The sequence below is a fragment of the Lycium barbarum genome, chromosome 3, assembly GCF_019175385.1.
Source record: "Lycium barbarum isolate Lr01 chromosome 3, ASM1917538v2, whole genome shotgun sequence".
Classification (NCBI taxonomy): Eukaryota; Viridiplantae; Streptophyta; class Magnoliopsida; order Solanales; family Solanaceae; genus Lycium; species Lycium barbarum.
Window position 1 is genome coordinate 118,822,527 of NC_083339.1, and position 125,457 is coordinate 118,947,983.

General features: G+C 35.9%; 7 protein-coding genes across 12 annotated transcripts; 3 read left to right on the forward strand and 4 right to left on the reverse strand.

Moving 5' to 3' along the window:
* The first annotated feature begins 30,976 nt into the window (after positions 1-30,976).
* On the forward strand, positions 30,977-37,548 carry LOC132632031 (RNA polymerase sigma factor sigE, chloroplastic/mitochondrial). Its single transcript, XM_060347817.1, has 6 exons — positions 30,977-31,279; positions 32,040-32,808; positions 32,942-33,088; positions 33,632-33,868; positions 34,327-34,590; positions 37,076-37,548. The coding sequence occupies exons 2-6, from the start codon at positions 32,101-32,103 to the stop codon at positions 37,271-37,273; spliced, it is 1,554 nt and encodes a 517-aa protein (XP_060203800.1). The 5' UTR covers positions 30,977-31,279; positions 32,040-32,100; the 3' UTR covers positions 37,274-37,548.
* A 22,486-nt stretch (positions 37,549-60,034) lies between these two features.
* LOC132631184 (uncharacterized) lies at positions 60,035-61,919 on the reverse strand. The gene is made up of 3 exons (XM_060346782.1): positions 61,348-61,919; positions 60,483-61,242; positions 60,035-60,427 (listed from the first exon to the last, which is right to left on the reverse strand). Exons 1-3 carry the CDS (start codon positions 61,917-61,919, stop codon positions 60,035-60,037), a joined length of 1,725 nt encoding a protein of 574 aa, XP_060202765.1.
* A 7,306-nt stretch (positions 61,920-69,225) lies between these two features.
* On the forward strand, positions 69,226-71,761 carry LOC132634059 (bidirectional sugar transporter SWEET3). 2 transcript variants are annotated; one of them, XM_060350374.1, is made up of 7 exons: positions 69,226-69,355; positions 69,466-69,502; positions 69,841-70,063; positions 70,168-70,329; positions 70,943-71,062; positions 71,203-71,429; positions 71,596-71,761. In XM_060350374.1, exons 1-6 carry the CDS (start codon positions 69,319-69,321, stop codon positions 71,404-71,406), a joined length of 783 nt encoding a protein of 260 aa, XP_060206357.1. In that variant the 5' UTR covers positions 69,226-69,318; the 3' UTR covers positions 71,407-71,429; positions 71,596-71,761. The 2 variants fall into 2 exon arrangements, with proteins under 2 accessions (XP_060206357.1, XP_060206358.1); XM_060350375.1 differs by lacking the exons at positions 69,226-69,355; positions 69,466-69,502 and adding an exon at positions 69,573-69,610.
* A 1,327-nt stretch (positions 71,762-73,088) lies between these two features.
* Positions 73,089-75,915, reverse strand: LOC132632032 (pentatricopeptide repeat-containing protein At2g13600-like). Its single transcript, XM_060347818.1, has one exon. It carries the CDS (start codon positions 75,381-75,383, stop codon positions 73,188-73,190), a length of 2,196 nt encoding a protein of 731 aa, XP_060203801.1. The 5' UTR covers positions 75,384-75,915; the 3' UTR covers positions 73,089-73,187.
* Positions 75,916-78,349: 2,434 nt separating this feature from the next.
* On the forward strand, positions 78,350-81,408 carry LOC132632035 (uncharacterized). 2 transcript variants are annotated; one of them, XM_060347826.1, is made up of 3 exons: positions 78,350-78,800; positions 79,867-80,114; positions 80,832-80,969. In XM_060347826.1, the coding sequence occupies exons 1-3, from the start codon at positions 78,444-78,446 to the stop codon at positions 80,890-80,892; spliced, it is 666 nt and encodes a 221-aa protein (XP_060203809.1). In that variant the 5' UTR covers positions 78,350-78,443; the 3' UTR covers positions 80,893-80,969. The 2 variants fall into 2 exon arrangements, with proteins under 2 accessions (XP_060203809.1, XP_060203808.1); XM_060347825.1 differs by having other exon boundaries at positions 78,355-78,800; positions 79,867-80,118; positions 80,832-81,408.
* Positions 81,409-81,931: 523 nt separating this feature from the next.
* LOC132632033 (ATP-dependent zinc metalloprotease FTSH 11, chloroplastic/mitochondrial) lies at positions 81,932-96,339 on the reverse strand. The gene is made up of 17 exons (XM_060347819.1): positions 95,429-96,339; positions 94,573-94,726; positions 94,199-94,291; positions 93,935-94,023; positions 93,497-93,620; positions 92,601-92,720; positions 92,441-92,491; positions 91,846-91,907; positions 90,580-90,637; positions 89,296-89,421; positions 89,128-89,208; positions 88,384-88,513; positions 85,715-85,863; positions 85,061-85,342; positions 83,761-83,850; positions 83,581-83,634; positions 81,932-82,423 (listed from the first exon to the last, which is right to left on the reverse strand). Exons 1-17 carry the CDS (start codon positions 95,953-95,955, stop codon positions 82,262-82,264), a joined length of 2,352 nt encoding a protein of 783 aa, XP_060203802.1. The 5' UTR covers positions 95,956-96,339; the 3' UTR covers positions 81,932-82,261.
* Positions 96,340-96,750: 411 nt separating this feature from the next.
* On the reverse strand, positions 96,751-104,984 carry LOC132632034 (polypyrimidine tract-binding protein homolog 2). Of its 4 annotated transcripts, none has more exons than XM_060347821.1 (11): positions 104,753-104,984; positions 102,344-102,546; positions 102,025-102,234; positions 100,563-100,625; positions 100,382-100,455; positions 99,705-99,797; positions 99,295-99,352; positions 98,604-98,708; positions 98,421-98,502; positions 97,560-97,672; positions 96,751-97,383 (listed from the first exon to the last, which is right to left on the reverse strand). In XM_060347821.1, the coding sequence occupies exons 2-11, from the start codon at positions 102,527-102,529 to the stop codon at positions 97,030-97,032; spliced, it is 1,338 nt and encodes a 445-aa protein (XP_060203804.1). In that variant the 5' UTR covers positions 102,530-102,546; positions 104,753-104,984; the 3' UTR covers positions 96,751-97,029. The 4 variants fall into 4 exon arrangements, with proteins under 4 accessions (XP_060203804.1, XP_060203805.1, XP_060203806.1 ...); XM_060347822.1 differs by having other exon boundaries at positions 104,860-104,973; XM_060347823.1 differs by lacking the exons at positions 102,344-102,546; positions 104,753-104,984 and adding an exon at positions 101,828-101,889 and having other exon boundaries at positions 102,025-102,165.
* Between the last annotated feature and the right edge of the window lie 20,473 nt (positions 104,985-125,457).

Here is a 125,457-nt window from a genome sequence, read left to right on the forward strand (position 1 = left end):
TTTAATTTGAATATTTTAATACGTATAAGATATATGTTTGTGTTATTTGTGTTATTTTAATTTGAACTTAAGATATGATTGTTAGAAGCATTATTCTATAAAAGATCCGATTTGTTTAGTAGCACTTTTGAAGAAATTTGTTGTTATGTTACTGTTATTTTTGTGGATTGTTATATAAAAGATCTGAATAACTAATTGTTTTTCATTGTACCTTTAATGTGATATTTATATAGCCAGAAAAGTGAAACTTAATTGATGCCTTAGTAGCCCAAAAAAAATATACTTAAAATGTCATGATAATGCTTTATTATATGGGACCTAAGTCTAAGTGGGTGGACAATTATTTTGTCTATACCTTATAGGTATTAATGTGGTCCACTATCAGTGGTTTCTAAATAAGGCGTATGGAAGTTGGCTTTATCTAATCAGTGCATATTTGTTCTGCTAAAATTGAAATAATATATATATATTTTAATAGTAAGTTACTCCAAATAGCTTGATCTGGACTTCATTTTTTTTTATCTAAGGTATGGAGTTTCCACGGGTATGCGTACATCCGGGGCCAGAAGTGTACGATGTGTTAACACTCCAGGAGAAGCATCGATCACAAGCTGTGTGGGATGGTGCCGTGAGAGGACCGACCGGATGCCTGTTTCCTCGCCGCGCGGATACTGAATTTTGGAAGCACGTGAGGCGTCATCCTTTTCATCCTCGCATCCTTGACTACTTTGGCCTGTGTGGATTTAGGGGAGTAGTAGAGGTAAGATGTGTATCATATGATTGGGCAGTCATCACTGCACTTATAGAGAGATGGCGTCCTGAGACGCACACCTTTCATCTGCGTACAGGTGAGGCGGCCATCACATTACAAGATATTGAGGTCATGTTTGGCTTGGTTGTTGATGGTAATCCCTTGAATGATCTTAATGCTAGAAATATAGGTATTGTTGGGTGGCAACAATTGATCCATGAGCTTACTGGTTGGGCACCCGGTCTGGATTGTTTTAATGGTGTTAGTAGGTTAGAAGTACATAAATTAATTGAATATATTAGAGGCTTAGATGACATTACAGATCAGACCCCAGAAATTGATGTGCAACAGCGGGTTAGGTTGTACTTGTTATGGCTTTGTGGCGGCACGATATTTCCGAATAAGTCCGGTGACTTACTTAATTTAGACTATTTGCTTGACATGCGTGACCTTAGAGCAATGAGTAGACAAGCTTGGGGAGCGGCTGCATTGTCATATTTGTATACTTGTTTATGCCGCGCTTCGTTGAGGAAAGCCAAGGATGTGTGTGGATTCATTTCCTTATTGCAGGTACGTGACCTTTAAAATTATATAATTTTATTTGGTTGTCCTATTTGATAGTTATAAGGTTTTTATGTATTTATTTTTAATTTTTAATATAGGTTTGGGCTTGGGAGCAAATTATACAGATGCAGCCACCACCCAGGGCCCTTCAGCCACACACGGCTCTTGCACGAAAGTGGACTCATCGTAAAGCTCGCGAAAATGAGGCACGTGTTGTGCTACCCATATGTAGGGATGTATTCGGCAACCTAACAGATGGTCAGGTATTTTATCATAATTATGGTTATTAATGGCGTTTTGATATAATAGTTACGCTTATGTGTAATTTATTTATTTTATTATCATGTAATTTTATGTTCTTTCTATCGTAGTTTGTGTGGCAGCCTTATTCAGAGGCCATCATTAATGGACTCCCTGAGTGGTGTCGGCGTGAACGAGTTATTTGGATGGCGCAGGTTCCCCTTATTTGTGGGATCTATCGAGAGTGGCACATGGTAGACCGCGTTCTCAGACAGTTCGGTAGGAAGCAACATATTCCAGGACTATATGCTGAGATTGATCCTTTTCATTACAAACGTGACAAGCGGTATGCTATAACAGTGGAGGATCAACAAAATTTTACACAAACGGACTTTTTGTGGGAAAATCATCTTGAAAGGGTAATTCTGGCCGAGCATGAAACTCAAGACCCAGAGTCATTATCAGAGTATTTTTGTTGGTATCGACGTCACTCGCGCACTTTCATAGGAAATCCTGCGCATAAAGTGGATAGAGGATACCAACACATGGCAGGCAGGCATGAGGCACTAGTACGTACATTACATTCCATTAGATGTTTGATGTCTTTATATGTGTCTTAGACCACTATCAAATCTTGCAAATTTTTTTTAGGCTTTAGGACATCAAGAATCGTACAGGTTGGCTCAGCAGACTATCCATGATCCAACCAAATCTAATGAAGTGAAGGAAATAGCAGAGATGTTTAGCCACATTAATACAGAGTCCATGGCTGCTGCCTCTCTGGGGACGATGTTGAGTTTCGCTCCCAATTATACACCACCGGCAGAGTATGTTAGCCGCCTACTGTGCAAGTGCCTCGTCATCAACGACCTAATGTACCAAGACCTGCGGCGCGTGGTAGAGGACGCCAATCAGGTAACAAAAGGGGTCGAGGTCCCGTGGATCACCAGTTGGTTGATGAGGAAGAGGTTCATTTTGATCAAGATATGCCCAGCTCAACGATGCCTGCAGCTGATGATGCATATTACCCAATAATAGATTTTATGTCCAGCTCAATGACGTCTGCTCCCGAGGTTCAATCACCAGCGGTAATCAGAAGTGAGGGGCCTTTTCAGGCATTCGCATCGTCTGAGCTTTGAGTCCTGGACGTGGTTCCTTGTGTTGTTGTGGAGACATATTGTTCGTGAGAGACAAGGAATTGGACTTATTTTTTACCGTCATCAGGGCATCTTGCAATGTGTCCAAACACATGATTGGTTACAACCACCATCCACACACCATAGGTTTTGCGTTCGGCATTTGAAAAGCAACTTCAATAAAAAGTTCCTCAGCAGTGACCTTGAGAAGCTAATGTGGTTGGCGGCTACAGAGCACCAGAAGAAGAAGTATAAAATGAGGATGGAACAAATCAAAATAATGTCACCTCCACCGTATCTGTGGTTAAAAGCTCTTCCGGAGGAGAAATGGACATTGCATAAGGACAACGGTCATAGGTGGGGGGGCTATGACAACGAGTGTCTCCGAGTCTTACAACGGTTTATTGAAGAAAGCTCGTGGATTGCCCGTTACTGCCATGGTCCGTAATACGTTTAAAAATCTTGTTGATCGGTTTGTTGAGAGAAGCACCCTTGCTGATTTGTTGATTGCGGATAAAAAGTTTTGGCCGCGCGCTGTTGAAAAGAAGTTTGATGAATACTGGGAAAGGTCCCTAAAGCATACTGACATGTAGCAATACAATGCAACTGAAGGGATCTTTGAGATTCTGACATTTGCACACGAAGGTAAGGGCGGAAATATCCATAAAGTCTCTGCCGAAGGGAAAAAGTGTTCGGGTGGAAAGTGGAGAAACTACCATATGTCATGTTCACATGAAATTAAATTTTGTGATATCCGCGGAATTCAACCAAAGACCTATGTTAGCAAGTACTACAGTTGCAGGTTTTACAAGCAAACGTACAGTGAAAATTTTTCACCGTTGGGTGATGAGGCATATTGGTCACCTTCTCCCTTCAGTTTAATTGCAAACACTGAATACGAGCGAACTTCATGAGCGCGGATTACAATTAAAAGGAGGAATGAAATGGATATAGCTCCTGCTCATATGGCTAAAAAGTGTAGTACGTGCAAGCAAACAGGTCATAACAAGAATCGCTGCCCCGACAGAAATCAGTAGTTGTTGTTGCTTGTTGGTTTTTAAGTTTTTTCTTAAGTTGTACGATTGTTGTTTTCTTATGTAATTTTCCAAGAATATATAACATGTCTTGTGCCATTTAATAGTTAGTATATAATTTAACATTTACTATTCAGTTAATGTGTGACGTTTATTTAACTTATATTTTATTTTTTATTTTTGTTCGCATATATAATACATTTAATTATTGCATGTGTTAAAATATTTATTTTAGTTAATCGCTGAAATTAACTATATGCTTTAAAAATTAAAAAAATCAATAATTTTTTTTTATTAAAAACACAACCGAATATGATTTAAATAGAGGCAACATCTTACTAAGTATTTGTAAAACGGTGGAAAAAAATTAATATTGTTATAACGTGGACTGATCCACGTTATACAAAATATATTGTATAACATGAATCAGTCCACGTTATACATTTAAAATTTTTTATTTTTTTATTTTTTGGTGTTTCGTCTGACAAGTTAAAAAAAAGATTGTCGTGTATTTTTATACCCTTTAGGCTCTGGAGTTTTATTCTTACAAGTTATCTCTAACATAAATGACAAAAATTACATGTAGTAAAGATCATATGCTAAAATTTAGAATGCTCAAAACAAAAGAGTTAAAGACGATTTGACAAAAATTCGACTTAACTAAAAAAAATTCCATGTGTAACATGGTCTTCGAATCTTGACCCGACTCTGGCCGAGGAGAATGACTAATTAGGCGATGTCGTTTTTATGGACTATCATGAATGATATAATTCAATTTAATGTAATACACCTCTCTCTGTATTTTTATTTATAAGGTACTCTCTCTATCCATTTTCACTTGTCCAAAATACTAAAAATAGATGTCCACTTTTACTTGTCCAATTTGAAAAATCAAGAGATAATTTATCATTTCATACTTATTTTACCTTTATCATTAATTATTGGGTTGAAAACTTCAAGAAATTGTTAGTGACGGCACAACTTTAAAAGTATGTTTGATTGATTTCAATTATTTAGATAATTTATAATAATTAGGAGTAATATAAAAAATTGTCATTTTATTTATTGTTCTGATCCTTAAGTGGTGTGCCAAACCAAACATGGACAAGTTAAAATGGACGGAGGGAGTAATTAATTAATTGATAAGTTTACTATCACCCTTTGAATATAACAAATTCAATATTTTGGTAAATACATTGAGAAATTATTATAGTTAATAATAATGAAAAATTAGGAACTAAGTAATAAATTATTTCTTGATAATTTTCCAAACTGAACAAGTAAAACGACAACAACAACAACAACAACAACAACCCAGTGAAATCCCACAACGTGGGGTCTGGGAAGGGTAGAGTGTACGCAGACCTTACTCCTACCAAGGTAGGACGGCTGTTTCCGAAAGACCCTCGGCTCAATAAAAGCATAGAAAGAGGTCAGATAATGCTAAGAAATTCAAAGCGATATGGAAATGCAAATAACAAAAGCGACACAGATAAAATAGAATAATCAAAGTACAAGAAATAACAAATAATAGCAGAAATCGGAGCACAAGAAATTATACTGCGATAATGCGCTTACTAATGTGGGAGGATAACGAGACTATCTACTAGCCTTCTACCCTAATGTGGGTCCTCCAAACCCTCCTATCTAAGGTCATGTCCTCGCTAAGCTGTAACTGCGCCATGTCCTGTCTAATCACCTCTCCCCAATATTTCTTCGGCCTACCCCTACCTCTTCTGAAACCATCCATGGCCATCCTCTCACACCTACGCACTGGGGCATTCGTGTCTCTCCTCTTCACATGCCCAAACCATCTTAGTATCGTTTCCCGCATCTTGTCTTCCACTGAGGCCACTCCCACCTTGTCTTGAATAGCCTCATTCCTAATCCTGTCACTCCTGGTGTGCCCATACATCCATCTCAACATTCTCATCTCGGCAACTTTCATCTTTTGAACGTGAGAGATCTTAACTGGCCAACACTCCGCTCCATACAACATAATCGGTCTAACCATCACTTTGTAGAACTTGCCCTTAAGTTGTGATGACACCTTCTTGTCACATAACACTCCGGAAGCGAGCCTTCATTTCATCCACCCTTCCCTAATACGATGTGTGAACAGGTAAAAGTGGACATTTATTTTTAGTATAATGAACAAGTGAAAGTGAATGAGAGAGTATTAAAAAAGAAAAGAGAAAGGCTTTCACTTTCCTAAAAAAGTATATTCTAGATAAAGTACATTTCATTATTATTATTATTATACTACTAATAAGGAGTAAATATCTTAAAAAGTCACTCAACTTTGAGAAATTATTTAGCAAAGTCATTGAACTTTGCTACATATCAATAAAATCATTCAACTTTGTCCTTTACTCTCATAAAATCACTCAACTAAATATGTCATCAAAAAATATGACATGACAATATTAATTAATTTTTTAATATCATATAGACATTGACCCCACAAATTAAAAAAAATCATATTTTAATACCTCAACATCCACCTACCATTTAAAACTCATTTTCTTTGTTGTTTCTACCTTATGTTTATGTGTGCTCTTATTCTTTTTCTTGAAATTATTTTATTTATTTATTTATTTATTGCACTGTCCTTCTTTTTAGCTTCTACAATCTTTCTTTTCGTCTCTACTTTCTTATCTTTCTACTTTGTTCACGTATATTTATTTAATGGATAAGACTTACTCATACAAGATATTTGCACCAAATCAATATGTATGAATTTTATTATAATTAAGAAATAGATAAAATAAAAATATATATTAATTAATTATAATTAAAAAAATTATAGAAACACGTGAATGTTATTATTGGTGTGGCTGAAAAGAGGCCACAGAGGACCGGTTGGACCCTTTCCTTTTGTAAGCAACAATAACTTCTTCTTTTTTAACCAAAAAAAAAAACAATTTTTTGGGTTAATATACGTTGGAACTAAGGTTAAAAATAAATCCATTGGCATTAGTGTTTTCAATGAGTCAATTGAAATTTAACAACTTAGCTCTCACGTAAAGTGTCTAAAGTAGTAGATTAATTTTTATACATTAAATTTTAGAAACAACTAAAATGTATATCCAAAATTAAAATATGAATTTATTTTATTTTATTTGTGGGGTCCATATCTACGTGGCATAAAAAATTGATTAATATTGTCATGTCAAATTTCTTTGATGACACATTTGGCTGAGTGATTTTATGAGAGTAAAGGCAAAAGTTGAGTGATTTTATTGATATGTAGCAAAGTTTAGTGATTTTGCCACATAATTACTCAAAGTTGAGTGACCTTTTGAGATATTTACACTCTACTAATATGGGGGAATCTAAAGATTTTGTAATCACTTAGTTAGATTCTAACTAGTGGTTACTAACCAAAAGGCTTCACTTCCAAATTCAACCTTTTAGTTACATAGCTTCTTTTATATGCCTCTTTTTTCTCCTACTGTATATTGCTTTATTGGCTTAATATTTTTTAAAATTTGTCGGTAAATTTTAAATGAACACATAAATTACGATTTATTTTAATTAAGCACCTGAACACATGATAATATGTTTCTATTAGACATTTTCTATTTAAATTTTAAAAGTACTTTTGCGTGTATTCTCAAGTGTTTATTACATCGATAAGTTAACTATTTAAAATATATCACATCTCTTAATATACCCATTAGCCTCAATAATCTGTAAATCCTTGGAATCGTTCCAACTATAACTGACGTGTATAATTAAAGAAAATGACATATTTTATGCTTGTGTAACTAAATATTACATAGTTTTTAGTTTTCCAAGCAATAGTAATACTCCCTCCTCCTAATTTAAGTGTCTTAGTTTGACTGGACACGAAATTTAAGAAATAAAGGGAGACTTTTGAATCTTATGTCTTAAATTAAAGATGTGTGTAGTTTTTTAAATCTTGTGGTCTAAAACTTGTCAAAACTTACTAAACATAGAAAGAGACACCTTTTCTGGGACAAATAAAAAAGAAAAATAAGACGCTTAAATTAGAACGGAGGTAGTATCAAACAATTGTAACAAAAGGGAGCAATCATATTTAAAGTTTTTGAGTATCGTTTTCTTCTTTTTTCTTTTTGTGTGTGTGTGTGTGTGTGTTGGTTGGGGGGGGGGGGGGGTTGTTAAAAAAGCATAGGGACACATTATTAAATTAAGCATGAAGCGTTGAAGCTTTATTTTTGTTTAAAAAATTATTAGATTGTACATTTTATAAAATAATGTGTCACTTATAAACTAACAGAAGGAAGAAATGTCATTTCTTTATCACATAAGTTTTTGGAAAGCAAAAGGATTTAATTATATTAAGAAAAGTCATTAAGTCTCTTCATATTTTCATTGTAGTTTGTATATCTTAAATGAAAATAACATCTACTAACATCTCATCGAAAGAATAAATGTAGCATATATAATTGATGTCTCTTGAACCAAATTATTTTTCTTCTTTTTGAAAGAAAGTGTTATAGTTCATAATGGATGTTTTTAATCACACTGATGTTACAGCTAAATTGGATCTCAAGAAATTTCCAAAGTCTGAATCTAAATAAAATTCAATAAACAAATAATGCTATAAGGAAGTCTAAAATAAGGACAAAAAAGTCTTTATTCAATTTTTAAATACTTTGGGTACAATTTTAATTTTTGGAGAGCCTTTAGTTTTTAGTAATTCGCAGAAAAGGTCGAACTAATCTTTCAATAACTTAATATCACAAAGAGTGACAAAAAGTAATTACAAATTTTATTTTAATATTAATTTTAAGCCCGGGCCAAATAACACTAGTTATACTTAGAAGACAATAAATCATTAGTGGGACAGACACACACGCCTTTGACCCTCCCTCGCCTCATACTTTCAAAGCTCCTGTTGGTGCTCTAAATTAATGATGCATGTCTAGTACGGGGTGTGAAATGGGCGGATTGAGCTAAATTTAGACGGGTTAAACTGTGTTGAGTTAATAAATGGGTGAGTTAGTAAGCCGCCAAAAGATTACTAGAACTAAGAAGTGTTAGATCAAGATGGGCTAAAATTATGGATTATAGCTCCATTTTTTTTGCGCGGATTGTCCTTCAAACGCGCTAGTCTTTAATTAATTTTTGCCCTCAAATTGCTGATCTTAAATTTTTGACCTTTGCCTAAAAAAGTGGTCGTAAATATCCCAAGGTTTTTTGTTGGAATCCCGGCTCAGTAAAAAAAAAAAAATTGCAAGTCAAGGTTTCGCGAAAGTTAGGCCTTGTAAGGCGTAACTTAGTTATATTGTAGTTCCAAGATAAGCCTTATAAGGCATAACTTTTGTAGTTCTAAGCTATGCCGGACAAGGGGTAAAGTTATGCCTTAAGGCATAACTTAGTATATAGAAACTATGCCTTACGATTTTTTTTTACACTGATGGGATTCTGCAGAAGTTAGGCCTTAATGCCTAAATTTTACCCGAATAGGCCTCATTTGCTACTAATTTCTGCCTTGCGAATATTTTTTTATCCTCTGCTGGGGTTCGAACCCAGAATCTCAGAGATATTTTCGGCCACGTAAAGTGTCGAAGGGCAAAAATGAAAGACCAGCAATTTGAGGGGCAAAATTAAAGACCACCCCCGAGAATAAGGGCATATGTGCGAATGACCCTCATAGCTCAACTAGTCCAACTCTTACCAAATTTTAATTTTATCGTTTTCTTATAGTTTGTCTAATTATCAAATAAAATTAATATAATTTTTTCTTTATTTTAGCTATATAACATATGGAGTATCAAATAAAAAATTTATACAAAATATTTTGACAAAGTTATTTATGGGTCAATTTGGCAAACATGCTTAACCAAATTAATCCAACTTTTAGATGGATTGAATTTGTGTTGGTATTTAATTAGATGTGTCATATTTTTATGGATTGATTTTGTTACCCTAATAATATATAGAGATCAAACAGGATCACTTTTCCTTTAACATTGGTTTCGAAATATTCTGCTACGTACTCCAATCACTTTATTATGTATCGTACGTACCATAAATATGATAAAGAATAAATCAAAATTTAAAAAGGAAAAAAAGATATATTGTCTACTCCCTAGATATATTATGTGTTCTTATCCCTTATCGGTAGGTGGGAGTGGGACGACGTTATTCGTTCACAGTATTTAACTTGATTATCTAATAGTAACTAGACGGCCTATGCCGGTCCAACACTTTAGATTATAATATATCTCTGTATATGTAATTGTGTTTAGATAATGATAATATATATATATATACTATGTTTAAAACACGATTAATATAACATTGTAGTTTGTGCTTCGTATCTAAAATTTTATTATATTAGTGTTTGCTACGAATATAAAATCGGCAAAAATTTATTAATATTTTTTAAAAGAGAAGACTTGTTTAAAAGGAAACTATTTTCTCTCTTTGAGATAAAACAATAGCAATATTTAAGCATCAGTTGATACTTTCAATTTTAATTCGATTAATTTAAAGATGTAAAATACTTATTATTTTTTTTTTGCCAAATTCTGATTTGGATAATTCTAATTCAAATTATTAAATTAATTTTACATGTTTAAAACGAAACAAAGTAGAAATTGATTTTCTATTTAAACAAAGAAATACTATTTTTTAATTTTTGATAAATATTCTCGGTTTAGCTCATTTTACTTGTCATGTTGTCTTTTGCATGATTTTTTAAGAAAACGTCGATTAAAATTATAATTTGACTAATTTACCTTATTCATTATTTGATCTCCATTTGATATATTTTTTTTACGACATGGATCTCTTTTCACATTTATTAGAGTAAGAATAAAAATGAAAAAGTAATCAAATTCTATCTTATTTTAAAATATAAATATTTAAGTATATTTATTTTAGTAAACAGAACAAATAAAAAACCATACAATTTTTTTTTATATTAGCCTGAGATCTAATCTAAATATTGAACTGTTGTATTTGCTCCCACTAATGGATTGATACGCATGTGGCAATGAATCCATCATTATTGACTTAATGGGATACTTTGAAATTACATTAATATTATTTGATTTTTTAATATGGAGTGCACTTTTCATTTTGGACATTATTAATTTGCACTATTTTTATGCATATATTTACTATGAATACAAAGTCTGCACTTTTTTTTTACATTATTATTTTTTTTAATATGGGGTTCACTTTTTTTTTATATTGTTTGATTTTGTTAATATGGGGTCCACTTTTTTTTACAGTGAGTTTGGAGATGCTGGTTCCACTTTTTTTTTTTTTTTTATATATATTGCTTGATGTTGTTTAGTATGAGGTCCACCCTTTATGGGGTGCATTTTTTTTTTTTTTTTGCACATTATTAGTTTGTACTATTTTTATGCATATAATATATAGACATATACTATGTTCAAAACACGATTAATATAACATTGTAATTTGTGCTCCGTATCTAAAACTTTATTATATTAGTGCTTGCTACGAATACAAAGCCAATATTTTTTTTTAATATGGGGTTTTTTTTTTTTATATTGCTTGATTTTGATAATATAGGGTTCACATTTGTTTTTCCCATGAGTTTGGAGATGGTGAGTTTTACTTTTTTTTCTTCCTTTTTTTTTATTGCTCGGTGTTATTTAGTATGGGGCCCATCCTTTTTTTTAAGGGACAACGGACGACGAAGCATGGGTCTAAACCCATGCTTTATATAGTTTCTTCTTTTTTTTTATTTTTTTTTATACTGCTTGGTTGTTGTTTAGTATGGGGCCCACCTTTTTGGACATTATTAGTTTGCACTATTTTTATGCATATAATATATATATACTATGTTCAAAACACGATTGATATAACACTGTAATTTGTGCTCCGTATCTAAAACTTTATTATATTAGTGTTTGCTACGAATACAAAGTCTGCACTTTTTTTTTTGACATTGTTTATTTTTTTAATATGGGATTCACTTTTTTTATTTTATTTTATATATTGCTTGATTTTGTCAATATGGGATACTATGTTCAAAACACGATTAATATAATATTGTAGTTTGTGTTCCGTATCTAAAACTTTATTAAATTAGTGTTTGCTACGAATACGCACGTGGCAATGAATCCATCAGTATTGACTTAATGAGATACTTTGGAAATTACATGAATATTGTTTGATTTTTTAATACGGGGTGCACTTTTTTTTTTGGGCATTATTAATTTGCACTATTTTTATGCATATATATATATATATATATATGAATTATGGGGCCCACAGTTTTTTTTGCACTTGTTTTTTTACATTATTTTTTTTTAATATGAGATTCACTTTTTTTTTTTTTTTAATATATTGCTTGATTTTGTCAATATGGGATACTATGTTCAAAACACGATTAATATAACATTGTAGTTTGTGTTCTATATTTAAAACTTTATTATATTAGTATTTGCTACGAATACACACGTGGCAATGAATCCATCATTATTGACTTAATGAGATACTTTGAAAATTATATGAATATTGTTTGATTTTTTAATATGGGGTGCACTTTTTTTTGACATTATTAATTTGCACTATTTTTTAATATTAGTTGTTGTTTAATATATATGGGGCCCATAATTTTTTTTTATTAAATTGGAACGGATATATATATATATATATGAAATATGGGGCTCACAATTTTTTTTTAATATTAAATGTTGTTTAATAATATATAATATATGGGGCCCATAATTTTTTTTAATTATTAAATTGGAAACGGACGACGATAAAGTGAGGCCCAACCAGCCTTTCTATATAGTAGAAAAACCAATCTTTGTAATATGGGGGTGAAGCTATATATGTGAAATTCATTAAATAATTTATAATGTTTAATTGTGAACCTTCTAACTAAACTAGTTATAAATTTGGTGACAAGTTTAGAACCTATAAGGTTCAAATCCTAACTCGATCTATGTTGATAACTCAACTATATTGCTATAATATGTGTACCATCAAGGAATTCACGCGTAGTCTTGGAGTTGCAATAATTTACTGGTGTGGTGTGGTGCGGTGCACTTCAATATTTCTAAAACACGGAAATACTGGAGCACTAAATATATAATGTTATACTTTAAAATATTAACTTAGGGGACAATAAATAAAATTCGTCAAGAGCTATACGTGTAAGAAGGTTGATTTTCCTATAAAAAAACATTTGGTGTTTATGACTTTGTCTAAATCATGACTAGTTCCATGAGGCTCGTGCTAAGCCCGAGCCCAAACTCATGATAGAGAAATAATAATTTTAATTAAAAAAATATAGTTACTTGTGTCACATTTTTTACTGCATAATTAATAATCTAATGGTAGATTAATCATTTGTTGTTGATAAGTTTTGTGGATAAAATTGTTCACAAAATCTTCTTTTGCAGTTTAAAAAATTAGCTTGGAAAAAAATCAATTACATGAGAATCTCACTGATTCAATACGAATAAAATATGACATCATATAATGACCAAAATTCAAGGTAGTTTGAACTTCTTCAAAGTGATTATTGAAATATTTGTTTCTCTAATATTTCTCCCGTCTAATTTATGTGACATCGTTTGACTTGACACAATGTTTAAGAAATAAAGAAATTTTTTTTAAATTTATGATTTAAAATAAACCTTAGACATTTATGTGTCTATAAATTATTTCGTTTAGGGCAAAAGAAAATTTTCAAGTTAAATTATTTCTAATTATAAAAAGATAATTCTTTTTAATAGATTAAAAAAAAAATAATACCACATAAATTGAAACAGATGGAGTAAGAGATAAGAAAAAATCCACAAAAAATTACACCTTTTACAAAGGCCAAAGTAAATTGTGTTAAGAAAATCAATGATGGAAAAATGAGAATACAAAAGAAAAAGTAGCATCCAAGTGGAGCAATTTCATAGGGTCAAATGCCCATTTGAAGGGCGAAAGCTAAAAACCAGCACAAAGCTGGGGTAAAAGTGCAAATGACCCAAAAAGTTAATCTAATAAGTGATAAAAGAGATCCCAAAAACTGCCACGTGTAGCAGCCTTATAGGATCAAACCATATGTGAGGACGACAAAAAAGCATGGATCAGCTCTTATATTAAGTAGTAATAGTTGCAATTAACACCCTTCCGTACTCTATAATAAAATATATAGAGCACTTGAAATGACTATAACTTGGCTTTATGTTATTCTGTAGGCTTAATGCATATGTGGTCATCTAAATTTTTTATTTTTTTTATTTTGCCACTTCAATTAAGTGTTGTTTCTATTGAACCCTGAACTCGTCTTCAAGTGTGTCTATCAAACCTCCTAAATTTGATTTTTATTAGAAGCAGAAATTAAATTGGGGAAATGAAGGTGGAGTAATATTTTAGACATGTGGTAAGCTATTCTTTAGGTCATGACTGTGTAGGTTTCTATTGGTTCTACTCTTTCACTGCGGGCTTAATTAAGAACTATTCTTTTTTACCCTCTCAATTGCTGCTAATCTTAGCTAAAAGATGACATAATTAAATTAGAATATATATTAGCATGTTGCTACAATGAAGATGAAATACTATGTAAGTCTGATTGTGTTTAATAGACACACTTGAGAACGAGTTCAAGGATTCAATAGAAACAATACTTATTTAAGGTGTCAAAATAAAAAAATAAAAAAAATAAATTTAGGGAGCCCCTTAAGCCTATTCTTTAATAAAGAAGGTCAAATTTATAGGGCATCAAGAATTACAAAGAGAGAATACTATCATAACGAAGATCAAAAGCAGGAACACCTTTTTTCTTTTCCTTTTTCTCCATTCACGGGCCCACACGTCCTTCATAAATTCAAAAAGCAGAAAAGGTGGAAAAACAAATAAGTTTTTATATCCTCGCAAGTAGTTTAGTATGATGAGAAAGTTTAGGTTCAAAGAATGCTTAAACCAAAGTAATATTGAGTATGACCCGCTCACTGACTACGCGTCTTGAGACTTTGATAGTGCTTTTTCTCTTGCTTTTTGAATTCTAATGTCTAACCGTGGATGATAAACTGATTTTGATTCAAATTATCTCTTCTTATGTGTTGTTGAATTGAACAATAAAATGGGAGAGTCATATGGTGATTGACCTGGACCTGGTCTTTTCTATTCATTTTTTTGCGCGGATTGGCCTTCATTTGGGGTGGTCTTTAATTTTTGAACTTCAAATTGATGGTCTTTAAGTTTTGTCCTTCGCCTAATACTTCGAGATTGTGGGTTCGAACTCCAACTCAGTAAAGAAAAAATCGCAAAAATTCTGCCTTATGGACAGAATTTGCAAAACTCTGCCTTGCAATTTTTTTAAATTTTTTTGACTGAGCGGAAGTTCGAATCCGAAACCAAGAGATTTTTAGCGAAGGGCAAAAATTAATGACCACCAATTTGAAGGACCAAAATTAAAAACCACCCCCAGCGAAGGACAATCCTACAAATTGCCCTTTTCGATTCAGATCTTGGGGCGGGCCAAGTACAATCTCTTATTGATCAATTGCTCCGGCCTGTTTGTCTCTTGGTCTTTGAGGCCCAATGATGTAGTAATAATAATTAGGGAAAATTTCATAAATGACTACATTTTAAGGGTTAAAAATCTGGAGTAACAACATTTTACCTATTTACAGCTCGTAGCTACTTTTTTGTTTGTTGTATTCATTTTTTTTCACTGTATTCAATTTTTGTTTTCGCTGTATTTATGACTAAAATAATTTTTTTTCCCACTGTATTCATGAAATATTTATCTGTATTCATAAATTGGCTTATTTTATTCATGAATACAACAAGTAAAAAACTGAATACATATACACCAATAATTACACAAATGCATCATATTTTCCGATATGTATACAACAGATACATGCGAAAAATACTGTATACAACATAGATACACCAAAAAATTAACAAATACAAGCGAAAAACATTGTATACACGGCAAATATACAACAAATATAACGAAAAAATTAATGAATACAATGAATTGTATGCTAAAAAATTAATGAATACACTGAAAAAGAAACGTGATTTTTCAGATCCGGTACCGGAATTTGACTGGAAAAACCACCAGCGGTATGACAACGATTTCCGCCAGATCTGCCGGAAATTTCGCAACAACAACAACAACCCTTAAAATACATCCAGATCTAAGATACAAAAAATAAAATATGCTTAGATCTGAGAAAATACACTCAGATCTTAAAAAATCTGATTTGACGATGGTGAGACGATGGTGGCGGTGGCCATGGATTCATTCCACCATGTCGAATCTTTGATTGAAGAAAAAGTGAAGAAAAAAAAAACACTTTCCTACAAGCTTTGATTGAAGAAAAAGTGATTTTAGCTTCAATTGCTTTGCTCCAATGGCGAAGAAGGGAAAATGAGAGAAAGTTGTGGGAGAAGAGAGATGGGCGAGAGAGGAAAGAGGGAAGAGAGCAGTGAAGAGAGAAGGAGAGGAGAGATGGGCGAGAGAGAAAAGAGGGAAGAGAGCAGCGAAGAGAGAAGCATATTTCATTGATGATGGGGTATTTTACTTTTTATATATATATAGCTATAAGTTGTATTTAACATATAATTATTAGCTATGGAATGTAATTATTTTAAACTATAGCTACTAAATATAAATATATAGTAATGTTAGTTATGCTATGTAGTTATCCCTAATAATTAAACTTTTTTTTTTGTGCGAGTGTCCTTCAAATGCACTGGTCTTTAATTTTTGTTCCTTTCGCCTAATACCATGAGATTTGGATTCAAATCCCAGTTCAGGTAAAAAAAAAAAGACAATTTCGCAAGGCAGAGTTTTGTAGCAAGTTAAGCCTGTTCGGGCCAAAGTTAGACCTTAAGGCCGAGTTTTGCCTTCAGGTATAAGGAAAAACTCTGCCTTAAGGTAGAGTTTTGGTATGTCTGAAGGCAAAACCTCAAACCTCTACATGATCAGGCAGAGTTTGACTCAAACTCTACCTTGCGATTTTTTTTTTGTTTTTTGACTGAGCAGGGGTTCGAACCCGAAACCAAGGAATTCTAACGAAGGGCAAAAATTAAAGACCACCCCAAAATAAGGGCATTCCTGCAAATTGCTCATAATTAAAAAGAAGAAATTGGACGAGCAAGCCACTAGGAGGATTGTTATACTGTATACGACATAATCGAATATTACAAAATATTTAATCTTTAACCAATTTTTTTTTGTTGGGAAAATTTCACTTATAAACAATTTATGGGTCAAAATTACATATTCATTGCCCATATTTTAAATTACAAACCTACAGCCCAACATTTCATGGCCCAACTTGAATATTCACCTTTATACAACAATATACAACTTTATACACTTACTGTAGACAATGTATACACTTTTATACAAGGTGTATAATAATGTATAAGACTAGTATACAATATTATACAACAATATATAACTTTATACATCTACTGTAGACAATGTATAAACCTTGTATAAATGTATATAATAATGTATAAGACTAGAAAAAAACTGAAGAGGAAAAAAATGGCTATGGCGGGTAATTAAAAAAAGATGGGCTAAAACGGATAAATATTTTGCCTAATTAGCATACTGTGTAAAATTTTCTTTTTTTCGGTATTCCGTCCGGCGTCCAGCATTCAAACCGTCTTAAGTTGGCATAACTTCAACCCATAGAAGAACTGACATGGAGGATTTAACTTATGGTGACAAATAAGTCTACTAATTAGAAATGGTGACAAGTTTGACCAACCAAGGTCAAACTTATCTTAAAAATATGATTAAGTTAAATGAGACTGAATTATAATTTTTAAAACTTCTTCATCTTTTACAAAATACAAAAAGATCCTAACTTAATCCCAAAAAACCCACCAGCCCCCCTCTTCCTCCCCCCCCCCCCCCCTCCACCTCACATTTTTTTTTTAAGTTTTAATTTTTTTTTATTTGCTTTTTCACTAGCCCCCCCCCCCCCCCCCAAAACCCCCCAAAATATTCTTTTTAACAACCCCCACTCCTCCTCCTCCCGCCCCTCACCCCCTCCCCCCCCCCCCAAAAAAAAAATTTTAAAAAGTTTAGAAAAGTTTTTCTTTTTGTTTTTTTGCACCCACCACCCTTCCAAAAAAAAAGTTTTGCAAAGTTTTTGTTTTCGTTTTTTTGCCCCCCCCCCCCCCCCCCCCCCCCCAAAAAAAAATGATTTTTCTTGAAAAGATGTTTTGAATTTTTTTTTTGGTTTCTTACTTCCCCCACCCACCCAAAAAAAAATTTATTTTTTAAAAAAAGTTTTAAATTTTTTTTATTTTTGGTTTTTTGCACCTCCCACTCACTCCAAAAAAAAAATCTTGAAAGGAAGTTTTGAATTTTTTTTTTTTGGGTTTAGGAAAAGTTTGTACAAAATTCAGGTTGTTGTTGTTGTTGTTGTTGTTGTTGTGTGTTTGTAGTGAAATAGATGATTTTTCTGTTATTTTCCTGGTATGGTTCAGGATTTAGAAAAATATATCCAACAGATAGTTTTTTTGTTCTTGTCCTGGTATTTATCTAGTTCTGTTTGTAGAAGATAACCAACAGATTTGTAGTTGTTGCAACAAGTTCTACACTTTTTGCAACAAGTAGACAATCTGTTGCAACGACTCAGTAATCTGTTGGACATAGCTTTAGTTATTTGCTTCTGTTTGTAGAAGATATCCAACAGATTTGTAGTTGTTGCAACAAGCTCTACACTTGTTGTAATAAGTAAACAATCTGTTGCGACAACTACAAATCTGTTGGACATAGCTTCAGTTAGTTGGTTCTGTTTGTAGAAGATATCCTACATATTTGTAGTTGTTGCAATAAGTTCTACACTTGTTGCAACAAGTAGACAATCTGTTGCGACAACTACAAATCTGTTGGACATAGCTTCAGTTATTTGGTTCTGTTTGTAGAAGATATCCAACAGATTTATAGCAAGTTCTACACTTGTTGCAACAATTAGACAATATATTTATGAATCAGTAAATGTTGCGGAAAGATATAGTCTAATTGACAGCCAAACTGACAATCAATTCTCAGAAATAGATGAAGAACAGAGCCAAGAAGCAGTAGATACAAATGAAGAAAGTGAAGAAGAACTAGAAGATGAAGAAACTAATGATGGAAATGAAGGAGATGGAGTAGATCAAGGAAATCTGCTACACCCCAGAAGGCAGTTGCTGAACAAATTATTACTTAAGTTGTGGTATTTAGAGCCAAGGTGGCTATTTAACAATTTCTGTTTTTTTTTTTTGTCCTTCATGTTATTTGTGAATGATGTTTATAAACTTACTTATTTTGATTAGTTGTGGTATTTGGAGCTAAGGTGGTTGTTGAACAATTTCTGTTTATGAACTTATTTATTTTACTTACTAATTGTTGCAACAAATGCATACAATTGTTGAAGAAGTTGCAATAAGTTACTAATTTGTTTCAACAAGTTACTAATCTGTTTCAATAAGTTACTAATTTTTTTAAACAAGTTGCTTAATTGTTGCAACAAATTACTCACCTTGTTGGAAAAAATCAAACAATTGCTTAAATTATTGCAAAACTAAAAAATATGTTGCAACAGATGAGTTAATTGTTGCAACAGATCATACATTTGTTGAAGAAGTTGCAACAAGTTACTAATCTGTTTCAACAGATGAATCAGATGTTTAAGCAAGTTGCGTAGTTGTTGCAACAGATTAATCACCTTGTTTGAATTATTACAACAACTTACTCATATGTTGCAGCAGGTATCTCATATGTTGCAACAAATTACTCATATATTGCAGCAGATATCTCATATGTTGCAAGAACTCCTCTATTGTTGTAACATATTCACGATATTGATCACATTGAACTCCTTTGTTTATACTGAATAACATTGAATTCATTTTTTTATCACTAAATATGGTCGAATTAAGTACTTCACATTAAATCACTCTAATGATCACTCGATTTAGGAAGAATACACTTAGAATTGCCCATCTAATCCATGAAATTACTATCTAATCCATAAAGGATGTTAGTAGATATATATATTCATCACTAAATGCCATTTATTTCCTTTGTTTAACACTAAATATGGGTGAATCAAGTAGGTCGCATCAAATCACTCTAATGATCACTCGATTATGTGCATACTGACTTAGTAGATCATCTCTCTTGACTCAAAATACATTAAATTGATTAAGTATAATACATTGATCACTAAATATCGTTGATTTCATTTGTTTATCACTAAATATGGGTGAATCAAGTAGTTCACATCAATTCACCCTAATGATCACTCGATTTAGTGCATACTAACTTTGTAGATCATCTTTCCTGACTCAAAATACATCAAATTGATTAAGTATTATACATTGATCATTAAATATCATTGATTTCCTTTGTTTATCACTAAATATGGGTGAATCAAGTAGTTCATATCAATTCACTCTAATGATCACTCGATTTAGTGCATACTGGCTTAGTAGATCATCTTTCCTGACTCAAAATACATCAAATTGATTAAGTATTATACATTGATCATTAAATATCATTGATTTCCTTTATTTATCACTAAATATGGGTAAATTAAGTAGTTCACATCAATTCACTCTAATGATCACTCGATTTAGTGCATACTAACTTAGTAGATCATCTTTCCTGACTCAAAGTACATCAAATTGATTAAATATTATACATTGATCAGTAAATATCGTTGATTTCCTTTGTTTATCACTAAATATGGGTGAATCAAGTGGTACACATCAATTCACTCTAATGATCATTGGATTTAGTGCATACAGACTTAGTAGATCATCTTTCTTGACTCAAAATACGATCAAATTGATTACGTATTATATATTGATCACTATATATCGTTGATTTTCTTTGTTTATCACTAAATATCATTGATTCCCTTTGTTGATCACTAAATATGGGTGAATCAAGTAGTATTTGTTGCAACAATTGTAATATCTGTTGCAACAAGTGTAGTATCTGTTGCAACAACTGTAGTATCTATTGCAGCAAGTGACATAGTTATTGAACAGGTCCTTACTCTTGTTGGATAAACACAACAAGTTACCCAGTTTCTGCAACAAGTCACTCAACTTGTTGGAAAAATCTGAACATGTAACATAATTGCTGCAACAAGGCCTGTTAGTCGTTGCAACAGATTGCTTACTTGTTGGAAATCTTTTAGCAGTTGGATAAAACCCATCAAGATACTAGTTGCTGCAACAAGTCTTGTTACTTGTTGGATAAAACCCAACAAGTTACATTATCCAACAAGTTACAGAGTTGTTGCAACAGATTCATTACTTGTCAGAAACTGTTTAGCAATTTATTAACAAGAATACACACATTTGTGATTTGAACACGATCAACATATCATATAAACCAAGTTCACAAACACCAAGAACATAAATTATCATTCTAAAAAAGAACAACATTAAAATGTCATAAAGTTCCAAAAAATAACTATTATTACAACACAGTGCAATTAACAACTATGGAGCATTTCGGCCTGGACATGTTGTTTTTTGTGCCCGCTGTTTTGCATAAGGAGCATTTGTTTTTCCTCGTTCCCAATGATTCCTCGATTCCACACCTTCTCTTTGTCCGCCTTTTTCCGGGTTTGCTAGGATCAACATATGGAGGAGGTATCTCTCTCTCTCTAATTCAAAACTTCTTTTCAAGATTTTTTTTTTTTGGGTGGGTGGTGCAAAAAACAACAAACAAAAACTTTTCAAAACTTTTTTCAAACAAAATTATTTTTTTTTGGGGTGGGTGAGTGGAGTAAGAAACCAAAGAAAAAAAATTTCTTTTCAAGATTTTTTTTTGCAGGGGGGGTGGGTGGGTGGGTGGGTTGGTGGATCGGGTGGGGGTGGTGCAAAAAATAAAAAACAAAAACTTTTCAAAACTTTTTTTTTTATAATAAAATTAATTTTTTGGGAGGTAGGTGGTTGGGGGCGGGGGGAAGGGTGGGTGGTGCAAAAAAACAAAAAAAAAACTTTTCAAAATCTTTTTTTAAAAATTTTTTTTTTTGGTGGGGTTTGGGGGTGGGGGGTGGATGGGGTGCAAAAAACCAAAAACAAAAACTTTTCAAAACTATTTTTTAAAATAAAATTTTTTTTTTTTGGGGGGTGGGTGGTGGTGCGGCGGGGGGTGGGTGGTACAAAAAAAAAAGAAGCTTTTCAAAATCTTTTTTAAAAAAACATTTTTTTTGGTGGGGGGTGGGGGTGGGCGCGGGGTCAAGGGCTGGGGGAGGGGTGGATGGGGTGGGGGTGGTGCAAAAAACCAAAAATAAAAAAAATTCAAAACTTTTTTTAAAAATAAAATTAATTTTTTTTAGGAGGGTGGGGGGTGGTGGGGCGGGGGGTGGGTGGTACAAAAAAAACAAAAACAAAAAACTTTTCAAAATCGTTTTTAAAAAAACATTTTTTTTGGTGTGGGGGGACAAGGGCAGGGGGCGAGGTGGGGGGGCTGGAGGCAGGGAGGGGAGTGGGGGAGGGGGCGGGGGCGGGGGGCCATGGGGTATTTTATGGTTTATATTGGTTGGGTCAAAGTGTTAAAAATAAAACTTTGAGACAAAGTCTAAAAAACAAAGCTTGGGGTCAAAGTGCTAAAAATATAACTTTGGGGCAAGTCAAAACTTCCTAACTACTAATCCAAAGTTTAAACTAGAGTTACCCCAACTCAATTTTCAAACCTTTTTGTCACCTTATCGCCAATGTGGAAGTTGTTGAAAAAAATATTGATTAATATCTCAAAAAGAAGTATACAAAATATATCTACGTTTATACTCTTCATATCATATTAATTGGTATTGAATATCCTAATCATTTTGGTAATAATGTCAGTTGGTAACTGACTATTTGAGAAGTCTGTGAATTCAATATTGGTGCAAATTGTAACTGACAATTTGACTATTTCAATGTCTCCATTACACCATCTTTAACTGGTGCCATTAAAACCTTAGCTAGCCTCTTTATTTTATATAATCATATTCACTGTTGAAATGATCTTTAGCCATTCCCCATGTTGTATATTCGACTGTAGCATCCTTCCACTATTACACTACACATATAAATTCTCCCTCTGTTTCACTTTGGGAATATATAGATAAATACAGAGATCAAAAGATATAATTTTTCCTCTTTTTTTTTTTTTTCTGGGTTTTCTTTTGATTTAATCTTTGTTAAATTTTAGTTCTTAGTTTTGTACTAGAAGAGTTTGTTGTATTCTGAGGATACACTCATACTGGGTGAAATATCATTAAGGACATAGTCTTAATTGACATGCGTCAAACTTTTAATAATTTCCTGCAAGGTTCGTGATCAAGTATTTTCCGACAAGGTTCGTGATCAAATATTTTGCGTAAGATTTCCAACAGAAGTCATACAATGTTGACTACAATAACTCTACATCTACATCTATGAATTTTCCGATTCCGATGGCAGCATCAATTAAATCGAGGAAGAAAGAAGAGTCAAGAAAGAGAAGAGTTTTTTCGGACAACACAAAGTAATATTGGACTTTCCAAAGCTGAACTAAAGCTGTCTCTCTATCTTTTCTAGAATGGGACACGTGTAGTGCATATCCACCCTTCAATCGTTATTTGATGGATTGAAACTGGAACATTGGATCATGTTGAACAGCCGAGCAAAATGGAAATATCTAGAACAAGGTCACGTGATTTGCAGATAAAGAAATAAGTAGTCAGTTACAAATTTGTTATGTACTATCCAATAGATTTAGGACATGTGTACAGGGGCCCATGTAAATTTCATTTACTGTTTTTTCTTCACATGGTTTGTATATATACATCAAAGGTACATGAATAAAATACACAGAAAAATTATCCGATCATTTCCATCAAATTTTATCATTGTATCAGAGCAGTGAAAGCTCGATCCATTTTTACAAACACATTTCTGTGTCATTCAACCTAAATCAAACAAGGCATCACGGATGGTGGTGATAATAATGCAATCACCCAGAATCATCCATACCACCTTCACCCTTCAGATTCACCTAGAATGTGCCTTGTCAATACTGTATTTGATGGCAAAGGATTTCCAGGATGGAAGAGATCAGTGTTGATAGCCCTTTCTGCAAAAAGAAAACTAGGCTTTATTAATGGTACATGTAAGGAACCAGATCTAGCCTCAAATGATTACCCGCAGTGGTATTGTTACAATGACATGGTCACTGCTTGGCTCCTTAACTCATTATCTAAGGAAATCAAAGACAGTGTAATCTACTCTAAAACTGCAAAGGAACCATGGGACAGTTTAGAAAGCAGATTTGGAAAATCAAATGGAGCAAAGCTATATCATCTCCAGAAAGAACTGAGTGTTTGTTACAAGGAAATTCAGATATATCAAGTTATTTTACAAATTTAAAAAGATTATGGGATGAAATAGATTCCTTAAATTGTGATGTGGTTTGCACTTGTGTTTGTACATGTGAAGGAAAAGGAAAAATCACTAAATCTATGCAAGATCAAAGACTGATCCAGTTCTTAATGGGTTTGAATGATGTTTATGCACATGCTAGGGGTAATATTTTAATGATAAACCCTTTACCTAGCATGGATCATGCTTATTCATTGTTGTTGCAAGATGATAATCAAAGGGAAATCTATGTGAATAGTCATATATTTTCAGAATCTTCCTCTTTTATGGTCAGTAACCAAGGAAAAAATAACTATAAAGGGGGAACTTCAGTTTTCAAAGGTGGAAATAATTTTCAGAAAAATCAGGGATACCAGGGACAAAAATTCGCAAGTCCTTATCCTCAAGCACAACATCAAGGTTACAGACAGATGCAGCTTCAAAGACCTACTGGTTTCCTTCCTCAACCATACCAACAGAAATCTGGAAATAACCAGTTTAAGGGAAAGGGGAAGAGAGCAAAATTCAATCCTAATGTGAGCTGCACACACTGCTACAGGATTGGACATGTCATAGATGACTGCTTTAGATTACATGGTTTCCCAGAGGATTGTGAATTTAACAAAGGAAAGAACTCTCAAAACTTAATCAGAGGGAATGCAGCACTGGGATATGAGGATATACATGATCAGAGGGAGGAACAACAATATCAGAATTCTAATAACAATTTGCAACATCTAAGTAGAGAACAAAAAGCAGAGGTTGCACAGATGTTTAAACAGATGCAAATCGAACAAATGGGACAAAGCAGTGTCTCCACAACACCAGATGCAAATGCAATAGCTGGTACTATTATTAAATACACAGGGGTTTATTTGTCAGTTTTTAACTTTAGCACCTCTAGCACCTGGATCATAGATTCAGGTGCATCTGAGCATATGTGTTTTGACTCTAACTGGTTTACTTCCTTAACAACCCTTCCTGTTCCTCTAAGCGTGAGTTTGCCAAATTCATATAAGTTAATTGTTACCCATACAGGGACTGTTCCTATCTCCTCTGATATGACTCTGAAGAATGTTCTTCATGTGCCATCTTTCAAATATAATTTACTCTCGGTTAATAGATTGTGTCTCCAGATTCAATGCAATCTTTTATTCACTCCTACTGCATGCATTTTGCAGGACCTTTTACTGAGGAGGGTAGGAGCTTTTGGTAATGCCAAAGAAAGATTGTACTTATTGCAGCCTTCAGTTTCTAAGTCTAGTTTTTCTCCTAAGAAAGATGAAATTCCTATATCACAAAGGAATGATTCTCAGTTTGTTTCAAGTTCAGTTTCTCATCCTGTTTTTATCAATGCTATTCCAGATGTAAGTCTTTGGCATATTAGGCTGGGACACTTACCCAGATCAGCAATGAAACATTTCAATTTTATAAATTCAACATCTCTCTCTGATTTTGTGTGTGATATTTGTCCTAAAGCTAGGCAAACTAGATCATCTTTTCCTATCAGTACAATCAAGACAAAGAGAATTTTTGATCTCATTCATATTGATACCTGGGGACTATATAAACAGTGCACTTATAATGGATATAAGTATTTTCTTACCATAGTTGATGATTTTAGTAGAGGAACTTGGACCTTTTTACTTAGCACTAAGTGTAATGCTTTCCCAATTTTTAAATGTTTTCTTGCCATGGTGGAAAGACAATTCAACAGGAAAGTAAAGTGTATCAGGTCTGATAATGCTTTGGAGTTAGGATCAGGGTCACAAGAGGCATCTTACTTAGCTGAACTAGGTATATTGCATCAGAGAAGCTGTGTTGCTACTCCACAACAAAATGGGGTTGTGGAGAGAAAACACAGACATCTCTTGGAGATAGCCAGGGGTCTGTTTTTTCAATCTAAAGTTCCTATGTCTTATTGGGGAGAGTGTGTTTTAACCGCAACACATCTCATTAATACGCTGCCATCTAGTGTTTTGAAAGGGAAAACACCTCATGAAATACTTTTCAACAAAAGGCCATGTTACCAGTCCCTAAGAAGTTTTGGTTGTTTATGTTACTCCTCCATTTTGTCTCAAGGAAGAGGGAAATTTGATCTTAGAGCTGTAGAGTGTGTGTTTCTGGGTTATCCACAACAACAAAAGGGTTACAAGCTTTTGAATTTACAAAGTAAGAAAGTTTTTGTCTCTCAGGATGTGCATTTTCATGAAAACATATTTCCTTTTGCCTCAAATCAGCCTACACCAGCAAATCATTTTCCTACTGATCACTCCTCACATCATCTACCAGAATCATTTTCTTTTTTCACACTCTGATGAACAAGCAAGTGACCCTAATCCCTCTACAACAAATGATTCATCCAGTGAATCCCCTTCACATTCACCTGTGCCTAATACACCTGAGAACACTTCTTCTTCTACCATCAACCCTCATCTACCTAGAAGATCTGAACGGAACAGTCATAGACCATCCTATTTGGATGATTTCATTTGTACTAATGTTTTATTCACTGATCTCACTCAATCTTGTTTTGCCACACCACCTAGTCTGCCTAAGCACACTTCCACTCTTCTTGCAGTTTCTAAAGAACCCACATCACATTATCCATCTGAACCTGTTACCTATTTAGAAGCTCTATCACATCCTGGATAGAAGGAGGCTATGAATACATAAATTGAGGCACTTAAATTAAACAACACTTGGGATGTAGTTGAACTACCTTTGGGAAAGAAGGCTCTCCCTTGTAAATGGGTATACAAGGTCAAACAGAACTCAGATGGATCCATTGAAAGACTCAAAGCTAGATTGGTGGTAAGGGGGGATATACAAAGACAAGGGATAGATTATAATGAAACTTTTTCCCCTGTCGTGAAGATGACTACCATCGGATGTCTGTTGGCAGTAGCTATTAAGAAAAATTGGCCAGTTTCTCAGTTGGACGTCAATAATGCTTTTCTACATGGTAATCTAGAGGAAGAAGTTTTTATGAAGTTTCCGCCTGGGGTTACACCACCTACTCCTAACCATGTTTGTCTTCTCAAAACATCTTTGTATGGGTTAAAGCAAGCTTCACGGCAATGGTATGCTCGGCTTGCTGGAGCGTTAAACTACAAAGGATATTCAACATCTCAAAATGATTATTCTTTGTTTTTTTTAAGAAAAATGGTGATCTCATCTCAATTTTAGCAGTCTATGTTGATGACATCTTTCTTACAGGAAGTGATGAACAGGAAATTGCTCATATCACAAATTTTCTTCACTCAAAATTCAGAATCAAAAATATTGGTGACATTCATTATTTCCTAGGAATGGAGATTATCAGAGACACACGTGGTTTCATTATCAGCCAGAAAAAATTTACCTTGGAATTGTTACAAGAGTTTGATTGTATCCATCTTCCCAGAGTGTCTTCTCCGCTTGATCCTACAATCAAATTAAGTGAACAAACTGATTCAGTAATGGAGAACCTTACTGTTTATAGGCATTTAGTGGGTAAGTTAAATTACCTCACTTATACGCGACCGGATTTGGCATTTGCAGTTTTGAAACTCAGCCAGTTCATGCAAAGGCCATCCCTTTCTCACTTCTCTGCTGCCCTCAGAGTACTACATTATCTTCAGCTCGACCCCGGACAAGGAATTCTTTTGTCTGCTCATCCTTCTTTTTCTCTCCTTGCATTTTGTGATGCCGATTGGGCATCTTGTCCGGATTCACGCCGATCAGTGAGTGGTTTTTATATCACCCTCGGAGGGTCACCTATTTCTTGGAAATCCAAAAAACAAGCTTCCATCTCACTTTCTTCGGCGGAGGCCGAGTATCGCTCCATGCAAAAAGTCACCGCAGAGCTCACATGGCTTGTTCGCCTTTTTGCCGATTTCTCTATTTCTCCATCACTGCCAGTGCCGATCTATTCCGACAGCCAAGCTGCGATTCACATCGCACGAAATCCCGTCTTCCACGAGAGAACCAAACATGTAGAGCTTGACTGCCATTTTGTCCGTCAGCAGTACCTATCTGGCATCATTTCTTTGTTTTTTGTTCCATCGGAGAAACAGATCGCCGATCTGTTCACCAAGCCTTTAAACGGAGCTTCCCATCGGAATATTATGCGCAAGTTGGGGGTTTTATCTCTCCCCTCCAACTTGAGGGGGGATGTTGACAACAATAACTCTACATCTACATCTATGAATTTTCTTATTCCGATGGCAGCATCAATTAAATCGAGGAAGAAAGAAGAGTCAAGAAAGAGAAGAGCTTTTTCGGACAACACAAAGTAATATTGGACTTTCCAAAGCTGAACTAAAGTTGTCTCTCTATCTTTTCTAGAATGGGACACGTGTAGTGCATATCCACCCTTCAATCGTTATTTGATGGATTGAAACTGGAACGTTGGATCATGTTGAACAGCTGTGCAAAATGGAAATATCTAGAACAAGATCACGTGATTTGCAGATAAAGAAATAAGTAGTCAGTTACAAATTTGTTATGTACTATCCAATAGATTTAGGACATGTGTACAGGGGCCCATATAAATTTCATTTACTGTTTTTTCTTCACATGGTTTGTATATATACATCAAAAGTACATGAATAAAATACACAGAAAAATTATCCGATCATTTCCATCAAATTTTATCATACAAAATGTAATCATCATTGTGTTTTGTGGACGTAACGTTAATTCCATCTAAATTGAATGTTTTCTTGCATTGTTCTGTTTCAAAGTCTGGCTTCCAAACCTTCATGACTGAAGGTGATCCTATTTTTTTAACCAAAAATAATTGGTATTGCCACTAATTGTCTTTTCTCACACATTACTGCTATACAGTGCTTGATTTCTTATCATTAGAGCGAAGATGAAGAAGAAGCGGAGGGGAGCATCAGAGCAGGCATGGAGTTTCCTAACACTGTCTAAAAATTAAATATATTGGAAAAACTGAATATAATTTAAATAGCACATGTAAAATCGGTTACTTGGTGCAAATCCTACGTAAAAAGAAAAGGAAAAAAAAAATCACTTACATATACTAAAAACGTAAAACTTTTCTAACACTGTCATATTAATAAAATTTACGTATTGTAACAGATTTTTATCTTATTATCAGGATTATCTATTAATGTTCATATGAATAATTACGAAATCTGATTTTTGAATAGCCGCACAAAATAATTCTACTTTTGGATAGATTAAACCTAGCAGGAAGGAATTTGATTAGGACTTATATATAGCCTGTTTGACCAAACTTTCTCAAAAATATTTATTTTTTTCTTATTTTTAAAAAGATAGGTGTTTGATCGAGTTTTTGGGACAAAATAATTATTTCTGTGGAGTAGCATAAGCTAAAAAGATATTTTTTTCTTCCAAAAAAGCAGTTTTTTGAAAGGACTTTTAGAAAATACACTTATGACCCGTTCGGCCATGAGAATTATTCATTTTTTCCAGGATAACTTTTTCACTTTATTTGAAAATTAGTGTTTAGCCATAAAGTTGTATTTGGAACTTGAAAAACACCATTGTTTTCACTTTTTTCATTTTCAATTTTAGACCATTTCATTTATTTTTTCTTTTTAAAACTTCCCTAAATTTTTTATTTTTATAAAAATGACCCTATCTATATATGTTTTTTCCGTAACCCTATCTATATTAGCCACCAACCATTGCATGCTCTACTATGCATTACCCAATATTCTAAACTTCATAAAAATAAATTGACACTCTTTGAGAGTTGAGCAATTTGAAAAAATAATAAGCATTACAGTTAAAGAATGTGGTTTTTATATATTGCATAAAATAACAAGGATTGAAATTAACGAACGTGGTTTTTATAGATGGCATAAAATAATAAGGATTAGAGTTAACGAATATGATTTGGATAGAGGAAGAAATAGTAAAGATGACAAATTTGGGTAAATTAGTGAAGTCGGGTGGTTTTGCTAGTTTTTAGAAATTTTTTGTGTGTGTGCGTGTGTGTGTGTGTGTGTGGGGGGGGGGGGGGGGGTTGGGTTAAATCATATTTCATGTTTTTTAGGAAAAGTACATTCAAACAACCAAATATTAGTTGCAAAATTTACAACCAAGCACAGCTCCATCTTCAACTCCAATTTCAAAGGTTGGCCAAATACTAATTGCTGCTCAAAAATATTTTGTAAATTAATTGGTCAAACGCAAACTACTTCTCATTAAAAGTACCTTTTTGAAAAGAATTTTAAAATAAAATACTTTTTAAAATAAGCTAATTTTAGAAGCTTGACCAAATATGTTATTATCGTGAACACAGACCGGAAAAAAGTCTATGTAGCCCGCAGGCCATTGATCACTATCAATATTTTTTTTGATTTGTGCGTTATGGTATTTTTAATTTCGTTTCCAAATGTTCATTTTTTGTTATGATAAAATGAATTTACACAAAAAATAGAAAATTATCGTACCATGAACATTAATGTTTATCCTTTTTTCTGCAAACGAATGGAGTAATAGACAACGAAAGAACATTCTGGAATGCATAATTGTAATTTGCACATACAGATAAGAAAATAGTCAAAGTTTTTTTTTTTCTGGTATTGAAGATGCGCGATTTGCTTGGACTTTTGAAGATTCAAATAATACTAATTGCAAGGTTCACCGCTTGTAAAATTATGAGGCATTCAATTAAACAACACCAAATAAACATAAACAGGAAAAATGTATAATTCAAATGGCACAAAATGAGCAACGTAAGATCCTGCACACCACTTCATCAGTAGGCCCCACTTGCTTTTTCTAAACAATAAATAAAAAAACCACAGCTCGTGTCAGTAACCACATCCATATACTCTCTCAAAATATCTCTGCTTCCACTCTCAACTTGCCACGTATGTTCTTTCACTTAGATTTGTGGCACTGTCCACGTCACCCGCTTCTCTTCTTCTATCCACGTGGACGAAATATTCTAACCGTCGATCATCTAAACTAGAGATCCTAGCCGTTGGATAGTTGGAACAAAGAGCTTGTGGACACCGAAATTCGTGAGGGTATATATTGTTAATTGAAAAAATATTTTGTTTTTAACTAGCAGATTTCCATTTTGAGCCTCTCAAGTTTCCACTACGATCATTGTTTTCGAAAAAAAAAAAAAAAGTTTCCATTCCGATCAATTTTGCTACGGGAATCTTCTTCTTAGCCGGCCGTGATCAACTATTTGTAATTTCAACTGCACGACGTTTCAGGTGCGATACATTGTTTTCTGATTTACGTGTACTACAATAGCATAACTTAATTTAAGTCTCTTAATTTGACTCAATACGAAATTTAAGAAATATAGAAAGATTTTTTAATTTAAATAAAAATGTTAGTAGTAATGTACCGAAATGTCCTTTGAATTTTGTGATTTTAAACTTACATGTATAATGTTTGAATTGTCTAAGCACTAACATATAAAAAAAAAAATTAAGACACTTAAATTGCAAGAGGCGGAGTATTTTTTATTTACCTTCTTTCGGCATCGTTGTCTTTTGATTGAGTTATAGATTAGTTTCCTATTTTTTTAAACTGGTGCATCTGCGATGTCCTAGTATTGAGCTTGCTAGCTATTCCATAAGGAAAAAGAACTCTAAATTTTCGGTGTAGCGGAATTTGAAAATAATATGATTGTGATTGAATAATAGCGTGGTTCTCTGAAATTTAACCGTCTTGCTTAAGATATTCAGTTAACAAAATCTCAGAATTGGAATTTTTTTGCAAGTAGCTAAGGAATTCTCTATTATTCCGCCTGTCCCAATTCATGCGGCACTTTTCGTTTTATATAAATTGCGACAGAGGGGGTAATAAAGTTTTATTTGTTGATTCTTTATACTGAAGCTTCTTTAGGAAACAGACCGAAAAAGGAAGAAAATAGTTCATGCCCTAGAGAATTTCCTCAATTGTTGTCTTCCAGTTGAGATTAAATAAATTTTACATAGCATAATGCATGCATTTTGGATTTGACAGGGGAATAGTTTGTGAGAAGCTCTTCTGTTCATTGAGTAAAATTTTGATAGCACAACTTGGCATGGGAGTTGTGACTGTTTCTAGCTCTGCTTCTCGAAGTCCATTGGGATTGAGCACAAGGTTTTCGGCTCGTTTATGTCCGCTTAAAAGGCCAGTAATTGTATCGTTTAAAAAAGATAAAACGAAAAAGACGACTTTAGTTGCACCTAAGGAATCCATATCCTTGCCTATAGAAACGTCTAAAGAAAATGAAAAGAGGTCAAGACGAGCATCTAAACGTTCTGAGAGAGTGCATGCTGTTTCAATTGATGAAGCCTCTCCAAGTACGTTAGAATTAGATTACAGTGAAGCTGCTGCCAAACTTGAAAGTATCTACAAACGCAGTCTAGAAACTGCTAGCTCCAATACAGAAGTTAAGGATCATTTGGTGAAGCGAAGGCCAAGGACGAGGAAGAGGATTGTAGAAGGTGATGAGGAAGCTAAGAAGGAAATTTCTGATAATGTGGTCAAGAGGCGTCAAAAGAAGTCAACGAGGTTGAATCTAGACCAGAGGATTGCTCTACTAAAGAATAAAGAAGGTGAAATAGTTGCTTCATCCCAAAAAAGAAAACTTAAAGAGGACACCGAAGACAAAAAAATTGATAAGCTTGTCAGAGAATATTCAGGTGCTACTGACTTAGCGAGCTTAGACTGGAAGAAAATGAAGATTCCTCCAGTGCTTCCATCATCTGAGCATGCGTGGCTGTTCAAGTTGATGCAACCTATGAAGGTACTGACATTTTACTGTTAATGGAAAAAGATTAAATGTGAAAGGAAGTTTGTGGATTACATGTGTTTATTTATTAGATTTTCGTGTTGCTATTGTTTTACTTTACGATTGAGAGGCAGTTGTTGTAATTTAGGCAATCCTTCAAGTCAAGGAAAACATGCAAAACGATTTGGGGCGAGAACCAACTGATGGTGAAGTGTCTGAGGCAACAAATATGGATGCCTCTGAACTACGGAAAAAGCTGGAAGTTGGTCGAGCTGCTAGAAATAAGCTGATTAAGGTACTTTCTTTGTTTACTTGTCAGACCTTCTTGATGTGCATCTTAGAAGTTCATTTTATGCCTCAAGCAACAAAAAAAAAAAATTGTTTCTGGTTTTATAATCTGAGTTAAGAACACCTGATGTGATCCATCTTTTCATAATTCCTCGATATGAATTTGTTATAACACTGAAACTGGTCAATCTTGACATGTACTGTGTACAAACAGTAATATGTGGAAGGTAGTATTACATGTTATAAAAGACAGTTAATCATCTTCTGCATTTTCTTGAGTATCTCTTTTTATGTAAATCAAATGATGAAGTATTAAGAAATATAGTGTAAGGATACTTGTAAATAGTCTTTTGACTATCTTATATCCTTGGAATTCTTCTTAAATATTTATCTTGAATCTATGCCCCAGAGAGGGAAATGAAGCCAATACTACTAGTTTAACTTGAACCACCTCACGCCTTGGTATCTTATAACTTTCATATGCATCCAGATATTACATGAGTTTTTAGCTTTATAAATAACTCACCTTTGCAGTCTTGTTCGGTTGCAGCACAATCTACGTCTTGTTTTGTTCGTGATGAACAAATATTTTCAAGATTTTGCAAATGGGTCAAGATTTCAAGACCTCTGTCAGGCAGGCGTCAAGGGTCTAATTACAGCTATTGATCGATTTGAACCTAATAGGAAATTCAGGCTATCAACATATGGTCTCTTTTGGATAAGGCATGCCATAATACGTTCTATGACAACTTCAAGCTTCACCAAAGTCCCATTCGGTCTTGAATCTGTACGTTCTCTTTCTTCTATCTGCCAGTGTTTTTTGTTTCACTGTTAACCCATCAAGGAACCATTTTCTTTCTTCTGTCACTTTCTGGAAGCTAAGCGATTACTTCATTTGGTGAAAAGAGAAACATATTATCTCAAGTAATGATATATTTTCAATTGGTGAAAGAAAATTATATCTTGGCCTCCCTCTATGCTTCAATTCAATATAACCTGAAAATGTAAATCCAATGTGCTATATCTTTTTTAAGAGAACATAGCAAAATTTTGAGTCAACGAGCCGACTAAAGGAATTTGTATGGATGAAATGGAAAATCCTTTTAAATAGCTGTAAGTTCTTTTGTGATTCCGTTAGGAGTATTATTCGCTTCTTTAAAGGGATGTCTAATATTCGAGACTCATTTGCTTGTATTTGTCAAGTAGTTAGTGCAAAAACAAAGTTGATATTCTTTTCTGATTCAGATCAGAGTGGAAATCCAAAAGGCCAAATTGGAGTTGCTGTTTGAGCTTCAGAGGATGCCAACAGATGAAGAAATAATTGAAAGAGTTCGACTTTCCCCTGAGAGATACCATGAAGTGATGAAAGTATCGAAACCTGTCTTGTCTCTCCATTCAAGACACAAGACAACCCAAGAAGAGTTCATTAATGGAATAACTGATGTAGATGGTGTTGATGGGGATAAGAGGAGGCAGCCAGCTCTACTCAGACTTGCTCTTGATGATGTGGTAATGTTTTGTCCTCTTTGCATCTATATTTGGTTTTCAACTTGCTTCTCTGGTTAAGAGCTTTGCTTCTTGTTGAAATAATGCCACCATACCTCTGGATATAGTAGCTTTCAAATTTCACAACCATTTAGATATGGTTATTGCCTAGAGCTATGCAGGGTGTATTTATAAGGTACGCCCAAATTTAAAGCATATAATATAATAGAATTTGCAATAAATTTGTGTAATCTTAGAGTTGTCAGATGAAATTATTCATATTGAGAAATTTTAAATGATAAAACCCATAAATGTCTTCGCGATGATATCATTATGGAACTTAGGAATAGACCAAGGGTGAGGAAGGAAAAGAACCTAGGCTCTTCGTAGTCTATAGTGTTCCTAGTTGAAGAAAAATAAAGTGCCTGCATTGGTAAGAGTTCCATTAAGCTGAATGTGAAAGAACATCCATCAAGTTGTGGTGAAACAGTGGAGCGACTTCTAGAGTCTCAATATTCTGTAAAGAGACAATAAATGATGAGATGGATTCAATTCTGTCAAACAAACTTGGTTTCTAGTTAACTTTCGAATCAAAGGTAATAGCGTGCAAGTGGATATTATAAAGGAAATACAATTCTATGGCTCATTTTTAAGTTTCAAGTATTAGTAGTCAAAGGATTTAGACCTAAAAATAGGGTCTAGATTATATTTGATACATTGCACCTGTGGCTAGGATGACTCAGTAAAGTTCTTGTAGCTTTAGCATCTATTTATAAGTTGCACGTGCAGCAAATGGATTTTGATGACTGAGAAATTCAGTTGGAGCCAACCCTTTGAGTCAATTGTATCCTTCGAAACTCGGGGATGATGGGCCTGCCCCTCTACCCTTTTCCACTTAAATATGGGACTTAGTTCTCTTGGCATAGCGCTCAAACTTGTGACCTAAAACGCAATCCCTCAACCTTTGACAATTGAGCTAACCCCTGGGGGGCAAATGGATGTTAAAAATGACATTTTAAACGATGAACTCATCGAGGAAGTATATATGAAACAACCGGTCTTACACTATGTTACATGGAACCATTAAAGGTAGGTATCCAGTATGGTTGTTTGGAAGTATCTGGAACAGGTATGTCTTTTTACTAATCTCACCCTTATCGTATCATTTCGACATAAGTATGTTAAGACAAATGGAGGATCTGTGTAACATAGTTTGTGTTGCCTTGAAACAATAAATTATGAAGTATGCCTAAGCAGTGGGTAAACAAAGTTGATGTGGCATTCCTGTTAAACGGATCTACTCACAATAATGCAGGCATGTGTATTTACTCTAAAAGTTGGAAAATATTGAGTAATTATTTGTCTATAGTTGGATGGTTTGTTAATCTTTTAATGAACTTAAGAAGGTATTCGTTAACCTAACGAGTATCTTGCTTCAGTATGTAAGATGAATTTTTTTGATCAAGTAGACAGTAGTTACAATATTAGGTAGCAAAATGCAAAGGTATATATGCGAACTTTAAACATCAAAACCTTTAGAATAAGAGGCTAGGGGTATTTCGATATTGCTAATCGTATAGTAAGAACTTCGTTTTATCCCGAGAGTGTTGTTGTCTTAAACCGTTAGAAAACCTGGTTTGAGGGTAATTATCTATCTTAAGAAATGATTGATTGTACCTTGAATTTTTTTCTCCGCCCTTTTGTTTATGCCAACCATCCCGGTAGGTTTCCAGTAACACCTACTTAGCCCTGAAGGGAACAGTATCAATCTTTAAATCCAATCAATGCAAACCCCACCACAACAAAAAAGAAATAATAAAAAAAAAGAAATAAAAAGAATAGTCACTCACAGATTTTGGTGATACAAGAGTTCTGCTACCTCAACAAGGAAAAAAAAAAAAAAAGGAGGAGAAATTTAAAATATTTCTTGGTGTTTGAATCTTTCTCTTTCCCATGTGATGATTCTCTAAGCTTTGGTGACCAAAGCGCTTTTCCTTGTGAACCCCTGCCCAAGAATAGATTATAATAAAGGTAAAATGAGAAATACCAAAGAAGAAACAAAAAGGAAAAGAGAAATATTGCTTATATGTCATGGTAATTATGATTTTCTTTTTCCTTGTTAAAATTTGATTATGCAGTTCTAGTTGGGTGGGTATTGTTGAAAACTGACTAAATCAAGTGCATTGCTTATGAAATATGGCCACAAGCAAATATATTGATGAAATTGACATCTCTTTTGTTAGAGGCGTAGTTATCTGTTTTCTAAAAGCAGAGAATCAGATGCTAATAACACTTAAAAGGAAAAGTAATGGAAACTTCTGGCATTGAAAGGGCACTACAAGTAGATTTGCTGAAATATTACTTGTAAATCTTGAGTGTTAAGATATGCATTGCTGTTAATGGAGGATTTTAAGTTTATAAGTTTCAGTTTGTTGTATTACGAGGTTTTCAGTGTTTTCTGCACTATTAAATTTAAATCTAACAATAGATCACGTTCCTCTCTTGACAGCTTGATTCTCTTAAGCCCAAGGAGAGTCTTGTAATCAGACAAAGATATGGACTTGATGGCAAAGGTGATAGAACATTGGGAGAAATTGCGGGCAACCTAAATATTTCGAGAGAGATGGTACGGAAGCATGAAGTGAAGGCTCTCATGAAGCTCAAGCATCCAACTCGAGTGGATTATCTTCGCCGGTACATATTCTAAAGAAATCAACATCATTTGGTTACTGTATTGGAGAAAATTTATACTCCTATTCCTGTGTCAGCAATCTTGCCCATACTGTATAGTAGCTGCGTGTACACTAATCATTTGTACCATAGTTGTAACTTACCTCTATTTTCACTAGATTCAAAACCAATATCTGTTAGCACACACCCTGTAAACAACTTATATTATTTTTCTTTTTCTCCTTACAGTGAGTTTGAAGCAACTGATCTGTATATTTACGACATGGCTGAAAATGTTTCTCTCAATCTTCATGGTGGTCTTCGACTGTCCTAATTTTCATGGTGGTCTCTGATTGTATTAATCCTTTTCCTAGGCACTTATCAATTATGTCAATGGATATGCTTTAACCTTATTCGGAGCATTAAGTTCGTAACTTAGGTAAAGCAATAGGGAAAGAGAAACACTGTACAAGCATCTGCTAGTGCTTGTTGCCTCTGTTGTCTCAGGGTAACTGGGGTTGAGATGATACAGGGTGACATCTGCACTGATTCAGAATAGCACTGCTAAAAACTAGTGCAGGGCCGTCATCCATATAAGCCAGTAGTGAAAATGTGCAAGTCCACGTTATGATATAGAATTTAAAAATTGATTAGTGCATCCTATCTAAATGATTGAACAGTATGATAAACCATACGATAGGATAAGGAAAACAGGCACAGGTTAGATTTTCAAATAGCTGTTGAATGCATTAGGGATTGAGGATATGATATGAAGGGATGTTGCTCTATTATTGTCTCATGTTTAAGCAGTTTTTTATTTGATAATGTTGAGTGACATGTTCCATTGACAGGGGAATAACAAAGGAATATTGTAAAACACAGATACTGCCAAATGTTGTTTGGCTTGTAATTAACTTGTAAGTCAATCATCTATGTTTTACACATCCGATTCTGAAACCGATTGGATAAGGATACTGATGCCACGAATGACTGGGATGATATCATTCTTTTGTGAATAACAATTCAAGGTTGTGAAAGGACTATTTCTAGTTGCTTCAAGCTTTTCTGGCAGTGGTTTATGTAGTAGTCATTAGTCGGCCTTATAAAGTTCACTAAGCCGTACTTTGGTTTCCCATTCACCTGTTCAATCGGAAATAATGTCAACATTCTATAAGCGACTTGACCGGTCTTTGTCCATTTAATGTCCAAAACTATGCCAAATGTTAATGCACTTAGCTAGTTCTTATGTTGGAAGACGTTATCTGAGGCAGGGGCAGACCAAGCTTATAAGTTACGTATTCACGTGAATTAAGTAGCTTTTGCCCAGAACAATGTAAATGTATTAAAAAAAAAATCCCCAAATATCTATAAATATTTGATTGTGAACTCATTTGTTATTTTATCTTAATTTGAGATCGATATAAAGAATCCATAAACTTCAAATTCTGAATTCAGCTATGAATTCTGAGACATAATGTTTGTTCCTACTTGGCGTTATCTCGACATTTAACACACTAGACTCTCAAACCCTAACATCCAAATACAAAAACCAATAATTTAGAATTAGTAACTAGAAGTGGTGCAATTTATTACAAATATACATTATTTAAGTTTATTTTCATAGTTCCAGCTAAAAGATGTAATCATATCATATTATATTAAAAGTGAGAAGCTCGTATCTTCAAAGTTGGATTACAATTTTGCCCCTGCAGTAAAAGAAAATGCAATAAAACATCTAAAGAAAAAGGAACCTTCAATTAAATAACTTTTCATTACACTAAAAGTGAATCAGCGAATTAGAAATGGAGTAATTTAATGCCTGACAATCAAAATTCGTTGAATCCAAATTAAGATTGAGGGCATTGATACCCTCCTTTATTTATTTCCAAAAACATTTATCATCATATTATTATAGAGAAATTAGAATCATATCATCATCATATTTTATATATCGTAAGTCGAAAGCCCCAAAGTGAAAAATTGAAAGACAAAAATGCGCATATAAAATTGATAAACCTTCATGCCCTTTAAAAATTACGTTATTCAATTCCTTAATCTACAGATTAACAAATTAATGTAGGCTCTCTCTCTTCGTTACTCTCAAAAGGTGGAAAGATGGACGAGTTAAATGCATTCAATGTATATACCCCGTTCATTAATCATCTTAATCTTGAACATAAACGTAAGAATTGTCCATCTACGTAAATTTTCTTGATTAGTTATTATAGTTTTTATGTTTTGTTTTTTAATCTTCCATGACATTACCTATACTTGTGTTGGTGAGAGATAGTATAAGTGTCAGTCATGGCCGGAACAAGCTGATATGGCAACCTAAAATCATTTTGTGGATTATATTGTTGGTTGAAAAGCGAATCTTGTGAGTCTTCTTGTCTGCTAATGAAAAATAGAAAGAAGTTTATCCTTTTTTTTTGTTTTAATAGCGGTAGAGTCAGCGTCAACTTGCACGCACCTCAATTAATTCACTAGGTACCTGTTTCCCTCAACTAACAAAAATATAAAACAACAATATCTACTAAACTCAGGCTTAGACATACAAAAAGAAAACACTTAACCAGTTAACCTTTTTTCACTTTTATACTCTGGTCTCCCATGATCCCTTTGAACTTCGTTGGCCAGTAACACGCTTAAGTGCAAAAAGTGTCGAGTACTTTTTTCATTTTTTTCTTCGAGAATTTAAATAATTGTCATAAGGAAATAATTGTCATTACTTTTTCTTCGAGAATTTAAATATTAAAGTGTTTTTTAAAATATTAGGCAAGAATATAACAGTTATATTACTATTCTTTTTGAAAAATTTAAAACTTTATAAGGATAGATATAAGAAATTTATTCAAAAAGTAGAAAAGATTATAGGGAAAAAATTATATTATGAATGACTGCCTGCAACTTTTTTGATTTTCTTGTGGTTTCTAATAGAATTGTTTTCATATTCTATAGCTCATTACACATCATACCTAATGTAGTTGTAATATTATCTTAGATATGGATTCACGCGCAACGCACTTGTCGAGAAACTAGTTAGTGTAATGACACATATTGTGGTAGCCTAAATCCACTAATGCTCCCACCCCATCAGTTAAAAGAAAGACGAATAAAAAGCACTAATAAATTCGATGTCATTTTACAAGCAAGATTTAAAAGCGACGAGTGAAGAATCTAACTTGTCTTTTAATTAGCATCATATTTCATGGTGATAAAAAGTATGAAAGCAAGACAAATATATGCCCAATACAATCAGAAATTCAAGTTGGTTCTGTAAGCTATTTCTAGTTGGGATTAACTAGAAACTGCACACCAAAAAAAGTGATTCTTGTTGATCGAACCAAACTGGAAAACTTATAGGATTGAGCTATTCTATTTATGAAGAAAGACCATCTAATTATATTGTACAAACACATTTACTAGATGCTATATGCTACTTTAAACATCTACTGTATCTCAAATTAACCAACAAAGTGCACATCTTAGGGGTTCACTTTCTTTGGGTCCATTATAAAACTCAGTATTACTGCTTACACAACATATATAAAACTCAACGTAAATAATACTAATGCATATATAACCGAAGGGAAAATCAATGTATAATTGATAACATTTCATGAAATTGAAAGTAGACATTTAAAACCAAAATTAGTTCATATGATTGTTTTGGACTTCTTTTGACGGTCTAGAATGTTCCACTTCCTTTTGCAAGATAAAGTAATATAGCACAATAAGCTAGCTGTACATAAAAAATGTAAGAAAAATTGTCACAAGTAAGAAAGTAGAATTGTTTATCATATCCATGGAGTGGCACGTGTCTGTCCCTAGCATATACAGATAATAAAAAAAAAAACGGGTGCGTAATTTTAATAAGGAGTTTAAGCCTGTTTACCCTAAAAATGGATAACAATTGAATTTATAGACGAAGCCAAGGATATGCGATTTAATTTAATACAATTTATTAGATTATAGCTATGTAATAATACAAAATCAGACTACAAATCTAGTTATGGAGGGCACCGGTTGACTTCGAATATCGGGGTCGAGGTTAATGCACGGGGCCGAACGGCTAATTCTGAAAAGTGAAATAAGTAAGACGAACAGTGCTGATGATGTTATTGCGTGTTTGAATTATGAATATGCTGCTCGCTTTGTGGGGTGAAAACCTAGGCAAAATGGGGGGGGGGGGGGGGGGGGTCTCTCCTTTATATAGTAGAAGAGTCCCAACCCTAGTACAACACTAAATAAGGAATAAAATCGAATAACATCTGTTGACAACTGTTGGCGTGATTGGTGCCGAAATATCCGCCATCAGTCGAATATTTCAGTTTTCTTATCATGATGACTAACCGCCTCTTCAACCTGCCTCAATGCTTTGATTCTGCTCGATCCCCGATCAAATCGGTCTTATATCAACCGAGCATAGTTTTCTTGTCGGGAAACCGGGGATATCAGTTGCCTCGGTTTAATCCGTATACAGATAGTCCCCCCATTTCCCGAGGTCAGGTACTGACTAGGGGAAATGGAACCAGATGAGGCTAGATGAACAATCCCTATCAGCCTAGGACAAAACTTCTTCTCAAAGTTTCCGCACTCTGCCCGATGTCGGCTCATCATTATTCCAGCCGCCAAATCTTTTTTGGGAAACCTCGCTTTGTCAGTGTCCTTGATAGGATACAGGACCCTTTGATTTCCCTTCTATATAAAGCCCATGTATTTTCTTTTTTCATGCATCTGCGCTCTTCAAATCTAAACCTTGCTTCTCCCCAAAACCTTGCTATGATTTCCACACCAAACCCATAGCCTACCTCGAGCTTTGAACCTTCTTCCATCAGGGTGTGATCGTCCATTGTTAGGTTATATCTGTCACGGTTATGGCTTATGTTCCATTATTAACCCAAGGTGAAGATCAGTCTTCGTTTCTGTCGCCAACGGGAGCCGCCGGTTCTGACAAGGAGTTAGAATCTCTCGCTGCTGATACTCTCGCTGCTAATATCCTTCCATTGGGATTTAAATATGCGAACGAATGCAAAATCTCTTACCATCTTGATTCGGTGGAGAATTTCGAATCTTGTATCGACGATGCCACCATTACCGTAGTCAGGGAAGACTGCAACTTAGGCGCAGATGTTGACGTTCGCCCTGTTGTGAATGGGGTAAAAATAAATCACTATGTTGTTGGTTACTCTTTGTCATACACTTATCCTTTCTCCATCAGGTTCACTCTCCCTATTCCTCGAGTGATCGAGGACTTTTGTCGTCGGTATCGGGTATGTATCGGTCAGATCGCTCAACAGACTTAGAGACTTGTGTACTCATCGAAAAGTTGGATAATATGGCCGGAATTGCCTTCACCCTTGACCATTTACTTCATATATACATACCTTGGCTGATCCGAGAGGGGATTGTTCACCTACTTCCTCAGGGAAACCGAAGCCTGATTGACCCCGAGGATGATTATGACCGGGGGTGGGGCTTCATCGGTTTGTGATGATACGTACAACTCAACTTCATTGTCCATCATCCACCGATTTTCCTGAGATGTGGAACCCATCACCTAATCCGATTGAACCTGAGCTCGATACAACTATCTTTAAATGGGTGGTTACCCTTCTCCGAGCTTCCCGTAACTTAGGCCGTTTCTGGAGGAGAATGGCACCCGAAGGGTGGAAAGGCAAAGCCATGGTAATTTCTTAATCCGATTGCTCGACTTTTATTTCTCTGTATCGTATCTCAACCCAGTGTATTTGATTTTCAGGACTTCCGACGAGAAAAACTTCTAAGGGAAAAACCGTATCCGAGGATGTCGTTCGGGGAGGAAACACAACGGCGCTGCTGAGAATACCTAGACGCAAAGAAACTGGAAGCTTCCTAGTTAGACATTCGGGAATTGGCTCTCGGATCCGAACTCGTCATATTATGGAGAACCGTCGGGAAATGCCTCCTGGCAAAACCCTATTGACAATAGTACTTGATGAAGAGGATTTACCGGAGCCGAGTATCCCCGGTTCATTTGCTTTCGGTGAAGGTTCTGGGGATATCTAGATGGTGTCACGTACCGTCACAGCATCCCACAGGATAGGCCAGAGTTCTCAACCTTCGGCTTACTACGCCGGTTAGGGGTGTTGTCCTGTTTTTTTTTTCTTTTCTTTTTCAGCTTATGGCCTAGAGTAGGGCCTTTTACGCTTTTCTGATGGACCAATGTATCCGAGAAAGTCGGGATTTTGCGAAGTGGAACAATTTTAATAGAATTTTGCGGATTGGTTTTTTATCGGACTTCATTGAGTATTCTATTTGCGTTGTTTGAACTTGCGCTCTTGTACATGTCTTTGCAATATTTGATCAATTGTCATTTCGTTCTGTAGTACACCCAAAATTGAAACGCCTCACTACCGATCGCCCCGTTTGTATATTTTACTATTTGTACTCGATTGTAATCGATTCAGAACCGCATCCTTTGTGGTCGAATGAAATCTTTACCCGATCATAATAGTATCGGTGACAAGGCCCGACCTGGGTCTCATCAGGGCCTCCGCTATAGGGTTTTGATATGGGAAAAAGGGGGGCTTCAGGAATTTATTCGGGAAACAGGATCAGAAATGACCGGGTTCGTATGCCTTGGCGATCTAAAAGGGGTGATTCTGTTCCTTCTCCTGTACGCTTCCCATGGGTAGATAAGATCAAGGTCACATCTGTCATATCGTTCTGACGTCGGCACGTGTCGAGACCTGGTTGGTCGCGAAGACAGTTACGGAAACCTTTCCCTTTCTCTTTTTCACTTTTCTGATTTTTACCAAGATTTTTTTTTACCTTCGTGTGCTTGGATACACAAACCTTCATATCTTCATACCTTCATTACCTTCATATCTGTTCTTTATCTCATCTTCAAACCTTCATAGTCTTCATACCTTCATATTTCCGTAATGATAAGTAAATCTTCAAAAGCTAAAACCGGAGAGACATCCTCGGTCCCAAAACGGGAGTCGGTATTGACAGATTTCATTCCACAAGATTACGCGACCATCAGGGATTTCAAGGTTGGGAAACCTTCTCAACAAAAGGATCGAGGTGCCGATATATTGGACTATTTATGCACGATACCCTCGAGTAAACTTGAACTGGAAAAGGAAGAGTATTGGTGGAAGGGTATGGAGGTTGCTATTCCCGATCAGGCTAAAGCTGTAACGACCCATGTGGAAGGGTATTTAAGCGTTTTTACCTACCCTTTTACATTTAGCACACTCGATCCCGTGGTAGTGAATATTTGCAAACAGTATGATATTTGCCTCGGCCAGATTCATCAGCCATTTTGGAGGATCGTTGTACTTCTCCATTACTTTACTACGAACGTGAATATTCCCTTCACGATGAGCCATCTACTCCGACTGTACAGTCCCCGTGTTTTTCGAGAGGGTATGATTAAACTCACCAAATGAGCCAAAAAAGCTCCCTTTTCCGATCTTGATGAAGATAGAGACCGAGGCTGGCAGGGCAGATTTGTCCGAGTCAGAACAGGGGATCTGATTCCTGCTGAAAATTTGCCATTCCCCAAGAAATGGAACCCAACCCGTAAGTAGCTTTACTTTGGTATGGTATGGTCATATGTCTGAACCCACACTGACCCTTTGATTTTACTCATATGTTCATAGCACTTGTTCGAATCCTCAGTGCGGTTCCAAACATTGATGAATGGATCGGAAAGATCTGTTCCCAACTTACCTATGCCGACCGCAACTGGCGACATTTGTCTTGGTCCCGGTGGGAGGCCGGAAATCACAGTAAGTCCTTCCACCAGAGCACTGCTCCGTCTTTTTTAAGTGCTATACCACGCTTGATAAATTTAACCTGTTCTTCTTTCATTTATAGGTCTTTCAAAGGCCACCAAAATCTGGGGACAAGAGGTTGCTGAGGCCTCAGCTGATGAACAAAACGTCGAAGCTCCTGACCAAAGAGACAAGGCCGAGAGGAGGAAAAGACGGTCCTCCAAGTCTTCTCGAGCTCCTTCCGAGAACAGGAAAAGATCTGTTATACCCCATTTTAACCGCAGTCAAAATGGTTTACAACATTTCGGTAATTCCGTGGTTAATTAAAGTTAGGGAGTCACCACCTAATTATTTATAGTGAATTAGGACACCTAAAGTTCATTAAAGTTATTTTCTAAAGTCAACTCCATTTTAATGTCTACGAAACCAAAAACAATTCTAGGTAAGGGCTCAATTAATCTAAAGGGAAAGTGTTAGGTACCCTTTAAAATCCATTAAAAATGGTTGACCGACCGGACCTACAATTGATTAGGCTAAGTGTCATCCCTAAATAAGTAGCAAGACAACCAAGTGAGTAAGGATAATAATTAATTAATTAAATAGTTGATTCAAACAGTGTGTATGATATAGTAAGTCAAAATACTTAGTCATATAAGAATCGCAAGATAAACGAAAGTTTCGTATTTTGAACTTCTTTAAAAACACCGGTGCAAGAGTAAGCTTGAAAACAGTTAAACTTGGTTAAAATAATTGTAAACCTCTTATGACGAGTGTAGAAAGAGTTCAAACTTTTTGTGACTTAAATGGGGCTAGATTACAAGCATCTAACTCATGTTAAAGAAAATTGATTATTTGGCATCTAAAAAAAAGACATTTCAACTTATCACTTGTCAAACTGGAACTCTAAGAACTAAAATCTGATTTGGAATAAAATATGTTTCCAGATTTAGAAAACGGATGGATAGCCCGTTAAAATGTTTGTTAATCTTAGCTATAAGCTACATAGGAGTAATTAAAGTTATGACAGTCAATAACACAAAGTAGAAGCGGAAAGTTAGTCACACAAGTCATTTAAATCATGCCGATAAATAAACAAAGTGACATAAAATGATTTAGCCATTTTCGGCTTTCACAAAGGGATAATGGTGTTCTGCAATTCTCCGCTTGATCAAAGTAAAAGCGAAGACGGTGAATGATATGCGGACTCCGTAAGAGGTGTCGTTGAGTCTCAACGTGAAACTCTTCGGCTCCTATGTCATGCAAAACAAGAAGAGAAACGAAAAGGATTAGAAAAAAAAACGATTAAAACAAAGGAGATATATGAAAAGTTAGATAGAGTAGCACTTAAAATAAAGGAGATTGGCTATGTTCCTAACACTGACTTAGTGCTTCACGAGGTGGAGGATGAGCAAAAGGAGCAATATCTTTTCCAGCACAGTGAGAAAATTGTTGTGGTCTTTGGTCTTATTAGCACATCCAAACAAAATCCCATCAGAATATTCAAAAATCTTAGAGTATGTGGAGATTGCCATAACGCTATGAAATTTATATCAGTAGCGAAGGGAAGAGAGATAATCATTAGAGATTCTAATCGTTTTCACCATATTAAAGATGGACTCTGTTCCTGCAATGACTATTGGTGAAAATCTTATTGCCAATTATGGTCTTATTGGCAAGTCCAGACCAAAGTAGCAAACGTGACTAGAAGAATACTACAGATCATTCTAGTATGTGGCATGGGCTAATGCTATAAAGCATGAATCTGTAATCATGTAGAGAAGTACAGAACGAAACCATATGATTTGCACATTCATTTTTCTGTTGTATTTTTTTACCCCAGCTTGTATCATGTAATGAGAAAACCCAATTTTTGGAAATTTCAGCAACCGGGGAATTGGAGGATGATCATAGGGAGCACCATTGAAGAACTTCTGAAAAGAACACTGTCTACTTCATGTACCATAAGTTTGTCTGATGAATGTGATTTTTCAGCTAGATGTTTGGCATTGCACTATGTTCTACTTCTTCTATCTGGTTTTTAACTAGTTGAGTGAGAGAGGAGAGTTACAGCCTCATTTGTTAATTTTAAACACATCCGATCAAGAAATGTGAAAATTTTATACAAGTCAGAAGCAAAAAAGATCAAGCTTGTTGGTTACCCAAATAAATTCTTCAATCAAAGTCACTCAAACCTTACCAGCTTAAAAAAAACATAATCTACATAAAGATTCTTGCATTTATAAAATACCCATTACAATATAATAGACTAAGTTTTGATTCACGCTTTTGTCGAACAGGTAGAGTGTAAAATTGAGTTTTAATTAACAACAGCAACACAACAAATATGGTCCATGATATACAATAGTATGTTGCTTTTATATACAGTGTATATATGTTTGTATACTAATCCAGTGAACTGAACTATTCAGTTCCTATGGCGACATAGGTTCATAACTTAAAGTGAACTAACTCACATATTAAACTAAACCAACCAAAAAAATCATATATTGAACATGTATGAAATCAAATGGATTTAAACAAAAAAAAACAACTTAAGCATACTCCTCCAAAATCCCAACATATATTACGCGAACATATCAAAACCCAAAGACGTGGTTTTCCTACAACATAAATAATGTCGACAGAAAAGAAGGAAGAACAAGGTCGGGTATTACCTCTTGTGGGTGCAGTGAACGGCGACGATCTGGATCTACTCTCCCCACTCACGAACAAATTCAAATCTCGGATCGAAACGAACCAGAGCGTCTTATGTAGAGAAATGTTCAAGAATAAAAGGTAATTTATCAAATAGTATGAAATTTGAGGAGTAAGCCACGGATCCAAAAATCCCTTTTTTTTCGATCTCCCCCCCCCCCCCCCCCCCCCGAAAAAAAAAACCCCCCTCGGCTTAGGATTTAGAGATATATTTATAGGTGGAAGAAGAGTGCTAGGGTTAATGATTTGAGCGGGATTTCAAAGTTGAATTAGCTATTTGAAAATCAAAATCGAATCTCTGAAGTTGTTTTCTTTTTCAGAAAATTCAGAAGTGTTTTTGGCCATTTATGTTGACCAAATCGTTGAAGATGAGAGAGGAGATGTATTGCACGAGAATGGAGTAGCAAAGGTCTGTGATGGTGAAAGAAGGTGCATCATCGTCCAAAAATGGAAGGGAAAGGAGAGGCAACAGATTAGGCTTTTTTTTTTTTTCCTTTAGGTTGTAGACGACAAATAGGTTTTAAAAGAAAGTGGGCCGAGTTAAGTTGAAATGGATAATGGGCTGGTCGGGTAAGTTGTTAAAGGATGTGGGCTGCTCCGTTTGGGCCATAAATGTTGGGCATATTATGTTTGTTGTTTGGGCCATTAATTGGCTGAAATTTTGGTCTTTCCTCCTTTATTTTAATTATTCTTGGGCTTCTAACTTAATAACTAGTACAATGTATACTATGTGAGGACAATTAGTAATTAATATGTAGAAAGTAAGGGACTTACTAAAGTATTTACTTATAATTAATTTAGCGAGTACAAATCCTAAAATGAAATGATGACGAACCATTAAAATTTGTGATAAAGTGATGCTAGTAATGTTGATAGTAAAATAGTGAAAATGTAAGTAATAAGAGGGATAACGATATTAATAGTAGTAGCAATAAAAATAGTAGTGAAAATAAAGTATTTAGCTCGTTAATAAATTTTAGAAGCCCAAGGAAATAAATTGGAATAAAGGAGGGACAAAATTGGGTGTCAACAAGATCGAGGCTCACAACCAGAGAGACCTCTCCTGAAGATAGCTCGGCTCGGGCCCTGGACGTCAATGTTTTTGGTCAACTAACGGATCATTCCGATGATGAAGACCAGGCGTTGGGCAAGCGCCGACTTACCGATGAGGGCCTCAATCAAGAGCTGACTGGCTCTACAGAGATTACTCCACCTTTGGTGGAAAGCTCAAGTCCGATGCAGGTGGGCTCGAGCGATATCCCGAGACCGACGGACGTGGGGAGCGTCAGGTTGAATATCGGGACGTCCAAAGATGCTACTATCGAGCTCGCACCCACTCGAGGCTCGGGATGACTCCCAACCGCAGCCGCTGGATCGAAGACAGCTCCCTCCGTACTGGGTTCAAAGGTACTTAGCAATCCGCCTTTGTATGGTATTGGTTCTGTCCTCCCGATACAAGCCGTGGCTACGGCTGAGACAATTATTTGCATACAAGACTCACCCCCTCGATTGGTGGGTATTCCCACCGATGATGTTAAAGCCAAAAACAAAATGACTGAGGAGTCAACAGCGCCAGAAGAGACAACCAATTATGGGAATTATGAGATACCCGCACCTGGCATGTCGGGCTTCAAACATTTATCTATCCCTGTGGCTAACCGTTTCGGGGTTAATTTCAGTCCCAGATTGGAGAAAATCTTTCCTGCCCCCAGCGCCGACCCGAATCGGAAGAGGTTGATCTCTTTTAAAGTGCTGGCCGATATGAACTTGTAGTCGGGGCCGGTCGGGGTGGCCAGCTATCTGTACCCTCTGGTGTCCCAAGAGGACTGGAAGAAGATAGATGAAGTCAGCGAATCCTGTCTTTTCAACGAGGCTCAGCAGGCTTTGAACCGAGTATGCCCTGTTCCTTCGTTTTTTCACTTAGCTTTATTTTCTTGCCTCATCTTAATAACTGCTCCTTTTTTTCCTTACAGGCCTCCGTGATTCATCATGCAAGCTTCCACCGATTTAGGTCAGAAGTGTATCGGCTCAAGGAGGAGCTCAAAAGGAAAACTCAGGAGGTGGACGAGCTCATGGATATCTATGAGCAGAAATTGGAATATATCTCGACTCTCCTTGATCTCTCTATCTTTAAACTAGATTTGGCAGCTGCTCGAAACGAGGCTACCGAGACCAAGTGGGAACATGACCAGCTGGTAAAGAAGATAAGGGCTTTCGAAGTTTATAATAAACCTTTAATAGCCGATACTAATGCCCCTTCTTCTCAGACCCGGGCTTACATTAGCCAGATTGATCAACTGCGGGCGGAGTTTGATGGGATCAAGCCTGAGCTCAATACCCTCTAAGAAATGACAACTAGTGCTGTTGCCGAGCGGGATGCTCTTAAAGAGCAGCTTCGGGTGATGATGGATCAAGTTAACGAACTTCGGTTGTCACTTGCTGCGGCCGAGGCAGAGCGAGATAGACTGGGCCGGGATATCATCGATCTGCAGCTGAACATAAAAGAGCCCTTGGCCAAATCTCGAGCTATGACGATATGTTGGACCAGTATAAAGCCGACGTGACCGCTGCCGAGAAGGCTAGTGATCTTCGAGCCGAGTACGTGTGGTGTTTATCTCTAAGAGAAGCCTTCAAAGAAATTCAAGCCACCAGAGTGGATTTATCAGATCTTATCGAGGAGGCCAAGAGGCTCGAGGTAGAGGCGAAGGCTGTATTCGATCCTGAGGATTCAGATATTGACCTCGAGTCAGCCGAGGAAGAGACCGAAGGCTCGGTTAAAGATTAGGCTTAGGGGCCTAATGTTTCTTTTTGTTTTAAGGTCGTTTGTTTGAGCCTTTGTAAATCCTCTATGTGTATATATATATAAAAATAAAAGATTTTCATTCGGCCTATTCATCGCTTTTCGTTACCTTTTATAAAGTGTTCCTCAGTTTGTCGTTTGTCCGATTCATGCCATTGCTTTGGCTTGCATTATTGTTTCAGCCAGAATAAAATTTAAGTGGTAATGATTCGTGATCGGCTTTTTAGTCCATATTGACTTTGATCATTGTTTTATTTATAAATGGCAAGATAGACCGGATCACAATATTTTTGCTGTTTTTAGACCGTAGTCTTTAACTGTAGACCGTAATCTTTAACCGTTTAGACCATAGTCTTTTAAGTTTGCGTAAGTTTTTTAGACCGTAGTCTTTAACCATTTAGACCATAGTCTTTTAAGTTTACGTAGCTCGCATACTTAAAAGTCTGGTCCGACGAAATGCAATATTAGATTATCTTGATAGAGACAAGATTTTTATTGATGAACTGATCGGAGGTGTAACTACAATCATTGTCGTGGCAAGAACAAACTAATTGGACACGATTCAATTAATCGTTTGGTCCTTACATCTGGTCCTATCGTTCAAGCCTTGGCTTTACATAGTTATCACTTAGCCCATTGCCGTGGCAAGAACAAACTAATTGGACACGATTCAATCGATCATTTGGTCCTTACATCTGGTCCTATCGTTCAAGCCTTGGCTTTGTATAGTTTTCACTTAGCCCAGGGTATAATAGTCCCCTAGTATTCGAGTCTGAAATGTGAGGGCTCATGTACTATTGGTTCGATATGTGCAATCTCCAATCCCCGATCTTTGATCGGTCTGCTCTATTCGCGTAGCACGCTGTTCGGCGCTGCCTCATTAAAAACCTTGTCGAAAACCCATTTCGGGACAAGACGATCGAAGGGAAAAAGAGTGTAGCACGTGATTTCAGTCTTAAGTCTATGACTCTCCAGTTTCCACTGTGTTGCTCCCGATGCCCCTTGGGTTGTATCCCTGCATGGTTAGATTGAGAGAGAAGAAAAGCCAAAAAGAAAAGTTATGCGTACCCTTAACAATAATACCTCTTTAGGTGTGCCACGTTCCAGTTATTTTTTTAACTGTTTTCCGTCTTTGTTCTCGAGCTGATAGGAACCTTTCCTGGTTATTCCAGTGACTCCATATGGCCCTTCCCAATTCGGGGCTAGTTTTCCTTCGTGGGGGGTTCTTGGTGTGGAGTGTGACTTTCCTTAGTACCAAGTCCCCAATCTGAAAGTGGCTGAAGTTAGCCCTTCGGTTATAATATCTTTGCATCCTTTGTTTTTGTGCGGCTATCTGGATATGAGCAGTTATCCTCTTTTCATCCACGAGATTCAGACTAGGAGACATTGCTTCACGATTCGAGTCCTCAGTGGCATATTGGAATCTTAAGCTCGGTTTACCAACTTCAACGGGTATTAGAGCCTCGGCTCCATATACCAGGGAGAACGGAGTTTACCCAGTGCTTGATCTTACCGTCGTGCGGTAGGCCTATAAAACCTCGAGCAGAACCTCCTTTCACCGGTGCTTAGAGCCGCCTAGTCTTTTCTTTATATTCTGTAGTATAATTTTATTGGTAGATTCAGCCTGGCCGTTCGCTCTTGGGTGATATGGGTGGACAAGATCTTCTTGATCTTGTATTCTTCGAAAAACTTGCTGACCTTGCTGCCTATGAACTGCTTCCCGTTATCGCATGCGATTTCCGTGGGTATCCCAAAACGACAGATTATATGGTCATAAATGAAATCTATAACTTCTTTCTCCCTGACTTTCTCGAGTGCCTGTGCTTAACCCATTTAGAAAAATAATCAGTCATAAGAAAAATAAATTATCTCTTATCTGGGGCCCATGACAAAGGCCCCACTATGTCCATACCCCATTTCATGAATGGCCATAGAGAAAGGACCGGATGAAGTTCTTTCCCGGGTTGGTGTATTGACGGAGCGTGCCTTTAGCATTCGTTGCACTTTCGAGCGAAGGCTTTGGCGTCTTCCTCCATCTCATTCCAATAGTAACCCGCTCGTGAATTTCCCTCATAACGTAGTCGGTTTCTCCCAGCCCTAGACATCTCGCCAAGGAGCCGTGGAATGACCTTAGGTATAACTGGCCATCGACTAAACAAAATCTAGCTGCTTTGGTTCGAAGGGTGTCGCACCCCATTTTAACCGGATTGATTTAGGGAGTATGACGTATTGGTGATTCCTATTTATTTTGTTTTAAGGAGTCGCCACCTAATTAATTTAACGGTGAATTAGGACACCCAAATGTTAACTAAGGTAAAGTAAAAACTAAACCTCCGTTAATAGTCTGCTTAACCAGTGTGATTCTAGGTAAGGGCTCTATATTATCCTAAAGGGAAGGGGTTAGGCATCCTTTAGAATCCGTCAACTTACGGTTATCCGACCAAACTTAGGTTAATTAATATAGACTAAACGCAAATATAATGTTAAGAAAATAATTTGTAACTTATTGCTAAGGTTTTAAAAGAAAAAAAAATGTAATAATGCTATTTAAAATAATACTTATAGATATTACTAAGGCTTTAAATGAGAAATATTAGCTAGAATAAGACTGATAGAAAATATGATAATTTACATAGAAAGGAAATTTCAAATGTCGTTTGGCAAAAGAAGATTTGAAATGCTAAATAACACTTAAAGATATGTTGATATGATTTTAAATACTAATACTATTTTTAAAATAAAACTTGTAAAAGATAGTTTGCATATGAGTAATAGTTTTTAATAGAAGACTTCGCAAATTTGAACTTTGAATAAGATAGTGTGATATGAATATGACTATGTAGAAAAATGCCTATAAAGGGTAATTTGCATGAAAGAGAATTTTAAACGCTTTTTAAAGAAAGCTTAAAATGTTGCCAAAATATAACAAATGCATTTGAAGATAAGATTCATAAGAAATTTAATGGTTTGCCCATAGATAATAGCTTTTGAGAAAAGGTTTAGCGATTTTAAACTTTGGGATAACTTATATTATATGACTGTGACAATGTAGAAGGATCTAGACTTATAAAAAGGAAGTGAATTTTCTTATTAATTATGCCTAGTTTAAATATGACTGATTGATTCGAAACTTGAAAGGGTTATTTATGAAATATGCTTGAATTTATATTTGCGTATTAATGGTGTTTTGAAATTAAGATATCAAGAAATAAAACAAGATTCCTTTAACTAAAAAAAAATATTAATTTATACTATCAATTATTCTAGAAATAAATATTATAGATTTTACAAATAACCTTAATGTGAAAAGAAGAAAAAATAAAAAAAAACTTATGGGATTAATTATTAGTCCTCTCTATAAACTAACTACCCATTACTAGACTAAATCTATTAGCTCATTAAGGTTTATGTAAACTAAATAAGGACAAACAAACAGTTAGTATACAAATTAAACGCACAAAATAAATAAAGAAGAGATAATTAAAAATGGGCTCAACCCCTATTTTAAGAAAGGCTGCTATTAAATGGGTCTGGCCTATTTGGGCCACTGCTGGAAGCTGTTTACTGCTGGGCTCCGGCCCAACAGGTTTCTTTTATGTGCTGCTGCAAATCTGTGATAGCTATTGGGCTTAGCCCAAAATATTTTATCTGCTGTAGGTGTAGATTGACCCGAGAGGAGATAATGTTGGGCCGTGACCCAACACCGAATGCAGAAAAAGGAGACAAGTCCCTCGGACTCGTATGCGATGGTCATGCAACAAAATAAAAGAAAAAGGATTAGTATATAATCGATGAATAAGGTCAAACATGTAGAACACAAACTCAAACAAATCAATAGATCGTGTACATTCTGTATATATTTGAAGTATACCTCGTGTATACATAGATATACGATCTCGCTACCTTAATAACATTAAAAGCATTTATAACATACCGAGGCACATAATCTGCCCAACAATGGCAGCGTATCTTACAAAAAAATTATATAATATGCTAAGACAACCGACATCAACACAACAATGGCAGTGATTATTGCGAGGGATCTGCCCAGTATGTTGAGACAAACAGCATTATAATATTTACACATATTAAGGCAACATCTGCCCCAACACTAGCAGTGACGAGATCTGCATATTTTAGAATGATTTCTGGCATACCAAATGTCTATTAAATTTAGGAGGAACATTTATGGCATTCAGACACATTTCGGTTCATATCTTTGGTAGCCTCTTGATAAGTATAGGGATTCACATATAGCAGAATAAACAGCTAAATAAGCTCTATAACGAGAGGAGAGATGATCATAACTAACGAAATCAGTGATAAAACGTAGACCACTAGACTTGACGGAAAGAAACCAACATAGTCATCCATTTAAATAGGAAGTTCAGAGGGCTGCAAAAAACAGTTTCATTCAAACAAGATTATTTTCCAGTGCTTAAATTTAGCTTCAGGGGAAGACCTCAAGTTGAATTTACTCTATCATGGATAGATTCAAAGAACTTTAACATACTTCAAAACAAGGAACTCATACTTATTTAATTAAACACTCTACTGAATGAACTTATCAAAAGGGACAATTATGTACAAACCACCTCAACCAGATTCAACTTTCAGTTCTTAAACAAGAGTAATTAGAAATGTTCCCAATACCTATCATAACAACTCTTTTCATACATTTAGGCCCATAAAAAGAAGCAGAAATTGTATATTCCTCGTGTAGCCTAACAAATAAAGATTCTGAGATGTGTATTGACCACCATATGAACTCTAAAGAACTGTTAACATAGAATTCAGACACAATAAGATCAAACAGCTGTTATATCTGCCCAGTACAGGATTTCAAACATGCAACACAGGTTTCCTAGAATACCAGATGAATTCACATATTCTCAGGCTATATTTCAAAATCCTTTGAATCTTTCCAATACACACAAATACATGATCAGAACAGACCATTGCTAATTCAAAGAAAGTAGACAAATGGAGGGAAGATAAGGCAAACAATATCCCAGTTAAAGAAAAAAATATACTGCTTTAAGTGACTGATTATTTGGGAAAGAAAGAATTGTTCAAAAACTTTCAACATGGACAAAACCACAATCAACTGTTGTCTCACTACCAATATTTAGAAAAGGATGTGTTGGGTCTTAAGGCTGGTACTTAACAATAACAGAACTAAAACAGGCATGGCATGACTCAAACCATTATGAACTGAAACCAGTTAAAGAATGGCATGCACATAGATAAAGCTAGCAACCGAAATCGTTCTGCGCAATAATGTCATTCTTATCTCAAACATTGTGCTACACATAACGAGGATCAAGTGAAGCAATATGATTATTAATAGATGAGAATATCATTTGAAAACATGATGATTTTTATGATCTCAGATCTCAGATTGAATTAGAGAGCATGTTTCAACTGTTTAACCAACACTATTAATAAGGAAAATTAAGCAAGCATATCTACAACTTCTAGATTAATAAGGTTGAAAAACTGAAAACTTTGAAATTCTTTCCTAGGGAACTTGTTCAGACAAGAAATGGAGTCACAACAGAGGATCATTAAGCCTTAACTATTCCCAATCTAGCTGACTCAAATCTTGCTTTAAACTAACAGTTAAGCATACAGGGTCCGACTACCATTAAACACATCGTATATCATTATTAATTTATCTATTCATCTTTGTATGAACTCACATGAAAGCATAAATACTAATAAAGAAAATTGAAATTGCTGAAACTAAATCAAGACATAAACAGACAGATTTCTGTTAACCACTGAACTGGGAAACTAAACTAAATTAAAACATGAACATCTAGACATTTTGCCATTAGACCGAAATTAAACCAACCAAATCAGGAACATGCATAATGCTACTAAACCATTATAGTGAGATTAAACCAATTGAGACGACAAACACATATGAGCACATAACACTTATTAACTACCGGACTGAAATTAATTAACTAAAGAAAGTTGTTCACATACTTAAATAGACTAAATTAAATTTATCATATATGAAATATGTTCAACCACACAAACAGACCAACACAGAAATCGATTTATTTATCGAACTAAAATAACTTAACTAAAACTAACATACCTGAATAATGAGACAATAAACTAAAACACACCGAACGACAAAGACACAACAGAAATAAAAAAAAATGGAGAATTACCTTCTTCGGGTGCAGCGAAGTGAGGCCTCAAATCTTTGATCTACTTCGAACACTGTGAGTCCCGAATTCGTACACACTCGGATCCAAACAGAGACCAACGGAGTAAAACAAAAAGAAAACAACGATATAGATTTTTTTTGATATCGAAAACTGCAACAACTACTGAGCATTAAAACCTTTCGGGATTTCGAGCGACTGGAAAAGAAAGACCTAGTTCTTGGGGAACTTCATCGATTCAAAACCGACCAGGTTCTTGGGAAATTTTTTGAATCCTCCGTTTCTTGAGGTAATTTTGTGAACCAAAAAAAAACTCCCCTAACATGGATGATGAAACCAATACTTATAGACTAATTTTGGGTCTTGAGTTTGAGAGGAGCGGGGAGAGACAAGATTAAGCGGGGAACAGAGAGAAGTGGGAGTGGGGGTAGGCGGCGGTGGTGGGGAACAGAAACTAGTGGGAGGGAGCGGAGAAGAGGGAGAGGGGAAGTGGAGAGGGGAGCGGGAAAGGGGAGAGACGAAGAAGGGGAGCGGTGAAAAAAATGAAAGGGGGTTAGGGATTTAGGGCTAAGGAAAAATAGGGGATGGGCTGGACCGGGTCGGGTCGGGTAGTGTTTAGGTAATGGGCTGGTCCGTTTTTAAAATATTGGGCTGGTATTTAAATGTGGATTGGGCATTAAGATGAATTAAAATGTGGGCTGATTTTATGAATTGGTCCGAAAATAGTATGAGTTGATTGGGTTACTACATTTAAATAAAAGACCTATTTAAATAACTTGTGTTAAAATATTACTTAATATAAAATATGCAATTATTAGTGCTCAGATAAAAAATGGCGTTGTAATAGCCGTGTAATAATATTTTGAAAATCCACAGTAAATAAACACTATTATTTAATTATGCAAAGATAAATGCGATGCGTATGTGTAAGCTAGTAAAAATTATGAATAATAATAATAATAATAATAATAATAATAATAATAATAATAATAATAATAATAATAGTAATTGTAATAGAATAATGAAGTGCCGGTATTGATAAGAGGCTAATAATTTAGTAAAAAATAAATATATATATTTTTTAATTTTCTAAAAATATTAGAAGCGTAAATAGGTATTTTGGAGGAGAGACGGGACAAAATTGGGTGTCAACAAAGGGCCCTTGATTCCTTGGCATCGGACGGTATCTTTCCTGTTTGAAGATAGTCTATGTATTTGTTCCTCCAATCCCAAGTGAGGCTGGTCGAGTTTATCTCGGGGTGACCGGTCTCTATGAACGATCTCATCAACTGCACCACAGCTCCAGAATTGAACCCATCCGATTCTATCGATGATCCCAAATTTGCAAAGGTATCTGCCTCATTATTTTGATCCCGAGACACGTGTTCCAACGTCCATTCCTTGAACCGGCAAAGGAAAACTTGTAGTTTTTCTCGGTATCTCCGCATTCAGTCGTCCCTGACTTCGAATATTCCATTCACTTGGTTGACTACCAGGAGAGAATCGCATTTGGCCTCTATGATTTCGGCTCCCAAGCCTTTAGCCAGTTCTAAACCTGCAATCATAGCCTCATACTCGGGTTCGTTGTTAGTCAAATCAGTAGTTCTAATAGATTGACTTATTATGTCACCCGAAGGAGGTTTGAGAACGATCCCTAACCCGGACCCTTTTATATTAGAAGCACCGTCTATGTAAAGGGTCCAAATTCCCGAACTAGTCCCCGAGGCAAGAAGCATTTCTTTATCAACCTCGGGGATCATGGCCGGTGCAAAATCAACTACGAAGTCCGCCAGTATTTGGGATTTGATAGCAGTTCCTGATTTATATTCAATATCATATCCGCTAATCTCCACAACCCATTTTGCTAATCGGCCTGAGAGTTCGGGTTTATGCATGACATTCCTTAAGGGGTATAATGTTATGACGCATATGGGATGACATTGAAAGTAAGGTTTTAATTTTCTAGATACGCTCAATAAAGCCAAAGCAAGTTTTTCTAAATGAGGGTACCTGGTTTCAGCGTCACCTAGGGTTCTTCTTACATAATAAACTGGATATTGCGTATTTTCCTCCTCTCGAACCAGGACACCACTTACCGCTATCTCAGACACCGCCAAGTACAGATATAACTGCTCGTTCGCTTTTGGTGTGTGGAGAAAAGACGGGCTTAAGTACTTCTTGAATTCTGCTAAGGTCATCTGATATTCGGGAGTCCAAGCAAAGTCAATCTTTTTCTTTAGCAATGAGAAAAACCGATGACTTTTATCCGAGGATATGGGGATCAATCGGCTTAGGGCAGCTATCTGCCGGGTCAATCTTTGTACCCCTTTGATGTCGTTTATCATGGTAACTTCTTTAATTGCCTTTATCTTATCCCTCGATTCGATACCATGAATCCGAGAAACTTACTCGAACCAACACCGAAGGCACACTTTTCCTGGTTCAGCTTCATGTTGTACTTCCTTAATCTACTGAAAGTTTCCTGGAAATACTTTAAATGGTCCTCTGCTCGCACGGACTTAATGACCATGTCATCTATATAAACTTCCATTGATTTCCCTATTTGGTGCTCAAACATGCAGTTGACTAGCCGCTAATAGGTGGCACTAACATTTTTTTAGCCCGAATGGTATTATATTATAACAATACGTGCCAGACCTAGTTATGAAAGAGGTTTTTTCTCGATCCTCCGGGTCCATCTGTATTTGGTTGTACCCGGATTAGGCATCGAGGAAACTTAGTGTATCATGACCCGCAATAGCGTCGATCATGCGATCGATGTTGGGTAAAAGAAATGAATCCTTCGGGCAAGCCTTGTTTAAATCTGTATAGTCTACGCACATTCTAAATTTATTTCCTTTTTTAGGCACTACTACAACATTAGCTAACCATTCTTGGTATTTAACCTCTCGAATGGATCCTATGTTAAGAAGTTTAGTTACCTCGTCTTCGACGAATGCATGCTTTACCTCGGGCTGCGGCCTTCGCTTTTGTTTGATGGGAGGAAAACTTGGATCCAGACTCAACTTGTGTGTTGTCACCTCCGATGGGATACCTGTCATGTCTAAATAGGACCAGGCAAAGCAATTTGAGTTATTTTTAAGAAATTCAATCAATTTTTTCCTGAGCTCGGGGGTTAGCCCCATGCCCAGGTATACCTTCTTGTCCGGTAGATGAACGAACAGTATGACTTGCTCGAGTTCTTCGATTGTGGATTTAGTGGCATCTGAATCATCGGGCACCACAAAGGTCCTCGGAACTCCGAACTCTAACTCGTCGCCTGGTGTGTTTTTATTCCGATCTTCCGAGGACTCCGGGATCCAAATCTGTGATTGCTATTTGGCACTTTCCCCTTCGTTCCAATTCGGTATCTTTGTCGTCTTAACAGATTCTTTGACCGCGAACATTTCCTTTGCGGCCTGTTGTTCACCATGAATGGTTTTGATCCCCTCTGGGGTCGAGAATTTCAACGCCTGATGCATAGTTGAGGGGACCGCTTTCATGAGGTGAATCCACGGTCTTCCCAACAATGCATTGTATCCTATGTCTCCCTCTATCATATAAAATTTGGTCTGCTGCGTAGTTCCTGGCATGTTGATCGGTAAGGTGATTTTACCCTTCGTCTTCTCGCAGGCCATGTTGAATCTGTTGAGGACTCTTATTGTTGGTACGATTTGATTTAGTAGCCCCAGCTGGTCGATGGAATCAGATGATATTAGCCGAGCTACCTGGGTTAATTAACACACATTTAATTCTAAATTTATTGACAAGGACAAATATTACCAGTGCGTCGTTATGAGGTTGAACGATGCCTTCCATGTCCTCGTCATTGAACGAGATGGGACCGTCAGGGTCATCATTCCGAATACGCTTTTCTTTTGTTATGGAAATTTTGGTGCGTTTCACTATCGCCCGTAGGGGAATGTTCGTTCCTCCCATGATCATGTGTATCACTTGCTGAGGCTCTTCCGGTCTATCTTGCTTGTTGGCGTCCACATTCTTGAAGTGAGTTTTTGCTCGTTCACTTAGAAATTCTCGAAGGTGTCCCAAATTAAACAGACGGGCAACCTCCTCTCTCAGCTGCCGACAATCTTCAGTTCGATGGCCGTGAGTGTGATAGTATTTGCAAATAAGACTTTTATCCCGCTTCTCTAGATCAGATTGGATTGGCCTTAGGTGCCTTGTTTCTCTGTTACGGATAACGGCCACTACTATGGTTGCTACATCGACGTAGAAATTATACTCGGATAACCTTGGAATTTCTCTATTTCCCGAGGTTCTATCGACAACATTTTTGTTCATCAATCCACGATTACTTGGGCCTCGATTGCTCCTTCGATCATTCCTCCTATCGTTCTTGCTCGATTTGTTGTTGCGCCTGTTGTCCCTTCGATCAGGTGGATAAGGTTGATACCTGTCATATGATGGTCTTGAATCTCGATCCGTCGTTCTCCTCGATCGATCATTCCCTTTACCGGAATGCCATGATACTGAGGTGGCTCTCAGAATCTTAACATTTTCGACCCTGATTTTCGATTGATACCTGTTATGTACATCAGCTCAGGCGATTGCTGGGTATTCTATCAGATTTTGCTTTAGCTCCATAGATGTGATCGAGCTTCTTAAGTTGAGCCCTTGAGTGAAAGACTGAACGGCCCAATCGTCAGTGACCGGAGGTAAGTCCATGCGTTCCATTTGAAACCGGGCCACAAACGCGCGGAGGGTTTCTTCATCTCGCTGCTTAACGTTGAACAAGTCCGATTTTCGGGTTTCGACCTTGATGGCTCTAGCGTGAGCTTTGACAAAAGCATCCGCGAGCATGGCAAATGAATCAATCGAATGCTCGGGCAAGTTGTGATACCATATCATTTCTCCCTTGGACACGGTTTCCCCTACTTTCTTAAGCAACATCGATTCCCTTTCATCATCGGCGAGATCGTTGCCTTTAATAGAGCACGTGTATGCGGTCACATGTTCATTTGGTTCCGTTGTCCTGCTATACTTCAGGATATCGGGCATGCGAAATCTCTTCGGGATTTTCATCGGCGCCGCACTTGGCGGAAAAGGCATTTGGACGAATTTTTTGGAATCCGATCCCTTCAACACCGGAGGTGCCCCAAGAATCTGGTCGACCCTCGAGTTGTAGTTCTCCACCTTCTTATCGTTCGCCTCTATCTTCTTTTTGCCGAATTTGACTCGTTTCGTCAATTCTTCGAGCATCTTTACCAGCTCGCCACTCTGCCCGATATGGTTCTCGTTATTCCGAGTAGCGTACCTTTCTTTCGTTTCCTCGGTCTGTTCCGATTGAGCAACATCGGGTGGTTGATTTCGGTTCTGCAATTGTGCTATGATCTCTTATTGGGCATATAGTTGGGCCATAGCCATGTCCAACTGGTTTTGGAGCTGTTGCAGCATGGCTCCATTATCCCCGCCGGCCGGCACGTTGCCCACCGATGACCCGACTTGATTGGGATTAACTGGAGGTACGGTTGTTTTTAGGTATGCCCTCATCGTTATGCTCGTGATGGCTTGACTCAACTTGAAAATTGACAGAATGGGAGTCCGACATGTCTGGTAGACCTGAAATCAAACCTTAAAGAACAAGTGTAAAATATCGAGTATAATCAGAACTTTGTATTAAGCCACCACTATTATCCCTGACCCCACGGTGGGCACCAAACTGTTTACCCTAAAAATGGATAACAATTGAATTTATAAACGAAGCCAAGGATATGTGGTTTAATTTAATACAATTTATTAGATTATAGCTAGTAATAGTACAAAATCAGACTATAAATCTAGTTATGAAGGGCACCGGTTGACTTCGAATACCGGGGTCGAGGTTAATGCACGGGGCCGAACAACTAATTTTGAAAAGTGAAATAAGTAATTAAGACGAACAGTGCTGATGATGTTATTGCGTGTTTGAAATATGAATATGCTGCTCTCTTTGTGGGGGAAAAAACCTAGGCAAAATAAAGGGGGGTCTCTCCTTTATATAGTAGAAGAGTCCCAACCTTAGTACAACACTAAATAAGGAATAAAATCGAATAACATCTGTTGACAACTGTTGGCGAGATCGGTGCCGAAATATCCGCCATCAGCCGGATATTTCGGTTTTCTTATCATGATGACTAACCGCCTCTTCAACCTGCCTCAATGCTTTGATTCTGCTCGATCCCCGATCAAATCGGTCTTATATCGACCGAGCATAGTTTTCTTGTCGGGTAACCGGGGATATCAGTTACCTCGGTTTAATCCGTATACAAAGCCTTATGCAAATATATTTGCACAATTAGATAGGGACAGATGCATAGTATAGTTGGGGGTTCAACTCAGTACTTTGCATCAAAACTTTGTAGGTATGTTAAGAAAGCTATTATATGTGTATAAATACAATTTTGAATTCAGTAACTCAAATGGTCAATAGATTCAGTTACATCGGGCACTCATAAAATTTTAATTCGTCTCTGTAATCGTAGCATAGATAAAGTAATTGCAAGTAAATTTTGACGATAAATGTTTATTTGAACCGGATAAAATGATAACTAACCTTTTACAAATTAAAATTCACAGTTAATTAATTTATATATATTTTTCCATGGTTGTGAGTGTATATAACTTGAAGGAAGGCCTTAGAGTAACAACAAAGTTGTCTTTGTATGACCTATAGATCAGGGATTCAAACCATATAATCAGCCACTAATTTTTGCATTAGGATAGGCTGCCTATGTGACCCGTTCTTAGGGACTAAAGTATTTTTTTTCCCCATTATATATAACTTAGAGCCCGTTTGGATTGGCTTATAAGTTGCTTATAAGCTGTTTTCAGCCTTTTTAAGTGTTTGACTGATCAGCTTAAAGTCATTTTGTGCTTAAAATAAGCTTAAAAATATAATTGGGCCCGTTTAACTTAGTTTATCTAAAGCAGCTTATAAGTCAAAAAAAATAAGTTGAGATACCTCAAAAATAACAGCTGTTTGCAGCTTATAAGCTGCTTTAAATAAGCTCATCCAAACAGGCTCTTAAATTCTAACTTTAAGTGGGTGAAAAGGATAAGCTTTCACTCCCTTTATCATCAGGCATGTCACAGTAGGCACTAATCAAGAAAAAAAAAAGGGAGTAGTCTATTGTCTCTTGGAAATTTGGATGCATGAGTAGGACGAACATTAATATTCAAGTATACGTACCAGAACCAAGACAGAATAAGATTCAAGCATAACCGTAGAAACAGCTAATGCTCAGTCAAGGATAATAGAATTTTAATGGAATATATATAATACTTAAGAGATGATGAATGGGGGACATCTCAAAAGATAATGCTGATATCAACCATGATATGAATGGTTTCTTTCCCTAATCACCTTTTCTTCTAAATGTTTGACCTCAAAAGTAGTACACCATTAATTTCACAAGTGGTATTCCGCAAATATATGGAGTCCGGAGCCAAATGACTTATTTTTACCGTCATTAGACAAAAATAGTATTTTTTTTTTAGATCAAAATGGATATTTCGTTGGTTATCCAACGAAATACCCACACAACGTACTGTTTCGTGTCGATGAGTTCTTGCATTTCGCTACATGTGTAGCAAAATGCAAGTTTTTTTTTAATTTTTTTTTAATTTTCCTTTGCATTTCATGAATCAATTCACGAAATAGGCATTTTTAATTTTTTTTTTTTTTTTTGCAATTCGTGCAATTAAATAAAACTGTTTTTTTTTTTAGCATTTCGTGATGCAATTCACGAAATGAATTTTTTTTTATTTCGTCAATTAAATGAACGAAGCTGATACGAAATGCAAAAAATTGCAAAAAACAAAAAAAAAACCTATTTCGTGATCTGATTCACGAAATGCAAGATTTTTTTTTTCCTTTGCATTTCGTGAATCAATTCACGAAATGGATTTTTTAATTTTTTTTGTTTTTTTTGTTTTTTTGCAATTCGTGAAATTAAAACTGTTTTTTTTTTTTTTTGAAATTAAAATTAAAACTTTATTTTGAATATAAATCTAATTCAATTAGATAAAAATATAGGAGAAAGAGTAATTGTAAATTGGTGAAAGAGTAGTTGTAAATTGGTGAAACTTTAAACAGTCATAACTTTGCGCTCGGATATCCGATTTATGCAAAAAAAAAAATTGATTTTGCATATTTTTCCGAGATCTAGCAGCGCAAACTGCCATAAGGCGGTTTGGCCGGGCCGATTTTCTAGAAAACCTCTTTTTTCCCTTCTAATTTTAATTTTTCCCCAAATTGGCGGGAAATTTTTAGTTTTCTTTACTTATATTATGATGATGCGCAATAGACTTCAACATAAAAATTTCGGAGTAATGTAGTTGTGAATGTCAATTTCACTTATGTGGTTTCAATTTTTGAAAATAAAGCTGACTAATTTTCTCAACATATAGGATAAAACTAATTAGAAAAAAGAGGTTTTCTAGAAATCAGCCCGGCCAAACCGCCTTATGGCAGTTTGCGCTGCTAGATCTCGGAAAAATATGCAAAATCATTTTTTTTTTTGCATAAATCGGATATCCGAGCGCAAAGTTATGACTGTTTAAAGTTTCACCAATTTACAACTACTCTTTCACCAATTTACAACTACTCTTTCTCCTATATTTTTATCTAATTGAATTAGATTTATATTCAAAATAAAGTTTTAATTTTAATTTCAAAAAAAAAAAAACAGTTTTAATTTCACGAATTGCAAAAAAACAAAAAAATTAAAAAATCCATTTCGTGAATTGATTCACGAAATGCAAAGGAAAATCAAAAAAAAAAATCTTGCATTTCGTGAATCAAATCACGAAATAGGTTTTTTGTTTTTTTTTTTTTTTGGCAATTTTTTGCATTTCGTATCAGCTTCGTTCATTTAATTGACGAAATAAAAAAAAAATCCATTTCGTGAATTGCATCACGAAATGCTAAAAAAAAATAGTTTTATTTAATTGCACGAATTGCAAAAAAAAAAAAATTAAAAATGCCTATTTCGTGAATTGATTCACGAAATGCAAAGGAAAATTAAAAAAAAAAAAAAAAATCTTGCATTTCGCTACACATGTAGCGAAATGCAAGAAATCATCGGCACCGGAACAGTACGTTGTGTGGGTATTTCGTTGGATAACCAACGAAATACCCATTTTGGTCTAAAAAAAAAGCATACTATTTTTGTCTAATTGCTGTAAAAATAAGTCATTTTGGCTCCGGACTCCAAATATATGCTACTCTCTCTGGTCATTTTTACTTGTCTTGTATGAAAAATTAAGAGATAATTTACCTTCATAGAGTTCAAGGGATTCTTAGTGTGCTGCACAACTTTTAAAGTATGTTTTATTGATTTCAATCATTAATTTACTTAGCAATAATTAGGTGTGATATAGTAAGATTATCATTCTATTTTTGACTCGTTAATAGGCATGTCAAATCAATACATGACAAGTAAAAATGAACGGAGGGAGTAATTTGTTTCACTCTGTTTATTCCTTTCATAAATAGACTCCTTCGAGTTATGTCGTGTGATCATTTATTCGACCTTTAATTAAAATCGGCGTGTGAGTCTAATTCTTTTATGATCGTGAAAATATTTTTTGACCGTGTGACGATGGGTTCTAACTTAGGCCCTCTGCATACATACTCTATATTTAGTGCACGGCCATCTTATCTAGACATTAAAGTTGCTAGAGATTACATTTTCATTTATTTATTTATTTAATTTATAATCATGGTATTTAGATCAGTTTGCGCACATCTTGACTAATTTCATGGAATACCTGCTACCTTCTAAAAATTAGTAGATAGCTGAACAAGTACATTTTTATTTACTTCATTATATCTTCAACTCGCTTTTCACGTATAAGTCTGATTTTTGTTTTATGGATCTGTTAAAAACAATTCTGGTAATAGATCATGAAGGTGTGACTCAAACTCTATTTTTTTATTTTTTTATGTATAATGGGTGACCATCCTTTGAAGCTCTTGTGGAGGAATATCCTGGGTGCCTCTTGTTGAAAAAAACTACTTATGTAATTACACTAAGTTTGTGCACATTACCATAGTAATATAAATATATAGTAGGAGCAGTGCACTTTCGTATCCAACCCGTTTGGCCATAAGAATTATTCACTTTTTTTCGGATTTTTTTTTTTTACTTTTTTCAAAAATTAGTGTTTGACCATGAAAATTCCAAATACAACTTAAAATTGTATTTGAAATTTGAAAAATAAGAAAAACTTGTTTTTCACTTTTTTACAACCAAAACCTTGTTGAAAAAGTACATTTCAACAAAAAAAAAAACTATTTGCAAAAACTATGGCCAAACACAATTTCAAATCCTAAATTCCAAAAAAAATAAAAAAAAAAAAAAAAAAATTGATTTATATGGCCAAACGCCTACTTAGAATAAAATTGCCTTTGGAGTTCCAGAACATGAAGTGACGGTGATCTATACTTTGACTCACTTAAAATTGGTATGATTTGTCAAGGATTTCAATATTTCTGGCAAGATTTTCAATGAGCTTTACTAACTAATTCCACTTTATCCACTGGTCGACGCATGCCTTTTCGTTAACCTTAATTAATGCCTTACTAACTTGAAAATAAAGTCTTCAATATGACATACAGTATGAGAATAAGAATATTAAGAAACATTGAACCCCACTGAGGAGTAAGTGCAGTGAGAAGGTTGGAATCTCTCTCCTTACGGGGGTAGATACGGGGGAGCTACGGATGTCGTGAGTTAATCCGAATTTTTTGTCGAAAAATGATATTCTATATATATATATATATATATAGTAGATGTTGAAGGGGAGTCTTAAAGCAATGATAAAGTTATTTTCGCATTGACCTACATTCCACAGATTCGAGGCGTGAAATCAACCACTGATGCTTCAGGATAGGTTGCCTACGTTTCACCTTCCAGGGACGCGGCTATTTCTCGGAGGCTGCATGAACGTGGGATGCTTCGTGCATCTGTCTGAGTACTCACATCTATCACTACAAGAAAGTATAGAAATGGTAACAAAAAATTTAATATTTTGCAACAACTTAGTTTTATTGTTGGCAAAGAACTTTTTTGTTGCCAAAGAATTTAATTTTGTTGCCATAGTATTGATTATTGTTGCAAAAAGTACTTTTGGCAACAAAAAAAAAAAAGTTGTTGCACGTTATTGCAAAAACAGCCGTTGGGAAAAGTTTATGCAACAAAAAAAAAATTGTTGCCAAAAGTACTTTTTGCAACAATAATCAATCTATGGCAACAAAAATAATTTTGTTGCCAAATATATTTTTTCTTGTAGTGTATATTTAGTAGATAGTGAATTCTCTTGATTCCTCCGTGTGTTTACTTTTTTATATTTTGAATTTTCTTAATGAAAATCCTATCGTCGCCTCTACGTCCACCGGTTACCTAAGTCAGCGGTTTTCGAGCCCGGAAAATGAAGAACTTATTGATAAAGAGCGTTATGTTTCGCAAGCTTCTAAAATCTGTTTATTTTAAATAGTACTTTTTGTCAGAACTGTTTTTCTAATAAAATGCTTTTGTATAGTAGTAATTTGTGTTTGACTACTCAAATTGAAAAACATGTTTGTTTATTAGAGCAACAGTTTGTGCTTGATCAAGGTTCCAAAGTGCTTCTGAAGCTAATTTTTCAGTTTCTGAAAAACCACTTTGATTACTCAAAAGCACTTACTTTTTCCTAAAAGCTTGGCCAAACACCTGAACTCACTAAAATAAGCATTTTTTATTTCTCAGATGTTTGAAAAAATAAGTTACTCCCTCCGTCCAATTTATGTGATATAGTTTGATTAGGCACAGAGTTTAAGAAAGAAATGAAGACTTTGAAACTTGTGGTTAAAAACAAGTTATAGAGATTTGTGTGGCTATACATCATTTCATTAAGAATAAAAGGGAAATTTTTAAATTAAATTATTTTTAAATATATAAATCTATTAGTATTTTGTTGGATAGATTAAAAAGGAAAGTGTATACTTAAATGTACAGAGTTTTACTTCTTAGTGGACCAATCCGATGCAAATCCGGCTTAGGTGGTTTAGTGGCTAAGAACTGAACGCTTTAAACAAAAATTGAACGTGAAAAAATGGAGACACATACGTGTAAGTGACGTGAAAGTGAAACCCCCTGAAGATTAATTACGTTTACATCAGAATTAAATGGATAGTGGAAGTCCAGTAACAACTTCCACCAACACATAGAACAAATTTATTAATTTGGTAAAATAACAATTCTTCAATTTTATGCTTTTCTTCTTTTGCATGCATCTCGTTCCCTCTCTCTGTCCTATTACCCAATAATGCATTTTTAAATGGAGCATTTACAATTAGAACAAATTTATTCCATAAAATACACTACCTGATTAGACTCCAATCATTTTTCCTACCACAAATTTTATTTTCTAATTAATTTCTTTTATTTTGATAATGATTGATCAGCTTCCACCCACAAATGTAGATAGATGTAGACGGTACTTGCTCTCTTTCTTAGGCAAAACCATAGTATTTATAAGAGTTCAAGACAACAACCTTAAATATCTGCTTCTTAATTAGCACTTCTTCTGAACTAGCTAGATTTATCATCCTGGGCAAATATTTTTCTCCAAAGAAATGGGTGATAGATTGCGTTTGGCAGTAGGAGTAATGGGTAAATCATATATTTTATTTATTTATACAAATATATTACCTTCATTTAATTAAATACTCCCTAGTACTACATGATAAACGTGCATTGGTTTTTTTTTTTGTTTGTCACAGGGAATGTCGCCTCCATGTTGCTCTATGCTGCACCAATGTAATTATTTTCTATTACATTGTTAAATAATGAGTTAAGTTATAGTATACATATGTTGTCACATTAAAGATATTTCCATATTATCATGTCACTCAACAAAATTTACAGGTAAACCTCTTCAAATTTGAGATTCATAATTAATCTTGAAAATAAGACGGTTAACCTGCTATAATAGGTAAATGTCATTGACATGATGGTATAATTTTTTTTTTATGCTGATGGTGAAGAAAAACTTAAACTCATTGTGATAATTGATAAACCTCTTTCTTATCATTTTAGTTCTAATAATACCGTTTATATGGAGTAACGTTTTTAAATTTCTTTGTGTTTATTGGCAGGCTTACTTTCTCCCGAGTTATAAAAAAGAAAAAAACTGGAGGATTTTCATGTGTACCTTACGTACTAGCATTGTTCAATTGTTGTCTCTATACGTGGTATGGTTTACCAGTAGTAAGTTATAGATGGGAAAATTTCCCACTGGTTACTATTAATGGAATAGGGATTCTTCTGGAGATCTCATTTATTCTAATCCATTTCTGGTTTTCTTCGGCTAAAGGAAAGGCAAGTTAAATATATCTACATTTATTTTCTGTATGATTTTTTTTTGTGTGTATAGCATAGTGCATGCATTATTAATTACTTTTCTTATTTATTAAAAAAAGCAGAAGGAAGTTGCAAAAATGGTGGTGCCTATTATTCTAATATGCTTGGCAATAGGGATTATATCGGCTTTTGTATTTCATGATCACCGTCGTCGCAAGGTTTTTGTAGGCAGCGTTGGACTCGTAGCCTCAGTGGCTATGTATGCTTCCCCTCTAGTTGTTGTGGTAAGTCTTTTTTCATGAGTTTGTTGTCATCCAATTAAATCGACCTACACTGTTATAAACAATACAAATATGTTCATAACAAGTCTAATAAGATAAGATGAAAAATAGAGATTCGTTATTATAGTTAGTTAAATTGCACTGACAGTGATTTCTTTTAATGTTATAGTATATATAACTTGAATCTTTTCTTCATCTACTTTTTTTTTTCCGTTAAGTATAGTAGTTTAAGTTTTGATTATGTATTGTGGTATCGCAATATTATGCGACACGTAGAAAATAGTTTACGGCCATCAAAAGGGACTTGTTATTAAACTATTACTTCACGACACAGGACAATATCAACCAAAATGTATAGCACTTTATTACTTTTCATATTAGAAACAATTTGTTATATTATACTATCTATCTCATTGTTGCAAAGAAAATACTTAATGATGACAATAAACCTTAGGTAGCTATACTCGAATCACCACAAATATTATAGTACGTACACGATTTCTAAAATAATGTCAAACTACTTGTAAATTTTCTCTAATGATCAATAGTCCCATATATTTTTCTAATAATTAATTACTCATGTACGTGTGTACTTATTGGTTGATGATGACTGCAGAGACAAGTGATAAAGACAAAGAGCGTGGAGTTTATGCCATTTTACTTGTCATTTTTCTCCTTTCTTGCTAGTGGTCTTTGGATGGCCTATGGATTACTCAGCCATGATCTCTTTCTAGCGGTTTGTCTACAACTTACTTTTGAATTTTTATTTTTTTGTCATACATAATATTCAAGAGCAATATACAGCTAGTTGAACATATCATTATGAATAATATCAACTTCTCATTGAACTTCGGGGCAATTTTTTTTCTTCTTCAGTCTCCAAATCTGGTGGGAACACCCCTGTGCATCCTGCAACTTATACTGTATTGCAAGTACCGAAAGAACCCCATAAATGAATTAGCACCACAGAAATGGCTGGATCTGGAATTTAACAATGAGAAACTCAATCAAGAATTCCAGTTAGATGAGAAGAAGGAACCAGTCCTAGTTGTCACTGAGAATATCAACACCAAGATTTAAAGAAATTTTCGTATTCTATTAAGGTATACTATACATATCTCATTTTTTTTTTCCTTTTTTCCCTTTGTCTTTCGGATTTGTATATGTTCTCTCATGTGTGTTGTTGTCATCTATCTTGTTTACAAATTTTTTTTCCTTGTTGTTATTGCTAAGTAGTAGCATTTATTATTTCATTTTTTGGACAAGCAGGTAATACCTTGCTCAAATCATGGAGTAGCACTCACCAACCAAGAATCAGGAAGCGGACCAAGAAATACAAAATGGTGACCCATATCATATACTACATTGTTTTGACTGTGTGTAATCCTTTAATAACTTCTCTTGAGGAATTGGAAGAATTTACTTTGTGCCTGAAGCTTCTACTTATTTGTTCTTTTCTTTTTCGTTTCTATATTTCACTTTTGCTACGAGCGACTTTGACCCATCAATCACATATGTTGTCAGGCGAATAGGAACCATGGAGTTTTTATTAGGAAATATTGAGTTTAGTACATATAATCTTAAATTATCTCGTCTCATCAGTCACGATTAAGGAAAGTCTAATATGTGAAAGCTAATTGAATACTACATTCCGGATAAGAACTACTAATGGTCATTTTCTCTAGATCAATTCCACCGAACAGCAGATTTCAACCATAAGGAATTCCATGTAAAATATGAGCTTTTCTTTTTTTCTTCAAAAAAGCATCAGATTACCAAAAAAAGATCAGAAAAGCATCAGAATTTTGCCAGGAAAGTGGATGCAGATCCAAAAACTAATAGTCCTACTGTTTCTTAGGAACCCTTAAAAAAGTATGAGATTTTTCTCCAGAAGGCATCAGAATTACCAAAAAAGATCAGAAAAGCATCAGAATTATCCCAGGAAAGTGGATGCAACTCCAAAACTAAGTCCTACTCTGTCTTAGGAAACCCCATGTAACGTATGAAATATTTTCCAAAAAAGGGTATCAGAATTACCAAAAAAGATCAGAATTTTGCCGGGAAAGTGGATATAGCTCCAGAAACTAATATTCCTACTATGTCTTAGGAATATGAAACGTATACCACTTTGTAATGGATTAAGTCAGAGGATAATGAAAGAATACATACTGAGAATCCGTCAAAATTGTGAAAGTGTATGACCAAGAACCAACAACATCTCAGAAATAGAATATCTCCTAACGCTTGAACCTATGCCTTTGAGCCAGGTATCAAGGCCTCATATATCAAATATTAGACATTGCGAACCCACAACTAGTTTTGATCTCAGGCACCCACCTAGGTGAAAGATCATTCTATGTATGCACCAGAGCCAACCAATGCACAATTTTCGGTCATCAAATTCAATAATGAGATATAGAAGTGAGGCAAGATTTATAAGATACTCCCTCTGTTTCAATTTATGTGAACCTATTTCCTTTTTAGTCCGTGCCAAAATGAATGACCTCTTTCCTAATTTGGAAACAAATTCACTTTATGAATGATTTACAGCCACACAAATATTCAACACTTATTTTGAACCACAAGTTTCAAAAGTTTTCCCTCTTTCTTAAATGTCGTGCCCAATCAAATGGGTTCACATAAATTGAAACGGAGGGAGTATAAAAGAATGAAGCCCTGGAGGAAAACAGAGTTCCATATCGATTTTTAATGCATAGAGAAGTCAAAACGGATTTAGCAGCAAGAACATAAATGGCATAAATTTACATGATGCTGGTTGCATTTTTTTGTGACACAAAACTAATAAAATCAATCACACACCATGGATGCTAATTGCTATGCAATACCATCAGGAGGATTAACTAAGAGAGTAACTCATTTTCCACATATAATTTTGAAGAAGTACAATCAAAATTAATTTCGGAATCCACATTCGCTGTTAGGTTTTCCAAAGTTGAGTAAATTATATCACATAAAGGATGAGTTCTATTATCAACAGAGAAAAATTGAACCTTGTTGTTTAGTTCTATCCAACTATATCCCGGATCCTTCTTATACTGCAGTTTCTTCAATGCTTTCCGCACTCTCATTTTCTCCCACCACCTGCCAAATCCTGCATACATATTGGATATGATAACACAGCCGGATGTAGACTTGGGATCCAATGAGAACAGTTTCTCAGCCACCCTCTCACCAACTTCCACGTCCATCCAGAACCAACAAGCATTAAGCAGCGCAACAAAGATAACGCTGTCTGGTTCAATAGTCATTCTGTTAACAAGCTTCTCAGCTTCATGTAGATGGCCTGATCTACCAAGAAGATCCACCAAACACGTGTAATGTTCCAGAGTAGGTGCTATACCATATCGTTCTTGCATTACGTGGAAAAGTCTTGTGCCCTCCCCCACCAAACCCACACAAGTACAAGCCAGTAAGACACCGACAAAGGTTGCTGCATTAGGATCGATCCCTTCATCTAACATTTGGTGAAAAAGTACAAGTGCCTCAGAGCCAAGCCCATGATGTGCATACCCATTAATCAGAGCCGTCCATGCTGCTACATTAGGAAATGCAATGCTGTGAAAGGATGCTTGGGCATCATTAAGGCTCCCACATTTGGAGTACATGTCAACAAGAGCTGTTCCAACATAGTTATTGGATTCGAATGGAGTCTTAATTAAATCTGTGTGAATCAATTGGCCTTGCTGAAGTGATCCAAGGCAGGAGCACGCGTGAAACAGGGCAGAAAATGTTGACCTAGTTTGGCTAATCGATAATCTTCTCATGGTTGTATACAACTTTAACGCACTCTCGTGTTGATGATTTTGGGTATATCCTGAAATCATAGAATTCCAGGTAACAGAATTTTCTTGTGCTTTCACTTCTTCAAAAAGCTCTACAGCTTTATCAATGTCACCATTCCTTGAGTATACAGAAATCATAGTATTGATGGGAGTTAAATTTCTATCTGGCAACTCCAGAAACAACCGTTTTGATTCCTCTACTTGACCAGACATGGCATATCCTTTGATCATCAAATTGTAAACATGATCCCGCTTGATCAATCCATCAAACAAATATCGAGATTCCTCAATCCTGCCCGCCGAAATTAGCCCCCCAATCAACAAGTTTGAATCATTTAAGGAAGGATTAACTAGTGCACTATAAACTAACATAGCATCATCAAGAACCTCACAATTACAATAAAAATCAATCAATGCACCAGAAACTGAATGATCCCACTCAAACCCAAACTTCACTACCAACCCATGAAGTGCCCTTCCCTCATATAAAGATCCCAATCTACCACAAACCCTCAAAACACAATCCAACGTAAATTCATTCGGGACAACTTTATTATCCTCTCTCATCGACCGAAACAACTCTAAAGCTTTCTGGCATCCACCTTCAACCTTTGAGCATCCAGAAATCAAAGTAGTCCAAGCAACAATATCACGAGTCGGCATTTGCCTAAAAAACTCCAAAGCATCAGTTAACAAGTTACATTTAACATACCCCACAAGCATCAAGCTCCATAACAACTCATTCTCATAATGCAATACATCAAATACCACCCTCGCATCTTCGATTTCATGACACGTGGAGTAAAAGTACAATAATGCACTACCCACAAGCTCAAAACTTTGATATCCAGATTTCAAAACTAGCCCATGAACTTGCTTACCACGATTTATCGACTGTGATCGAGCACAAACACTTAATACTGAGGAAAAAGTAGACTCATTCAGCTTTACATAACTGCTATGCATCAATGCAACTAAGGTTAAAGCTTCAGTGAACTTTTCCCATTGAGAGTAACCAGAAATCATGGTATTCCATGAGACAACAGTTCTCACGGGCATTTTGTCAAACAGGTTTCGAGCTTGTTGAAGTGAACCTTTTTTGGCTAGTTTCGTAATGGAAATGTTAGTGGAGACAACGTTGGACGTTGCTGGATAAGCATTATTACTATTGTAGCACATGTTTGAGCAAAATCTCAAACTCCCTTTCCAACGGTGATGCTTCCAGGTTCGCGTAAATGATGGTCTTATAATCATTCCTTAGCATTTACTATCCCTTCAAGACAAAAGGCGCCAACTGTTAAAAAAAAAAACGAATTTTCAAGATGGTGTCAATTTTTGAGTTCTTTTTCTTGCTATATGTTAACTGACGGTTAGACTGACACAGTGAGCTGAGCTTCTGCAAAGCTTACACAGAATATACGATCACTGTAGTTTGAAAAATGAATTACTCTCTCCGTTTCAATTTATACGAGTGACTAAACACAAAATTTAAAAATTTAAATAAATTTTTTTAAAATTTATAATCTAAAAAAGTTATAGATATGTGGCTACATGATAAAATGAAAAATTTAAAATTAAAGTATTACTAAATATGAAAAGATATGATTCTTTTTTAAGCTACTTGATATTTAAGAGAGACAGAATACACAGACTCAAACTGTTCGTTTGATACCTTAATTTAGAAAGTGACAATCTAGACACCTCTTATTACTTTAAGTGTGTTTGTTAAATTTAGTGTTTTAAAAGGCATTTTTTGACTGACTCTCGGGCTAGACGTATCAAAAATGTACTGAGGTGTATTGGCGGGGAGTAAATATCGGGGGGTGTAAATCCAAACTTTTTGGGCTTTTGCTTAATTGTAAGCCTCAGCATTTTCGGCGTTTATTGAGGCTTATGCCCCGAGAATTTTTCAAATTTGAGCTAAACTTACTTAATAAATTTTGTATAAAAAGATTAAATATCCAAAAGTTATATCATAGTAAAATCTTAAAAAGTTAAAAGTTTTTTTTCTAATTGTTTATCCTAGTTTCATAATCTTTTTTCTTTGTTGTTTACGAAGTAACAGATACACTTTAGACTTTTGTACGCAAAGTACAAACTACAAAGCAAAGAGTTACCTACAATTATTATTATGCTTTCATGCTTGAATTTTCCTTCTTTGTGCTTTATTTGCTTCAAGATATTTTTAGCATTCTTCAATTTATCTTTTTCAAGATAATTTTTAGTTTTAGTATTTCTTTTGATATCACTCTAGTTTAGATAATGTTCTAAAGACTCTATTTTGGATATTTGTATTATAATGAGTGTTCATTTATTTTCTAGTTTTATGTTTTAAAACAATAACTTTATATTATTATTAATTTTATCTTTGAATTATTAGGATAGAGTGTCATTTTTACAACTCTAATTATGTTTCATCATAGTCATGTTATTGGTGTAATGCATCTTTACGTCATTCACCTTTTCAAGATTTTTTTAATGGTTTGTGCACATGTTAGCATGTTAATAATAGATATAGTTTTCCTACTAATTTTATCATTTTCTTAAAATTTTATTGTGTTTTTTATTTATATATTTATTTTAATAATTTATAAAATACTAAAATCAAATATCCATGGGGCTTACGCTCCGTGCCTCGGGACTTACATCTCGCCGAGGCATAGATAAACACCTCGTCTTACACCCATGCCTTTTAAAACACCGATTAAATCTTTTCCGCTCATGATATAGCAAAATATGTGTATACACTCATAATTTCAACTAATGAAACTTTAATAAGTTATACATTAATTAGTACTAATTGAATAGGAAATGACCCAAAAATTACTTCCTTCGTTCATTTTTCATTTTTACTTGTCACGTTTCGCTTTTCGAGAGTCAAATTATATAGATCTTGACTGACATTTTAAGATGTATTTTTTTCATCATATTAATATGAGAAGAATTGCAACTTATAGTATTTATTATATAGTTTTCGAACGTCTAAATTTTAATTTAAAATATTGAATTAATCTAATTCAATTTTCGGAAGATTAGTTAATTGACTCTCGAGAAACAAAATATGACTGTAAAAGTGAACGGAGGGAGTACTTAACATTTAACAAGATAATTATTAATAGTAACTTTTTGCCCACTAAACCCGTAAAAATATTTATATTTTAACTTTAATATTTTCTTATATAAAAAACTTAAAATTTTATTTTAATTTATTATTTTCCTTTAAAAATCATAAATTTACTTAGTTAGATCATGACCCATTTTGCTGTAGGATTTTATATAGGAGGTTCAAATAATTTTTTATAAACATTACATAATAAACTTTAGTTTATTTGGGTGAGATTTCCATATTATAGAAATAAAATACAATATTCGTGTAAGATTTTTGTCGACTGGTACGTGAGATAAGATGGGATATTCCAGGATTAAGTCTGAGATAAAATTTATATTGTGTTTAGTTGACTCAATATAAATTTATCGGTCTTAATCCTGAATATCTTATCTTATCCCATCAAATTTGAAAATATTTTATCTCACCGTCCAGGAGATAAATTAGACCTACAATTATAATCGCAGAAATATATATAATTCCATATAATTTAGTCCACTAATCAAACTATATAGTATAATGAAGAGTCTAAGTATTTAACTTTTTATAATACATGAGGTGTATTTAAAATTAAGTGATCAAATTTGTGTAGGATTTTTTTAGTTTAAGGGTGTAATTAGTATTTAATTTCTAATTTAAGTGATTCGTGCGGTCTTTTGAATTATCGGATAGTTATGAATTGAATTTTTGAACACAAATTTGGCACCATCATCATCAGTGTTCAAAAGTTCAATTTTAAAATAATAATTAGGCACCATCATCATCAGTGTTCAAAAATAATACTTTCATCCGTCTCAATTTATATGATACTAAATCTTTTTTTTTAGTCAGTCCCCAAAAAAAAGTCTTTTTATAATTAGTAACAATTTAACTTTAAATTCACTTTTTTATCTTAATAAAATAATTTTTAACCACACAGTTTTTATAATTTATTTTTTATCATAAATTTTAAAAATCTTCCTTTATTTCTTAAAATGAAATGTAGTCGTGCATGTCGCCTGCTCGATGAACAGGTGTTACCCATTTGGTTGCCGTTGACGCTTTCATGCAGCATGCAGAAAGCCACGTAACCCCCTGTCCACAACTCTACATCTCCATGTTATGTTACTTCTAGCTCCCCTCTCCTAATTTCCTCATCAAATTAATTCTTCCCTGCCAAGACAGATTTCAATACGTTAAGTTTTCTTGTCCAACAAAACAAAACAATAATGGTGAAATTAGCAACAGCACGTGAGATCCGAATGTACGGTCCAAGACTGACCCGAAACAGATTCGAGTACATCAACGCGGGTCTATACATGTTTGCTACAATGTTGCTTGTAGGTGGGTTTGCGGCTCAGTTTTCGAGAGAAGCATTGTCTGGTTTGGTTTTGTTGTTGATAGCGTTGGGGGTCATAATAGTAGTGAATGTGCATGATCTACTGGCTCACCTTGCTGCCATTGACTATAGATTTTCGTTGCTCGGTTTTGACCCCCAGCTTGCCATTGTTGAATTTGCTGTGCCAGTGGTTCAGTCTGTAGGAACTATTCTATACTTCTTAGGTGTTCTTTTTCTCTTCGCTCAGGTAATAAATTAACTCCCCACAATCTTGATTTTATATTTCCTTCTGATTTTGTGTATGTATGTGTCATTAGTTTTATCATAACAGTGGGTAGTATTTAATTAGACTTGAGGCGTCTATAAAATACTCCCTCCCCAATTTAAATGTCTTAGTTTGACTGGACACAAAGTTTAAAGAATAAAAAGAGGCTTTTGAATCTTACGATCCTAAATTAAATGTGTACCTAATGCTTATAAAATGCAGCAGGATGTTTGAATTGTCAACTTAGTAAATATAGAAAAATGCACTCTTTTTTGGGATAGACAAAAAGGAAATTAAACACTTAAACTGGACGAAAGGAGCAAATTTCTTTTAAGGTATTAATTGACCCCCTGTTGTAAATGATCACTGTTAGTAATTGGCATTTGGCAATAAAAGCCTTCGAAATCGGGAGACAACAATTCCTGAAAACTTTCCTTACAACTTCAATTAAGAGTAGACAGTTTCATTTCATGTGAGAATTTCAGGAAGAAGATGGGAGGGAGTATGATATTTGATAACCTGTAGAAACTACAAATTTATAATGCTAAGGAGAGGAAGCTGAAAAATCATGTTTCTTCTGAAATGGCACTTGTTCAGACATGACTTAGAAATTAAACAGACTTCTTTCAGAATTAAAAATGTCTAGCGACTCCATTAGTTTTATCTCAGGCACGTCCTTAACGTACAAGTGCCAAGTCCTAGCTAGTTCTATTAAAGACTGTAATATTGTCTAAGCGAATTTCAACTTCCTCGAATTGACCTGCTTGTAAATGAAATAGACACACCCTAATTGTAACACCTTTGAAGCCTTTGTAAAAAGTGCCAATGTGTGGAATAAGATACTTTCTCAATTTGCTTGTTATTAGCTAGCTATTACAGCAATTATAACAAATTAAAATCGCGTAGAATTCTAATCAAATTATTGTTCATCACCCTGAATAAAACAGAAATGATTATGCATCAGTGGCTAAATTTTGACTTTTGGATATGTAGTTTGAATATTGTTGCTGAAATTTTCATCTGATGCATTTCATTTGTAAAAAATTAGGCAGAAAAAGGGTATGGCAATTTCAAAGTGGAGAAGCAAGCTGTGAATCTGCTCATTGCTGGCCCTGCTCTCTGGCTGCTTGGTTCGATCCACAACTCGTGTCAGATTTACGAAAGAGCGGACGGACATGTCCAAATATTGCAACAAAGTGTCAACATTCCCTTCTTGTTGGGAAGTTTATTGTTTCTGGTAGGAGCACTCCTCAATTGGACAGCCCAGTCAGGATATGTCCACCATGGCTTGAAATTGTTAGTAAGTAATCCTACATTTTATAACATATCCATGTGGAAAAATCTATGTATGGATTTAACATTAACTTTTGAATGCCACATATTATGACCATAACAAAAATATATATGAACCCACATTTTGAAGGGAGAAAAGAAAGAGGGTGAATATCCAAATATTCATATGGTAGGGTTGATGCCCACGTCTCCTGAAACCGTACTTGCAAGTTCTGCTCGCAGAAAACTCTCCGCGCTTACTCTTGAGAACACTATTTTTCTTTAGTTAGCTAGTTCTCCCGACCTTAAGACCCTCATGTGGGAAGCATGATCAAGTAGTTTAAGAATAAGAAATGTCTTCAATTCCTAGAATATAGGAAGTGCACAGTCAGAAAGGCCCTTGCCCTGTTCACCTTGCCCTGGTAACCAAGTATCAAAGAGAAGAGAGAAGAGAACATCGTATTTTGGCGACATTCTAGGAGTCATCTTAAACGTCAGATGCTGTCAATAATTCTATAGCAGTAGTCTGATCAATGAAATAAAGTGTATACTGAATAACTTGATACAGAGGTTCCGCAATTCAATTTTTGGATCTGAGACATTCTATTTGGTTGGTTTCCTTTTAAACTCTGTCTATATCCCGTGCTTCTTGTAGTCTTATGACATAGAATACACTATTAAGATGCTTCGAGCAGTACAGTTTCATCAACTAATTATTGAGTGATTTGTGAAATGATGCAGAGTGAAGACTGGAAGTGGTTCGGAGTATTTGGGAGTTTATTGCTGTTCATTGGGGGGTTAATGAACGTGGTAAAAGTGTTCAAGATGCAACAAATGAGTGGGTTGAGGCTAGAAAAGCTACGAGGCGGAGCACAGGACCGACTGATGCAAGAAAGAGAGGGGCAAATGCCCCTGATAATAGAAGAGCAAAGGAGAAGGAGAAAGTCGCCCGAGGAGGGGACAACATCAACTACTGTTGCCCCAACTCCTTACAAGGATGTTCTTGTTGGTCAGCCTTGAGAGTTAATGATTCTATGTGCACTACTCCCATTTTGCCATTGGACAGTCAGATATGAGGGCATGCAGAGGATTTTGCAATTTTGCTTGATCTTGCTGTTCATCTCTAGGTGCTGATTTTATGTGCTTATTGACAAAACTGTTGAGGGGTCGTTTGGCATAAGATCATATAGTATACTTGGATTTGATGTTGAATAATATGTGGATGCATTTGATTCAGACTAGACTATGGGTTACAGGGACGTTGTGCGGATGTTATATTTGTTATGTAATTGGATTTAACCTTGTTTTTTCACTGGAACCTCAAGTCTCCATTTTTCCTGATGGAAAGAAGAAGCGGTTTATATTGGTGAAAGACATGATACAGTGTAGAACAAAACCTCTTATCCAATATGATGCATGTCAAATAACTTGGGAGGGAATACTTTTGTAATAATACCAGATATTAATACCTCGAGTATGGAAAAATTCTTGGTAGGAAGTGTTTTTTCCTGAATGGCGCCCTATGCAGCGCGAATTCAGATATAGTCAAGCAACCGCCCAAATGGCGCCTTATGCGGTGCGAATCCGGATATACTCGGGCTTTAATGCGGGTATCAGACACCGCAGGAAACCAAAAAAAAAAAATATATCAGATATTAATAGGAACCTAAAGTTGAAACAAATGGATCTCGGGATATTAAAGACAGATTCAAGAACAAATCAGTTCATTTAGGTGTTTTTTCTTCTTCATCTTTTGCCCTCGTCTGTATGTTTTTCCTGCAGAGTTGCATTCTGCAAATGACATTGCAGCGAAAGGAGCAAATCTAGTAGATCCTCGAGTATGGTGTTAAATAGGACATCTTATTCCCAATAAATAGATATACAGTTCCCAAGTTTACATGCAAAATTTTGCCCAATACAGGGTATTTTAAATTAAAAAAAAGGCTGAAAAATTAACCTGAATTCCTACCAAGGCGTACAACATTCTACTGAAGCTACCTGTTTTGTCAATGCCAGGAAACGGAAAGTCCTAAATATGTTACAACAAAGAGGAAGAAAAAAATTTGTGAAGACCTGTAGACGAAATAATCAAAACTAGTGCTCCGTATACACTGTACAATATAGCCCCCTACACCAGCTGAGATGATCACCCATGGAAGAGCAAGCCATACCTAAGCTAATGCGAGTGCTTCTTCGTCCTGAGGCTGCTGCTGCTGCTGTTGTTCAGAGAGACGGTCTTCAGAGAAAGGGAGAAGAATCCGCCTTATTTCTTCTGAACTCAACGTCTCGTACTCTAGAAGTGCATTGGCCATACTGTGCAGAGCCTTTTCATGCTGCAATTGAGTAAGAAAATCACATATAGACGTGAGCGATATTTCCAAACTATGCTGCGTAGTTAAAACATTTCAAGTGATATAAATTCACGATCAACAACAAAATGCAATGAGGAAGCATTTCGGGTTGGGGGTTTCGGCTTTAATTTTGTCGTTGCGTTCGCTCATCAAATAAACATGGCATAACACCAGCCATTACGGATGTTAGTAATAGATACAATGCTTCAATGGCGAAGATCTCCTAAAGATCAAATTCTTGATTCGATTTACAACTATAAAGATATTTATTCATGAATCATAAAAGTAATGCATGATAATTTGCACGCTCAACCTGTCGGGAATTAGGTAGCAACTTAAAACCTGAAGGTTGTAAGAACTTAGCAGAGTCTGCAGCTAACTCCGAATCTATTATAGCAACCCATCCTTGAATAATTTCTCCTTTTAACTATTTCTTTACCGAAAGTCTCCTACTTGCTCTATCAAATTTATGCGAAGCATTTTCAATTTAAGACATCTCAGTATTTTTCACGTACTTCTACATTCATAATATTCTACAACTTAATAGTTGAGTTTGAATTTTCTTTTTTCTTCTCTTATGTAGTGGTGAATTGTTCTAATCATTAGGGGCATCTCAAAATGAAAAAAAGAAAATTGTCTCATAAGTATCACCAAACATTGACCAAAACGGCCGGCAAATCCCGTACCGGACAACGGCGACACCGGCGGTAATCGAAGAATCCGAGCAACATAGGGTGAGATACATGTTTCATTAATTCTATTTATCCAAACAATGAAGAGGAAATTAAGTATTTTCCTGTATGTGAGAATAGTTTCCAATGTAATTGGGGATTGATTTTTCCACCTTCTGCCCACCTGGCTAGAAAATTGTTCCTAAAGATTTATGAGTCATTCACTACTCATATTTGTACTTCAAAATTCACCTTCTCCATAGAAAGTTGTCAAAGTCCTAAGAGACCAAAACACTGTCAAACCCATTGAAGAGACTAAATGTTTACATCCTATCATACACTCTGAAGTACCTAACCTATGCATCAACTTGGACTTCCAAAGATACTATCAACTACTGAGCAAGAAGACGGTTGTAAGAGGATCGAAGGTAGTATAGCTCTATGATCATTAAGATATGTAAGACAAACCTTCTTTAGGAGAGCCTTTACACGATCATACGCTTCTCTTAGAAGTTTAACCACCTGTGCATAAGAAGAACAAACATATAAGAGCTTATCAACCCAAATAAAAGGCATGCTATGAATTAGAAATTTTTGATAAGGTCACATGTTACAAAAAAGTACTAAAATATCGGGCTGAGCACATACCTCAGCATCAATACGTGATTGCATTTCAGCACTCGGCCGCTCTTTGACGTGAACAGGTCCAATTACATCACTCATCCCACAGGATGATACCTACAGAAAAATGTGGTACTGTCACACTCTTGTAACAGAATGCTCATTCTGACAAATTTAATAACATCATTCACCGCTTAATATATATTAATATATATATATTACACAGACAAAGAAAATGAAGAAACAACTCTTTTTAACTCTTCCTGTGAAGCAGATCTGGAGAGAAACCCTCTCGAGGCAACTTTTGCCTGTGGTTAGCAACCCTCTCGAGGCAACTTTTGCCTGTGGGTAGCAACGTCTTTGCAGCAAATCGTGGGTGTGGGGGGGAAGGGGAAGCTGAGTTGCATCTAACTTATGTCTAGAGCCAAATACTACCACGGCATACACATCCGGAGGGTATGTTTGCTTTCTTTTTTCTGTTTCCACCATGTTGGGTTATGCCTAGGTTAGAGGACTGTTAATTTTACTTATATTGATAAATATCAGTAGATGGAGGAAAAAGAACTAAAGGTGATCCTCTTTTCTCTATTTATATTTTCTAGGCACTTTGGGTTGAGAGAAATTGGAGGGCAGTCCAAGGAAGCAATAATGACTTCAGAACTTTTCAGATCGGCAGACTCAATTTCTGTGCCCAGCACAGCCTCGAATTGCACAGATTTAGTTTATCTTTCTGTTATTTTGAGTTCGGCAAGGGACAATATTTTCTTCCCAACATCCTATTATCAGTTAAGTAAATTCCTAACGAAACCTGCAATACAAAAGTCTTAATGTTCGCATGAATATTTTCTTTTAGCAATACTGGTGAGAAATCAAAATGGAAGAAGCACTACTGTAGATAATTCACTTTTGTTCAAACTGGAAACTCAAGTCTCCCAGATAATGTTGATGAGAAAACAAGACTCTCTGGGTTAACAAATTCTGACATATAACAAATTCTGGCATATCAATGCAGCTAAAAGCCAGATGAGCAATTTAAAAGAAATCATGCAGCCAGAAAGAACATCATATTTTAATCTAAATGCAACATTGAAATATATAGGCGTGTAAATAATTGCTGAGAAATAAATAAGAGATTGGGAAACAACTTCTTCTCAAAACCAATATTGGTAATACATGATGCATATATTTTAAATCGTTGAAGGTCTGAAAAATAAACCTTGTTTACTAAGCTATAGAAATAAAAAGGGAAGAGTGAAGAAGTATTCTTACTACATATATAAGCCATTTCTTTCACTATAATAGATGTTACTAAGTAGCAAAATTGTACCATGTAATGAGCAAGTTCTGTAGCTGTGTTCAGGTCACTACTAGCCCCAGTAGTTACATTGTCTTGACCAAAGACCAGCTCCTCAGCTACTCTTCCTCCCATACAAACATCAAGGCGTGCTAACAACTGTTTTTTGCTGATTGATGTCTCATCATTTGAAGGAAGTTGTGTAACCATTCCCAAAGCAGACCCGCGAGGCATGATTGTAGCTTTATGGATTGGATGTGCACCTTCAGTATTCAAGGCAACAATTGCATGGCCACTCTCGTGATATGCAGTTAGCTGAAAAAGACAATATTTTACCGTAATGGTGATGGTATGTCTGGATATTGTAACATGTCCAGTTGTCCACCACAGAACTTGGACAGGGAAAACAAGGTGTTGGTCCATTACGAAAACATTCTAAGAGTCCTTTCATTAACTATACGAGAGGGTGACCTAGATTCTGCACAGCATTCACAAAATACAAACTTGATGTTTCGAGGCCAAATAAGTTCTTGTATCCTAAGGTATTTTTCCAGTTCATAAATATATAAAATCAAACAATTATATAGATTACCAAAATTCAATACCTGATGTTAAATCAAATCAAAATTACAACAGCAAGATACAGGATACAAACATGAACGTATTTTTCATAATAGAGCAGAATACCTTCTTTGAGTCTTCTGACAGGAACATGGTTTTGCGTTCTGTTCCCATTATTATTCTATCTTTTGCAAACTCCAACTGTGATGCATTTACCTTCTCAGCACCTTCAACAGCAGCCTTAATGGCAGCAATATTCACCAGGTTTGCCAAATCTGTTTCAAACACAAACGATTAATAATATATCCATGTCACCAATTAAGAAAAGAGCCAGGTTGTGATCATTCGAATCACCAGTTCCTAGAAAAGATGTCAGAATGTATGTTTAGTATTAAGCTGTCGTGTTACAAGAGTCATGTCATTAGTTAAATACCGTCCCACATGGAACAATTATCATACGAGTCTTGGATTTGACAGCTACGTATAGGTGTGTCTTGTATGTCATTATCATCAGGTGTTCAGTATTTTTCTCTTTTAATTTTCACATTTTCACATGATATCAGAACCAAACTTTGGTAAGCTCATACTCACAATTGCTTTTCTTTAACTATTCTCACTCTAAGATTCTTTATCTAAAATCAGCATTGAACCATTAACTCAGCTCCAAACCCACTCTTTAGCCTATCGAATCTACTTTTTCTCTTTACTCCTCAGCTTGGTAAGTCTGCTCTCTCTATCTCTCACTTTTCTTTTAAGTGCTTCAGCCACGACCTTGTGGAGCCACTTCGTCTTCTCCCCAACAAAAAGAACAAAGCCAGATAAATCATAAAAGAAAAAGAAGGCAAAATAATCTTTAATCAACGTTTAATTTCAAGAATTGAGTTAACACGTGATGGAGGTTGTTAAATTATACATCAATCCCGCATTGGTTGAGGAAGGGTTCCAAAGGATTTATAATGGTTCTTAGCTACTCCACTCATTGCATTAGGGTTTTGGTGTGAATTTTCATATTCTTTTACGTGGTATCACAACAAAATTTTGGTGAGCCCGTTTTCATAACTGTTTCCCTACCTATTATTTTCTCAATCGGGCTTCTCCCTCTCAATTCAACCATCAACCCCTACAGGCTAAAGTCCTCACTCCGCTGAGCCACTCTCTATCTCTATTTACTCCAAATCTCTCTCTCTCTCTCCCCCTCCCTCTCTCTCTCTCCACGCTAGGCCGACTCTTCAATCCGCTGAGTCTACTCTATGTCTACCTATGCTCCAAGCTCAATCTTCAGCCCATTGAGCCTATCACTACTTCCACGTCCACTTTTCGATCTTTTTCCATAAAAAGAGTCTCAATTGCTAATGCAAATCCTAGAATAGGTTTGCACACAAGAGAGGGTATTAGAGAATGCACTTGTCTTTTTTCTTAAATTCAAACTTGTCCCTCGTAGTTGTGTGTTAGAGTGGGTTAGAGTCCCACATTGGTTGGGAAATGGCCTAGTGGTCTCCTTACATGGACTTGGGCAATCCTCCCCTCATGAGCTAACTTCTGGGGTTGAGTTAGGCCCAAGGGCTATATCTTGCATGGTGTCGAAGTCAAGTGCGTCCCTGTTTGGGCCCCATATTATATTGTTCATGCTCCAGTTGGCGGTCTGGGCGTGTTAGAGTCCCATAATGGTTGGGGAATGGGCTAGGGGTCTCCTTATACAGACTTGGGCAATCCTCCCCTCATGAGCTAGCTTTTGGGGTTGAGTTAGGCCCAAAGGTCATATCTTACATTGTGCAAGAGTTCCCAACGAGATTTAATACGGTCCTGGACTACTCCATCCAAAGCCTCAATGGTTTGAGTTGAATGCTCATATCTTTCACAAAACGCATATGAATGCTCTCTTTTTCAATTGGGCAAGTGAGAAATTGTTGACCCTACCTCCTTCCTAACACCCAGCCCAACCCCCACCGAACCCCTCTCTGTTTTTAAGAGTTTAAGTTCTATTAATTTTATTTTTAATCTGGTGACTCAATTGATACTATGATAAATAAAAACAAAGTGTTATCAAAACTATAATCCCATCCTACCCCAAAAGTAAACAAAGCATCGAAATCATCATTTATATAACCCTTTTATAAGCCATCGGTACTTAATTCTACCAAATATTCTCTATAATCAAATGGACAACCTCCCAAATATTATAATCTGCCAAATCCCTAGGAAACATGACAATTAATAACAGTGCAATGATGTATCAATAACACCACAATTCCATCTGTCAATAACAGTAACATGATATATCTAGGCTAGGAAAAATCTCTGACATTAGCCAAATGTAAATTGTCAAAAGAAGTTCATAAAACAATGTTACCGCAAGGAAGAGACAATACACAAAACAATGGACAAAAGAAAACAATTGGCTCCAAGTGTAATCTAGTCCAATGATCTCAAACAATAGCTATAAGTAGTGCTCTTATTCCTGTACATGGCCCATCAACTTGCATAATATTTGCTTTTGTGCATCCCACATCCATTAACTTTCTTTTCACACGTCCAGAGTTATTTTTAGGAGCAAACCATGTCTAGCAGATTGGATAAATGATACAGCCAACTAAACAAATCCAATCTTCTTTTACCAAATACCTAAGAAAATATCACAGATAGAATCCATGTAACGAGGATCATCCATTTCAATCTTGAAGAAGGTTGTATACCATCTAAGTAGACATCTATTTTAGGATAAAAAACGATTCAAAATATATGGAAAACTTAAACAAAAGGCAATGAACACAAAATAAAATGAGCAGTGCACGTGCCTGCTCCATTGAATCCTGGTGTTCCACGAGCAATCGCGTTCACGTTGACATCATCACTGACTGGTTTGTCTTGCAAATAAAGCTCTAAGATCTCTTGACGACCCCGCACATCTGGGTTGGGAACCACAATCTAGAAAAAGTAGTTTCGGTGTTAACAGCCTGATGATGGACCATTTTAATATAAGAAAAATGCAATTAAAAAGTCAGAATTTTTTTGAATGACTTTTTATCCTCCTGCTTTTGGAAAACACATTGTATGTGATTTTCTTCCTTATCAAAAAATCACATACAATGTGTTTTCCACAAGCATGATGATAAAAAGTCGTTCAACAAAATTCTGACTTAGTCTGACATCTCAGAACAAGGAAATGCATACACTCTAAATTAAGTATATAAGTACTGTACAATTTCACAACCAAAAACGCTCCCCTGAAATTTGCTCTTATTCCAATTTCCAAATGAAATTCATGGCGTTGTTAATGGACACCCAAACTTAAAGCATAGCTTTATTGGTGTAAAAAGTCAAAAAAAAAAAAAAAAAAATGAAAAAGTTAAACCAGTAGGATAGTGTCGCGCAACTCTCCTGTAGATAAATTCATGATAAGTACTCGGTGTACTTGTTATCAGATTGTGCCATCAAAATACTCTAGTTAATCAGTGGAGAAAACTACTAAAGAAGTCCAAATTTATGCCCTGAAAGCCCCATAACATCTGAACAGGATGGAAAAACTCCAAAAGACTTACATGCCTATCAAATCTACCGGGTCTTGTCAAGGCAGGATCAAGAATATCAGGCAAGTTTGTCGCAGCCATCAATATTATGCCCTGTATAATGAGTCAAAACTATACTTCAGTCTCAAATTCAGGAGAGGTATATTCATGATCTCGATACTTTAACTTCAAGGCATTTACCTCATTTTGCTCAAAACCATCCATCTCCACAAGTAATTGATGCAGTGTTTTCTTAGTATGGCCTTCCCACTGCTTTCGAGTTGATCCAACAGCATCAATTTCATCAATAAATATGATGCATGGAGCCTAAAAGGGAGTCAGACACATGAAAATTAGAAAGCAGTTCCAGGAAACTGATTGAGCTTCTTAAGAAAGGGAAACAGACATCAAATCCTTTCCCATTCCAAGTACAAGAACAAGGAGAGGACAAAGCAAATTATCTCACATGATAGACATAGTAACATGAAGCAGAAAGGAGGCTTCTAACTTCGATTAGGTTTTCACAGTTATAGCAAAATTGGTAGTTCTTTTTGTTTTGCACTGCAGGCGGAACTAGCAAGTTCTAACGACAAAAAAGATTCAAGGCAGATGCTAGGGCATCATTCCTCCAATAAATGTTGCTAATTCCAAGCAATAAGAAAGTTAATTTTCCTCGTACAGCAAGCTCTAATATTGATCGATGGAATTTCTAGCAACTGTTTGGTTTATAGTTACCCCAAAACCTCCTCTCTCATTAGTTGAATACCTTGTTCACTCCAAAATCTTGGTTTAAGAAAGGTGAAAACTCCTTTTACCTGTTGATGAAGGTGCATTCTTATATGGACAGCCCAAATAGAAAGTATGTCAAATGATTACAGACAGGTAAGTATTTTTTTTTTCTTTGAAACTGGTAAAGTTACAGACAGGTAAGTATTAAAGTGGCTGCAATTTCATAAATCATAGAGGAGACTTTCATGAAGGGGAGCCTTGGCGTAACTGGTAAAGTTGCCGCCATGTGACCAGGAGGTCACGGGTTCGAGCCGTGGAAACAGCCTCTTGCAGAAATGCAAAGGTAAGACTGCGTACAATAGACCCTTGTGGTCCGGCCCTTCCCCGGACCCCGCGCATAGCGGGAGCTTAGTGCACCGGGCTGCCCTTTATAGAGGAGACTTTCATAACCAATTATGGGTGATCTCCACCCAGTTCTTCTATTAGTATGTAACTCAAACCAAAGTTTATTTCAGAGATCAACACGCGTGTATGCTTTATGATACAGGCAAGATGCGTCTCTATGCACTCAGAGAACATATTGCTTCACAACCGAACCACTTAAGCTAAAATGAGTTTTTCAAGCATAGCTCGGCATTGACTGAAAATCTTCAGCCCAGCATTTAACTAGTAAATTTCACATGATTTTGCATCTGATATGTAAAAGCGACCTTCTTTATAAACCACAATAGGTGTTGTACATATAATCAATCCAACCTTCTTCTTAGCAGCTTGAAACAAAGATCTCACACGCCGAGCACCAACTCCCACAAACCTAAAAGAATAAAATTTTCCCAACCAAGTTAAATTAGGTTGTTAGGTAACCAATCGTAAGATCTTGAAAAGTCAGGATAGTTTGCCAAAAATAAAAAAGAAACAAGAAAATACTCAAGCATATAAGAATCATGTGTGCACAAAAACAGACGGTATCCTCTTAGAAGGATGGATTTCTACAATAAAATCATGCTGCAAGTGACTATCCCACAAAAACAGTCATAAATTTCCCTGGCCATGGAAGAATATATAGTAAGTTAAAGCCTCCAAAATGTTTCTTGCTTCGGTTGGCTGGTAGAACCTGAAGCATGCTTGACACAGCATAATTTACTGCGACAGCATTTGCTCAGTTGTAGCTGATGGCCCTTATGGGAAAAGAATATTGCAGATGTTAATCAACTATTTTTGCATTGCAACTTCACAAGTCGACTCTGGTACAGTCTTGACCCCTTTTGAATGTAAAGTGGACCGTAAAGTCAACAAACGAGCTTCTAGAATGCTGGAACAGGAGCAGGTTTGACAAGGAAACTTTTCTTTTGCAAGTACTTGACAAGGAAACTAAAGCTGCCTTAGACACTTGGAGGGAAAGGATTCACAAATTTTTGGGGAAAAGCTGCAATATCTTTAGATTAAAATACAAATTACACTCTAGACAGCCTTCTGGCATAAAATAGTTAACATGCATGAAGTGGACACTTTACTCGACTTCCTCAGTTTCATAAGTATGTAGATTTGGACAGGGTTTTTGCTTACTGTAATTATGTACATACACTTAGTAGTAGTACCATCTTAGAGCTGAATAGATCAATAAAATCTTACTTGTCACGTGTCCACGAAAAGAAGATCTGCCCTACCATAGCTATTGAGACCTACATTATCCAAATTTAGACACCTTGACATGCATAGGCTTGTGCGACATTACCAATATCCTCTTTACAGTTAACAGTTAACATGGAAAAGTGTGATATCCATGAGAGTTATCATCCAATTCCCTAGATGATGGAAGCAAAATACAGAAGATGTGTACATATAATGGACAAAAATTGACCAAAGTGATTCTCTAAGCACAAGCGACTTGCTATCCATGAGAAGAAACTGAGCTTCTTCTAGAAAGTAAGAGGAGATCACAAATCATAGTTTTCTCACATATTGGATAAAAACATGACGTAGAATCGTAGACATCAGGGTAGAGAAAGTAGTAAGACATACATTTCTTCAAATTCAGAGCCTGCCTTATAAAAGAAAGGGACCCCTGCTTCTCCAGCGATAGCCTTCAAATCAAGATAATTAAGCAGGATTAGCAGAAGTACATATGCTTATGTTAACATACAAGAATTAGAAAGAAAAAGGCCATTTTTTGATTGTGGGAAGAATGCAGAAAAAAAGAACTTACCCAAAGATAATAGAAGAGAAATCTTTCGCTAATTATATATATATATATATATATATATATAAGAAATAAAAAAAAAAGGACCAACGCTGACACTTGAGAAATTATTCAAGAACAGAAGAAATAACAATATTTTTGTAATTAAAAGGAAGAACAAATCTTAAATTATCTTTCTATGTACAAAAAAAAGAATAGCAAATCTTACATCACCAACTAATAGGAAAAGGAGAGAGGGAAGAAAAGACTTTATCAGAAGACTCACAACTCACACCCAACAAGAAGAAATTTCATCTGAATTTGGTTATAGTTGGAAGTGTGCAATGCATCTGGAAATATCACAAAGAACACTGGTAGCCGACACATGGAACATCCAATGTGGACAACTACTTCAGTAAAATGTAATCAACGGCTTACCTTGGCAAGGAGAGTTTTTCCTGTTCCAGGTGCTCCAGTCAAAAGAATTCCCTAAAAACAAGATAAATCATTCCATCAGGAAAAAGGATAGTGGGTGGTTTATAAAAGGAAGCACACTGACAACAACAAGCCAGAATAAACAAGCATAATAAGCACAGACCTTCGGCAACTTTCCCCCAAGCCGAGTGAACTTAGAAGGATTTTTTAGGTACTCAACAACCTCCTCAAGCTCTTGCTTAGCATCATCACAACCTTTGACATCCTTAAACGTTTTGACATTCTGCATCCAAAAGAAAAATGGATAAATAAAAACTGCTGCAAGATCCAAGATCCACAAACAAGGGAAGTCATAGTTTTCCCAATCCCTATTGGACAATACATGGAAGAAAAAAATGCAAACTCTAGTATTAAATAGCACTATAGCATAAGTGTGGTGGTTCAAGTCCATTCAACATCTTTCTCAAGCCACAACATGTTAATCTAAAGCTGAACAAAGTAAATAACCCAACAAGGACTATTTCTATTAAAAAAAAAAAAAAACATTCACATCGGTGAGACTCAAGAATAAGAGAGAATGTTAATCACAGGTTTGGGCCTTAATACACAAAGAGAGAATGCTGTACGACTTTTAGAAGTCGTAACCAGTTTGAGTGAGCTGATACTCAAAGAGTTACTCCTGAACAGCTGGAAGATTAAGAGAAAACCAAACAACCAAGACCAATGACGCATCAACGTTTATGTCAATAAAATATAAAATTGATATGGAAGTAAGTTACGTAGGAATAGCCTGGGATAAAAGATATACTTGAAGCTGTTCCTACTTCCCCTTTCCAGGTTAGTCTCTATTGAGACGCGAAAATCCTCCAAATTTCATGACTCCTAAATTTCTGAACGGAATTCCTAGGGGCACTAGTTCTTTTTTCTAATGCCAAACAAAATAGATATTTCATATTATGACAAGAATTAAGATTCCAAACCCTCTAATTCACATAGCACATCATAAGATTGGTGGAGAAGACATAACCTTCATGTAATATCTCCAGAAAGAAAACAAACCTTCTCTGGCATTATTTCTTTATTCAACTCTTTCGGGGCATAGGATGAGCTTGAACCAACACCTGAAGCTCCTATCCCACCTAAGCCACCAATATATTTCTGAAGTGCTGTAGCACCCAATATCCTGAAAAAATAAATGTTTTCATTTCTTAGTAAAAATAAAGAAGGATAAGACTATCTGCCAACCAAAGACAGGAGAAGTTTACCTAAAAGAAGGAATGAGACTGAAAACTAAGATAAGGATATAGACAAAGCAGTTAATATGCTAACTAGCATGGTAGATCACATAAAATAATCAGTCCACCACCACCACCCCCCCTCCCCCGCCACAAATAAACTCCCAGAAAATCTGGAGAAAAGGGCAAGAGCATATCGAGAGAAATTACTACGCCTCATTTTTGTGCGTGCAGAATAGTAAATTCAAGAAGATAAGCTTACCAGACCAAGCCAATGGCAATAGTGAATATGATAGTTGAGAGAAACTCTTGCGCAAAACGTGATGATCTGCTTGAAACTTTAGGATCAACCTACATGCGAAAATAACGAATTCTGAGTAACAAGATGCATGCGCAAAAGCATGACCCAACAAATGGACAAAGTAATTATGAGCAGAGTCAATGGAAGCACCAAGAGCCATGATTTCATATTTAACTGTTAGTAACACTGGTGTCAACAAAAACTGCAGGCCTGATAGTATCTTACCATCACAACATGTAATGGCTGCTTCTCGGAAATGCCAGGATTGAGAAAGGGTTCATCGATGTTCCCTGATGCCCGTTGCTTCAACTCTTGCAACTATATTTTGATTCCATTAATCATCAAAACAGAACGCCAAATCAAGAGAAGTGCAGTACAAATTGCAGGAGTAAACAGAAATTTAGAGTTCAAAATGATTTCCTCCATTCCAGAAAATAGAAGCACTTGTTGTGGAGATGGAATGAACTAAGACTGATGGGGATAATCTGGAATCCAGAACATTCATTATTCAGTGGCAAGCATTAAAATGGTTTGTTACCTCACAGGTAGCATTGCCAATAGACACAAAAATCTGAAGGTATTATATGATCAACAATTACCAGTGAAGGAAGACTAGAAGGCTTTCCAGATTGCTCATCAGGTAGATAATCAGCAATAGCATTTGTCGTGACAAGAGCTCGCATATATTCTGCAACTCCTCTACTGTCTACAGCATGAGCTCTCTGCTCAAAGCGCCGAATGACAGACTCAGGGCTAAGGTTAAAAAGATAAAGAGAACAGTGAATACTCTCTAAAAATAAGTTCATGTAGCCAAGGTAACTTACAGACTAACCTAAAAAAGGAAACCAAAAAAACGGGAAATGATGAGGTGAAAGACTCGAATACAGTAATCCACAGGAACTGACAGGCTGCATTCTTGTTTTGATAAGCACCTCACGTATGGTACTCTTAAGTTTGGTACTCCCTCTGTCCCATATTAATTGTCACGATTCACTTCTCGAGAGTCAATTTGACTAATCTTTAGAGCTAAATTGGATTAGATTAATTCAATATTTTAAAATTACAATTCAAATATTGACAAACTATACGATAAGTACTATAAGTTGCAATTTTTCTCCTATCAATATGGTGAAAAAATATATCAAAGATCAAGTAGTTTGACTCTCGAAAAGTGAAACATGACAAGTATTTTGAGACGGACGGAGTATTAAATTAGTGAAAGAATTGCAATTACGCAGACCAATCAAAAACATCCATGAGGACAATAACCACATTAAACAACTTTGTATTTATCTGTTCACAGTATTTTAGTACTCGAAAGACTAGCAAAGATTGCGAAAACATAGTATCCTTGTCATTCCACCTTAGAAATCAATAATGAACACACACCATTCCTCATAAAAAAAAAAAGATACTTTACTATTATCTACCTAAGATAAAGACTAAAGATTTTACCTTTGCTTGTTGAGTTCAGCAAGCAAAGCACTCTGCAAAGCAGCATCCTTTGGATTAGCATCGGCATCCGCTATCAATCTCTCCAAACGCTTCTCTTGCTGCCAAAAGGGCCACCAACTAAACCAATCAGACAACAAAATATTCTCAAAACCTTTCTTCACCTTAGCATATAACCCCATCAAGAAAACAACTATAGGCAGCTTTTTCTTCAGTTCCTCATTCTCCGCTATAACCTCAGATTCCACATGACTCACTACTCCACCATTTGAGTCAATGGAATTGCTTTCTTGGGGTTGAATTTCTTGAATAGAATTGGAATTGACATTTTCAGGATTCAATGTACAATGAAGAAGTAATTTGTGGTGGCAAAAACGAGTCTTGAAAGGAGTTGTTGTGGTTAAACGAAGATAAGGAGTTGTGGGGTTGGAGAAAGAAAGGGTGGCAAGGACATGTTTGGATGATGAAGAAGAAAAATGGGAAAGAAGAGGTAAAGGCTTAAAGATAAGAGAAGCTTGAAGAGTTGTCATGGCTATCTTTCCTTTGGATTAGATGTTTATTAGGGTTTAAAGAAGAAGAAGAAAGAAGAGATAGATACTTAGCCTTGAACTCAATCCAAACACTCTTCAAGATTCTTTACTGCAAAAGATTGGATTTTTATTTTGTACACACTTTCTCTTCTCCCTTTGAATTAGAGAGAGGGAGAGAGTTGAAGGGATTGAAAGTGCCAAGGGATTGGGTTACTTGTTGTAGAGCAAACAAGAAAACCTTATCTCTACTCAGATTGGCGCTCTTCTTCTTGTGGCCTCTATATTTTCACTTCTTATTTTTTGAAAAAATATAAGACTTGTCAATAATGCTGTAACTTGCTTTGAGATTCTCAGCACGTCAACTGACCCGAGCCGGTACCTAACCTAACTCCCAAGGCAAATATTGAAGCATTTTCATACCCCCAAAAGCCTGTACTTTTTTTGGGACCAAAGTTCAATATTTTTAGTTTCTCTTATGTGGGACTATCCTTATGGATTTTGGAGGCCCCACCCAATGTTTTTCTTTTTGTGTTTCACCTCCTCTTGGGAAGTTCGTATGTTGTGTTTTAGCTTTTTCATAATTTGGAAAACTTGAGTTAGTTGAAAATTTGAGTTTGGAAACCATAAAAAGACTAAAAAGAATTACTGTTATACGTTTCTTGCAAAAAACATCAAACGAACACGCTTTGCAAAAACTAAAAAGATCCCGACCAAACTAAGTCTGTCGAAGTTTGAAACAAACATGAGATTCTGGATCTGGTTTTACTCTTTGTTTTCAGCTTAACAAGAGTGGGAAAGAGAGTAAGCGAGCATATAAGTTTCTCAAAAGATAAGCATGAAATAAAAGCCTTTGGCTCCATTATAGTTCGTCCTATGAAAGATGAACTAGAATAGTGTACAATGCAGAGCCTAAAAGCAGCTATGAAAACATCCATTGACCCAAAAAAAAAAAGGAGAGCAAAGACAGACAAAAAAGAAGCGAGATATGCAGTTAGGACCAAGAGACTTGTGACATCTGGTTAACACCTCTCTGCAACAAAATTAATGAACCTAGTACGGAAAGCTTGTTTTACACTAGCGATATTGTGGATGATAAGGAGGCATCGAAGTAGGATGTGGCATGCCATTCTGTCCATGCATTGGCATCATCCCAGAACCCATCTGAGAAGGCACACTACCAGGTGGCATGTAAGGGTGACTATGCATCAGCATCGGCATTGATGGAGGTGCTGTGGAGGGCCCCGAGTTCCAGCCTGCAGAATGCTGAGGCGGGGCAACACCTGGAGCTGGAGTGTACTGGGAAGGGGCACCATATGGATGAACACCTGGACCTCCTATCTGGGGCGGCTGATGCCCCAAGACAGAAGGTTGAGAATTCACCATAGGGGTATTTGGGATTGTGTAATCTCTGCCGCGATCGTTATTAATCTGAAATCAGTAAAGATAACCATTCAACTTAGGCAGTGGCTTGTTCCCTCACAGGAAAAGGGGAAAAGAAGAGTATAAGCAATGAGCAAAAGAGATATAGTTGACACTAAATTACAGAATTCACGTCACACATTAATATCTCAAATTAATAAAGCTCTCTACAAAGCTGCTTTTACCTTGATACTAAGATCAGTGTGTCGAGAGTAAGAGATGTGAAGCATGCAATATCCACCTTGATATATGGAATGTCCTTCCAAAGCTTCCTTCGCAGCAGCAGCTGTGCGCACATCTGTAGAATCATCAAATCTATAGCTTAGTTCACCTCACAAGCATCTTATTACAGAATAACCAATTCAAATCCACTTCTTCTAAGTTTGTACAAGCTGGCCAATTCAAAAGAGGAAAACATTGCTCCTTAAGGTGTAGGAGTTCAAAACATTTGTTTTACTAATATACCCACTACTTTTAACCAAGTCGCTTGAGAGGAAAAAACAAAGAAAAAGAAAACAGCAAGAAGTATATTTTTATGAAGTTCTGTTCCGTTAAAATGCATCAAGAAGATGCTGAACTACAAAAGGGCACACAAAAAGAAAAGAAGAAAGAAAAGTTAACTCTAGCACATCAGGCTTTTCTAGGATCAGAGAGCTAACAAAATCCAAAACTGAACTGAGCTATTTAAAGGGGTTAGCTTGTCCCAGCGAAAAGTAAGACACCTAGCTTTTGTGGAGTGGTTTGGAGTTGAAATTCCATAAAAATACCTGCAGTTTCCTCTCAGTCCAAAAACACCAAAATAGTTGCAGGGATCATGATCCAGACAGCAAATATATTTACGCTACATAATATTCACTAGAAACAAATAGCCCCTCTAGAATACAGAATGCCATATAGAGATCACAATATAATATAATGTCAAGAAGCTGAGAAGAGTGTTTGACCACTTTGCCAAATGCTTTAGAAACATTGGAGCAAGCTAGTAATGACTTGCAAGGGCAACAACTACTAACACTTCGCAAATTATTGGCCGCACTTCATCTTACCTTGATATTGTATCAGAGCCTGAAGCCCTCCATTCTTATCAAACATAGCAATCTTTAGTACAGGACCAAAAGCTGAGAAAACCTGAGCATGAATGAAGGAAAATGAGAACCAATAAAACGACTCAGAAGACAGGTTATGAGAGAAATTACAAAAGCTTTCTCGCAATTGAAGAAGGTTGTTACCGTGTGTAGGACATCTAAGGTAACTGCATACTGCATGTTCTCAATGGAAGCGAGAAGAACATTACTCTCAGGTTCCAGTTTCTTCCCATCCAAACCCAAACTGAACTGCAGCATAGTAAAACCAATTTAAAGAAGGGATAAACAGCATTTCATGACAAGTTGCGCCCCAGGAACATTAACTTTTTTTTTAATAGGTGCCCCTAGGAACATATCTCAAACCACAGAAAAATGAAAAATATGCGCACTCCATGTAAAGACATGTGTACTGTTGATTGTATTAGTTGATTAGTTTGACTAGGAAACTTCATTACCTAACATAGTTATAGGAGAATCGAACATTTCTTTTATTGCAATTCATTATCTTTCCTTATTTAGTTATAGGGCTCATTGTATAAACCCCTTCTCCTGGGATGTAAAGATATATCGAAATACAAAGAAGCCTATTCTTCATTCTCAAATTCTATACACACACCAATCAATAAACTTATGGCTCAACCCTACGTTAGTTCCGAATACATATTCAAGGTGATCCAATTTATACTTTGCTGTATGAAAGGGCAGTATCTTAAAGTGATTACAGAAAGTCACAATGCCAGCAACGAGGAAACTGAATGACAAGGATCTAACAATCCTAGCAAATCCTCTACGTGGAACTGAGTCTGCACTTTTAGACCCTTGACTGATGCATTACCTGACCACTTGCATCTATGGCTGAGGAAGCGACAGGAAGGAGAGAATTGGTGTAGTCCCTAAATCAAAACCATATACAAGATATAAGATTGAAAGAGTGGAAAACAATAATTAACCAAACAAATTAAACCATATACATGATGTAATAAATGTGGTGAAGATTGCGCAAAAGCAATCTGTATGACCAACTTCCAATAACTAAAATAAGTCATCACTTAATGAACGTGTATGTTTATATAGAAGATTGGGTGTCTTGTGTGGAGAATCATGTTTTTTGTGGGTTCTCTACTTTTTGGTATGCCGCTTTATATGGGATCTTCTCTTCCCATCATCAATAAACTTATTTTACTTTATCCACAAAAAATGTGCATGTGTGTGTGAGATGGAGAGGGAGATAGAGATCATATATACCTGCTACGATGACTCTGAAACTTCACACTCAGATCTGTATGGGCAGAATATGTGATTTTAAGGGTACATGGTCCCAGTTCCGGAATCAAGTACCTAATGCATGAGAGAAGAAAAAAATCAGTCAACTGCCCTGCAAGAAAAATAGGTAGTAGCTAGTAATAAGTATTTCCCTGATACATAAAATGAGTTTGCTATGAAAATTTAGAGATATAGTTTTCCCCTTAGAAAATCATAGAATTCCATTAATTGCTCCGACTATATGTAATTTAAACAGCCAGCCAACCATCTCAATTTTAGCCAACTAAATTACCCAGTACAACCAAACAATCATCCTTTCCGACCAGCAATTTTTACCAGGATCAGCCCCCTTTCTTACATAATAAGGAAATAAGCTCACCAGTCCTGGACTACTAGTTATAAATATATTCTGTAGCAGCATTTAAAAAGCAGAGTTTGATAAGCTCATTTGCCACATAGCTAGGACTGAAATGAGCACAAAAAGAAGGTGCCTGAAATATCAATATAAACTGAATATGCTACAGCTAACATAAATAGCATGTGTGCCCCTTCAGTAAATTATTAAGAAAATAACTCCTCATAGATGTCCAGCCCCCATGTATGTGCATCGCATCTACAAAAACAATCCATAACCAACTGAAATATAAATCCAAAATCACCTGGGAATGCTTCTTCCATCGAGGGCATCCTTTGCTGAAGTAGCAGTTTCTGCATCAGTAAATTGCACTAGAGCCTGAAGAGGGTTCAAAGATGCGAGGGACTTGTCAGCTAATTAGGAGGTCAACAAGCATATTGACACTGATCAAATTTGCTTAAACCCATCTTCTGAAACATAAATACCTGGAATCCTGCAGTCTTCTCAAATGTTGTAATCTTGTGCACAAACCCAAAAGCTGAAAACACCTGAAAGAATAGGATAATTTCAGAAATGAATCTATTCAATGTTAAAAATATAAATTTGGAAAAATCAAACATACTAATAAGCAATTCCCAACATGCTCTTCTCAAGTAAGTCACTAATACATTAGAAACAAATAGCACAAACGACACTTCTACTTTATACCCTCTACTGAAAAAAACAAAAAAAAATTATTCAAAGAGTATTCCCCGTCAGTTGACCTAAAGAAGTTCCGAAAATGTGAAGGATATACACTGGAGGAAGTTGAAAAGAATAACCTCTTTCCTGTCATTTACCGCAGATGATACAAACAAAACTAACTGAACATGAATACGTGATGGTGCAAACAAAACTGCCTGAACATGAGAAAATTCTCTGAAGTTAGAAGATTCTCTGCAGTTCTCAGAAGTCGGCAAATTTAGGTCAGGCCCTCATACTCTCAGAAAGTTCCACGAGAAGCATTGCTACAAGTCTCAAACCCTTGATTTAGGGGAAGACTATAAAGCATTTAATCTACCACTAAGCTCAAGCAAGGCTAGTATTCCACACGAAGCAAAATTAACTTTTTTGAGAAAATTAACATTCACATCTGTTAACAAAACCTAAGGTTCGACTTCATTACAGGAATGACCTTATCAAACAAAGCTCATCATGAGAGAAGTTCTCAGCAGCCGTAAGTCACCTCAAGTTTGTAAAATCTTGGCCCCTAGCTGGGCAAGCTCCATTCCATGAAGCTGTATTTTAGATACCAATCTTTCACTCTAATAACATCCTAATAGCACTAAAACATGAGGAAGGAGATTATTTCTTAAACTATTATTGAAATAAGAAGTTCAGAAATTTTAAGACAAGACAAGTCTTGGAGAGGGGAAGCTTAGGTAAAAAAATATCTGACTCATAAATGATTATCTGACTTTGCGTTTGGCCTAATTGAGTTGGATCCTAAAACTTACGAATTATTTGAACCAAAAGACATTATTACATTAAGCAAAACAAAGGAAATTCTGCACCCACTGCAAGTAGATGGATGCACATGCAACAAGTTTCCCTTGGAAAACAAAAAATTGCATCTCCATTATGCACATGCTAAGGAAGGATGAAGATTTTAGAGGAATAGAAACATCTGACACTCCAAGAAAGTCAGGAAAGCTAGATGAGGAGAAGGGAAGAAAGAGCCAGAGTTAAGCAAAGGAGAAAGGAGACAAACACGCATGCGCTCTTTCTCCCGATGCAATAAGCTTCCATTGAAGATATATCCTGGACATTGGCCTGCTGATCCATTCAATTCCATGTTAAAGAGTGCTCATGAAAGCATGAAATACTCCAACCAAATTACCAAACTACAGAAAACCTTTCCACGAAGAAGAGAGCACCAAAGTAAATCGGAAGTAATTTAATCCTTACCAAGTGTAAAACGTCAATGCTGACAAGGCGAGCATCATTCCCCTCAATTGTAACCAACAGCACATTTCCAGCTGAATCTGCTGTGGTTTTGTTGTTCACTATCTCTTGCCTGTTGGAATATTGTAGGTAGACGGTTTTCCCCCGTACCTGAGCTGGTTCTGAGGAAGACGCATAGTACGATATCATTGCAATAGCTTGATTTAATTCTGCCTACACATATTAATAATTCAGAAGTAAGAAACTCAAGTTTTGAAGGATGTACAGTTTCACAAGAAAAACAGATATGCTATGAAAGAGAAAGTTGAATTGTAGCACTTACGAACTCTATAAATGCTTGATTTCGGTTTGCTCCTACATTACACTTGGTATTCACAACTCTACCAAACGGCTTTCCCAATTCGATCAGCTCCTCCTCTGTACACTCCCATGGTAAGTTTCTCAAATGGAGGACCTTTGATGGGGGCTGTGTGTATCGAAACTGAGGCTGGCTAGATGCAGATGCCATCCGAACTACAAACCAAGCTTTAAACAGAATAACAGATATTAAAATGGCATGCGACCCAATATTTAACACTCCTCAAGCTCTGAAAGCTAAGAGCTTGATTGGATTATAAGCAGTATATAGACTACATGAACTTTGAAGCTAAAGGTCGCAGTGCAACACTCAAAAGCGCATTGGGCTAAAAGTGTAAACTTGTGAATCTAGTAAGCATGCTCTAAATAGAAAGCAATTTTGCAACATATTTCTGGATCTATATTTGTTCGAATAAAATCCTTAGCCAATTCCACGCGTCTAACCAAAAAGTCCTTTTTTCTTCCAACTTTTCAATCTTCCTATTCATTCCATATGTGCGCTTCTTCCCCCAATTCTTCCCATTCTACCAACGAATTCTCTATAATAATTAGTAAATCTATAACAGCTAGTTGGTCTCAGATAGCACCTGCGCTAGTAGAGATTTCTCAATTGCGAAATGAATCGAAACCCTTGGTAGTAAAAAATAGTGGGATGTTGTACTTCCAATATTGGACTTCATATTCGATTAAACCTCGTAATCGTAAGCAAGTGGGCTTTTTAGTTATGGGCCTAGCAAAAGAAAAATTGGAATAGGATTCTATAGGATCCACACCCCCCCCCCCCTCAGAATCGGACGTTAATGTTTGCTTTCATCCGGCTCAAGTAGGTACACCAAATAAGGAACATATTTTTTTAGAAAGATGGAATATAATTCAGAATAAGTACAACCATTTGCAATTGTTTTTCTTTTTGATGACCGAGAAATCTTTTTAGAACTAACTTTTGGGGCAACAGTGGCCTTCAAAACTCTTTTTGAAGATGCTCCTGCTCCTCCTCTAACCTTTCCACTTAAATACTGGACTTATTTCACTTGGTGCAAGCAACCATTGCCATATATATCTTCCTTCTTTCTAGTTTCTAGGAATGTCCCATGTTATAAGCTTTCTCATGGAGGTATATCAAGTAACTATAACCAACTCAACCAGTTAACTATTTCCTTATCACACACCAAGGTTAACCGCGAGACACCAATAAAGAAAGAGAATATTTGATAGAACAATATGGATGGCATTTATTGCATTTAAGTCAAATCCTCTATTAAAACATGACAAGTGTTCTTGCTAAACTAAAAGTCAAGTCTTCAAACTTGTAATGCAGTTATATTAGTTAATTCACATTATACTAGTGTCACCACATCCCGTTTCCTCGCTCCACCAAACATAAATACTTACGTGGAGAATCATAAGCATCCAAGTTCCACAAACAGAAAAACAATTAATCTATCCACAGACGTGTAAGGACAGGGGTATGCATTAGGGTTCCAATTAGGAAAGGGGAATGAGCTGTATCGGGGAAATAAGGGTTAACAGGAGCAGCGACGTGGCAGCGTTGGTGAAGCAGATAAGACACGTGTAGGGAGATAGATAGTGAGCTCATTTAATCAGCTGGAATAAATGGCTCAAATCTTTCCTAATTGCAGTTAATATATCAGACGGCGGAGACCAATTCAGTTAGCTATAACAAGCTAATGAACGAGGGAGAAGACCCAACTTGTGGACCGGTAATTCTGTTTCTCTCAATCTCCCTTCGTCTTCTTCTTCTTCTTTTCTTACTTTTCTACTTACCCTATTTCCGCCAATACAGGATTGGAGCTCGAGCTTGGACTAGATTCTTATTGTTTCGATTGTAACCATTCAGTTGGAATTAATAAAATAGTCCTATTTTCGTGTCCAATTCCTCTTCTTCTTTCTGAATTTCAATTTCAAAGGACATTACAAGACGTTAAGCAACATATCCGAATGGCCTAATTTCCTGAAACTCGCTGCGATTCATGCAGCTAAAAAGACATCAACTTCATGGTCAACCAACCACAAACCCTAAATCAGGCAGTGATCGAACGTAATTGTGAGCTGGACCGAAAACCAGATTAACCAATGAGCATTAAATAGTAAAAAATAAAAACACTCGATTTCAAACAATCCCTCAACTGAAAATCATAGAATATATAAAACAAAAAAGGAATAAATGAGCTACTTCTATTTCTCTAAGGACCAAAAACTGTATAATAGAATTTCCAGGATCCAGTGTGACAATTGAAAGCAAAATGTTTAAACGCAAACGTTAAATAGTTAATGAATAAGAGGGATTAGGGCACAAAAACAAAACCAACAAAAAAGGAACAAAAAGAAATCACAGGATTAGAGGAGATGGTACCTAGGATGTTGTCCGAGATTAGGGTTTCACAGCACACAACTTTGACGCCAACTAGGTTATGTAAATTAGGATGAGGGATACAAGCCGATGGGTTAGAGTATACTTACTAATTAATGAACCGATAGATGACCAAAATTAGAACTCAATTTATGCTAGTTTTTATAAGGTAAGGACAACTCAGTCCAAGGATTGAATAATATGAAAATGTTTCTTCAAAGAAAGAATGGAACAACAAGCATACTTGTAGAAAGAGCAATATCGTATATTAAGAAATATATTAACAAGCATACTTTTACCGTCCTTAGCCAAAAATACGAATATTAAGAAATTAATCATACAACAAAATTTACTAAATTACCTTTATATAATAAAAATAAATTAATTGTAACTTTTAATTAGAACATGCACAAAAAATAAACCTTTTGACATTAAAAATTCAATAATATCAAGTTACTATGTGACTTTTTCAATTATCATTTAGATATTATTTTATTGTCTAAAGGTAGAATTGGAAAAAATTAGTTAATTTATGTATTGATTTCCTAACGTGACACTTATTAGGGGATAAAAATTTGGCTAAGGTGACACTTATTATGGGACCGAGGGAGTAATTTTTGCTTCCTTTTAGATAATTCCACATATACATGCCACCTCTCACTAGCAAATATCGAGTAAGTCTTTCTATCAAAGTTAAAACCTGAGACTTTATGGTGTTCAACACGCTTCATTGACTAATAAGTCACACCCTTAAATGTAAAAGTTGTGGTCAAGTAGAATAAGACTCTCGACCTCTTATGATTCAACAAGTTCATCAAAAAAATGTCCGCGTTGTTACGTCATTTTTGTAATATGAAAGTAACAAATATTGTACTAAAATCGAATTAGATGTTTTAACTACAAATATAGATAGTCAAGTTATATATATTTAAAGCATACGATGGATCATGTTTATAATACAATAATTGGATTGCTTGCCTTGAATAAGCAACGTGGTTCAGCAATTGAAATTGAATGTTAAAAATTGACATACATAGAATTTCAGATCACCATTAGACCTGACAACGATTATTAAACATGTAAATCTTTCCATAGCTTTTTTACTTTATTGATTAAAAAGACTAGATTTTTATTGTTTACTAGAAAGATTTATTACATAGCTCGACTTATTGAATTATTTTGAAAGAAAAAAAAACACACACACAAAAACAGAAGGTACGTCATAAAATATTAAGTTCTCAAAAATGTATGAGTTGCTTCCGTTCTTAGCTAGATCATCTTCCAAGTTGAAGGTATGAAGCTTGTCAGATCGTAATCTTCATGGATATTCTTAGCTGGAGCTTTCCAATCAACAAATAATGAATGTACTTGGTCCATTTTTAATAATTCGCGGCCAATGCCCATCTCTTGGTTAATAGTTGATATCTCTTGGTAAATAGTTGATTCAGTGAAATTTTCTAGTTGGTTGGTAGTTTAAGTAACTGGGGTGATATTAATATTGAATTTTAATTTGAACTTTATTTACGTCAATATCAGGTGTAGAAAGTTGTGCGATTGATGTGGAGTAATGTCTGTAGATTTTGATCTTATGTTTTTGGGTTTGTTAGGTTTTTGGCAGGTCTTTCTTGTTTGGTATTTGGATAGGCTTTTTTGGGTTTAGTTGATAATAACCTATGTGTCCACCAAACAATATATGAAGCGACTTAGTTGTCTACTAGTTCCCTCAGACAGTCAATAAGTAAATAACATAGATATTTACGTGAAAAATTCCTTACTCAAGGGATTAAAAATCACGACCTACCACGTAGGATTTCAACTCCACTACACTGAGCAACTTCATATTACAACCTGTTGTAACCTAGAAATTAAACCCTTAACCCCTCACCTTTACAATAACCCTATTGTAAGCTACACGCTATGACTAACTATAGCACGCACTTAACTAAGTTTGACTACCTTTAGCCAAATCAACTAATACATCTTGACTAACTCTAGCCAAGAGTGTCTCTCAATAGATTGAATAGGTAAACTGCCTACAAACAACTACTGAGAATTTAAGCTACCTACAACAACTTCTTTAGAGAAGAGTATGTTTACAAGTTAAAGAACATAAACAAAACTCAAAACAAACTAAGAGACGTTGACATCTTCAATTGATGGGATTTGGTCCTTCAGTTTATGGTCAGCTTTGTTTTGAACACTTGGAGAATCTTGTGACGGTTGCACTTTAAAGTGATTCTAGGTTTTCCAAGTGATGCTTAATGTGTTGTAACATGTTAAGAATATATTGGGGAGCATGTGGGATGAGCGGTGTTTGACTTAAAGCACGGCCGCAGCAACTCTGTTGTACTTGTGTGCATTGAGCAGTGCAGCTTTACAGCTATTACTGTTGATTGTACGATGTACAGAGAGAACACATAGTAGACCAGGTCCCTCTTTGGTTCTCCAGCTGTTTGAAAAATCATCAAAACATATGTAACACAACTTATCAATTTCCCCCTTTTTGATGATGACAAACGCAGAAATGATGTTCCTCCTGAGGACCAGTTCCGCCTAAAAAAACAGACTATTTTAAAGCAAGCAACATGTTATCAAACAACACATTTATTTTGTCTTCCCCTTACTTATGACACATATCATCTTCCTCGTTACACATATCGTCTTTCCTTTCCTTTACACATCATCTACCATCCTCCTTTCCCCTTTTTGGCATCATTGAAAAGAAACAAAATTGACAAGCAAAAAGAAGTTCAATAACATAATTCGGAGCCACTTGGCCAACACGGCACGAACAGTTTATGAACAAGCAAGCAAATAACAGCAGAGATGGTAACTAGGAGATAACAGTCAGATCAATACAATGCATAAAAATTAAATCGTCACAGTGCCAAATCATACAGAAGAGAAAAGGAAAGAGATAGCATAAAGGCTAACTTAAGGAAGAGGGAGAACCGGTTTTGGAGAATCAGGAAGGAGAGGGTGATGAGAATAGAGGGATTAAAGCCTTCAGGAATTAATCAATACACTCATTACTGGTGCGCTGATCTTGCAGTATTTGGTCACGAAATGCATCAACCTTTTGCTTATGCTGTTCATTTGCGGCCTGCAGTCGCACAATTTCAGCGTTGGCAGCGTCCAAAGCACCAGAAGAGCCAAACTCTCGTGGCATTTCAAATAGCTCGGCTTTGAGAAGATCGTTTTCAGCAGTAGCCCTGTGAATTTCAGCATTTGCAACCTCCTGAGCTTCAAGAAGTGTAGAGATGGCAGAGACATTGTTGACACCCCCTTTCTTGGGCACACACTCGCATTCCTCCAAAGTTGATGTTGTGAACATGTGCTTCTGAGACCCCTTGGTGACTTTGCTGGGCTGAATATGGAATGCGCCATGACTTTGGTCAAGAGGAAACCATAACGGAGCCCATGTCGCCCTTCCCGTGCATTTACCACCTTGATAATATGCTCGATCATAATCACTGGCAAACATATGGGTTGAACGGCGAACAGAGCTTCAAGAAGAACCATGTCTGTTACCGATGCAATAGTACGACCTTCAGACTGTGGTAGAAGCACTTTGTTGACTATTCGAACCCAAGCTGGTACTCAGGTTTGAGCTCTTTCTTGTGAAATCTCACCCTTGGCATACCGTCTGCTCGTTTGGCGATTACACATTTAAAGCTATCTGATGCCTCTTCTCCAGTTATGAACCAGATCTCTTCGGTAGGAACCCCCAGTATTTTCCCAAGTGCCTCCTCATCAAGCTCGAAAGTAGTATCATTTACTGATGCAAGCAATGTGCGATCATCAGTATAGCACATATTTGCATAAAACTCAGCCACCTCAGCCTCGTATACAGCAGGCACAGGTGGAACGAACAGGTGACTCAATTTCAGGAAGTCAACTACCTCAAACGACTCCTTCATACCATATTGATCAGCAATAACATGATCAAATACCCTTTCTAACAGCACATTCTGACCCCTTAATTGTTCTTTTCGTTTCTTTTCAAGTTGAGTAGCACTTTTGCCACTCTATTGGTGCTTAGAGAGACCTAATTCCCTTCGACTGCTACTTGTTCTCTTCAGTGACGAACGAGGTCTAGTAACTCGTGGTTCAGTGATGAGTGAGTCGTTGTCATTTTTAGTAGGTCTCCCTGCACTTTTTGTTTTCTGTGACTTCCCTTTCTGAGGCACCATATCACCACTGTCAGAAATGTCAACATCTGCATCCAGTAGTCTCCATTATCCACCCAATGAGACCCAATTTGTCGTTTAGTATGCCTAGTACCCTTAGCTTTATTGGCCTTTAGAGCATTATCCAAGGCAAGTTCGACAGCCAGTTTGCTTTGCCTGGTTCTTGGTGCTTCAATGGGGATGCACTTCTCAGACTCAACAGTGTGACTAGAGGAGCCAGGTTCTTTCTCATGAGACATGTCACCCAAGGGTACGACAATCATGGATATGGGTTCAGGGTTGACCATGAGTTCGAAATCTACCTTTGAGGATCCAGGTGCTGCATCCCAGATGGGGGGAATACTGAGTGCAGGAGACTCAGATTCCTCTTGGATCGAGGGATCTAGTCCCTCTTTCGAGTCCCTTGTTAACTTCATAGACCCAGACTTCAAATTACCAATAATACCCTCACCATTTTTCATGGCTTGTAGGGTTTGTGCAAAATCAGCTAAAATCTCAACTTCGCTGTGTAGGATATTTGATCCACCCTTTTCCTTCTTAGAAATACACCCATCTAACTCCATGAACGAGTCATCTATTCCCTTGTTACTTTCAGAGGAAAGTTAATTACCTTGAGGTGCAGTAGAAACAAGGCCATGCTTTTTCACTAGTTTGTCCATTTTAACTCTGATAGACTTGCCTTCTTTCATATTGATAGCAACTCTATTTGCGGCTTTCTGACCTTGTACTTCAGTCTTTTTGGCAGGGTGACTCCCAACCTCGAGTTCACTGTCTCTTTCCTTTAATTTGTCTATGTTTTTGAAAAACTTTGAGATCGACGTAGTATGGTCACTACCAATAGAGTTGAGCTGTTCAATTTGGTCGGAATTGGAAGGCTACAAATTTTCTTGGAGTTTGATTCTTGTGAATTCTAGATAGGCTAGAGATTTAGGATCCTGGGAGGAAACAAGTAGATTATTATATGTGAAGCTTGGAGATTTGGTCGCAGAGGCAGGAAATATGGATTTGGATGGTGTTGAAGTGGGGACAGTTTTAGCCATGGTAGACATACTTAATTCTAGATTAGTTATAGAGAATTCAGTGTTGAAGACGAATCTAGAGAGATGAAGAGAGAATTGGTTGCTAATCCAGAGAGAGAGAGAGAGAGAGAGAGAGAGAGAGAGAGAGTAAAGTAGGGTTATAGACTTGAGCGGGGAGAGAGAAATGAAGAACATAAATTTGTGGGAAGATTTAGGAAGTTGAGTGGGTCATTTCAGAGATGACATGACACTATAACAATTTCAAATTTATACACGTATTGAAAAGACTACTAACCTGAGTCACAGGGAGCAGGTCCCTTGACTGTTTTATGGAAGGTTTCGGCAGAGACTCTGGGATGTGCACTGTCACATATGCTTGTTTTTTTTTAGACTGTCATGCGTGTATACATGTAACAGTATAAGAGTGAGTTAGATGCCATCGAAAAACACTTTATTGCATCGTAACTCTTCTCGTAACATAGCCAATTTATGAAGGAAAATCAGTTGGGCTTGATCAAGCCCAAATCCAGGCGATTGCTTTCAAAATGCTCCCTGCTCAAAGCCTTTGTGAAGATATCAGCAACTTGGTCTTCTGTCTTGCAGAGCTTCATGCATATTAGACCTTTTTCAACGTTATCCCTTAGGAAATGGTGTCACATCAATGTGCTTGGTTCATTTGTGATGCACTGGATTTTTTGCCATGTTGAGACTTGTATTGTCACATAGCAAGGGTACACAATCGGTGAGAATACCAAAATATTCAAGTTGTTGCTTGATCCACGACAATTAGGCCTAGAAAGAGGCAGCAACAACATATTCGGCCTCGGCAGTAGAGAGAGCCACTGAGTGTTGTTTCTTTGTACCCCAAGATATCAGGCATGATCCCAGAAAATGTGTCATTCCAAATGTGCTCTTTCTATCAATCAAATAACCAGCATAGTCAGCATCTGCATATCCAACCAAATCAAAGTTGTCTCCTGATGGATAATAAAGGACTAAGTCTGGAGTCCGCTTGAGATATCTCAAGATTTTTTTTTTTGCAGACTTCAAGTGAGACTCTTTTGGATATGATTGAAATCTCGTATACAACCCAACACTGAAACTATATCAGGCCTGCTAGCCGTTAAGTATAATAGAGATCCTATGATGCCCCTATACAAGGTCTCATTACTGGATCACCAGGTTTATCCATGTCAAGTCGAGTGGTAGTAGCTATAGGAGTATCAATAGGCTTAGCATCTTCCATTTCGAATCTCTTGAGTAGCTCCTTGATGTACTTCTGTTAACTAATCATAGTACCTTTTGAGGTTTGTTTTACTTACAAACCAAGAAAGAAGTTTAGCTCACCCATCATGCTCATCTCGAATTCACTCCCCATGAGCTTTGCAAATTTTTCACACAGTGAATCATTCATGGCACCAAAGATGATATCATCAACATAGACTTGTACAATCAACAGATTTCTTCCTCTTTTCTTCATAAACAAGGTGTTGTCGATCTTTCCTCTGATAAAGCCATTTTTAAGAAGAAATTTTGACAATCTTTCATACCATGCTCGAGGGGATTGTTTTAGATCATATAAGGCATTGTCAAGCTTGAACACATGCTCTAGATGTTCGTGATTCTCAAAGCCAGGGGGTTGCTTGACAAAGACTTCCTTCTTGAGATACCCATTCAGGAAAGCACTTTTGACGTCCATTTGGAACAATTTGAATTCCATATGAGATGAAAAGGCTATAGGAATCCTGATTGACATTATTCTAGCCACAGGAGCGAACGTTTCATCATAATCTATTCCTTCTTCTTGATTATACCCTTGAACTACCAGCCAGATCTTGTTTCTGGTAGTGTTGCCCAACTCATTAAGTTTGTTGCAAAAAACCCATCTAGTCCCTATGACTGTTCTATTTGATGGTCTGGGGACCAGGTGCTACACCTTGTTTCTTTCAAATTGGTGAAGCTCTTCTTGCACAGCAATTGTTGACACCTAATTTTCACCTCATAAAACGTGTTTTTTAATTTTTGTATTTTCCAAATCTAAGACGGAGTAAGGATGTCCTTAAAAATTTAAAGATTTAAAATCCCGAGAAAATTGCGAAAATTGACGTTTAATCATTATTTTTCATAAAAAATTAAAAATTACAAGAAATTACGAGTTATTTACTTTCACAAACGTGATTTGAAAAGAAAATACATATCCCGCTCCATCCAACTCGGAAAAATTGTTAATTATAACTACGTGTGAATTACGGTTAATTTTTTACCACATTTTTTCACATTCCTAAATATTATCCGGAACTATATCAATATTAGGCTCGTTTTGAAGTTAATTTTCTAAATTTACGAGCTTTAAATTTTAAATTAGCCTAAAAAACTATTTTGCTTAGTTATATGTTGTTTATATTATTTAGTTATTAGTTTATTTAAATTAAGAGGGGGGGGGGGGGGTTTAAATTACCCTTTTTAAAATCTTAAGAGGGGATTTGTTAAAAAAAAGGGGGGGGGGGGGGGGGGGGATGAAAGTTTGTAAAATACAAACTTTCACCCCTCACTTTCATTTCTTTTTACCCGGCTCCCTTTCCTCTCTTCAGGAGATTTGAGGTGGCTCTAGGGTTCCGCCTCCATGATTGTTTCACGACCATTTTTGGCCGAATTTTTGAGGGTTTTCACCCTTCGTCTCATTTTATCATCATTTCAGGTTTAATTTCGTTCAAATTGGATCGATTAGTTGCTCGGGTCCTTGTTGTCTTTTGGTTGCCATGGGCGAGGTTTAAAACCTTCAGTCATCTTGTGCACCAAAGACCCCAAAAGCAGGGACCTAGGGTAAAAACTCATTTGAATTTGGGTACTATTCCGGGGTTTCTATCCATTTTTAGTACTCTGTTTTGTTATTTGTTTGTCCTATGTAATGACTAGGCGTCCTATTCGGTTATTCTCCTAAATTTTTGGGATTTTGAATTACGGTATAGTATGAATTGGCTGGATTTTTGTTTGTTTGCATGATTTGTGCAATATTTGAGTGGATAACAGTATTAACTGTACAATTTTGCAAAAGAATCCCTGATCCTATATCCTAACTTTCGAAATCTTTGAATATGGGTGGGAAATTCTGTTTTGGTATATTTTCCCTACCATTTTTTACCCCTAGCATTTGCCTATAAATAGAAAGTTTTGTTCATTATAGAGGAGGATTTTTTGGGTACCCTAGAAAATACTAAGTATACAAGCCTATAAATCACTATATTCCTACAATATACCCTGGATATACTATAATATACAATATACAATACCAATATACTTTACTATATAGCTTACACTACTAAAAAATACCAGATTTTCGGGAAAGTTGAAAAAAAAGTTTAAGGTCTTGGTTGGTGTTGAAGCTTTGGATCCCAATCTCCCCTTTGATCTTTTGGTATGGGTGTCAAGTGGGCCGGGCCGGGCCGGGCCATTTAAATGTGGGCCACAAGGGGCCGGGTCGGGGCCGGGCCGGGCCGTAAGTTAAGTGGGCCGGGCTGGGGGCCGGGCTTGGAGAGGGAAAGGGTGTCCGGCCCAGCCCACCTCGGATAGGGGCTACACGTCGGGCTAACCGGGCCCGTTAGTGGGACGGGCTGGGTTTTAGTTAGTGGGCCGGGCCAAGTTTTAGTTAGTGGGCCGAGACGAATTTTAATTATTTTAAAAAAAAAATCTAATGCTAAAATTTATTAAGTTTAATACTTTAAAATTTAGTTGTTGTCAACTTTATTTAACCTTCAAGTTCCTTAAATTATACTTTGGCCCTATTTTCAAACTATAAATATCATTCATTCTTCTCCATATTATCTCACAATTCCCTACTCTCCTCTTTCTCTAAATTTCCTACTCATCTAAATGGGAACTAAATGGGAACAATGCACATGAGTTTTGATACTAAACCAAAGTTCTTAATTTAATTATCTCATCTGATCCTAAGTCCTAATGTCATGTGCAGATTGTCACGTCTCCATCATCGGTGGAGACATTTCAATATGCTAAAAAATATTTAATTATTATTATATATAAAATATTTGAAACTAATAAGATTATATTATTATATATATAACTAATAGTTTATATTATTATATAGTATACTGTATAACCTATTGAAATATTTTTGAACTTGTGTAAGCCAACAGCAAGATAGTAACTTAAAAGGGGTATTTGATTTATTTCACGCATCAGCAATTTCAGAGGCTTGTCATTTCACTAATTTTGTCAGCCTATTATAATGTCTTGTTGCTTTTGGGCACTGATCAATGTTTGTACCTCCTTGCAGAAATTTATCTTGGAGTTACTACTTGTGTAGGATTAGTTTTACACAATTACATTTATAGTTCTATTTTGACTGCGTACAGATTATTATTCTTGTAAATAAGATTATAAATAAAATTATAACACAAATTTGAAAAGAAATTCAAAGGCTCAGTGAGCCTTTAGTTTTATTAATCGATAATTGCAAAGTCGAATTTAAACTTTAAAGCTTACAAACTTACAACTACTTTTCTTTGATTTCGTAAACTTAAACTAGAAAAAGAAAATTCAATTTGACAACTCTTCAAATTTAAATCTACATATTTTCCACAATTTTATTCAATTCTTCCATATTAACATTAGGAGGAATTGGCTCAAAATTTTCATAATCGACATCTCCATACATTGGAGATGTTTGTACCGATGGATCTCCAAGCGACATTATATCTTCAAGTTGCTGGTCTTCTCTTGGATCTTGTTCTCTTCCTTGATTTCTTCGCTTTGATCTAATCCAATCTCTGAAACATACTAGAACATTCATTGCGTTGCTGCCCAATGAGTGTCGGTTATCTCCGAGCTGCTGCCTTCCTTGGCTAAATGCACTTTCTGATGCAACAGTTGACATTGGAACATTTAGCACATCTCTAGCCATTGTTGAAAGAACGGGAAATTGTCTTCTGTTGTTCCTCCACCAATCCAGTGCATTAATTCCATCTTCGAAAGGCTCCAATGGCTGTCTCAAAAAAAATTGAAGCTCATCAAAGTTTGTATGACCTTGTTGAGGTGCTATTTGAGACCAAATAGATAATCTAGGAACACCCATGATAGGCACACTTTGTGCCTGTCTTTTAGAAGATGAAGTTTCGTTAGAAAGACCGCTTGGGATAGAAGTCGGTGTAGCATTATCAAGTAATGTAGAATAATGGTTATATAATTGTTGTGCGTAATCATTTGCATCACACATAGCCTTAAGAAGGGATGGTTCCTCAGTAGTTTTAATATCTAAAGAAGTATATATGATACGGGTCAATTCTGACATATTAATATATTTAATACACGGATTTAATATAGCACCAACTAAGTAAATAGGAGGAAAGAAATACTTTTTGAATTTAATTATCATTGCAGTAACAACCTCTGTGTAACCTTCTTTAAACTTATATTCTTTAAGCAAATAAGAGATATCAGCTAAATAAGCTAAAATGTTACAAACAGTAGGATAATAAGCACCCGAAAATTCCAGAGTAGCAAAATAAAAAATTTCTAAAAAATCTACAACATGCTTAATTTTGATCCAATCAAAATCACTTAACATTAACTCGGGATATCCGGTAGCAAATTTGTTAAAAGTTGCAGTTATAGGAACTTTATATTCAACACAAGTTTTTAAGAAATCATAAGTAGAATTTCACCTAGTGTCTATTTCTTCAGGCATAAATCTTGGTCTAAGATTATTTTGCCTGCATTTATTTTTAAATTCAGCAAGTCGCTTCCTATTATTATTTCCTTGAATAAAACCAACTGCGTGTCTAATTTTCTCAATCACAGGCTCAAAGAAAGAAAGACCATCTTGAACAATTAAATTGTAAACATGACAAGCACACCGGACATGAAATATTTCAGGTAAAGGTGGAGACAACTCAGATTTTAAACTGTCGATAGCAGATGTGTTGTTAGAAGCATTATCAAAGGCCATACATAAAACTTTGCTTGTAAGACCATAATATTTTGCAATGACAGTGACACAGATATGAATTGTGCAGTATGTCTACGGTCTTCGTCATATTGAAAAGCTAAAATACGTTTTTGCATATTAAAATTATCGTCTATCCAATGACAAGTAACTGTTAAATAATCATTTCTATTAACAGCACGACCAAGATCCAAGGTGAGAGAAACTCTACAAGGGAGATATGTCAATAAATAACGTAGATAAAACAAATATTGTCTATGAAGTCTAAAAATATCAGATCTACAAGTAGTTCTAGGAATACCGCTAAACATAGGATTATAAATTTTTTGTATGTAATGAATAAAAGCATCAGAAGAAGCAAAGGTGAAAGGCAAACAACCCACAGCTATCATTTTCGCTAATTCTTCATGGTCCTTCATTTTATTATATGATCCACTTAATTTACCGGTCTTTAGGTTCAGTCTTGTTTGGGTTAATCCCCCGGTGGCACCCTGAGCTTCTGCTATCTCTTCTTTCCAATTTGGGTGATTGTTATCCAAATATCTAGTCAATTGACCCGCCCCCCCCCCCCTTTACTACCCCCGGTGCTATGCTTATAAGGTGTCTCACAAATTTTACATGCAACATAACCCGGATTATTTTCTAATCGGGCAAAATAATTCCACACTAAGCTAGTTTTTTTCCGGGCGCTAGGTTTTTTGGGGCTCCTTCAGGCAGTGGAGGACGACCCTGAGCATGAGTTCGAGATTGAGCAATATCATTAGCAGGACTAGTGGGTGTATTATTGTCATTATCATCATCGTCTACTTGTATCTCAACTTCATTCTCATCTTCTATACCGTACGTTTCTTGTAATTCTATATAATTCATATCATGTGCACCCACACCTATGTCGCCTATTTCACTAGGTGGTGCTTGCGGAACACGAATATAATTTCTAGCGCTAGTACTACCCCTACCACTACCACTACCGGATTTTTTCTTACCGCTGCTACTACCACCGGGACATAAAGCTTTACCGAGACTTTTTAGTTGATCCATTATGCAAATTAAAATAACGAAAATTAAAATTAAAATGCAAGAATTAAAGTACTAAATAAAAGTAAGAGATGGAACGAAGGTACCAAATTCTCGGAGATAACGAAATAACAACGTGATCGTAAATTGATAAATTGAATACTTGAAGCCTTCCGCTTGATCTTGTAAATTGCAAGTTTGCAAAAACAATTAAAATAGAATACTAAAATTATAGAAATTGCTGAAAATTAAGAGGGAAAGTGAGATAAAATGAGAGGATTGTAGTAAAAAATGATGAAATGTATAAGGTATTTATAGGTGAAAAATGGGTTAAACTGTAATTTTTTAAACTTAAAGGTGAGGGGCCTTTTTTGGGCCAACGACTAAATTGCCGAAAATAACCGTTGGCAACGGTTACTACTTACTAGTGCCCACTTTATGTCTTTATTAATTTTATGGGGCCCACCTGCCCATTAATTATAAAAAAAAAAAAAAAAGGAAGAGCTAACTATTGTTGACTTGTCAACCGTTGGAAAAGGACAAAAGGTCCCTGCCCAGTGCCCACTTTAATTCTTTGGGGCTCTGATCATTAATTTTTTTTATTTTTTATTTTTTGAAGAGAGCTAATTAGTTTTCATTTAGTAGCAATTAAATATTAACGAATCCGATTCCTCTTCATTTTTATTGTCTCCATTTTTCTCAAGTTCTTACTTGAATAAGAGACACATTACATGAGTTAAAATTAATGGTTAAGTTTTAATTAACTAAAGTAAGATTCTAACTATGGTTTGAATAATTAATAAATATTTCATATATTTGCTTCCAAAATTTTAAGAATCCCACAATTATAGCTACAACTATTTTATTGGGATACAATGTTTTTAAAATACTTATTATTAGTAATAAATGTAATACTTATTTTTTTTTTTAATTTGAAGTGGGCCGGGCCGGTGCCCCGGTGGGCCATCACCCGGGCTGATGGTGGGCCGGGCTGGTGGGCTGTCCACCTTGTCCGGCCCAACCCCCTAATAAAACCCACCTAGCCCAGCCCCTTACACCTATTAGTGGGCTTGGGCCGGGCTGGTGGTGGGCCGGGTTTACCGGGCCGGGTTCGGGCTGGCCCGACCCACTTGACACCCTTATCTTTTGGTTGCCCCATAGAAAGGTACTAACCTATTCCAGCCTTCTTATATTCATTATTTCAATTTGTTTGATGCATTGTCCGCATTTATGTGATTCTGAAATCATTTTAAGGTTTCATTTAAAGAACTTAATGTTTGTGTTTATTCATATATGATTGTTTTTTTAACCTATTGGTGCAAGACTTGTTTAGTTACAGTTTCTTTGAAGTTCTAAGGTTGTTGTGTTATAAAACTGTATGAGGAAGGATAAGAGGGCCCTTAAGTGTTAACCAGTGGGTTTAATGTAAAAAATGAAGTAGGTACTAGTTTGGTTTGTCTTTTTTTTTTTTTTTTCTCTCTGTTGTGTTGTTTTGGTTTACTGTTTCATTTTTGGTTTTGAGGGCTGGGTTGTCATTTTAGAACTAGTTAGACATGTGTTGTGTGATTCTTGTACACCCATAGTCTTGTTTTGTTTGCATTAAGTCCATTTCAAGTTTGTTGATTGGTACTAGACCACTTGACTTGATTTATAGGTAGTTAGTTATCTTTGATTATCATCTAGAAACTGTGTGAAATCTTGAAAACCAGCTTGTGTTCTCATGTTTATTGATAATAATTGGGACCTAGTATAAAAGACATCTCAAAAAGACCCTAGAAAATAGTAAATGATCTTTTGAATGAAAACAGGCCCTGAAAATGCCTTTAAGCCTCATTTGTGTTTTAAATTGCTTGTTTGAGCATATTCCTGAGATTTTTGATATATGCCATATGTCTGAACTATGTATGATCCTCTAAGATCAATTTTGACTTAAAAATCATCTTGCAACTTTGAAATGTATCACTTGTCCTGTATGGTTACATATACTTGAGTTAAACTGAGTTTAAGTATTTATCTTCCCTTGAAGTGGTTTGTTTGAGTATAATTTTTGAAGATTGTGAGATCTGCCACTTGTTTTAGACTTATACGACCCTCCATGATCAATTCAGATTTAAAATTAACCTTGAAAATCTGAAATATGATGTTTGTTCTTGTATTGTTTACATATATTGAACTAGAAGGTATTTAGGTCTTTGGTTCTGCTTGTTTTATCTATGTTGAACTTGTTCTCTCTCCTTTAAGATTGATTCTCTTCAAAAAGATTTGCAAAAAACAGCTTTCAAATCCCTAAACCAATTAGTTTGTCTATAAAATCTTGTGAACCTTTAAAAAGTTTCAAACCTCTGATTCTTCTATTCTTCATTAAATGAATATTAAGACAACAAGAAGAGGATTTGTATGTTTATGTGACTGTTTGGGTTCACTTGGATACATTTTGTCATTTTTAGATCTTGCCAAGCACTTGAAAAGGTAAAAATCATTCACTTAATTTGCTTTGTGGATCCTGAAATTGTTAAGTGTGGATTTGAAGCCTCTAAAACTGGGAATTTGTTTAAAATAAGAACTTGATGAATCTGTAACTTGTCTTATTGATCTATTTAGAATGGTTTGAGTCTCATTTGGTCTTATGTGTGTGCCAATCACTTGTCCAGATTACAGTGTAACATCCCCTGTTGAGGTTGCCTTGATCAATTAGACTTTAAATACCCTTTCCTGCTAAATCATATAGAAGTTAAAGATGCAGAGAACTAAAACTGAACTTAAAAGGATGTCTGAGACTAAGTATAGTGATAATTCAGGTCCTCCTTTCCGTCTTTTTCTCGGTGATTATTCTTGGAACTTGTATATATTATTCCCTACTCACTGTTTGTTCATACTGTTCCTGAATACACCATCATTTGACCTAGGAGAAGTAGGATGTACCTTCCTTATTTGCCATATGAGCACTGAGCCATTTTTTGCCTCATCATTAGTAGTGTGCTTGCTACTGGCTGTACATGGTTTCTGTTTGAAATTATTGAATCATTCTAAGTTCTTGGGAATTGGTTTATGACCAAAATTTCCTTGAAGGTTTTACTTAAAGTGTTTAGAGCTTGTGACACTTATTATAATTTGAGTTTGTGCCCTGACTTGCATTCTAGCTTAAGACTGGACCCTTGGTCAAAACTTCCCTTCTGAAGTCATACTATGAACCTGTTAAAATTGGACTTTGCTGAATGCAATGCTAAAACTGAAACTAAAATTTCTTTGAGGAAGCAGATATAGCACTTGCATACTTGTGCCCATCTTGTAGTTTGCTTAGGAATTTATGAGGTCCTCCTATATGTGGTTCCTACTCTTGCTTGTTTGCTTGAGCTAAAATATGCTTGACACTCCCTTGTTTGACCTAGAACAGGTGGTATCAATCTCTCCTAGTTATGATTTGGACTTCCATGGATTTGTAACTATTCTTATATGAGTTTTTTTTGGTCATTTGTGACTTAATTGACTGCATTTGAGTCATGTTTGCACCCACGGCAGCTTTATATCCCCTTCATCTTATCATGGACTTGTTGACTACCCATTGCACTTTCTGTTTGACCTTACATTTGTGAGGAACTTATGTGCTTGAATTCTAAGAATAAAACTGAGTACAAACTGTCATTTTGAAATTCTGGCAATGATTCCTATGTGACTGCCTATATGAGATAATCTTTGTATTTAACTGAGACCCTTTATGACTTGGGGATTGAATCTAAACTAGGATTTGGGAACTTGGGAATCATTTGTAAACCTATGCCTTGAATTTACTTATTACTTAGATTTTTTTAATTTGACATAAGATGACTTTGAATCTTAAAACCTGCTTCTGTGACCCTTTGATCAATAGTAAGGATTTCTAGCATTTGTTCAGCTTCCTGTTCACCTAATTGAGTGCTTGATTGGGTAGCTCAACACTTTATCCCCTTTTGATTGATGATTTTCCCTAAAAATTTTAGGAACTAGGACTCCAAGTGTGATGACCATGACCTGCACTTTGTTTCTTCCCCTTCCTTCTTCCCCATCTCTTAATCTTGTGCTACCTTGCTTCACTACCTCCTCCACTATTAACATTACTTGCTTTATGACCTAAAAGATGTGCTATGTCCTCTTTGTTATACTATGACTGTTTTCAGAAGTAGTAGCATTTGACATGACTGGCCTTGTTTGAAAACTACTTGATTTTCTTCCTCTTGCATTAGTCAAGTCCTCCTGTGGCATTCTTGTTTTAAGTGTATCGATAATTGGTTTTGAGATAGCATATTATAGAGCTCTTGCTTGCTTGTTTAGCCTTAATTGGCAGTGGAATACTCAATTTTGAGATGTTGGGGGTTTCTGGGAAAAACTTGAAGCTTTTATGTGATTTGTGTGTGGTGGTTTAGATGAGTATATAGTATATTAGCAAGTGTATATGGAGGGTATGCCCTTCAAAGGGTTTTGCTCTTCATTTTAGGAAGTATGCCGATGGTATATCTTGTATACACAGTCTTGACACTTAGAATTTTTTTGATTGAGTGGTATATTGGCAATATATCATATACATTGAGTTTTAACACTTAGAAAAAATTTGAGAAAAATCGGAGTATACCAGTAGTATATCATGAATACCACCTCTTAACACTTAGAAAAAAATTTAGGAAGAGAAGGGCCTGGGCTTATTGTTTGGGTCTGTCACTTGTGTTCCCATACTTGACTTGTTACTGCTATTATTTTTGGGCCTATTCCACATCTGGGCCGTTTTGACTATTTGACGTCGTGGATCATTAAGCGGGCTAGACCCAATAAATTGTAATTCATTTTTGCTTTGTAATAATTGTTATACCTCTTTATTTTTGTACTTAGCCTAATTTGTGGATGTATGCTAATGTTAAACATATCTTTTGCATTTCATACCTCTCAAAACCCATTGGTGGGTTTCCACGAGGCCCACCAATGTGTATAGATCGAGTCAAACACGAATCATGGACGAGCAAAGCATTTGGAGTGGGATTTGGAATGGGCTTAGAATTTTGATGAGCATTTTTTCTGTCGGGCTTGGTAGGCCCAACTCCCTTAAACTTTGCAATTCATGCTTTATGTTGTCATTATATGCGTTTTAAATTTCATATTGGAACCCATATGATTAAACCACTCATTAGAGTTGCCTAAAATAATTTTCATAAACTAATTAACCTAAGTGTGGTATAAAGTTGGAACAACGGACTGTTTGGATTTTTAAAGGACGGAATCTGCTTAATTTAGGAAACCTTGGGATGGAAATTGACATTTTAAAATTTAAGGACTTGGACTGACATGGATCGTTTTGGAATTGTTGGACTAATTTCGATATTCTTAGACTTGTTTAAAATCGATAAAAATGGGATAAAAGTAGGAATAAAAATTGGATAACTTAAGTACATATAAATAACTTGGTATAATCACGGTTTATATATGATTACCATATTATATACAGAAAACTATTTTTCGTATAAAACTATTTTCTATATTTAAAATGTTTTTTTCAAAACCATTTTGGGTAGACTTACGTAGGGTCCTACTTAGGCTAAGAGCCTTTGGGTATTAGCCTAAGTGTTCTAGTCTGACACCCCAAACGCCCAATTTTGGGCAAACTTTTAACACTTTTGATTCTTGAAACTCGCTATTTTTTGGAAAAATGACTAATATTTATTTGCGGAAGTATTAAACAGAAAACTTTTTCTATCACAGACCAGTTTATATCTATATGAACATATTATTAGAACCCGTAGGTAAACCGCAATTGAGCGGATCCTTAATACCGGGGTGCATAACACCTTTCCTGGGGATCACCAGAACCTTTACCTAGACTCTGTGTAGATTAAGTTTCTTTTAAAATAATCATAAAATAATTGTTTTAAATGAACCCTTTTCGACTCGATTTTTCCTAGTTTCCTAAAAATTAGGTGGCGGCTCTAAAAATAAGTCCATTTAGAGTATCATTACGTAGAAGTATATTTTTTCTTTTTCCCGGTACGATTGACAACCGTACTTCCCTGGGAAACTTTCCTTTTTAAATGAGGCTAGTGCAAATACGAATCGGAAAAGATACGATACGCTACAGCAGCTATCCAGTAAGCATCTTTCAAGGCTTCTTTGATGTTTTTGGGCTCAGTTTGGGATAGGAAGGTATAAAATGTAAACATATTTCTCGCCTTAGATCTGGTTTGAATACCCGAATCCAACGGAGTAGTCGCATTGTGAAGAGAATGAGATCCTTTGTGCTTCCAGTTAGAGGCTTGAACCGCAGAAGTGGACGGACCAGTTTCCTCAGTGTTTGATCCATCATTAGCATTGACTGATACGTGGCTTCCACCTTCTCGATCAGCTTCAAGAGTGCCTGAGACAACATCTGCCACTCTATGTTCTGCTTCAAGTGTAGTATATCAGAATTAGGTTCCTCTGCACCTTTTGGGGGACTATTAGCATCTTCTTCATCAACTTGTTTGATTTGATTCATCGACTCTGTCTTTCCATTTCAGATCTCAATAGCTTCATTTGGTACTTTTGGAAAGACTCCATCTTCATCTTCATCATTTGGAGTCCTGTCATTTCCCTGAGAATTTGACTCATCGAAGATCACGTGCACACTTTCCTCTACACATGGGGTCCTTTTATTGTAGACTTTGTATGTTTTGCTGTGGGATGAGTAACCAAGGAATATACCTTCATCACTTTTAGCATCAAACTTTCCCAGGGCTTCCTTGCCGTTGTTTAGGACAAAACATTTGCGGCCAAATGCTCGTAAATATGTAAGCTTTGGCTTTCTTTCATTTAACGGCTCATAAGGAGTCTTTTCAAGTAGAGACCTGACCATGCATCCGTTTATTACATGACATGCTGTGTTGACAACATTAGTCCAGAAACTTTTAGACACACCACTCGCTATTAACATTGTTCTAGTCATATCTTCAATAGTTTTATTTTTTCGCTCCACAACACCATTTTGTTGAGGTGTTCTAGGGGCAGAAAAGTTGTGAAAGATACCATTTTCAGCACATAACTTTTCAAACTTTGCATTTTCAAATTCAGTTCCGTGATCAGATCTAATACTCATAATGTGCGTGCCAAGTTTTACTTGGATCTGTTTTACGAAGGCATAAAACACAAGGAATGTTTTATCCTTGCTTTTCAAGAACAGAGTCCGGGTACATCTGGAATAGTCATCCACAATCACAAAAATGTATTTCTGTCCTACTCTGCTCGGTATTCTCATTGGTCCACATAGATCCATGTGAAGAAGTTCAAGCGGCCTTGAGGTACTTACTTCTTTCTTTGGTTTAAAGGAGGATTTCACTTGCTTCCCCTTTATGCAAGAGTCACAAGTCTTGTGATCTTTAAATTTTGCTTTTGGTAGTCCACGGACCAGGTCCTTCACCGCAAGTTTATTTAGTAACGAAAAGCTTGCATGCCCCAGTCGTTTGTGCCAAAGCTCAGGGTCATCCTCCATTGCACTTAGACAGGTCAGGTCATTTTCATTTTGATAGCCAAAGTTTGCAACATATACATTCTTGAATCTTTTAGCCGTCAGCACCACATCATCAATTTTGAGATTTGTGACTGTGTAAGAGCATGACAGGAACTTTACTTCATTCCCTTTGTCACAGATTTGGGACACACTTAACAAGATATATTTCAGACCATTTATATAGTACACATATTCAATAGCATGAGAAAGGGTCCTTCCAACTTTACCCACTCCAAGAATGTACCCTTTTTTGTCGTTTCTAAAGGACACACTTCTACCTTGAAAGGCTTTGAGTGAAAGAAAATCATCCTGTTTAGCGGTCATGTGCTTTGAGCAGCCACTATCCATGTACCATCTTTGACCGTCTCCGTTCATCTCAGCCTTATCTTGTTCATCGTTACCATTTGCATATGACTTGGCCATGAGTCCAAGTATTGACTCATATTAAGCTTGTTTATAAGGAGGACCCTTTTTGCTGGAGCGACTAGACTTCCTGCTGGTGTTTTTGATTCTTTTAACCATCCTTTGGAATCTGCGAGTGAGACATTCCATGTCTGGTTGATCATCGCTTGATGCATACCATCTATAATACTTTCCACTAGCCCCTGGTGGTCTTGTAATCGATTGTCCTTCCTCTAAGTTTGGTGGAACAACCATTTGAACGCCTCTTTTTAGGTGTTAACCTTTTAGAAAGCACCTGCTCTGATACCACTTGATGACACCTATGTGTCCTCCAAACAATAAATGAAGGGACCTGGTTGTCTACCAGTTCCCTCAGACAGTACAGTAAGTAAATAACATAGATATTCACGTGGAAAACTCTTTGCTCAAGGGATTAAAAATTTACGACCTACTATGTAGGATTTCAACTCCACTACACCGAGCAACTTCACATTACAATCTGTTATAACCTAGGAATTAAACCTTTAATTTCTCACCCTTACAATAACCCTATTGTAAGCTACACGCTATGACTAACTCTAGCCACACACTCAACTAAGTTTGACTACCTCTAGCCA

What these genes read in the sequence shown, in the direction of transcription:
- LOC132632031 (XM_060347817.1), top strand. Translation starts at nt 32,101, where the DNA reads ATGGGAGTTGTGACTGTTTCTAGCTCTGCTTCTCGAAGTCCATTGGGA. An exon ending in AGTTGATGCAACCTATGAAG is followed by an intron (nt 32,809 to 32,941) that starts GTACTGACATTT and finishes GTTGTAATTTAG; the next exon opens with GCAATCCTTCAAGTCAAGGA. An exon ending in GACTTGCTCTTGATGATGTG is followed by an intron (nt 34,591 to 37,075) that starts GTAATGTTTTGT and finishes CTCTCTTGACAG; the next exon opens with CTTGATTCTCTTAAGCCCAA.
- LOC132631184 (XM_060346782.1), bottom strand. Translation starts at nt 61,919, where the DNA reads ATGCTCGAAGAATTGACGAAACGAGTCAAATTCGGCAAAAAGAAGATA. An exon ending in ACTGACGATTGGGCCGTTCA is followed by an intron (nt 61,243 to 61,347) that starts GTCTTTCACTCA and finishes TGTACATAACAG; the next exon opens with GTATCAATCGAAAATCAGGG. An exon ending in AACCTCATAACGACGCACTG is followed by an intron (nt 60,428 to 60,482) that starts GTAATATTTGTC and finishes TAATTAACCCAG; the next exon opens with GTAGCTCGGCTAATATCATC.
- LOC132634059 (XM_060350374.1), top strand. Translation starts at nt 69,319, where the DNA reads ATGGGTGATAGATTGCGTTTGGCAGTAGGAGTAATGG. An exon ending in TTTCTTCGGCTAAAGGAAAG is followed by an intron (nt 70,064 to 70,167) that starts GCAAGTTAAATA and finishes TAAAAAAAGCAG; the next exon opens with AAGGAAGTTGCAAAAATGGT. An exon ending in CTTCCCCTCTAGTTGTTGTG is followed by an intron (nt 70,330 to 70,942) that starts GTAAGTCTTTTT and finishes TGATGACTGCAG; the next exon opens with AGACAAGTGATAAAGACAAA.
- LOC132632032 (XM_060347818.1), bottom strand. Translation starts at nt 75,383, where the DNA reads ATGATTATAAGACCATCATTTACGCGAACCTGGAAGCATCACCGTTGG.
- LOC132632035 (XM_060347825.1), top strand. Translation starts at nt 78,444, where the DNA reads ATGGTGAAATTAGCAACAGCACGTGAGATCCGAATGTACGGTCCAAGA. An exon ending in TTCTTTTTCTCTTCGCTCAG is followed by an intron (nt 78,801 to 79,866) that starts GTAATAAATTAA and finishes GTAAAAAATTAG; the next exon opens with GCAGAAAAAGGGTATGGCAA. An exon ending in ACCATGGCTTGAAATTGTTA is followed by an intron (nt 80,119 to 80,831) that starts GTAAGTAATCCT and finishes GAAATGATGCAG; the next exon opens with AGTGAAGACTGGAAGTGGTT.
- LOC132632033 (XM_060347819.1), bottom strand. Translation starts at nt 95,955, where the DNA reads ATGACAACTCTTCAAGCTTCTCTTATCTTTAAGCCTTTACCTCTTCTT. An exon ending in TTGGGGGAAAGTTGCCGAAG is followed by an intron (nt 92,492 to 92,600) that starts GTCTGTGCTTAT and finishes TCTTGTTTTTAG; the next exon opens with GGAATTCTTTTGACTGGAGC. An exon ending in CAGAACTTGCTCATTACATG is followed by an intron (nt 83,851 to 85,060) that starts GTACAATTTTGC and finishes ATTTTTCTGTAG; the next exon opens with GTATCATCCTGTGGGATGAG.
- LOC132632034 (XM_060347821.1), bottom strand. Translation starts at nt 102,529, where the DNA reads ATGGCATCTGCATCTAGCCAGCCTCAGTTTCGATACACACAGCCCCCA. An exon ending in AGAAGACTGCAGGATTCCAG is followed by an intron (nt 100,456 to 100,562) that starts GTATTTATGTTT and finishes AACCCTCTTCAG; the next exon opens with GCTCTAGTGCAATTTACTGA. An exon ending in CCATAGATGCAAGTGGTCAG is followed by an intron (nt 98,709 to 99,294) that starts GTAATGCATCAG and finishes ACTATGCTGCAG; the next exon opens with TTCAGTTTGGGTTTGGATGG.